General features: G+C 40.2%; 3 protein-coding genes, 1 long non-coding RNA gene and 1 other non-coding gene across 8 annotated transcripts in view; 3 read left to right on the top strand and 2 right to left on the bottom strand.

The window, feature by feature from the left end:
• Positions 1-41,905, bottom strand: part of LOC120562980 — a 62,251-nt gene extending 20,346 nt beyond the window's left edge. The window contains exons 1-2 of the long non-coding RNA XR_005639889.1: positions 41,456-41,905; positions 38,874-38,888 (exon numbers count right to left, since the gene is read on the bottom strand). This is a non-coding gene — a long non-coding RNA (uncharacterized LOC120562980). The remainder of the gene's footprint in view (positions 1-38,873; positions 38,889-41,455) is intronic.
• A 13,708-nt stretch (positions 41,906-55,613) lies between these two features.
• LOC120562829 (A disintegrin and metalloproteinase with thrombospondin motifs 16) lies at positions 55,614-112,107 on the top strand. Its single transcript, XM_039806730.1, has 24 exons — positions 55,614-56,109; positions 56,265-56,343; positions 59,294-59,652; positions 71,122-71,533; positions 73,989-74,191; positions 76,327-76,410; positions 77,393-77,552; positions 78,991-79,096; positions 79,606-79,743; positions 82,800-82,953; positions 86,268-86,363; positions 89,194-89,342; positions 91,203-91,375; positions 91,480-91,610; positions 91,956-92,079; positions 92,223-92,467; positions 92,703-92,838; positions 94,424-94,550; positions 107,818-108,022; positions 108,732-108,926; positions 109,076-109,132; positions 109,411-109,626; positions 110,390-110,537; positions 110,684-112,107. The coding sequence occupies exons 1-24, from the start codon at positions 56,020-56,022 to the stop codon at positions 110,797-110,799; spliced, it is 3,903 nt and encodes a 1,300-aa protein (XP_039662664.1). The 5' UTR covers positions 55,614-56,019; the 3' UTR covers positions 110,800-112,107.
• Positions 112,108-116,225: 4,118 nt separating this feature from the next.
• Positions 116,226-116,297, bottom strand: trnae-cuc. Its single transcript has one exon. It is a non-coding gene; the product is annotated as a tRNA-Glu (tRNA).
• Positions 116,298-116,792: 495 nt separating this feature from the next.
• Positions 116,793-128,837, top strand: ice1 (KIAA0947-like (H. sapiens)). Of its 4 annotated transcripts, XM_039806726.1 has the most exons (23): positions 116,793-117,010; positions 117,204-117,262; positions 118,155-118,266; positions 118,472-118,548; positions 118,652-118,689; positions 118,811-118,893; positions 119,094-119,170; positions 119,341-119,378; positions 119,506-119,588; positions 119,749-119,825; positions 120,059-120,096; positions 120,203-120,285; positions 120,386-120,422; positions 120,688-120,744; positions 120,872-120,961; positions 121,119-121,486; positions 122,098-124,632; positions 125,622-125,790; positions 126,001-126,161; positions 126,810-127,000; positions 127,139-127,239; positions 127,354-127,452; positions 127,841-128,837. In XM_039806726.1, exons 1-23 carry the CDS (start codon positions 116,930-116,932, stop codon positions 128,038-128,040), a joined length of 4,854 nt encoding a protein of 1,617 aa, XP_039662660.1. In that variant the 5' UTR covers positions 116,793-116,929; the 3' UTR covers positions 128,041-128,837. The 4 variants fall into 4 exon arrangements, with proteins under 4 accessions (XP_039662660.1, XP_039662661.1, XP_039662662.1 ...); XM_039806729.1 differs by lacking the exons at positions 116,793-117,010; positions 117,204-117,262 and adding an exon at positions 117,384-117,471; XM_039806727.1 differs by lacking the exons at positions 118,652-118,689; positions 118,811-118,893; positions 119,094-119,170.
• Positions 128,838-129,781: 944 nt separating this feature from the next.
• On the top strand, positions 129,782-142,272 carry LOC120562897 (terminal nucleotidyltransferase 4A-like). The gene is made up of 12 exons (XM_039806835.1): positions 129,782-130,715; positions 131,267-131,390; positions 134,079-134,125; positions 134,949-135,069; positions 135,842-135,949; positions 136,039-136,167; positions 136,798-137,011; positions 137,655-137,781; positions 137,928-138,019; positions 138,207-138,391; positions 138,647-138,784; positions 139,731-142,272. Exons 1-12 carry the CDS (start codon positions 130,000-130,002, stop codon positions 140,163-140,165), a joined length of 2,436 nt encoding a protein of 811 aa, XP_039662769.1. The 5' UTR covers positions 129,782-129,999; the 3' UTR covers positions 140,166-142,272.
• The last annotated feature ends 1,907 nt before the right edge of the window (positions 142,273-144,179 follow it).

The raw sequence follows: 144,179 nt of genomic DNA, 5'->3' as shown, positions 1-144,179 counted from the left end.
GGCAATGCAGATAATATGCCTGCAGATATGCTGCATGAAGTTGCAAATCACCACCCATTTGCCCCTTCTCACACTTTACGGCTGACAGGACAATAGGTTAACAGAAAGTTAATGGTTTTTTTTGTCATTCTCATGACACAGATAACCAGGTTAATGTAGTAAAAATGTAATAAAATATTGTACAACACAATACTTGTAATTTGACAGTTTCTTGTAAACAATGTGTTGAAAAGTCGATCAGTCGCTCGTACACCTCCCGTTAAAAAATGCAGGTGGGTGTTGAGCAGGAAGAATCTGTTCCAGGGACACAAGGCAGAAGAAAACACAGTCAAAGCCAAAAAGCAGGGTTAAGAGCCAGAAATCTCAGCACCAGATAAAAATAATTGCTGAGTCACAGTTATTGACCAAACAATCTCCTTCCTTGCTGGTGTCTATTGCACAACAGCATGTAGTACAGTACTAATTGCACTTAAACTTTAAATAGCACATTTTTGTTTCACTGTGCTATATGCACTGTAGCTGTAATCCCCTTAAGGATATAGTTTCTGGCCCTTAAACAAGCCATCTGCAGATAAACCAATACTTCGGAGGGACCAAAGTAACAAAAAAACTAAAGTTTTCCACTTGTGTGAATGATGATGGTTGTGATAATTAAGCTACTGTGAAAAATAGCTATATCGTCTTAGTTACTGACTTAAATGTAATTGCATTTGGTGGGATGCTTTCATTACATAAATAGCCTGTGTAGAAAGGAGTTACCCAGCAGCTGCTGACTGCTACATCAAGCATTAACTGTCACTGAGGCTGAGAGAGAGAGAGGGCCAAATGAAAGCCCTTTCCTCTCAGTTCCTCTCCTCTTTTCCATCCACCCAGCCAACCATTCCAGTATTAAGTGAGGCGAGCGACAGAGATATGAATGTGATATTCCCTCTGGTATTTTTAACCGCTGTATTGAATTCGTATAAAACACTTAAGGCTCCTCGGCTTCTGCCTGATGGGAGCCTCTCGCAGGTCTATCTGCGAGAGTCTCTAGAGAGAGCTTCTCTCCTGCCACAAAAAATTCCTGTTTTCTCTCTTACACCATCTATCCCTCCCTAACTCCATCCTAACCACTTCTTCCTTTGCTCTTTCATGCATACGGGGATTTCATGAGAAGACCTCCCACCCGCTGCTCATTCATAAAAAGCTAATGAAGTTGGAAGGAAAAGTCCATAAAAATCTCATTAGGTGTTCACCTCTTGCTATTGGTACTAATCAAACTTAGAAGCCCTCCTGAGGATTGGTGTAATGAGGAATGATAAGTAGCACGTCTTTGTAAAAATTGTGCTAGCAGGATGTTTGGGCCATGTCATGTTTACAGCACAGTAAGACAATGAGTCCCCACGCCACATAGAAGTAACACAACAAGTAGTGAGAACGAAACAATGATAGGGAAGATTAGTAGAGTCAGAATAGACTGAGTGGAGGGAGGGGGCAGATTTGCACCACTACAAACAAATAAAACAAGTTAATAAGCTCATATTTCTATATGAACTATCACAATTTGGCATTCAACTTCACATTTTGAAATCATATGGTCAATCATTGTCTTTGAATCTAACCATGAGAGGAGACCATTAATGACCCAAGTCAGAAAGAGGAAGTATGAAGCATATTAGTCTATATTTATGAATAATGGAGAACCCTGAGAGACGCCTACACTGATCGAACACAACCTTATGAATTATACTGCAACGCGTTTTCATATTTATTTCTGGGACCCGGCTATTTCTCATGCTTGAGCGAGGCTTATCACTTAACAATTAATTATTAACATGTGTCAGAATAAGGAGTGCTATTACAGGGATTGAGATGCATGTTGTACACTGGCCAGAACTGACAACACTTCTTGTACTCTCGCTCTCCTGTCTGTTTAAAAAGCTTGGTTTTAGGTGGAAACTGAAATTTCTGGCTCTTAATTTGTGAATAATGCATCAGCTGGAATATGCATTATACTAAAAAGTATGAGTAAGTGGGAGTGTACATTAGAAAGGTTTCTCACTCTACATGCTTGCTTTTTGCTATCATTTGCTGGAATATAATTAGATTTGATAGATACGGACAGCAATTATTCTGCTCTTTCAGTTCTAAAAGTTCAAAGTTCTGTGTCTGTCATGATGATTAAATGCCTAATACAATGTATATAATGTAAACACTCTTCTGAAGAGTAAACAACATAAACAGCACAAGGTTAGAGGTTTAGTATTATGCACATTATAGCTTTAAATTCTTTAATTACATCAATTTAACACTCAAAACATAATGTATTCATCTACCTCCCCTGATTAAGGTTAAAACTGGATGCCCACCGAAGAATATTAATAAGGCATGCAAGTCAGTCAAGAATACCACCATCACATCCTCATGTCCATCAACAATGGTACAGATGTAAGCAGTGGTAAACTTGATGACCGTTAAACAAAGACCACATTCATTATGCAGACAGATCATTGCTCCATATTTTGTTCATTTGCATATATCACAATCTGGTCTATTTGTATGATAATCTGATGGTTGATGAAAACTGTGTTTTGATTGGGGCTGCGTACAGGGAATGGTAAAAAAGGGTGGGTGTCTTAATGCAGGTTTTGAATATGCAATGTGTGTCTGACCTCACTGGGAAGAAGAGGCATTTAAGATTTATAAGTCGTCTGCAGCCCCCTGATTGACTGAAACACAGGGGATCATTTAGATAATGTATCCCCATTCCTAACAACTGCTTAGGGTCAAAAAGTAAAAGAAGTCTACATTGACAGCTGAAGCTACTGCGAGGAAGATGTAGTATCCCAAAAAGTACGTTATTTTCTCTGTGTTCATCTTTGACGTTATTGTTTACTTTTGGCAGGTATTTGCTTGATCTGATGTCATATTTTTGAGTGTGTGACCTGAAACCCAAGAAGGAAAAGGAGGAGGGAGAGAGGACCCTTACCTTTTTTTTTTTTCCCCAATGGCAATCTGGGTATGGGAGATAACAGAGTGAAAAATGTTGGAAGCAATCCACTCTGCCTTGGAGTAAGACCTTTACGATTTCACCACTTCATTAGGAAGTGGCTAATCTCTCCACTCGAGAGGCCTGATAAGGACTCGGCGCTAATACAGGGGGAGTCAAAGTTCAAACAGCCTTCGATGTTTTGATGCTTAACTTACTAAAGTTCCTGTATGTTCATTAGACAGCTTTATCAGGAAACTCTTCTCTTACATTCTCCAATACCCATCAAGATTGGAAGAGGTGGTGGTGGTGTTGGTGGTGGGTGGGGAGCGGTGCAGTCTGCAGCTGTGTGGAGATAACAGATAGCAGGGATAGCGGGCTCTTGAAGAAGGAGGGATGGAGGGATGAAGTGGAGAGAGAAAGGGAGACGACTGGTCAGACCATCTTCTCCTCTGGAGTGCTCTCTCTATATCTCGATTGCGCATGGGTTTGTTTGTGTATGTATGGCTGTGCACGCACATGTGGGTTTCCATGCATGTTTTTGTGTACAGCCCACATTTGCATGCATCTGCACAGTCGTGTGTGTGTGTGTGTGTGTGTGTGTGTGTGTGTGTGTGTGTGTGTGTGTGTGTGTAAGGCCTTGATGTCCTTATGCAGTCACATCTCCATCCACACGACAACAGCCCAGACCCCTCCACTCATCAATTTTGCATTGCCATTTAAAAAAGCCTATCACAAGTTCCCCATCAGATTCACACTGGCCCCTAGTGCACATAAAAAGGCATATTTATACTGATCCCCTCTCCCTGAAATTGTTTTTCAAAGGGAAGATATTTTTTTGTGCCCTTCTAGTATCAAAGGCTCGTCAGCACTCCAGAGAGTCAACCACATATATCAAAGTAACACAGGAGCAAGAGGACACATTGAAGAGAGTGAGCAAAAAAAAATAAAAGATAACACATTTAGCATGAACTACTTTGGGATGTTTGGATGCTCTCATTTTTGTTTACTGAATCTGAATTCTGTCACTTTGTGTCAGGCGACACCCAGGCTGCCTTTTAATTAGGTCTGACATGTTTCTCATCTTAGACTAACTTTACCGATGTACAAACATGCTGTTCACCCTTCACAGAGGAAGTTGTGAAAATATAGTACAAACTCCAGAGTGACTGAATCAAAGGTTACAAAATGTTCAGACATAGTGAAGTGGTACGACGCATTTGAGTGTACTTGATGTAGTTGTACTGGGAGATACCTCCAGAGCACAGGTGCATTTAGCAAAGTCATGGCACCATACATCCTTTGAAAATATATTACAGTGTAGATTCAAACCTGGTCAGGGAGCACATGATTATATTTTCAGCCTTTTTAAATTAAAGTGTTTTGTTAATCAGGAAAAGGTTTAAGATAAAGGCCCCTAGGGTATTCTATGGAGGATGCTGTAGTATTTTGGGGTGTATGGGTTGCTGCTATAGGATTTTTACTTAAGAGTTGGGTTCACATTATTGGCATTAACCCTCTGAATCCTAAGCCATCTTTGAGTGTTTTTTGCTCCTGTCACATTATTACTCACTGTGTGCTCATTTGTCACTGTATCTGCAAGTGTTGCATCTCAAATTAACAAGCACAACCATGGCCAGAAGTAGGAATAACTCCTAAATGTCTTTTGAGCAGTATAACAAAGTTATAATGGCATAAACATAACAAAAAAGGAAAAATGTAAGTTACATTCATTTGATAATTTATTTAAAAAAAAAAAAAAATAGAAAAAGATTTCAACATTAATAATAGTTGAAAGATAATTCAACATTTCCCTAAGGAAACACCTGTATATACAATACAGGGAAAAAAAGAATATTGGCTCTACATCATTCACACAAAGAAGTAGTTAAATTCTTACAAAGGTAACACCAGTGGTGGAATGTAACAGCTTTAGTTACTTGAGTACTTTTTTTAATACTTAAACTACATTTTCACTGCAGGACTTGTACTGTAACAGAGTATTATTGCGGTGTAGTATTAGTACTTTTACTTAAGTAAAGGATCTGAATAGTTCTTCTACCACTGGTCACCACTAGGCTGCACTGTGTTTTGGTGCTGGTCTCAATCAGTTTGGATTAAAAAAAATATATAAAAAGGTAAAAAAAGTAGAAGTATCAAAGTATTAACTTAATTGCTTTTCAAAAAACCCAATTTAAAAGGTCTACTCACTAATGCACAACATAACATTTTTGTTGGTACATCTGCAGGTTTACCTGTATCCTTTCATATCCATATACATAATTCAACACATCAATTCTAACAGTGGACAGGACTTGTATTTCTGTTCCACAGAAGTACAGATGGGGGGTTTGTTGGACTTTATTACTTCACAGTCATTCACACAATACATTGAGTAACAAAGAGAAGAAGTGAATATGTCTAAGATGTTTTATTTTGACATTTCTCTCTACCTACACAGACTGTACCTCAGTGTATCTGTGAGCAGATAACAAATGAGGGTGCCAACTGGGCCACAAAATGCCGCAGAGATAATCTGCTATCAGTGAGCCTCACTGATCCCAGGGAAAAGAAATAGGGCTTAGAGGGCGAAGTGTCAACACCTTAGATATCTGTACATACTTAGCCCTGGAATCAAAGCTAAGGTGGCAGGGCCTGCTCACTGCTTAGCCTCATATCTCCACAACAGTGACATCCCTGTGCTACAAACCAAAGTGTCTCTTGACTTTCAACCCTGGTAAGGCATTGAGTACCGAAACACAATATATTCATGCTATTCAGAAATTTTGAGAAAAAAAAATAAATAAATAAATAAAGAGTTTTGTTTCATCATTGTGCTGCTTTCTTTTTTTAAATGTACAATCAAATGATGTGGGCAGACTGATTAGACTTTTGTCCTGATGTTCCATCTTTTCTCTGTGACCTTGTTATTTCAGTTGGCTTTTGTTGTGGCCAAAATCTAGTGACACAAAAAAACAGGATGTTTTATACTTACAGCGAGCTTGAAAGGAACATAGATACTTTGCATAATTAGTTTCTAATTATGCATAGTTTGCTCACTGAAGTGCCTCACATGGGAACAGATCAGGAAAAACCTTGAACTTTATATCCACTTACAGAATAAAAGGAACATTTAACAAAGACAAAGGATTGTGCGGTGGGAGAAATCCAATCCAACACGCTTCTTCCATAATCCCAGTTCCCATTTTCTACAAATCATTTTTTTCCTCTATGTTTTTACAAAACATTTTCACAACCATACTGTTGTTTTCAACTTTCCAGCCAGATCCCTTTTCATAATTTTTGCATCATTGCTCAGAGATAGGTAATTGGTGGAAGAGCTATCCAAAATAATGTCTAAGCCCCTACCCAACAGCTCAGACTAACTACTAGTAAGAAAGTGCAAGGAGAATGAATTATGCTTCATCAACAATGGGCCCATAAACATTGAATATGGCGTCACACTCAGTATAACAACGATTAATATGTAATTTCACAAAAACATTTGGTGTAACATATGGTGTTCAGCGTTGACACTTTTTGGATCTCTGAGCTTTCAATTAGATCGTTATGTTCCAACAATGTCAACTGCATTTCTTTAGGCATTAATATAAAAACTCTATTATTGATATCCATTTATTTAAATTACACACAGATTTTTTTTTAGCAGGAATAGCAATTCTTCACTTCTTGTAACCTTGGCAGCGTCAGTGCCATGCTTTATCTGTCTGCACCATTTAGTTACACAGCACAATGTATTTGTATATTCATACCCAATGCATTTGTAAATTCAGTCTGCTCAAATGTTTAATTCCCTTGAACTATGCCTCTGTGGTTCTTTTGCGAAGGCAAGAAACCATCTTGGTATAAAAAGAGACTGTATATAAATAATATGCCTCTTCTCCCATGAGCTTTGACGGTATTTAACTCCCAAGATTTTTTCCCCCAAACCCACCAGAGCCTTCATTATGAGTCATTAGGTTTCATAATGTTTTTATGAGTCTCTCTCTCTCTCTCTCTCTCTCTCTCTCTCTCTCTCTCATTGAGATCCATGCAAATTTCCCAGGCAGCTTAAATCCGCTTGCGACAGTATACCAAAACAGACGACTGGGTCTCCTATTACCCATCAATGCAATATCTTCTCTGGTTCTCAAAGCAATAGAGCAGGCACTCTCTCCATTTAAGGAAACATAATTACCAATTGAATAGTATACCCATCTCATATGTGTGTATATGTATTTATTTATTTTTTTAGGGGGAGGTGCTTCAGACAAATATGTGTCAGTATATCAAACAGGACTTTTCCTTTATCCAGTTTTCCATTTTTTTTCCATTGATCTTAGCATAGTCACTTCAAAAGGCCCAGAGAACCACATGAGTACAAAGCAGGGTTCAATCATCTGAAAGACAGCCTTGGCCTTGGATGGTACCAATCTCAACCAAACACAGACAGGCCAAACTGGCTTTATTACCCGGTGAACCTGAGCAGAACAGAGGAGACAGAAAATATCAAATTGCCGTGGGCATTAAAACTTTCATAATGTCATTGCAGAAGCACTAAAATTGACAGTTTTTCTATAATTTGCTTACACATCTCCCATCTTCCCACTTCATTAAAACTTTCATAATGTCATTGCAGAAGCACTAAAATTGACAGTTTTTCTATAATTTGCTTACACATCTCCCATCTTCCCACTTCTCAATCTTAAACATTGTCTTACAATTAATCATATTAATTAATAATTAATTAATTACATTTATATAGTGCTTCATCATAGACACTCAAAGCACCTGGGTGATGCACAGCAGCCTTGCGACGCCAAACGCTCACCACACATCAGCTTGGTAGAGACTTATGACTAAGTCTATGTACACGTACTTAATTAAAAAAAAGTATTCTCAGACAAACTTTCATTTACAGACACAAAGGTACTTATTCACCAATACATACACATAAAACTGTATGTAACTTTATAAAAATGCGAGTTTAAGCATAACACACACACACACACACACACACACACACCAACACACCACCACCTTCACACACGTCCTCCACCACCTCCAAATTGCAACCAGGCAGCTCGATCTTTCGAAGTTCTCTTAATCAAAGTGCAGCTGTGAGGCTAATCAAAGAGCCCTAAATAACTCCATCTCCCAACACAGGCCATAGGAGGATTAAAAATCCACTAGCCAGAACTGGGTTTCTTCGATCTGGGGGCCGCTAACGCCTAATGAGAACTCCCCAAAGCCCCAGATCACAGCTGAGCTGCTGGGCGCAGCATGCTGAGGCCCCTCTTTAAATCCTACAGAGATCCTATCAGGACCAGATGAAAATAGATATTGCCCTCTCTGAGTGTCAGATGATTAAAAGAATGGCAGAGGATTATAGAGTCCAGTTTAAATGTTAGTTCAGGGAGGGGGGAAAAGAAACTCACTGTGCTACTGTATTTGTGTCTTTTACATGGCATTAAGGCCCTTACAGATAAGAGTAGTCTGAGACCAAGGGTGACTGTAAAGGCAGCGCTCCATTATGTTGACTTAGAAGACCTACATTTCTTTACTTAGATCTTATAGGGATTATAGAACTGTTTGCTGTGACTCCATGAAACACACTGGCTTTTGTTCTACCATGAGGCTTGTTTAAGAGTTTAAGTATGTTTGTTTTTACTGGATTGCAATGTGTACATAATAACTGTTTGCCTTGGACCTATGATAAGTGGATTATGACATTGGTATGCTTTGGACATCGGAAAGTTTCAGTCATATGCTGTAACTATTTATTTGACAAAGACTGATACATCAAAATCTAATACATCATGTCATATTTACTAATAGAGCTTTGCCTCTTGATTTTTTTTATTATTTTATTTAGATTCTGATAGATAATTTCACCAAAAAGACAACATTGATTTAAGATTCTTATTCTCATTTTTTAGTTTTACAAATGTAAACTGATCATATTTAAAAAACAGTGCTGTGACACTGAGAAGCAAGCCCAAACTTATTGCCATGCACATTTTAAAAGACATAGTAAGAAAGTAATAAAATTGATTCACACTGATTCACATTAAAACACACACACACACACACACACATCTAATCTAATAATGAATTTAAAAATTATATTCTTTCTCATGATATACAGTACAATATGCAGTAAGTGCATGGTGAAATATTTTGCTGAGCCATCAAACTGTCAGCACTCAGTTTGTCAAATTCCTCATTTAATAATAAAGTAATTGACATTGAAATCCCTAGCTACTGTACATAAACTAGTTTAAAGTTACGCAGTGCGGGATATTTGCGTCACATGAAATGGTGTCAACATCAAATACAATTTCATGTTCATAGACAGCTGAAAATATTATACCAATTGTTTTTTAGCATGTCTAGCATTTTTTTTATATTAGGGCTGCAACCAACGATTATTTTCATAGTCAATCTGTATTTTCTTGATTAATGTAAATTAGTTGTGCGTCTTATAAAATGTCAGAAAATGGTGAAAAATTTTGATCGGTGTTTTCCAAAACCCAAGATGACATTCTCAAATGTCTTGTTTAGAACCCGAATATATTAAGTTTTATGTCAAAGAGCAGTGAAGAAACAAGAAAAAAAAAAAATAATGATTCACATTTAAGGAGCTGAAATCAGAGATTTATTAAAATTTTTCATAAAAAATTACCAATCAATTATCGAAATAGTTGCCGATTAATTTAAAAGTTGACAATTAATACGATCTATTAAATATGAATATTTTTACAAACTTGAACTTTTATGAAAAACTAATCTACATGTAGTTTTGCATAACTATACATATTTATGTTATTAGAAATTTGACAATCTGTTGTTACCTTCTCTTTGCAGTAACACCCATGCTGGCATCCTATGTGCCTGTCGGTCTTTTCAGAGTGTAGGCTCTAACTAGACCAACACAGATCTGACAAGGTTGTGTGCACCTGTCATGTCCCACTCTCCTATAACTTTAACATGTTCATGTCTGGGCCTGGCAGGTCATTATAATAAATGAGGTGGGCTTAGTGGACAGCCATGCCTAGTTCCTCTTCCCTAATGGGAGCGAAGAAATCTGCAAACCAGTACTTTACATTGACTGATGCTGAAGGCTCAAAGAAACTAGTTAAAGTGGACAATTAGAGTTGCGGGGGGTGGGGTATATCTCCCTGCCCAATCACATGAAATGTCCCTTGTTATTTCAATAATTCAGACAGCAGCTAATTTCTACAGCTCGACTGTGTCAAGGTAATGTGCGGCTCACATGTCCTAGATGTGTCACTTTGAACTTAGTCACTACAGCTTCTAAAGTGCCGCAGACAGGTTCCTGGCGGGGGAGATGGTGTGGACTTTCAATTAAATCAAACATTCGGAACAATTTTGAGAGGGAAGAAATGTAAGAGGAAGGGTTGCATTGTTTGGTGTAACATCTGTGATGGTGCATTTCTGTATGCATTTACATAGGCTTGTCTCGGTTTCTTGATTTGACAGCAACCCTCCACCAACAATATGTTGAATTGAACACAGAGAAGGCATAACTTGTATGAAATTCTCTGACCCATTGTGGGACATATTCAGCCCTCAGTGCTTACACAGCTCAACAACAGACCTACACACATACCTTGATGCTTGAGTCTAAGGCTGTTAGACCCTCCGCTCACATCTGAAGTGGCTTAGCACAAGTGCAAATCTCTCCAAACCAGACCCTGAGGACTCTATTTCATACTCCCAGCCCCTCTCTGCCTCTTCCTCTCCAATATGCCTGACCTAGACGTCTGCGCTCCTTTCATCCACATTCCCATGGAAACTCATTTAGCCCTAGAGGGAGAAGGCAGCCCTCGGTTCAATTGGCTGGATTTACACTTGAGATATTATTCATTACATTAGCTGCCATGCTGATCTCTTGCTCGGTTGTTCTCTCTCTCTCTCAGTGTCTCTCCATCTCTCTCTTTCTATCGCTCTCTCATTGTCTGGTGGCAGGCTTCTCAATATATTCCCTGTCTTAAAATTCATGGACTTCTCCTCAATACATACCTATATTGGGTTTTCTGCTATTGTTACCCACCCTGTCTCATCGCCACATGGAAATTGCATTCTTGAATGTCAAGAGCAATATTTTTCAAGGACAAATTATAGCGATGGCACAAAGCTGCTGCATAACAAAGTGCACTCGTCTTAGATGTAATTGAACAATTGTAACAATATGCAAATAAAGAGATATCCCTTTTCTCTTAGAGAAAAAGAAATACAAAAATAAGAATAATTGAATTGTCGACGCTTGTTAAGACAATTCAACATGGTGTCCAGACAATGTAAAAGTGGGAGGATTTTTTATCTTCAAAAACCAATGTGTGGCTATCAGTACCATGGAATGTAATGGCTAATTGTCCTTGCTACTGCAGATTTTATGGTCTTTAAGCTCATTATATAATTGCTTGCATGAGCCTCCTTCCTGCAGTGAGCTGATCCATATGTGTGCATGTGTGTGTGTGCATATCAAAAGAATTGTGTGATTATTCTTATTCAAATTGTAGTCAATCCTTTGCTCATTCTCCACTAACATCATATTTAATTATGTGGCCTGTCTGTTGTTCGCCCGCTGTTGAAATTCAGTATGTAGCATGTTAATGGACAGTACATGACTGGAAATGAAGCCATTATTCCAGAATAAGCATTAATATCTTCAGCAGCAAACAGCCTGGGGACAAGTAATGTTAGAGAGGTGGCGGACAATGATTAGCTTTATCTCTGACTCCAAGTTTCACACATCAACATGCACGTGTGCACACACACACACACACACACACAATCATGTACAATCACTCACAAATATTCTTCACCATCTCCTCTCCCTGACAATATTACTCTTGAGAGATCCTTTTTTGTTTTCTGGTCAGACGCATCTGTAGACACTGGCATTCCACATGTGTAAGATTTTGTGTGTGTGTGTGTGTGTGTGTGTGTGTGTGTGTGTGTGTGTGTGTCTCTGTCTTTATGGTGCTTATATGTGTCTCAGTGTGCACATTCACATACTGCATGAGCACATGCCTCTTTGTCACAGAATGGGGGGCGGGGGGGTATCCATCTTTCCCAGTCCATTTTTTGGAGATAATGACGGCCATTTCTTCTTCTCAGTGACTGATGACAGGCAGAACTAACCGCTAATGGCATGCCAGTGCTGGAGCGTGCCACTTATGTTATTTTCCCTGACAAGGCTCAGGGGAAGGCTTCATTTTTTTGACATTTGACCATGCAAATTCACTCCTGCTACATTATTCCACATTTACATCCATCTTACCCCTCCCACCTCGTCCATTCACCCTACCCAACCCCTCTCTCTCCCCTTCCTTCAGAATCTGCTAGTGGTCGCAGACAGTAAAAGCCAGGCTAATAAAGTGCCATGAAAAAAAAAAAAAAATCACTTAAATAGCAATAAAAAAAAGACATTCTGAATAAAGAGCCCAACCTTTTCTATTCAGTAGCTTTAGACTTTTTTCAAAGCAAATGAGGCGGTCAAACGGAAAGCTGCTAAATGCAAAGGGATGTGGTAAATATGAGCTGTGCAGAGTGCAGTCAAGATGAATATGAGCACCACCAAATAATTCATTGACACAGGAAATTTCAATTTGGGTGTCTGTATATTGTTCTTTTGTTCTTTTTTTCTTTTAAATCTCAGGTTGTGACAAACGCTTGTGCTGTAGCTGTATATCACAAATGGAACTCGTGATCTTGGAAACCACTCAGACGATTTGCAAGATTTATTATCAAACCTTTAGAAAAGGTTGAATAATGAGGATAGTTTGGGGGGGGGCAAGAGCCATCGTTAGTCAGGTTAGATCAGAAACAGCATGTTACAGTAAAAACAGGCACATACAGTATAGACTAATGCACAGTCCAGAGTAACTGTGATTTAGATTACTGGTCGGATCACAGTTCTATCTTGATGATTCTGCTATTGGGAACAATTTAGTCGTAATGGACTCCTTTAAATTTAATTTTTAATTTTATTCTCCATCTTTGCAAACTTGATTTTATCTTTGAAAATTGCTGTTCAAAATCCATTCAGGTTATGTTTTACGAGCTGATTTCACTCCTCGCACAATCAAACTACAGTGTGCGCCTTCAGGAACCACACATCCATATTCAAAACCCCTTAGTTCACAAACATCAGGTGTGGTCGACATCCACTAATAAGGCATTCCTGTTATTTTACTCCTTGCTGCTTTTTTCATCTCACAAGTTAGCAATACGAGACTTTATCTCCCTTCTGATGATTTAAAGAGCTTTTGTCTCAATGGGTGGTATTGGTTTTCTGTGTGCGTGTATGTGCACACGACTGTTATTGTGCCATCCGTGCATATGTGTAGGTTTGCATACAGTATGTGTGCCTGCAGTCAGAAATTCTGTGTGTTTGCGCTTCCCCAGCCTGTGTGTGTGTGTGTGTGTGTGTGTGTGTGTGTGTGTGTGTGCGTGAGAGAGAAAAGCAGGGGGTTGATGGGTCTTGGTGGGTCAGTACACCTGCTGCGGCTACAAGCACTCTGGGACAGCTAATGTTCTCTGAGCTGACAGGAGTCTCCCCCACCACTTCGATGCCCAACCCTCCTCCCCTCTCCTTCTCCTTAGTTTGAGCTTAGATAGATTGCCCTTGTAACAGGGGCTAATAATGTGCCACAGAAGGCGTTTTAATGGGGAGGACTTTGATAGGTTTTCCAGGACACCGAAAAAGACACACAGAGGAAGACATATGCATGGCATGCACATGAAGACAAGAACGGACACACATTGATGCACACGTGCATGCCTGTGAACTCACAAACTTAAACAAATGTGGATGTGCACACGCATCCATGCACACACTCTACCTGTCTGCTTGTTTTACCACATTATTATGGCTGGCAGGGGGTCTCTGGCCCTCTGCTGTTCTCCAAAGGCAGCCTGTAATGTGTCAAGAGAGAGAAAATGAGGAAGGAGGGAATAGAGGGAGGAAAAGAAAGAGGAAAAGGAGGAGGAGGTAGACTGCCAGCTGACAATGAAATAAAGCCCATTAGAGAGAAGTAAAATAACAGAGGGAAGGAAGTGACAGCAGGCCTGTTACACACACAGCTTTACTGTCTTTAACTACTGTCAGCCCCACTGGGTGACAGCAGCTGCCATCTCTCACACATACACACATAAAGGTAGGAATATACGCATTCACACACAAAAATGTGCATTTGCACACACAAAGGGTTCGAATCACAAATTCTCTACTTGTAATCATGCACATGCAGACAAGCAAATAAAGGAACACAAGCACACAGATGCAGTATAGACACAATTGCACAAATCAAAACACTGAAATGCACACTGCAAATCACAGACATTTGAGGGATTGTTTTTTGTTGTGTTAGAGTTGCGTTAGACAGTTACAGTGTATTTTTTAATTGTCAGTACGTTCAAATGAATGTCTATACTGTACATAAAAAGCAGCCTTATATGTTTTCAATCTAATGATGCTTCAAAATAAATACAAAGTAAAAGAAATAATGATCACTGGTTCATCTGACTTGTTCTTTTAGTTTCACAAAAACTTCCATAGCATTCCATTAGGATTCCATACTGAACAATTGGGCTTAGCTGAACATTTTCTTTTCTATCCTGTTTCCTTCAACCAGCCTTCTCTTCTTTTACCCAAGCTATTGTGTTTTCTAAAATTGCTATCAACAGCCCCCCCAAAAAACATACATGGACTTTCCGGCTCATGCATCTTATTACAAACGTAGCAAATTATTTAACCTTCAACATGTTGCACTTTTACTTTCACCCAAGGGAGTTGCACGACATGCCTGTCTTGACATCCTCTTCCAGAGTAACACTGGGACACACTCGGAGATGACACGTTAATGACAAATCTTAAGGTTATTGTCCCTCCTCGCTGCATCTAAAGGCTATCACAGGACCAGCTGTTCTCATCAATCTATCCAAAAAAAATCAAGTTATCAGGTTGGAGGAGCTGCATGTGTCAACTCTTCCGCAATTTCATTATAAAAGACATGTTATTGTTGTCAACAATGTTGTTATAATGGAATTGTGGCTGTAATGAATTTGATACTTTTTCCTTTTTTCCTCCATAAAAACACTATAGCACAGTGTCACCTCCAATCAATAAATATATCACCAGTCAACGAAATGAGCAAAAGTGGATTTTTGCTTTTTGCTAAAGAGAAGAATATTCAGCTAAATTCAGGTTTCTGAAAAATATTGCCGTTTTGGAATAACCACTGGGAACAGTGAAAGTGTCTGAGTTGCTATCATCATGGTCACTGAAATGGATGATTACAGTGATATGAGGCTGGCTCTTTGGACATAGTGTCATGTAAAGGCAGATTTCACTAATGTTCTCGTCACCATGGTCATTCAAATGCATGTTTTAAAGTGACATGAGGCTGACCTGTCAGGAAAAAAATGGACTTTTAAATGATATAGACAGAAGACTTGTAAAGCCAGGTCTCACTAATATTTTTAAATATTAATGTGTACCTCCATCAATGTATGAGCGAGGGATATTCTAATAGATACTTAATTATTCATACCCATAAATAAAACCTGCTTACCTAGATTAGGACTAAAAAAAAAAAAAAACTACTATGATGGTTTATGGGGACAGGCTAATAATGTATGTAAAAGGTTTTTGATGTACCTGTACATTAACTTTAACCCAAAGTATGGCCATCAGATATGCTTATTTCTTATTCACAGAACACAACTTCTAGACGTTTACAGCATTATTTGCAAAAGCTAAGGCACCTTGCATACTTCGATATGCACTGTACTGTAAATGTATGGTGAAAGCCAGTTTGTCAAACTGTCAAGCCAATACATCACCAGTTTCATGAGAACACCATGCCACTTCAACTACACTGGCTTTCATGTAATTCTTGCAGCAGATTCATGCAAAGTAGTTTTTTAGCATTTTGATGTTTTTGCATTCATAAATTGCATCATACTTGCTGCAGTTTATGAGCCCTTATAGTGAGAATAAACTATACACTGTCTTGCATAGCTGATACTAGCAGCACTGTAAGGAGCATGCATTGTCAATGCAGCATGCAAACTGAACCAACCTGCAACAATTACGTATAATATAAAGATAGTAAAAACAGCTCCAAACCAAAGTACACCATGTTTACAAAGCAGTGCCTGAACTGGACCAAAAAAGGTGCCAGTATTCTTATTCAGCAGTTTCATGACATAATCTTTGCATTGTCTGGGATATATTTATATGCTCATCTTGTAGAGGTGACCCTGAATGGTCGACAATTCGACGATTCAATCCAAGGAGTCCGATTCGACTGCCAATCTCAGTCGAATCGTAGTGTCTGAAAGTGAGGTTACGAAACAAAGGATCATGTCATTCAGCCTATGCAGGGGGGCTGAATTTACGTAGATTTGCTTGGTTATTCCCAACAAATCATGATGTATAGCCTACTTTGGTATAAATATTAGCCTATTGATTATACCGTTAATAACAGAAGGGTACTCACGTGGAGAAAGATTTGTCAGTACCCAGTATTGGTGACTACTGGCACATTTCAGGCACTGTTACACAGTTAAAATAATAAATGTGAAATGTAACCTAAATACTTAAAGTAATCTTCATCACACAATGAAAACTACTGTAAAATAGCGAAGGACGCTATTCATCTGAAATGATTGTCAACACCGTCTCCGTTGTAACGAACTCACCCAGACCTACCTTGTTTGCTTCGCCATGCGGTTGTTTTTCCTCAGTGGACACGTCTGGTTTGTTTTATCCTCCAGATCTGTAAGACCACTTGTGAGAAAGAATTAACTGCTAATCAGTTTTAGTCGCAGGCTGTTAATATTTAATTGAATAAACAAACAGACACAAACAACTTAATGGGGAGTGTTATGATAATGTTTTGCATCTTCCCTTACTTAAAATTCTGTCATGAAAAATGTAATTATTGCTGACAGAATGAATCACATTCTAATTAAGTTGTGGCAGAAGACAAGAGTTGTGGAAGTAGGTTAAACATGGAACACTTTTCTTGAAGTCATTTCCTCTTTTTAAGTTGCATTTCATCATCAGTTGCAGAGTTTAGTATGTTACACATAAAGTGGAGGTTATATCTTTTTAGTATATCTGTACAAACGGTAGGTATTTTTCAGTGTAATAAATCTAATCCAGCCACCTTGCACTTGCCAGTTTAGCTAGAATAAGCATTTGTGAAGACATCCAGTTTTTTTTAACTTGTCCCCAAAACCCAGAGAAAGCCTTTTAACTCTATCATTTATTCTGTAGTGGTGAATGTCAACAGTTGACTTCTAGATGATAGAATCAATGTTAAAGTTAGGTGTAACTACCTACCTTACTCCATTTATGAAGGCTACATTTCCCATTACGTACTTTATTTATCCAACAAAGAAAACCAAAATGCATCAGGTAAACAGGCTGGAAAAGCGTTCGTACAATTCTACACACAATCTTCCTTTCATATCACATACATATCAATGGGTTTATAAAAAATAAATATTTTCCTGCAGCAGTCATTTGCAAGAGACTAATTAAAAATAAAAGTAATACAAAAGGTTCTTATACATTTACATCTTTAAAATAACTTTAATATTGTGATGCATCAATTGCATAATTGAGGTTATGAGGCATATACGGTACAAGTGTGTGAAAGTGTAAGTCAAGTTTTGCCACCATAAATTAGCCACTGACCAGTTTTCGCTCAAAGAAAAAAAATAATTACTAGGGTAAATGTTACCTGTATCCATTCAAGCTTGCTTTTAAGAAGACAGACTACTACTTACCAAAATAAGTCCGTTTTACCGCATCATCCCTCTTTATAATACTGTCTAGTACCACGGGACTGTATGTCTGCCTGCTGTACTAATCGGTTTATTTATTTACTTCTAAATAAAGGACAGCGACGCAGCTCTCTTCCTGTTTTTGGTTAAGGACATTCTGAGCACAATCATAAAGGTTACATAAAATAAAAAAAGAGATGCTTCCAATGGTTTATGCCATTATGCAATGCCATCATATGTATTATGATATTGACATACTTGCTTAATGCACGCACATAGGCTTTAGTAAAAAGGTCATTTGTCCTAAAGTGCATCAATCGTCTTTGATTCTGTCCAACTTTAAAATTTGAAGACAAAATCTTTTCATCTGACAGCATCAATATATCCCTTCATTTGCTGTTCAAAGCAGCTTCGGTGGGATGCAGTCAATTAAAATGTCAATTAAAGTGGATGCTCTAATATTCAGTGATCACTTGGTGAGAAAAGAGCAGCTGGTATTATTGAATTGGCCGCGACTGTATAAAGACTTCTGATGAGGCAAGCCCAGTAAGGCTGTGGAGAATCTGAGAGGCAGGTTCCACAAATAATGAAGTCTTCAGCTGTGGTGAGGAACACAACTGTGTGTGTGTGTGTGGGTGTGTGTGTGTGTGTGTGTGTGTGTGTGTGTGTGTGTGTGTGTGTGTGTGTGTGTGTGTGTGTGTGTGTGTATATATAATGATCCCAAATTGTATAATTAATTATGAACACGTCTGAATAGAGGAGAGATTTCAAGATACATGCAAAATGAGAGAGAAGAGAATGAGAAAGAGAGAGATATAAAGATCATTCCTCCTTTCCAGTTGTTTCCATCTTAATAAAGCAGCAGGGTGAGAGATGAGCCTGCTGTGCCCTCCTGTGGCCACAGCAGTGAACTATTGCCTGTCCCATTTCTCTGTCGACATAATTGGAGTCTCTCTGACTTCTATTATCCTGTAATAGGAATGCATCATGGGGTTATATCGATGAGGGTGGTTTTAATAACATTTATTTTTAAATCAGTGAAAAGGTGGATTGCAAAAAGAAATATATTCATTTACAGTAACAAATCAGTAAAAATAGGGTGACAACCTTTACATGATACACATTTAAAATAAATGTGCTATATGTGCATGACTACTTCACATAATGTAATGAAATCTTTAAATACATTGTCTTTAAATAATGTGAAACAAATAAAGGATGATAGACCAAATGTAGTGATAGTTTCTATGATTAAAAACTAGCTTGTTTAGTTGAATAGTAATTTGTATTCTACAAATTCCTACACACAATTAATGCTAATACAAAGAGTGTAACTACAGTGCATATAAGGCAAAAAGAAAAATCCTCTGAGGATTGTTGGATAAACAAAACACAGTTAAGGAGAGGCTATCCATTTAGTCCTTCTTACAGCTAATTTAATTGGTACGAGCATTATTAACAAAAAATGTATAGTGCTGTTTAAAGAGCATTACCAGAGTCCATCCTACAATTTATAAATGTATTTAAGTTGACATTATATTAGTTAGTATATATTTAGATCAACACATTTTATCTTCCTTGTTTTGCAGGGGAGTTAGGCTCTGCTAGCTGGCAAAACAATGAGAAAAAAAGCCAGCCACCAACCATGTCAGTTTTAAAGTCTGTGAGACTAACATTCACCTATCCAGTCAGTCAGACAGTTGGCCAACAAGCCACCCAGACGGGCATCTGAGCAGTCAGTGAGAGTGACAGTCATTCCACCAACAAGTCAATCAGACACTCAGCTAATCCTTTACTCAGTCAACAAGCCAGTCAGCTATCCAGCGAGCCTGCCACTCATCAGGTTAGCCAGTCAACATGCCAACCCGTCTACCAGTCATTTAATTTGCTCCCTCGCAGCCGCTGAACCTGCAGCCAGTCAAAACTTCAAATAACCAGTCAGTCACTCAGTCAGCCAGACAGGAAACCAGTTAACCTCTTCCTATGAGTCAACCATTCCGTCAGTTTAACCAATACCCTCCCTGTCAGTTTAGCACAGTATATATATTACGTAGGGCTGGAGAGCACACATGACCTTTCTCACTTCCAGTGTGAGGAGCCGAATCATTATTACTATGGTAACCGCAGGGCAGAGACACAAACTGGGGATAAATAAAGACTGAACCATTTAAGGACGGCCTCCTCACACAAACACATGTGCATATATGCACAAGGACATGCACGCACACGCACACACACACACAAAATGGTAGCTGACATGTGCCCATCTCCTCTGTTCTGCCCTTGGAGAATCTAAATGCTAAATGTATGTGCATATTTTTTCATAGCAAGAGACATATTAGAATTTTTCGAGCAACCCCCCCCATCCCTTTCCGCCGTCTCCCATACGGAGGACATGAAAGAGTCTGAAGCGCATAATGCTGGAGGAATTAAGGGATTCCTTGGTGGTCCTGAGTACCAGGGGCCATCGTAATGACGAGAAGGCTTAAGCGCTTTGTATCCTCCCTTTACCCAGCTCTGTCTCTGCAGGTCTAGCGGTTTTCATTTTCCATATTTTTGAGGGAATGTGTGTCATTGAACATTCATCTGGAGGTAAAGTAATAATCATCTGTTTTTTTTTGTAAGAGACATATATTACAACACAGAAGAGATATACTTGCTCTTTTGTTTGGAATGGAAAGACAGAGCAAGGAAGGATAAGGAGGAAAGTGTGTCCTTGTCTGTACTCATAAATACATGAATAAATGGACACATAAATGGATCACATGCAAAAAGAGCACACTGCCAAAAACACACAATTTCTTCATTTACCCCTGTGAGTTTATGGCAGATGATCTCACTCTTCTCTTGTATCTCTTCTTCTCCAATGATGGCTATTGATCTGGGTCATAGGGAGCAGAGGGGGATTGATTTAGAAACTCTAGCATGGTCAAAGGAGGGAGGGAATCCCACTAGACCTTCTGACTGGTGTATGCTTCATATGGATCTCTCCCTCCATCAGGGGCCACTTATCATCTCACCACCACTGTCAAACATCATATTGTAAACAGACGGATGCTCTATTTCATTCATTTGAAAGAAGTTCATTTAAGGACTCAGACAGTAATGAATTGTGATGTGTTAAATTAATTTCTTGCAATTCACAATGTAAAAAATGTTAATGAAATTATTTAGCATAGATAGACATGTCTCCAGGCAAGTGTTTAACATGCTGTTGGAGGGCCTTTAACAGCAAATATCCACTAGAGGGAGAGATTGGACTGCTTATTGAGAAATAAATCTAACAATTTACATTCACATTCTTTGTGCAGATAGTATTTAGAACTGATTAAATCAGTCAGGAAACCTGGGGCCTCATGTATAAAAGACTTTCATACCAGAAGATGACATACGGCTAAAACTTGAAAAGTACATAAAACCGGGCGTACGACAGGTCCTGCACACCTTTCCTTTATGCTATACATGACAATCAACGTGAAATTGAGCGCACGTGAACAAACCACCGACCCCGCCTTGCCTCCTCCCTTAAATTGATATGGCTATAAATGCGCCCCCAACGTCATTCTTTGTCCAATCACCACAGGTAATTCCTCTGTGGACGAAAAGAAACTTCACCGACTGTGAGGTTGAGGTGGAGGCGAGAAAAAAAAAAAAATTCTGTTTGGAGGTTCGTCATCTCGGATAAGCAATAAAAGAAAATGCCCAGAATAGCAAATGGTGTCTGGGCGGTGAATGCACCGAACCATGGCAGAAATAAAAAAAAAAAGGTCTAAGGTCAAAGTGGAAATCAAAAGAATAGTGGCAGCGCCACACCAGTTACCGAACAATATGCATCTCATTGTCAGTCCAAACTACGCACAATAAGCAGTTTGAACTCACTGATGTAATGACATTTAGTAGTAAGTGTTAGTAGGCTCAGTGAAACTGAGTCCAGCGCCAGGGAGGCCAGCGTCTCCACAGCAGGCGACAGTGTGCATGGATCCGCTGCACCACGCATGGATGAAATAATGAAATAGTAAATAGGACTACAGTACCAGAAATGTGTGCAGAATCAAGACAGTCAAGACGGCCCAGTGTTTGGTGGACCGGGTCGGGTTCATTTCCTACACCTTGTTCAGCTTAAAAATCATCCACGGGATCAATTAGCCTACGCATCACATGAGTTTGCCCACCCGACACAGCGTTTGTTCCTGGGGAGATGGATCTGTGCGTCCCGCCCCCTGTGCGCCATGGATGTCTTGGCCTCAGCAACTACAGACTCAGACACTACAGTTTTCCATGCCGATCTTTTTGTTGCACAGTGAGTAGATAGGTCATCTATGGGAAATATTTTCTAAGTGGATTTTTCATTCATTTCCCGTCGTCATGTTTAACAGAGGTTAAGTAGCCTGCAAATTAAACAGTTAATAGTGTGAAAGATGTGAAACATTATCCACATAAATGATCGAACTTTTATGGAGTATCAGTGGATATAACGTCACAGACGTATGCCAGTTAGTGAAGTGGAAACTTTCTTTTGTAATGTTTGGTGAGTTTCGGCACTTTTCACATAGAATTGGCCACGTTACAGAGTCAGAAAAGACTTTGTGGACGGCCTACTCAAAATTTTGCGTGACGGCCCGCACATTCTTTCAAGTTAATTTTTAAAAATCACACCGTGTGCGGGAAAACCAGTGTACGCAAGCTTTTCGTGTGTACGCAACGTTTATACATGATGTAAGAAATGCTACTTAGCCTGATGCATTAAAAAGGTGCCCTGCCATACAAAACCGTTTTTACTTGCATTTTTTGAAATAGGTTAGGTCCATATGTGTTTGTGTTATGTTGTGAATGTGAAAATTAACTGCTACCTCCTCTCAGCTCTAGCCACTGAAAAGAAATAAGCAGCGAAATCAGGCCAATTACAAAAGCTGGTCAGTCTGACATCGTACTGCCTGAGCTCATTACTATTCATTAGCTCGCCCAGTTGGGCTGGGTAAAGGATTCTGACAGCCAGGCTCTCATTGGCTAGCTGTTAGCCAATCAGATTCAAACAGCTTAACTTGTTGAATATTAATGAGAACTGGCAGAAATCGAGCTGAGTCTTCCTGTAGGCTTTCTATACCTAGCTAGAATGGCTTGAAACAAGGTAACCAAGGCATTTTTTCAGTCCATGGTAGAACTTCAGACATTACCAAAAAGTAATGAAATACGTGTGGCCTGGCACCTTTAAGTAGTTTGGGGATTTTGGCTTCTGCTTACTTTAGTTTAACCTGCAAGACTTCAGATGGTCTCAATACTACTGCCAAGGCCACAATTTGACATTTAATTTTGTATTGCTGTCCCTACTTTGCCTATGTCTATTGTGTTTTTTCACTCTTGCAATAACATTTTTCAGCCGTGGTGGTTGAGTCAGTGTGAATTTTTGGTTTGTCTGATCTGTGTTGTACTTAAAAGAGCTCTGTGTTATTTTTAAGGGAAGCATTTTTACTCAGGTACAATTTGATGTGTCACCTGGGTTATTTGACCTTTAAATAATCTATATCTGAATATAAGTGTGATGTAATCAGAAAAGTTATCACTAAGCGCAACTTTGACAGTTATTGTGCACTGGCACTTATAATGGCTTTTTTCTGACCACACTAATCTTTCAATTTGTTTCAACAAATTGCTGCTTCCGAGTGTCAGAGAAAACTATGCTGATGAAGTGCATCAGTTTGAGGACCATTGAGAAACCAAGACATAGGCCTACTGAGGGAGAACAAAATAATAATTTCTCTTGTAAACATAAAAATTAGAAAATGGTGGGGTACTGTTTCCTAATATATTTTTAATAGCATTCAATAGCATGCATATTAGCATTCATCAGATGTTTGTGTGTATATAGGCTCATTTATGACCTTTGACTTTTTAAACCAGCGCTTTATCCGGGGATTTCTTTGTATACAGTTTTGATTTTTTATACACAAAATACAAATGAAAAGCTGCCTGGATGATGTTAAATTAGAGGCAAATAGTGGCGGGTCAACAATCCAATTGCACATTATAGATAAATCATGATTGCTACTAAATCATTTTGCTATTAAAGTTATTATTTCCGGTTGGTTCACATGTTTCTTTTTGTTATATTTTGTGATGCTATTACTTTTCCTTGTCAAGTATTTTTTTTTTTTTTTTTTTTTTAAACAAAGGTGAATCAATTCTTCACTGTCTGACAGCCAGAAGGAATCAAGTAAAAAAAAAAAATCTATCTGCCCACTAGTGATGGCAAGTACTGGAAGCTCACTGTGGCAGGTCTGATTCATGTTTTGTGTTAGTTTTGGCATTGTTCCCTCTGAGGGGGAAACAGAACCTATGTCAAAGTGTCACATTCAGGCAACACTTGTCTTGATCAAAGCTGGCACCCGCCTGGCCCAGATGTTTCAGACACACACACACACACACACACACACACACACACACACACACACACACACACACACACACACACACACTACACGTTCAGTGCATGAATAGTACATATAGTACAAAACATGAAGGCACACACGCATAGTATGCACACAAAGACAGCAGGCATGGACATTAGCACACGCTCCACCAAACACGCTCACGTGCAAGTGCAAATAGGCACTGATAGATACATACTGTACAGGCCACATACATGTGAATACACATGCATAAACACACGTGAATACACATGCATAAACACGTGAATACACATGCATAAACACACTCGCACACTAAAAGAGGAATACCTTTTTGAAAAAAAAAAAAAAGGAAGCCTCTCGTCAGTGTTAATCCCCTTTGTTGTTATCAATGTTAATTGAAAGAATGAGCTCTATAATATGGTTCCCTGCTGGGTCATCACTTCTTAGCCCAAGCATAGCCTGGCACGGTTTATAAACCCTTCCAGGAAAAACTGAATTACAGCCATTTTCTGAACTATAACTTTTAATAAGATGGTAACCCCCCTCACTTCTTGTGGGGGACATTGTTTATTTGAAGACACTGATCGGTTCAGCTGCGGGTGTTTTGTCTTTTGAGAAATGAGATTTTAGAGAAATAGATTGAGAAAAGGGTGAAACAAAGAGGAAACAGAGCGGCTCACCTTTCTGTTGGATTGACCTATATTCTCATTGGCTCCAGGGTCAAGCAGAGTTCAGTGACCGTTTACACAGTGTTAGGTGAACCTTGAAATCATCCAAGGTCTGTAATTTTTGTAGGCATTACCCCCTCTCAGGTCTTGTGGGACATATTGTTGTAACTCCACCAGGCAATGCAAACATAGCCAAGGTCCAACTCCTACTTTTAAAATGTTTTCCAACTGAGTTGAAAATTTAGATCTAATACGAGAGATATATATATACTAAGTTTTTGCAATAATATGAGAGTGAAAATGCTACAGTATGTAGTATGTTTTTCATTTTTGTGTTGATCTAAGAGAGCTCTCAAACTTTGAGTCATGTAAAAACAAAAATCTAAGTTGAAAGTAAAAACATTTTGTGACAATGTAGTTTTTTGTGAAAAGAGAAAAACATTTAGTGATGAGCAATTTGGGGATGAAAGCAAAGATTGATAGTTTGATTCCTCCAGTAAGTTTAGACAATTTCCATCACTTATTTTAAATGTCAGACTTCCAAATCTGCCATACGATAGCACAGACTCTTGTAGCTCTGTAAAGGAGCTTGCCTGGCATGTGCTGATTGGTGTACGAAAGTGGAAGTGTAATTGTCTACATATCTCAAATTTTAATGACCTGAGAAAGATTGTGCCGATATCCGTTCTAAGGCTTATGTTTCTGTGGATGCAGCTTTATGTGCATCCACAAGGAGCCTTATGTGGCTCCAGGGGGCTCTCAATGTAAGAACAACCCCTGACCAGCTGTTCACAGGATCTATAGCAAAAATGGAAGGCATCTCCCCTGCAATTTTCACCTCATGGACCAGGCATGTGTCACACACAGGGAGAACGGTGCAGGGAAATCCCCCATTCAGCTCAAATTGTTTTTGGGATTTATCCTGCTTCCTTATGGGAGTTTAATATTACCAACACATTAACCTCCCCTGCCCACTGCGATGAATATAGTTTTGCTGCTAGGTGCTACAGGGGAATAGATCCTGCCCTGGCAATACCCAATCACATTTACTGAAGAAATACCAGTTGTTGTAATTAAACACATGTTTAACTAAAGGGAAGTACACTTTTCAATGGTGAAGTATCACAAAATATAGGCTTTCAAAAGCCAGCAACCACTGTAAACATCATCATTCAGGAATAACTCATTCATAGCATTTACTGCAAGTGTTTTCACCCTCTGGTGGCCAAATGGTGTACAGCTACAAGACTACATACTCTAAAAAAGGTTATCACAAATAAACACACTGCAGAAAAAAATGCAGTACAATATGCACACACAAACTTAATACGTGAGTGATGATTGACTTGCCCTTACTTTGGCTCAAATATCAAAACCTCATCAATACCGCATGATCAAGACTAGATTTAAATGCCAATGTGTAAATGTTTTAAAAGATAAGTTTACAACAAGGCCATCTACCATGCATTATCACTAATCTGAAAATTGCACATGCAAATAATATGCATACACTGTGCACGCTTGCATGACATCTTAGCAGGTGCCGGTCATTCATCTTGTCAGTCTTTTTTAAGTAAAGCAGCTCTAATTATCCTACAATCACAGAATATTTTCTCCTTTGAAAACAAAATTACAGCCCTCCCCCCCTTCCCCCCTCTCTTTTTCAGTCATTATGGAATGCAGCCTTGGCTCTACGTGTGTGTGTGTGTGTGTGTGTGTGTGTGTGTGTGTGTGTGTGTGTGTGTGTGTGTGTGTGTGTGTGTGTGTGTGTTCTACACTGTATAAGCACAGAAAGAGAGGTTGTCAGTCTTCAAACATTTGGCACAGGCCCTAGATATGGTACTATCCTAATTAGGTTGATTGAAATGCACCCTTGGATTATCACGTAAAGGTTTCCATTCGTTAGACAGAGGTTGTTTGTTGCAAAATGAAAAACATGAAATTTGGTTCTTCCATCCTAGTTTCCATTCAGTCTCTCTACAGAACTGGAGCTAGAGGAACTGCAGACTTCTTTCACTAGTTAACCCTTTTTCATAAAAAGAGGCAATGTAATTGCAGGGAAAACATCCATTAACAGGATACAATTTAATGTAGCCCTACATTATTTTATTAAATAAAAGTTGCCGTAACGTTGCCCGTGAGCTGCTAATATTGACCCTAAAAAAATGAATAGGCTACCACTTATCTGCTTACAGACTAATTTTGACTTATTTTCTCACAACAACAATTATAATACTACATTTACATCATGTGGAAGTTTGTTATTTTTTATTTCCATCATTTTTATACATCTACAGTGTAGAAATCATCGTTAATGAATCACAGGTGTACAAGTGTGAAGAATGGTGCCCCAAGACAACAGTAGCTCGCCATGCAAGGTAACCAAATCTTAATGTTTCAGTATCATATAGGTACATGGTATCAAGGTTTGTAAAACGAGAAGACAAGGTGCAAATGCTCAAACCTGCTTGTCAACAAGGAAATGGAGCGTAAAAACCTATTATTGTGTGCTGGATTTTACTGGAGCAAGCATGTTTGCTTGCCTGCCAAATGTGCGGAATCAAAATTTTGGTTTGTTGTCTACCAACCGACCCTGAGGCCTGTATTGTCCTTGCTCACAGTGTTGATGCCAGGTCAGTCTTTATTATACTTGCAACATGTGCTGCTGGCTCAAAGAAACTAAAAACACATTCTTCCACCAGAATGCGGTGCATCTTTATTTTACCCATTTAACAAAAACTTTAAAATTAAACCAAGCTCAGGAACTCCAATTATTTTGGCACTGATCACTAGATGTGATTTCACACCAACTACTATTGATTTTCAGTGAGTTTATGTTTAACTAAACACTGTGGATACTCTTTTTTTTTGCAACAATACTGAGGCACTGACATAATCCCTGGTGTATCCAAATTGAAGAGGTATTTTAAACAACCTTATTTCAAATAGTGAAGTACAAAGCCTTGACTATTGGTGAATGACTGAATTAAACAGTGCAAGTGCTTACCTAAGACACCCTTCCCTGATTTGTAATCAGCTTAGTCTAATGATGTTTTTAATAATGACTAATGAACTGTAACAGCTCAGCAAGTCACTGATTGAGTGGGCATCTTTTTATAGTGGAGGGTAAAGGGTGGGTACCTAAACAATGTAAGAGTGATTGACGAGATGTTTGGAATACCATTTGAGCCTAGTTGGTTTTCAGCATCTCTCCGTTTCTTTGTTTTATACTCTTTTTCTTCCCCTCTCTGGGTCACTAAATAACTTTCCATGGGAATTCCCCGATTCCCCTTCCGGTCACACAATAGTATGCCACCACCAGGACATCCACTCATATACTCTCACTCAGACATGAATACATCTAACACTTTTCTCCCATCATCCCTCTCTCACAGGGCCACTTCCCACAGTACCTGCCAGTCATAGAGGAGCCTTTACCGTGACAATGCCAGCCTTTGTCTGATAGATGGTTTATGGGTATTCATTAAATCTGGCACACATGAGCACTTCCAGTGGCTGCCCATAGAAATAGACTGGAAAGTGTGGTTGTGTGAGCCCCCAAAGTGGTCACCTGGAGGCAACGGTGTGGAATTAGGAGAAAAATGTCATGTGTCGTACCACTTACGAGGACAGATTGGGCTAAAAGAGGGAATGTCAGAGCTTGTAGAGTAGCTCTCATGTAGGTGGTTTGTGATAAATATCCAACAGTCTAAAAAGACTTCTTTCTTGGACAAACCAAAGTTTGTTTTGTTTGAAGTGGGAGCATAAAAAAAACTTTCTGTACTTTTCGTCACAGGCATCTCACGCGTAGTAACGTTATCAGCAGTAGGGATGTTCAAAGTTGGAAAATATTGAACATGTAAAGCCCAAGCACCATGCAACACCCTATATATATATATATATATAAAAATAAAGCCCCTGTAAATATAAGATTATCCACTGCAGCAGTCCTGCATAATATGTTGACTTTGGCCAGTAGGGGGTGTAGTTCCACTTTCTCTTAGGGCAGTGTGCATGCTGAGAGGTCAGTGGCTGAGGGAAAATACAGGAGGAAAAAAGGCCCTTTCTCACTGGACAAAAACACACTAACAACCACTAACATCTGGCTTTTGTCTTTAGTGGGAAAGGGTACAATCAGCATTCATTCCCGGGACAAATTACTCTGCACTCTCTCGCTTCGCTACACACACACACACACACACACACACACACACACACACACACACACACACACCTATTCTTTAAAAGAGATATGCTACTCTTACAACACAGGGTAGAAAGCAGCAGTGAATATGTTAGTGGTTAAATTCGGTACTGACTGAATTTGAAACAATGTTACAGCGCTGCTTGCACAGAGATGGATGGATTTTGTGGCTGACATGACAAAGAGTCATAACAGAAAATTAGCGTGTCCACCCGGGTGTCGTGTTTCCGTCACTGCCCATGGGAGGTGGAGCCGATAAATACCTGCAACTGCATTCAGAGCGAGCGATCGGAGTGGAGGACAGTTTAAAGGGATACTTCACCATTGAAAAGATGAATATATCTTTAAATTGGGTAACTTATATAGTAGAAATGTGATTATTTTTTTATTTTTATTTTTTTTAAATTGGAGCCTTCTAGGCCGAGAAAAGCCAGAAAATATGTTTTTGGCTCATGTGGGTGAAAGACACCAAATCTCAGAATGCACTTGCTTCGCTGTGTCCACTCCCAAGCCATGCCTACAGACATAGACAGACAGTGAGGCATTCAACTCAAGTGTGTTTTATTGTCATTTCAATCATACACACAAAATAATGTTTCACCGTGGCTCAAGTGGTGTTATGCATTTAAAATATATAAAAACGGCATGTAAAAAACTACTGAAAAACTGGCTACTGGAATACTGTCCCGCTGTAGAGTGTCCAGTAAGAACTTGAACCAGAGATGTCTGAGATTCAGGAAGATTTATTTAGGACTTGAACATGAAGTTAACTATGAAGCGTTACATTGGATGTGGTTGTTCTGGGCTACACACTTCAACAAGTCCGAAAACTCGAAAGTAAAGTCCGTTTTGCTGCAGTCTGTGACCTTCTCCTGCCTGAGCATGAGTGATTGGCAGGAGATCAAGGCGATGACTCTCGTCACCGATTGGTCGATCATCTCAGGAGAGAGAGCAAGTGTTACTATGGCCTGAAACCAGCCCGGTCTCATGGAAGTTCGTGTAAATGTGACGTTATTTGAATCTATTGATACATGTTCACGGAGACGTTTTTGTCGTTTTTTACGTGGTGGACAACACGAAAATGTGAAGTAACGTATTACAATGGGAAGCATATTTTGTGGCCACAGCACGAAATTGTAGGGAGTAATATAAAAAGCCGAAAATCCGCGTAGGGAGGTTGGTCGGGGTGGTGGATGGGTCAAACAACACAGGACTTTCACCCGGGCGAGCGGGGATCGCGTCCTGTTTGTGGCGCTTTGTTTCCCGGCGTTTAAGGCGCCCTTTCCCCGTAAGTTTTTCCTAAACCCAACCTCCGACATCCCGTTATTGTGGGGCGGGCCGTCTCGCGGGCGCCTCCCGGCTTATGGAGCGTCCTTTTCGGCCGCCTCCCAGCGGGTCCCCAGCGGACCGCCTCACGGGCGCCTCCCGGCTTATGGAGCGACCTTTTCGGCCGCCTCCCGGCGTCCTTTCCCCGAGAAAATAATGTGACATTTACACGTAAAAAGTAATGTGACATTTACACGAAAAAAACGAGAAAAACGTCTCCGTGAACACGTATCAATAGATTAAGAATAACGTGGACATTTACACGAACTGCCGTGAGACCGGGTTGCTGAAACAGGCTTACATGTGCACACACATTATAGGCTCCGTAAAGTTCAGCTAACGCATACTAGCATTAGCGCTTGGAGGGCTGTAAACACTGAGTATAAACACAGCCGTAAATTTGCGTGGAATGTAGAATGGTCGGCATTTAAAAGTCACAAACTCCACCAGCAGTTAGCAGTTAGTTGGATACAAGCACCCCATTTCTGCACCAGTCCATGTTAAGACAGCCCACCTCCACTAGTCTTACCTGGCGACAGAGCAGCAGGCCTGATAGCTGGATAGTCCGGTACACTGTTGTTCAGCCATGTTTCCACAACAACAAAAACACAGCAGTCTCTGAACTCGCGCTGGGAGTTTCGTTGAAATTGGATGTAGTCCAGTTTGTTGTATAATGAGCGGACACTTGCAAGCAGGATTGATAGGACGGGTGGCCGGCTAGCGTTAGCTTTCCACCTAGCTAGCTCATACTCTGGTCCTCGTTCCACCTCTGAGGATGTCCCCTTACCGGCTAGCGGCATCAAGCGACACGGCAGGCTGAGGTGCTTGTCTCCGTAGCAGGCAAAGCTTGCGTAGTGTGTAGAGTATTCCGTCTGTAATAAAGTGTCCTGCATATTCTCCGATCTGTACCAATGTATGCCGGTGGCGGTGGTACACATGTGCGGTAGTTTGAATGCACATAATTGTTGTAAAAGTTTGCTGCTGAAAAGACAGGCTGTTCAAGATGGCTGACACTCAGCTAGCTTCGGGGAAAGACAGTCCAACCCCCTATGGGTGGGTTGAAAACATGCGGAACTAGCTGGCTGTAGTCCACAGAGCATGGGCAAAAATGCCTCCGATGACGCTAAATGACAATTTTCTCGTCTCAGGGGGACATTAGGGAGGGAAGCACGGTCATTCGAAAATACTACCGGGTTTCTACTGATACAAAGCTTAATGGTAATCGGTGAAGAATCCCTTTAAGTTAAGTAGCAAAGATATCAAGTAGTGTTGTGCATTGTATTGGAAAGCTGCAGCAGTAACATTTAACACCTGTTTTCCGGCGTGTTCTTGATGTCAAACGTGACACACCAGCAAAAAAAGAAACGAAGGCATACTTGTCTACTGGCAATGGTAAAAGGAGTCTAGTGCTTATTTTTAGCGGGTTTGCCAGTGTAAAAAAAAAAAAAAAACATTGTATACACACCATTTTGCTAGTAATGGCTGCTGTTGCCGATGCTTCTGGAGTTCGTTATCTGTGAGTTTGTCCTGGATTTCTTTTTATTTACTTTTCTTTTATAGCTAAGAAACCCATAGCAAAAAAATAGCAAAATAGCATTTGAAGTCTTGTGTGGGATTTATCCTGGCTTCACATATACAATTTTTTGACTGAAGCCAGGTCTCACTTTCCAAGTGTAAGCCGCGCTTTGACAAAAACATATGAAAAAGGATTGAAAAAGTACAGTAGTATATTGCAAGACTAGTCTGTTTGTGAGAAACATGATTTGCTCAAAAATCCTAATAGAATCATAATAGAATGCAATGCCAGAGTAGATACAATAAAAAGGTTAGAAGTGAAATGACATAATTTACAGTAAGCACAGTGGAAAAACAGACGGTTGATGCCATCTGATAAATAAATAATAGGCGGCTGCAGCTTTACCCTCCTAAGATCTTGGTTAAAGGGATATGGGTGTCTGGCTGGTGTACAAATCACCCACTGTTCCATAGCCACCAATCATCTCTTAAAACATCTGAAATTACTATCTATGGTTTTGCGCTAACTCAACATCTTACACATCTTGGAGAGAAATCTCCATGCCTGATAAATCAAAATCCTGAGCATCAACAGGAACAAGGAGAACTTGAGAAAGCACCTGTTAAGACAAAGGATTCCTTTTGATAACAGTCAAGTGGCTTCAGTCGTCACAACAGGTGTCTTTGTCTGAACCTTTTCACACGGCTCTGTTCTTTTTCCAAATAGCAAAGAAAATGTAATGGGCAAATTCAGACACTTGCTAAAAACAACTGGTGAGAAAATGAACGTCATTTGGTAAGTGAAGTGTGACTCAAGTGTGTAATACATCACAGGGAAACCCATTCATTTCTCTGTAAATCAGTCAAACTAATGTCCGTATCAAATCTACAACCCACAATCCAGGATGGAAGAAATCCACTTTGTAGTGACAACTGCGCTCTTGAAAAAAAAGACTGACATAATACAGGATGCTTCAGGAAAAAGGGAAATAATGGTGAATCAATGATCTCACAGCTCTATTTTCTCATTATGTCAAATCATGGGCATAGTAAGTAAAATTGGGACATAAATGCAATAGCCTTTTACCCCTTGGCTTTTGCAGTTCCTGGCACAAAATTGATTATGCTTATCCACATAGAATATTGGTAATGTAACAGACAGAATATCTGCCAAAGTATGTCACACTGTTGCTGTGAGTATGAATCACAAAATTATTTGTATATAAACATGCAGTAATTATTTGGAGATGAAGGCTTGCAACTTGTAAAATTCCTCTAGGTACTTATATGGCGATAGGTTGTGCTGCGCAGATTCAGCTAATAACCAGCCTATTTCTTGTGGAAAATCATTTGTTAGGGTCATAACATGGCAACTGTATATTTTTATAATCGGTATCGCATAACCGTATATAGTATGGGTATGTAAGACAAAAAGAGCATCACCAGAAATTAGTACATCAGTTCTTTGTTGACCTCTATTTGCCGTTAGCTTGGTCTACATTCTGCATAGTTATACGCTCATGACAAACTAATATCGGACTGCAAATTGGACTGGATGAGCGCTAACGTGCCTCTGCAGCCACGTAGTCAGGGCAGCTGCTACCAAGGGAGGCTGTTTCCAATGAAAGGGATTAGTGAAAACCAGTTGTCAGTGGATAAATGAGAGCCCTGGGAGCAAAAGGGTCTCCATGTAACTGAAAAACCCACACATACACACAATTTAAACAGAAGCATGTAATTTTACAAGAGACCACGTACAAACTTTTTTTTTTTTTGTGTTGAACAGTGCTCTAAGTCCACATATTGGCTTACTATTTGTTTTGTTTTTTAAATCAAACTAGACGGTGAGTCTTTTAGGCCCAATGCTGGGACAAATGTAAAAAAAAAAGCAATTTCACAGCAACAATTACAGTGTGCTTTACAAGTGAAAAAGACATCTAGTCCTCCTACACAGAATGCAGGTGTTTTAATTGTTCTGTTTTTATTGTTAGACAGCTATAAAAAAAAAAATAATAATAACAACATCATTCTAACTTCTGCAGAGTTACCGTTAGCATTTTCTGACCCTGGACTCACCTTTTGAAACACATGCAGTTGTGTGACAGACAACAGATCAGAAACATGTCAGTGACAATGGCTGTGCTGTAGTGTACACTATTAAAACGCAACATCCATGATCACAGACTCTTGGAAGCAACAAAACAGTTGGCCCATTATCATTGCTCACACTGGTGAGAACTCATCTATTTCAAAATCTGATGGCAGTCTCTGACTGCAACCATTGAGATGGCATGGAATCCCAATCATTCATTCGGGAAAGACAAAACCGTCTCTCTGATCAAGAGGTCAAACATTACCATTCCTGAGTTATGGTCAAGAAGTTTTTCAATTAGATACTTAACTTTGTCCATAGATTCTACAGTGTAGTGGGGTATTCTAGCATCACTGTGATGTGCCACAGACCTAAACACAGGACAGATGTATTCTCAGTGTCTTTTTCACCCTCCCCCTTTTTCCACCCATGTTAAAGGTTTCATTTTTCTCCACTTCTCACATTGCTGAATCTGCAGGCTTCCTTTATGTGCGATCTGCAGTGAGAGGCTTGTCATGCCAGGAGACTAATGGTCTGCCATTTTCAGATAATAGGCTTTTAGTTGTCTCAGCTACATGGACAGAGTGACAACTACTTGGGGACTGCCCACACAAAATGCTCTGCTTTTCTCATGAGGAAAGGCTTGTGGGAGAGCAAATTGTTTGGGAACTGCTTTGGTTTTCTGGGTCTTGTCTGGTTTGACTCTTTGTGTTTGTTTGCATCGTGTCACTTTAAGTGAATACAAAATGTTATTAGACTAATGTTAACACAAACATTACTGTCAGTCTAACAACTTAGGCCTGACATCTTGATACACAGATGAAATATTGAAAATGGGGATAATTGAAGTAAACAATGCATTTCTCTCACTTATTGTTTAAGGCTTCTTGATTGAGACACTCCTGGATGAACAAATATATATATTTTTAGTATATGTATATGAGTGGCTGAAGAAAGTATTACCATCTCCTGCTTACAGTGCTTTAATACATTCCCAAACTAATTGCCAGTGATTGAAAACATCCAAAGTTAGAAAACATTTTAAAACTCATTTAGGACTGTGTGGCTGACATGTTTTTGTCCTCTATACTTACAGTAGCTGTACATGATGCTGAGATTGATCATCACAACAAATTTGTATACTCGACTAAACCTGAAAACTCAATTGCTGTTAAAAAAAGTATCGCATTGCGACTTCATGGTTCATCAGATTGGTGATTCAGAATCAGACCGTAACCCCAGAGCTCAAGAGCCTGTGGCTGCCTGTGGATTTTGGTGGGACTTGCTACTGGAATTTGGTTGATAATTTGATGATGTATTGTGTATGTTAGAGTAATAAATGTTTAGATGAATTGATAGCATGGCAGCCATAAGTGGCCAAACATAAACACAACACAGACTTAAAGAAAATAAAAATCTTAATTACATTTTTCTAAGATGATTAGTTAGATGCAGATGGATGAAAGATAACAGATAGATAGATAGATAGATAGATAGATAGATAGATAGATAGATAGATAGATAGATAGATAGATAGATAGATAGATAGATAGATAGATGGATGAGGGGAAAATAAAGATATGAATGGATAGATGGCGGATATATCGAGAGATTGACAGTCATGGCACGGCGGCCATGGTAGATACGTAGGCACAGCAGCCAAACAAAAATACAAAACAGACTTCAACAAAATCTAAATTACAGATATCCCTCACACTAAATAGATAGAGAAATGAGGGACAGATCAAAAGATGAGTGATAGATGAAAGGATGAGGGATTGATAGATAGTCATGGTGCAATAACTACGATGATAGGTGGAATTCTGGAAGAGACCCTTCTGGAAGAAACAGAGACGAGGGATAGGTGGAGAGTTGAGGGATAGATAGAATGATAAGGGATAAATAGAAAGATAGTCATGGCGCGGCGGCCATCATAGATAACCAAAGAGTTAGATAGGTATGCACAGCGGCCAGCCAAAACATATCGGACTTAAAGACAATTAAAATGGCACTTACTTTTTGTAGATCTTCCTGGGGTGGTGGTAGTTCAGTCTGTAGGGATGTTGTGTTGGAACCGGAGGATGACTGGTATAAGTCCAGAAGTCCAGCATGGACCACTGTACGTGTGGTCTGGTAGCTTGAGGTGCCAGTACAACACTGTTTATGTGCCCTTGAACACCAAAAGCCTAACTGCTTGGAGCCCTAAATATGTGGCAGTCCCATTACTCTGAAATCTCTCTACAACTAATGCAGGTCTATAAGTTCTGTGTTTGCGTGTGTTTATTTCAGGCCTGTGTGTGTGTAATGAATAATAGTGTAAACATTTAATTTCCTTAAAAGAGGGATTAATAAATTAAAAAAAAATGTATTGGACCAATATTGATCTACCCTAATTAGTAGGGGTGGTACGGTTCACAAAACCCACGGTTTTCGGTTCAGTACGGTTTCTTATTTTTTCTTTAACACTCCAGAATATACTTCAGCATATAGCTAAAATTAGCATATTGAATGCATGTTGCACAAAACGTGCACACAGTGGCAGTTCTATATTGTTTTATTTCCATATAGGTAACGTGAAATCCAAAATGTTCCCACACACCAGACTATAAACGACGCTGGCGCATCCTCCAGCTCTGGGCAGCCTCTCTCCCACTTGACATTTCTGCAGGTGACGTGACGTGACGTGACGTGCAGCGGCACCCCACTCAACTTGAGGAGCGGTCGGCTCGGTGTCTCTCAAAATCTGATGAAAATCTTTTAAACTGACCTTTGTCGATCTGAAATGAAGACAGATTCAGCAACTGCATGGCCTATTTCTCGCTTAAAATGTTTTCAGAAACACGTATCGGTGAACTATTTTAGTACAATATGAGATCGTATTCTGAACGAGCCGCCATGACAGTCTGTTTTGAAATTTGGGACCAGCCAGACCCATGTGACGCAATCGTCCAATCAGCTGCCATGGGTTGCGTTTGTCACGCCCATCCCGCTCGTCATTTCCAGTAAGTGTTTTAACATAGGTGTCGAAAGTGGGCACTACGGCAGTAAGAGGTTAGTGCACATTAACAGTGGACTGACGAACCGTGCGGTACACACATGCTCCGAACCGAGACTAGCGAACCGAGCGGTTCGGGTGTTTTTTCATGAACCGTACCACCCCTACTAATTAGACGCAGATGAAAGGTTAATGACACAGTTGCCATGATAAATAGCGATATGGATGGAGATATTAGGGATAGATAGAAAGATGAGGGATAGATAGAGAGATAGTCACGGCACAGCGGCCATCATAATCAAAGAGATAGATAGGTAGGCACGGCGGCCAGTCAAAACACATCACAGCTTTAAAAGACAATTAGAATGAAACTTACTTTTTGTAGATCTTCCTGGGGCGACGGTACATCAGTCTGATATAGGTTGTGTGTGTTCATGTGTGTATTTCAGGCTTATGTGTGTGTAATGACTTAGAGTGTAAACATTTAATTTTCCTAAAAGAGGGATTGATGAAGTAAATAAAACAGTTATTGGACCAATTTTGATCCACCCTTATTAGATGCAGATTGATGAAAGATATTCATGTCACAGCGGCCATGATACATAGATAAAAACAGAGATATGGATAGAGATATGAGGGATAGATTGAAAGATGAGGGATAGATAGAGAGATACAGTAGTCTTGGAGCGGCAGCCATCATAATCAAATAGCTAGGTAGGCACGGCGGCCAGCCAAAACACATCATAGACTTAAAGCAGTCACTTGATACGTGATACAATAACAGAAAGAATCGATACATACATAGATAGAGACACGGATAGATAGACAGTCATGGAGCAGCGGCCATGATATATAATCCAAGAGTAAGATAGAGAGATGGACAGTCATGGCACGGCCGAACAAAAATTGCAACACTGATATATAGAAAATCAAAAAAAAAAAGACATATCTTACACTAAATAGAGAGATGGACAGATTCAGAAATAAATAGAGAGATGAGGGATAGAAAGAACATAGAAATGGTCAAGGCGTGGCAGCCATGATAGATAATCAGAGATAGATCGGTAAAATCGATAGGCACGCCAGCCAGCCAAAATCACATAGCAGACTTAAAGACAATTAAAATGACACTTTTTGTAGATTTTCCCGGGGTGGTGTAGCCCAAGAGGTGCCAGTACACCTCTTCGGCACTGTGTATGTGCCCTTGAGCAAGCCACTGAAAGCCTAACTGCTTGGAGCCCTGAATATGTGGCAGTCCTATTACTCTGACATCTTTCTTCAACTAATGCATGTCTATAGGTCCTGTGTATTTTAGGCCAATGTGTGTTTGTAATGAATAATAATAGAGTGTAAACATTTAATTTCCCCAATGAGGGATTACTACAGTTAATAAAAATGTTATGGGATCAATATTGATCTAAGCTGATTAGTTAGATAAAAGATATTCATGGCACGGCAGCCATGATACATAGTGAGATAGAGAGATGAAGAGATAGCCAAGGCACGGTGGCCATGATAAATAAGAGATAGATAGGTCGGCACAGCGGGCAGCCTAAAACACATCATAGACTTAATTAAAATTACACTTAATTTTAAGATACAAATAGATGAAGGATATTCGTGACACAGTGGCCATTATACATAGAAAGATGGATAGAGATATGAGCGATCGATAGATAGATAGATAGATAGATAGATAGATAGATAGATAGATAGATAGATAGATAGATAGATAGATAGATAGATAGATAGATAGATAGATAGGAAAGAGAAGTGGCGGTCATCATGGATACTCAGAGAGATAGATAGGTAGGCACAGCAGCCAGCCAAAAACATATCAGACTTTAAGAAAATTAAAATGAAACTTACTTTTTGTAGATCTGCCTAAAAACAAAAACGCCAACTATTAGCAACGTGTAGAAAAAGATAAAAAGAGAAATAAACAGCTAGAAAAAACTAAATAGACAAAAAAAATAAAAATTTATTACATGGCATAACATCCTAGGGTTTAGGGGAACAAACTTTCTATAGATGCATGTCATTCATATAGAGGCACATCTTCTATATCATTAGGTATAAGAAGTCAAAACACACAGTAGAGGGCTGCCAACTCAAGCATTAACGCCGTTTGCGGTTTGTGCGCGCAAAAGGACTCAACAGGCTCTATTTTTGTCAATTCAGTGGCGCGGCCAGTCAAGTGCGCCCTGCCCAGTGCACTGACAAGCCTGGAAATCCAGTAGAGTTTTCCTCAGAGGAAACTTATTGTTAGTCACATTTTTCTTTTTAATTTAAACTTTGGTCAGACTTGTTTAAAAAAAGATGACGCACACAGCCATGACTCTGGTTACACAGTGTTCATGATGGAGACCCCAGGTTAAAGCCTGGCAGGAACGATTAGTCCTGAGGGAGTCATTAGCGGAGCAAGAAGTTTTAAGTGATTCATAAGGAATGAATTTTTAATAGAACTCCCAACTATTAAAGTATACTATTGAAGTATTTAATACTTGTTCATCATTGACCATGATTATGGAATTGGTTTTTCATAAATGAATGCTTTTAATTTGTGAACTAATAAATCCCAATGTACACTCCAGCCCACTTTCACCCTAAGAGGAGGTCTAATCAGCTAGAATAACTGAAATCACCTGTGCGGGTGTTAAGGGACGTCCTAAAAAATAGGAGATAAGTCATTAGAGTGTATTGTATTGTATAATGAAACTGTAGATAGCTTAAAAAATATTGGAAAGTGCTGGGCAAGTCTTGGGTCAAGTGTACATTTCTATACATAAACACAGGTCTGATATATCTTGAAAGTTGTTGTTTTCTAAAGAGAGGAGCAGATGAATCACATCTTTTAGCTTAACTAATTATTCTCACAAAATTCTTTTGGATTTGCAGAATCTTATTTAAAGTGATGGTTCGGAGTAATTTACCCTTGAGATCCTTTTCAGCCAGCACCTCAGCCAAACACCCCCAAGTTTTTTCATGTTACATGAGTAGCGTTAGTCGGCTGAGTATAGCGATGGCGGGTTAATGGACTATCGCTTATAGACCGCTTAACATCCCTGACCACTAATAATGCCGAAATGATACCAACAAGTCTACACTAGTATATATAGGTTATGCTCTCCATAAACGATGGATTGGAAAGTTTGTAAGTACACTAGAAGTTTATGAACACTTGCCCGCTCTCTTCTTTGTTTCTGCTGTTACCTGCAGTTAGACGCAGTGTTTAGGGCAGTCTACAAATTACTACACCGAAAAGAGATACAACAAAAATATGTATTAATTTAATGATTAAATAAGGTATTGTCTCCAAACTTACCTCAATTATTACTTGTCTCCTGCTAGTTATATTACAGCACTTACTTTAAAAAATAAGTTAAATTAAAAAATATTTTTGTTGCATCTCTTTTCGGTGTTGTAATTTGTAGATGTCCCTAAGCACTCGTCTCACAGCAGCAACAGCAACAGCAGAGAGCAGAAGCCAGCAGGCAAGTGTTATTTACATAAACTTCTGGTGTACTTACAAACTTTCCAATCCATCGTTTTATGAGTGCATAACCTATATATACTAGTGTAGACCTTTGGTATCATTTCGGCATTATTAGTGGGGTCATTTAAGAGATACAAACGTGGGTCCATTAGCCCAGCGCTAAGCTATTCAGCGGCTAACGCTACTCTAAGCTAACTCGCCCAATGTTAAACCCAGGTGAAAAAAGCTTCTGGGGGGGGTGTTTGGCTCGAGGTCATGGTGCAAAGGACCCTAGGGTGAATTACTCCGAACCATCACTTTAAGTACGCTGGTTAAGTGGTGGCTCAGACAGTTACAATGCATGATATATAGGTAAATTAAACTAAATACTAAATAACTAAACTAAATAAAAAATGTAAAGAATGATTTATCAATTAATGAACTCTATTCAAAATGCCAAATTACTTCGTAGTCTTTTACACAAATTCAATATGGTGCTTCCTTGTAAAATTTTCATCCACTATGAAACTTTAGTAATAAATTAAGTAATTTGACACAATTAACTGGAGTTATTTCAATATTACCTATCAATATGTTGGCTTTTTTCTTTTGCATGTTTTATTTTTGTCACAAAATATCATCAAAATTAGATTTATATTGAATGAGAGTTTGTTTATCTGAAACCATTTCGAAAATGTACAGACCAATACCTAAATTGAAAAGTTGGCAGCCCTACCTACCAAGGGCCCTAAATACTAGTGAAGCTACAGGCCCAGTCAGCAAACCATAAACACCATTCACAAAAAGTGAAGTCAAATTAATAAGACTTAAGCTACAGTACATACATACGGATATTTTAGTAGGTTAAAACATCACAACAAGCAAAGGCAGTCAAAACAACACAAACAACACACCATACAAACAACACACCATACAAACAACACACCATACAAACTGCAAGAAATGACTAGCTTACAGTTTGTTGTCACTTGGAAAAAGTCCATGTAGCCATCTTCATGAAGACATCTGTTCTCTTATAAAAGTCCTCCCTCTTGGCCTCCAGCTTTACCAGAGACTTGACGACCAGTAAGAACTGTGCATTTTTATCAGTTTGAAAAGTATGTCAGCTTAAAAGTTCAGTTTTTATCCACATACTGCTGCTAGTTGAAAACACAGCATAGCTGCCTTCCTTTCTTTGCAGCAGATTGAGTGTGTGGGTCTTGCATTTGCAAACTTTTCCATTTTCTTTGGCATTTAATGCAGGAAGGAATTGGCTGGCTACCTAATTCAGAATCAAACTCAACCTTACATTTGCTCTGCCTCCTAATGTGCATCTTTGTTTGTTCAGCATGTTTAAGAATGGAGGCAGTGATCTACATTTTCACATAATTGTTTGCCATGTGGGATTTTTACTTCCTGGAAAAATGACTTCTTCTTCTTCTTCTTCTTCTTCTTTATAAAAGTTACTTCCTGGAAAGAAATTGATGAAATGCTGCATAAATATGTGAGGCTAAAAACATCAGCCAATAAAACCATCACAAACATTGAACAGACTCAAATTGGTTGCCTCACCTTTAAATCCTGTTACAATATGAACTACATGACATTAAGGAAGTAAAAATGTTTGTTTTTGTTTTTTATTAGTGATGGTTTTTTAAAGTCATGATATTACACACACCGGTACAGTAGGTGGCGGCATGCAGCTTAATTGGTGGTTTGTAGCCTGGCAATACTACTATAAAGAGGAAGAAAGAAGACAAAGAAAAAGAAGAAGAAAGTAAGGAAGTAAGGATACCAGATTTCATCAGGCCTTTGAAGAGCACTTGTTTGAGTGCTGTTAAGGTGGATTAGGGGTTTAAGGTACTGACCCTGAACTAGGTTCAAGGTTTAAGTCTAGTTGCATGTCAGTTCCTGCTATTTGTCATCTTGCAGAAAAAGGTGAAAGCCTGCCTTCAAAATAAATGGAGAAAGAAACAGTGCTTAAATAAAGCAGACACTATGATGTCACTGTTGATTTGAGAGAGTAAAAATGATTATTTTACATTAAATGCTACTAAATGAGACTATATGATAGACAAAAGATATGAGATATGCAGTTATCAGTGTCCATTTAAAATGTCCACAATATACATAGCAACATGATGCTAATTAAGCTGCTAAATTAGCTGATAGCAATGCAGCTGTGAAATGAACAGATATGAATTCTTAACATCTGATTCAAATACATTCACGAGTGGAACTGGAGCACAGACAATCCAATCATGTTGCTTAAAATAATCAGTTTATGTGTCTACAAGTGTAAGCAATTTTTACATCCCACACCATTTATCCAGATTTCCGAGGTCTGCATATTTATCCACAGCTGGTGATAGAAAGTGACCCTTCTGTTTACTGTCTCCTCCTGTCTCCAGAGAATGGCTTACTGACTGCTCCAAATGTCCACCAAATGAAGAAGGTCAATATATGATTATATGTGACTTTCACAGGCCACTTCCATGAATAGACGCTCTTGTCAATTTGCCTGGTAAAATATTATTTAATAGGCTACAGATCTGGATTTTTGTTTGAAAAAAGTGCCACAATCACTCCAAGTTTATTACCGTATGTTAACTCCAAGTAGCAAAACAGCCCCAGTTTCTTTTCTCTGTTGTTTAGACAGAAAAAAAGAGAAAAAGCTTTTGTTACATTACTTAAACAGGAAAAATGGAAGAAATATATTACAGAATTGTTGGGACTAAGAATAATTCGGGAGAGTTTTTTCTCTTCTTGTTTGGACAGCTACCAGAACATTTAACAGCTTCACTTTACCCAAGGGTTTGATACTGCTCCTATGTCTAAGAGAAATGTAAGCCGTGGTTGTTGAATGCAGTGTACCGGTATATGTTAAAATGGCGAGGATCTTACATTTCACAGGCAGTGACAGTGGCACATACCCACTGAGACCCATTACGGTCACAGTATTAGCTTTTCAGAAAGACTGATTAAAGACTGTGAAAGATTGTGTAACAGATGCTAACAAAACAAAAGCTTACCTGAAAGGTGGACAGAACTTCAGATCTCTTTTACAAAAAGTGAATGACAGCATTCAACTTTGTGGCTGCCTAGCAACAGCAGGCATACGCCTCCACCACTTCTACTTATGCAGGCTTCCCTAAATCAATACCGAGCGCCTTGCCTTTCATGCCTACAATGCATGTCCATGTGTTTAAATGTTCCCGACAGAAATTGCAGTCAAGGTGAATGTATGGTTGAAAATTAACGAAAGGCAACATCATTTAGAAAGTCCTACCTCAAGGAAGCACAGATGTAAACATGGCGCATACTTGACATCTGTGTGTCATAATGTGTGGTTATATTTTATTTCTCGGGCTTCCAAACGAAATGTTGTTTCTGAATGTCGGATCTGTCTCGCTTGTCAGCATCAGATCTCTGTCATCTTTCATCTTTGACCCAGTTCGAAGGTAGGAATGTGGTTTTTACTAGTGGAGAGATGGATATGTAAACTCCCTGCCCTATTGGGTCAGAGGCCATGAAACATTCCAAAGGAAGCCCTTTTTTTTAAAGTCGTAATAGTGACAACAGAAATATATTTATAGAGACTTTATGGGTGATGGCTTTATTTCTTATTGTCATGCTGAGCAAATCAACTATGTATGAAACATTTCAAAAGAGGGATTGTATAGTAAGTGGAAATACCAATTCAATATGTGGTTTGGTGGGCATATACTCTTTTCTTTCCTTCCACAATTATTTGGTTGTTGGTTGTTAGGAAATCTGCAATAAAAATTCCAAACTAAACAAATAAAGTGAAAAACTAAAAGAAAACTAAAACTTATATGGTGGAGTTCAAGTAAATAAATCCAAGAAAATACACTGAGAAAAACAAATGGTGCAAGCTACCCCACCCTTTAACAACTAAGTGGACATGTTTTTAGTTGCTTTCATTCTACAGCCTTAGTTTTCACCCATGGTTTTCTCTTAGTGTTTGATGCTTCCGAACAAATATTTTCAGGTTCACTGACACAGCCACTCATCTCAGGACCTTTGAACCTCACAACCAAAATAAAGCTTTGCTCCTGCTACGGATGGTCACCTATTCTGTCTCTGATGGGGACAGATGCTGACGGAGGGGTTGACCCTGTGATGATTGTCCAGTTGCGTGTAGAGTATTGTTGTTGTTTTTCTTGTTGTTGTTTCTCTATGTGTGAGTGCATGTTTGATGAGGTACCCAAATGAGGTTTCTTCTCGAGACTGGATGAGCAATTGGGAAGAAGAGAGCTATTTCACAAAACCAAGATAAGGGATTAGGCCAGGATTTCCCAGTTATCCTGGCTCAATTTAGCCTTGAGTCGGTTTCACAAAAGCAGAGGCACCTAAGTTACCATGGAGATTTATTCTGTGCAGCTAGCCTGCTCCTGACCAGGCTAACAGCCAGGATTTATTAACCCTGGGGCCTTTTCTGTTCACTCAGCAGTGGTTTTACCCTATTGTTATCAGCCTGCATAAAAATACAAAACAGGTGCATTGCTGTTAGTTTAAGTACTGTTATTTAAAGTTGTGACCATTATTTTTTATAATTATTCATGTGAGTCATTCTTACTGTTATATTGCTGTATGAAGACTGCTGTTCACATATTGTTGTTAGAAGTTTGATGAATATATTATGGCAGTTGTTGAGATAATTAGAAAAGGCTGATAAAGTTGCCAATTGTGTTTTAAATGAAGTCAGTTACTAAGGGCAATATATAAACTGCTGTACATGTGTGTTTATATAGTGGACCAATGCACCTTAAATTATTTTTCGTTGATTCATTTTTTTTGTATTCTTTAACAATAAAGGATTCAATAAATTGCCATTCTTAGCACACAAGTTGTGTTGTCCAGTAAACTGGGACTATAATTTGGGAGGATTGTACAATTATAAAAACCTATCCAAATTGTACAGTCCTCCTTAATTATTAGTCTTTGTTCACTGAACCAGTAACTATATAGTGTAGACTACTGTACATTCATGTAACAACAGGGAGGGGACACCTCAATGGTTTTTGACTGGGGGGAAATAACTGATGAATAGACTGTGTTACAGCCATGTTTACAGTGTGCATTATCAATTAATTATTTTTATAGTTTCTAGATTTTTAGAGTCAAGTTTCTTCAGTGTCTTTATTTTCTATGTCCATATATACGAGGGAGCAAAGCATATAATATGTAAAGAAGGAAACTGATCATCTATAAAAAAAAAATGTTTAAACGTGAGAAAAAGCGTGGCAGATAATAGCAGACCGAATGAATGATATATGTAATAATATACATTTACGAACTACTGCTCTTAACTGAAACCATTCAATGAGTCACTTGTCTTTTGCAAAAATGAACCGTTGTACACTTTGCATTAAAAGCAAGCAGTGGAAGTTAATATCACTTAGGAAATGTATATTTTAGCCCATGAGAGAAGGAGAAACCGAGTGAAAGAGATATTTAGGCATCATATTCTAGCGTTGTAGAAAATTGATCTTCATGGTAAATTTCCTGAGGAACATTATCTACTGCTTACTTTTAAGGCAAAGAGTACAATGGTTAATTTCTGCAAATGATTAGTAGCCTAATCCTTGAATGGTATGATTATGCAACCCAGTATCACGCCTAAGCGTGTAATACACCCGCTGGTCCACTGGGTTTGGCGTGTGAATGTCCCATTTTGCCTCGCGGAGGCGTGAACATTACACGCATTATGAAGGTGCTTGTGTAATGTTCAAGCCTCGGTGAGGCAAAACGTGACACTGATACGCCAAACCCAATGGACCAGCGAGTGTATTACATGCTTAGGTGTGATACTGGGTTGGATTATGACTGTTTCAATTCATAGCAGTGGTCAGTAAATGTATATTTTCAGGCTACATACGCATTCAGTCAGTCTGCGATCGTCTGCCACGCTTTCTCTCGCTGTTTCATTACAGCGGCCGTGTTTCTTTTTCACAAATAACGTGTTTCATGTTATAATACTTCCACAAGAAGCTGCCGCTCATTCTATATAAAGTATAAACAACGCATATTCTCCATTTTAGCATCAGTAAATCTGTGATCGACCTCGCAGTCTGTTAAGGAAAGCCGAGAACACGCATCTATCCGAAATACTTCAGCCTGGCTTGACCTAGTCGCTCCTCCTCCGCCAGGCTTGGCCTGCGTGAAACGTACCAAGCCAGGATGCACAGATTAGACTAGGTCAAGCCTCACTTTATCAGTTATCCTGGATTTATAAATTCTGCTTTTGTGAAACAGCCCCAAGGTGTGTCCAACTTAAGTAATGACTCCTTCCCTCTTATGTTATTATTATGTGACTATGTGTGCGCACACACACAAACACACACATTTTTCAACCAGGGTATGCTCACTGGTATATACTGTACATTCACACCTGGAAGCCGCTCAGTACAGCAGGTGGGGGTTAAGTGCACCTCAATGCTGCTCTGTCACTTTTTTTGCCTGAATTTATCCTGCCAATTTGAATGTGTCAATTCTAAATGAGGAGTCACTCATGGCTAAAAAGGACCTGCAGACTAATAAAGAAATGTGATCTTCTGCATCCAAATAAAACTTATTAACCTAAAAAAATATGTGAGTTTTGTCAATGGAGCTTTGCTTGAGTTTGTGTTTTAGAAACAAACATCCTAACTTTTTGAAATGATATTCAAATGCCTTGGTAAATATTCATCACTTATCTTAAATACAAAATATGTATACTACTGGGAAACTTATTATACCTAATACTTACCATTAAAAAAATGCTTTTTACACTGTGAGTAGCACAGAAGCAGGGCATTGTGTGACCTCTCTTGACTTTCCTGTCTTGATGTATTTATTTTGACTTCTCTAAATCCCTAATGATTCTCCTTCATGGCCTTATATACCTGCTGTATCTCTTACAGGCTCATTCATGGACACTAATTCATTGCTGTGAGTAAACATTAGCTTGAATGCCCATTAGTGTAATGGTGTTCACCTTTTCTGCACTTTTAGAGAAGAAAAGAAAGAAATGAAGCATCACTAAAAGAACAAAGCAGGACCTTCATAGGTGAAGGTGAATGGTTCCTGCAACCACACAAGGCATTCCTCTCAGCAGAAAGTTTGCTGTGGATGCGGGGCATGGCTAAACATCTTGGTGAAGGATATTTCCATTGTCAGTTGGGCCATTGTGCCACCTAGCAAAACGTATGTGCATGTACAGTGTGTGTGCATGTGTAGAAGTGCAATGAAACTGCCATACACTCTAATATTTCAGACTTGAGCTTTTGCTAATTTCGCAGGACTTTGTGGAAAAATACAACTTCACATTCAGGAGGGCAATCTGCACCATGCAGTGCCCCTGTGTGTGTGTGTGTGTGTGTGTGTGTGTGTGTGTGTGTGTGTGTGTGTGTGTGTGTGTGTGTGTGTGTGTGTGTGTGTGTGTGTGTGTGTGTGTGTGTGTGTGTGTGTGTGTTCATGTGTGTATTCGTGGGTGGTCTGCGAGATTTCCATACTTTGATTATCCTGGGGGCTGAGGCAGGTTGTTGGTTTGGTGACTGGTGGTGAATTAAAGTTTGTCAGCATTATAGCCAAAGAAGGTCATTTTAATCCACATCAGCAAGTTCACTCCATGCAGCTTTGAATAGTGCTGTGGCCCAGCTCAGTTGTTAGGATTCATAGTGCACAAATACAGTTACTGTGATCAGGTGGTAAAATATGTAAAGTATGCCAACATAATGTGGTTGAAATGAAAACCTGAAATGTAATTTACTCATCAATAAACCTCAAGAAACTGTGTAGTGAATCTGCTAGAGTTGATTAGTTGCACTGAATAAAACCTAAAGTTGAGTCGGTGCTTTTGAAACACTTGCTAATTACTTTGTCTTTAATTCTCTATTTATATATTAAGGAGCATCATTCACTATGCTGTCCTGACCAAGCATTTTCATTCAACATGGTTAAAACTTGGCCCTTTTCATATTTTGACCCACATTGGTACCTGGAAACTCCAGGGGTGCAGCGGAAGTTACTGTGGTAGCCACTGTATAAGCCCACACTGTGCATGTGCGCTGTGTTACAGTTGCAAGTATTTCAGCATAGTTTCTCTGGGAAGTAAATTAACTATGAAGTAGTACTTAAAGGAGTGCAGCAAAAGTATGTAGAAAGATGGATCTCTGATGCTGATCTAATACTTTATGGAGATTCTCCATTCAGTTATCACACAACCGGGAGAGGTCAGGTTTTTATAATGTCCCATTCTAAGTATGGAATCTAGATTTTATTTAAAAAGAAAACACAAACCCCTTGCAGCACATTTCATTGCGTTATCTTTAATAAAGAAACTGGTACATTGAGAGGTTTTTCTACTTGACTCAGAAAGAATTTTGCAGTATGAACATTCACACATAGCCTACAGCTAAATGAGGACTGTTGTTCTTTTCCTCATCTTGGTGCCAGCAGGTTCCGTTCCACACCACACTATGGACACTGGTGGGTTGTCTGGGTCAGAGACTCTTGGCCAGACATCGGTTCCCACAGGGTGAAAAACCCCGCCACCAGTATGCAGACATGCAAATGTTTGACAGCCAAGAGAGAAACACTTTCCTATGGGTCTGGCAGTGTAAAACTGTACAGTACAGAAGGTGAAGACTGGCAGTGCTACTGAAACTGGCATCATATTCATCTTAGATTTGTACAAGATCCAAGCAAAGTTTCTGGAGATTAAGGCTTTTAATCAGAATGATTAAGTCAAATTTATAGCACATCCTACATATTTATTACTCATGGAAAGATGCTGTTATATCCAACTCTGATACAAAAACCCTTCAAGCATGCTTTACAGGCTTTTTTCTTTGCCAAGATGAAGGCAGTTATTATAACTGGGCTGCTTACACAATACAGAGGTGGTGAACTTTAGCAGGCTCTCACCCCTGCAGAGTGTCATAAGACTAGCCACTTTGTTTTTAGGTTTCACCCCTCCAGAGATGCTCTTTCTGCCCCAGCGATCACATACAGCTGACTACCAATAATTAGCGAAATTCTTCAGGCCTTCATTTTCATCTTGGGCTCTCAAACCCAGAGAGAGGGGTGCTGGGTTAGCAAGTTGCTAATATTGCTTCTTTAATGTAAGGAATCTGTGTATGCAAGTTGCAGTTATGGATTTCAGTGGTTTATTTTCGTAAAATAAAAGTACAATACAACATAATTATCATAGGAATCTGTGACCTAAACCATTAACTTGGTTAGTGTTGTAATTAAAGAACTTCACGCACTCAAAGTGTAACCAATGTTTTCGATACGATCCTTGTTGCCGTAGATAATGTGCAACTGATTGGATTAATAGCCTAAACCACTACTTGGACAGCAATACATCAACATGATGATTACCTCTATAAATCAGAATAATCAGTAATATGTCAACTTCATCCAGTATTGCTCACAGGGTCAGGACAAGACCTCCCACACTGCAACACGTCTCGGGCCAAGTGATGTAGAGCACTGACATCAGCACAATAACTTCACTAATTAGTGGTTATTATGAAGAATAATGCTTGAGTCGCTCAGCCATGTCCAATACATTATCTAGTTCAGTGGAAGCTATTTAAAAGGGAGGGGTGAGGCAGTACAGTAACATATTCCTAGTGCAACTTTCTGCTGGAGTGCTGGTGAACCTACAGAACCAAAAACCAACTCTTTTGTGCTCAATTTGGCTTACTGAAACTAGCAAGGCTCCATGATTTTACTGACTCCTGTTGTAACCCATAAATAAAACTGGCCTTAAAAAAAGTTGGCCCACAGAGGCAGACATTGTGGCAGTCTGTTTTCTGCCATTCTAATGCAGTACAATATGTTGTTGAAGAATAATGTGCACGGATTGTTTTGATCTTCTGAAGGAAAACTGTTATCATAATTCACAGATTCACAAATTGAGTTCAAATAACATTTGAAGAGAGCAACTGTCCTTTCCTGTGTTCTTTCACGCATCTGACTTTGTGTTAATGCTCATATGTTACCCCTTAACCAGTGTGGCTGCTAAAGACAAACCATATGTCGCTATAGCACACTTCTTTGCTTAGACAGTGCAGATGACAGCACATACTGCGTGTTCGTTTCCTCGTGGTTGCTACAGTAGGTCATATGAAGATTGAACCTTTATCATGTCAAGATTTCAAGAACCGTTACTGGTGAGAAAGAAATTACATGCTGCCAAGTTATGTTGGATTGATGATCAGCCATAGCTTTTTATTCTCAAATTAAACCAAATTCAAATTAAAGCATTGTGGAACATTCCCATGCAAGGTTCCAAGTATTGCTCATAAACCTTAGCATATCATTGGACCATTATATAACATCTACTGATTCAAGTGCTTGTCATACTCTCATCATTTTGAATGTACATGTACCACCAAAACAAGTTCCTTCCCGAGGCTATTTCGCAGCGGCACCGGGGCTCTGTCCGCCGCTTAGCACCGCCCATGACGATTGTGATTGGTTTAAAGAAATGCCAATAAACCAGAGCACGTTTTTCTCTCATCCCGGAATGCTTTGTGGACTAGCCAGATCCTCCTCTGCAGCGCTGTGGAGAAAGTTCTGGCAAAAAGCGAGACTACTTTTGCACTAACCAGCCTGAAACGACCCATGTTCTTCTTTTCATACATGCCTCTTATTGCATACATCTTACACATGGAAATGTATCTTCTCTGCTAATATCATGTAAAAACATATCTTTCGTTCAACTCAATCAAAAACAAACCACCATACGTTATATTTCCACAGTGTTATTCCTAAATCATTCTTTTGTGAAATGTTCCAAATACAGGATTGTTTAACAGTAGTTTAGTCATTTGCAATTTAAAATAAAATAAAATAAATATTAGTCTTCTAAATTATAATGTAAAATAGATAAATGGATAACTGGGAATAGGTCCAGCGGTGGCCAAAAGCCAGACTCTAGCACCATCTGCAAATATTTATGGGAAACAGTTGTTTCATTCTGAGCTGATACATCCAGGGTGAAAGGGTTACACTCAATAAGGTCAAGACAAGGTATCAGTATTCTTCGACAGCGCTACAGAATTTCTGCAAAACCTGACTAAACCTTCAATCGTCAAACTGGCAGGCAACCACCGTCTCCCCCTGCTCCACACTCACCTTCATCTTTCTCTCCCACCTCCCTTCACTCTTGCTCCCTGTCAGCTCCCATCAGCCTCCCCTCTGTGATGCTCAGAGAGGAATTTTACAGCTGTTGTCAGCTTACTATTCTCACACACACATACATAAGGACCAAAACACACATGCACACGCATACATGCATGTACAGGTTTACACAAACACACACTTACGCACAAAGACCTACAGTGTGCACACTAATTCACATTATGCTCGCCACAAGCGTACACCCTTGTGCACGCTCACACACATCTTGCCCAGATGACAGTTTTAGACAGATAATTAAATTAGACCATGGAGTGAAAACTACCTGGAGAGACTAAAACAGAAAAAAAATGTAAGACCCACATTGTGAGACTTAGGGGAATAGTCTGACATTTTGGAAAATCACATATTCACTTTCTTGCTTAGAGTTACATGAGATGATAAATGCCCCTCTCATATTAAATTAGCTTAGCATAAAGAATGGAAACGGGGAATCAGCTAGTCTGGCTCCGTCTAAAAGTAAAGCTCACTAATTAACACATTGCATCCCTTTGTTTAATCTGTACAAAAACTGAAATATAAAAATGACAATTTGCCATTTTAAAGGTAGGTTGGGTTCCAAACTACAGTATTTTCTTGGCTGGGCCCAGTTGTCAACCAGTGGAGACTGCATCAGAGGATTACACTACACATTTTGGTGCGGATTAAACAAACAAACTAATTTAGTTACCTCTGAAGAGAGCCAAGCTAGCTGTTTCCACTCATTTCCAGTGTTTGTACTAAGCTAAGCTACCCTGCTGCTGACGATAGCTTCATACTTAGCATACAAAATGTGAGAGTGGTATCAATCTTCTCATCTAACTCTCAGCAAGAAAGTAAATACGCGCATTTCCCAAAATGTTAAACTTCCCTTAAAATCCCTTTCGTCTTACAACCACAGCCAAAAGTTGCACAACAATTTAAATTCTTGCAGATGTCGGTGAAAAAACATAATTGTTTTAGTGCATGTATTCCTTATTTCAGACCAGTATACAGATCAAACTCCTCCTGTAGTGATCGGGTATGAATGGTTGCAGCTTGTAAACTGATGCACAGTATGTGTAAGACTACATGCCTCAATGTGTGTGGAAATACGTGATGGAATAAGCTTCCTTTATGTGCCAGCTTTTTGCCTTTGTACGTCCCAGATGCTATGAAAGACAGGCTGTCAGGCAAATAGTCAAGCAAAAAGAGAGACAGGCAGGCAGACTGAGAGGCATAAAGGGGGTCAGGGGTTCACAGGTCAAATCACTCATAGCAGCCAGCTCAGTTCGGACTTCTACAATCCAATACAATACAGCATCTTCTCTTTATTAAATCTGCTGTACCTGCACACTCCCACAATGAAGCATGCAACTGTCAAACTGTTTCAAAGTTCAAAGCATTGAAAACTTTTCAGCTGTGTACATGTGCATTAACTGAATAAATATAAAGAATTGACTCACACAGAAATATGCGAACCATGTTTTCAAGTGCAGTGTGAGTATTGTATTGCAGTGTGTGCACACATACGTGCGAGTAAGGGGTGTGAAGTGTGTGTGTGTGTGTGTGTGTGTGTGTGGGTGGGTGGGTGGGTGTGTTGTGTGTATCAATGTAGGAGGAGGGGCGATATAACTTCAGCAGCAGCTGACACTGTAAAGATTTTCTGAGCCTCCAGACACATGGTAGGGATTGTCTTCATGATGGCATGTTATCACTGATTAAATCCAGAATTGGCAAACTTAGGCAGAAATCTGGAAGTCAGTTTTGTATATGTATTAGTTTTATAAGCTGAGAGCATAATACTGACAGGATGACAATGTTCTTACTTCTTTTGCCCACTTCTTATCTGTGGTGGAGTTGGTCATTTGGTTTTGATACTGCAGCATTGTGTCATGTATTCCTTTCCTTTTCGATCACAACAAATAAATCCTTCATGGCTGACACTATATCTGATCTTACCAAGGGGGTAAGCGAGCATCCAGAAAGCGTACCTCCTATGGGGAGACTCTGAGGCCAACAAGCCATCACCTTCCACTAGCATTCCATTGACTCCCATTCATTTTGGTGTCACTTTGACAGCGAATAACTTTACATCTGAAGCGTTTAAAGACTCTATTTGTCCATTATTTATTTCTAAAGATACACGAGAATGTATAAAAGGCTCCATTACCCTGTATCTCACGTTATGGCCCCGTAGCAGCTGTTTTTGTAAAAATAGGAAACGATTGTGTCATAACCACACGACTTTCTGTCGCACAGTAGAGAAATCGTAATCGTAAAACCGTATAGTACAGGAGAAGCTCTCAGGCAATCGGGGGGACGTGGAGGCATACAGTCAAGGGAGAATCCCATAGAGAGTCCATGAAAGCATCGGAACAAAATATTTCAGCAACGTTTTGCTCCTGCTCCTACGCTCATGGACAGCTCCTACTCACGCTCTCTGTCTCTGCAAGATTCGGAATGATACAGATTTCTCTTGGCGCAGCGACCAGAAGACTTACAAATTTCAGACAGGTTGTTCACGTCACATCTACGTCGTCAAGCTCAGTGTGAAGCTGCGCAGCAGCTGCGCAGTACGCTCAGCCATCACCGGAAAAGTGCTTCTAATTGACTTCACTGGACTCCGTCGAAGTCTATGGTGTCGCTGTGTCCATTTCTTTCGCTGTCTATATATCTTACGTGACACAGAGCATTTGGAAGATGCATCCAACACCTAGCCCAACGTCTCTGGACAGAGTGTCACAGAGAAAGTCCTGTCCCACTTTTACACTTCATTGTAATTTATCATAGATGCCTTTCTCTTATCACTCTAAAATGCTGAAACATGACTGGGGTTACTTTCCTTATATTAAGCTAGATGGGTATCAATTGCTGCGCCAGAATCTGTGGCTAAGACCCATCATATGCTCACATGTAATTACATTTTTCTATTTAAAGACATAAAACCCCCTTTGCATGTTTCAGCTTTGTAAAAATAAAAAAAATAAACTTGACACTTGTGGTACAGAGGCTATAGCTTAACAAAAGATGGTGGAACTTAACAGACCAACTTGCTTACAATCACGACGATTTTTTTTTCACTCTGATCCAGCTACTCGGACTCAGTGCCAAAAAGATCACACCGTAAACCTTCACACATTTATCTCTCCTGCAGCACAGCAGAACACTCATCTGGTTTTCTTTTGGGGAGGATGAAATGCTCCAGAATATGAAACAAGCGCTCCCGATCCTTTGGCTCCCACACTCTCAAGCACTTCTATGAATGATTGTGGGGAAAGTTTAGAAATGTTGGCACGCTGCCTATCAGTGCAGCTGCGGAATACGGGAGAGATGGAAGAATAAGGAGCAGATTAAACAGGGTCAAAGGTTAAATTTCAGACCGTAATCCATCACAAATTACTGATTATACCTGCTTCAGGCTGTAATCTCCAGATCACGCTTGGGTTACAAAAACCCAGACTACTGAATTCAAATACATATTTTCATTCATGTGTATGCATATATAGGCTACTTTATAGCCTACTTTTGAAACGCATCATCAATTTAAAACTACCTGATGTGAAACAAACATGACAAACACTTGTTGTTGCAGACTCTCCTTACAAAGAGGGAATGTCATTAGGCCTACTTCATTGCCCTGCAAGCAAACAGAACATTCTGTATGTGTTCTTTTTATCACACACTGACCCTGTTCCTCTCAGAAACATCCTCCTGCAACCTGAGAGCTGGACACAAACCCCATCTCTCGGCACAGGTGTCAATTGTGATTGGCTACAGGCTGTACTTAACACCACCCACACCCCATTCCTCAAAACACACACACAGTACTCGGCAACCTTGCGTTCAGTGCTCCCTCAGCATGCTCCCATGGGTGGGGGGGGGGGAAACAGATTCATTCTCGGTGCGGCTTTCATGGGAGTCTGCTAATGCTATTGCCAAGACGAGACGCAGCCTATTTAAGACAATCACATGATTTCACTGGGAGTCAAAATGGTCCGCGGGGGTCACTGGGTAGAGAGAGAGAGAGAGAGCGCGCGGCAGAGTGAGCGTGTGTGTTAAAGAGAGAGGGAGAGAGAGACTTTGGATACTGGTCGGACTGTCTGAGTGAATAAAAAGAAAATGACTCGCCTGGAGAGAGGACTGCGATTTGCCGCATTGGAATACTGCGCTTGGAAATGAATAATGAAAATTAAATGAAAAGTGGAGAAGCCTGCATCTGAAACTCGTTGATGCCTCATTCACCACAAGTTCTGCAGAGCTGCAGCGGCGGCTGTTGGACCGGTTTATTGACGCTCTCTGGACTGCCGGCAAGTGGCCGTGTGATTTAGGCTTTAGCTTTTGCGTAAAGGTTGACCACCAGCGATGGCTTTCCTACGGATTTGTGCAGAGTGTAGAAACTGGACGCGGCAGTTGCAGGTTTTCCATCTCGTTTGCCTTTTTACTCTGAGCAAAGTAAGTCAGTTGTATTATCTCCGCTGCGCCTGTACGTACATGCATGCAGAGCTCATAAAGTTGTCAACGCTTCAAATGACAGAGTGCCGAGTTATTTTCCATGATATTTTGCAGCATACACCGACCAAGTCTTATGTACATTTCCTTCCTTACAGAGCGTGCTTTTGACAAATGGTGCTGACAGTGTTGAAGCATCGGCCCTGCTCAGCTCTCTCAATTTACCTCAACATACAGGTAGGTGGAAGTGTGGAACAAAAACCACATTTCATCAGTGTTTCTGCGACTGTGATGCCATTTTTGTTAGTGAGTGTGTAAGAGTGCATTGTGATCAGTTCATGTTTTGCTTTTCGGTACAACAATGAACATTAAAAGTAAAGTCATCCACTGCCTCTCTCAAACGGCCAGCAGCATTAAACAGCGTTCACCTGCGCTGTGTGTTGCCTCTCTTCACCGCTGGGGGGCGACCTGCACCCTGACACAGAGCCACCAGTGTCTGCTGCAGCGCTGCAGCTCAAATTGGTGTTCACAGCAAAATGAGAAATATTTCACTTTTGTAAATAGCTAATTTCTTTTAAATGAACTGATTATTAAGTTACTCTAAAGGAACTATTCATTTGTGGAACACTTGAGCAATAATCAGTTAATAGGAAAGTACCAATAGGCAATGTGACAATCAGAATAGCACATTGAAAATGCCTCCCTTATTAGTACACTGATTTTTATAAAACACTGTGGAGTCTCCAAAACCTTCAGTGAAGGCCCGCTATAGCTGCTTAGTCAATTCAGTAATTAGTGCAAGCAGTGAGTGCATCATCTGTTCTGTGTTTTGTGGGTCTAACCTCATGTGCTGCGCTGAGTCAGCAACTGCTTTGGCTGTGTGATCTCCTTCAGATCCTTTGTTGTTGTTGTTTTTTAGTTTTTTTTTGTTTTTTTTAGTTACCATGAAAAGCAGACACATAAACAAACATCAAAAACTCCTTTCACCGGGCACATGCGGAGATGATCTGAAACAGAAGTGAGGGGAAGCCCTTACTTATGTTTCAGATCATCTCACAGCCAGCACTTTAGCAAGTATAGCACAGTGTTACATTCATTCAGCTATGTTAGAGCGGGTGGGGAAAGAGTTCACATGTTCAATCTTTTGTTAAGTTGAAGCCAAGGCACCCATTGGTTAGACCCCCTATCAGTACTAATGGCACTCAGGAGCCACTAAACCAACAAACTAACCACCGCAGGATCTTGTCTCAGTCCATCAGACAAGATGTGTGTCTGTGTGTGTGTGTGTGTGTGTGTGTGTGTGTGTGTGTGTGTGTGTGTGTGTGTGTGTGTGTGTGTGTGTGTGTGTGTGTGTGTGTGTGTGTGTGTGTGTGCACTCTGTTCTCCGTAGAGTCTGTGTTTGTATACTGTCAGACATGGGTCACTGCAGCTGGTTTTTGAGTTAGGCCGGAACAAACACGTTGACTAGCTGTAAATGTGTGAGTGTGTGTTGGGGGTCGGTGGACAAAACGCCAAAGATAGAGAAGACCATTTTCTGGTTTTGCCTAAGTGCTTTGGTGTCTGCACAGAAAATGCTTGAGACTTGAAGTATGTGTTTGCTCTTTGCAGTTATGTTACTCTTTGGGTTGATCTTGGTTGTAACACTTCAAGGGGTTGGAGGTTTGCTTCCCACTGTGACCACCCAAGCTTGTATGCAGTCATAGTAATGCAAGGTGCTTTAAATAAATGCATCCACTAATAAGCATATGTCATGTTGTGGGTAGGGGCTTTAAGTCCGCTCAAGATGCACCAAATAGCCAAGTTCAAACCTCAGGCATTGACACTGCCAGTGATGACACACTGTCTGCCACCCTGCATGTTTCTCCCACTGCCAAAACATGTCTGACTGTCTGTCTCTCTGTCTCTGTGCTATATTTAATTATTATTCAGGCTTGCTAAAGCAGGCCATACTGTACAGTAACTAAGACTGGCTCTTGCTGTTATTTCTGTGCACTTTAGGCTGACAAGAGTGGACACATTTGCAGTGGCCATTACAACACTGTGACAAAATCAACAATGACACTATTTGTTTGCTTTGTGGTTACTCATAGACCCAAAGTGTTTCAAGAGCATAATGTGTCAAGGTGTGTGTAATGGCTTACAGCACCAGATACTCTATTACCATTAAGATCCTACCACAGTAGCAAAAGTTACTGTAAAACACCCTGTAAACGTTTTCCCAGCATCAGTTAAGCATACAATAATTCACACTTCAATACTTTTTGTTGCATTTTATAATTTTTTGTGTGTGCATGCAACAGGCATGATCTCCCAAACCCTGCAATGTATCCAAAGCTATAAAGACAATGAAATGCTTCATTGCTTATACAGGATTCCCTGCTTTAGTAGGACAGCCCATTCTTCGTTCTGCCTCAGAGGATGGACAGGAGCAGCATCAACTGTCATGATTTCCTCTGGAAAACTCATTTTGGTTCAGCTGAATGAGTCAGCTACTCCTTTCATTTGACCTTTGGAGGAAAGCCTGTTAGTTTGTTGTCTGTTAGTGGCCACAGCACCATTAGATATTTAACTGGTCTAAAAGGCCAGGCCTGTGACCTGCCACCATCTCCCTTTATGACCTGCAGTTTTTCAGCCTGAGCTGTAGTAAAAACTCTAGTAAAACACTAGGTCAAACATGATTCACTCTCCGCTATTAGGGCTGTGTTGGAATTGTCTAAAACCCTTCCTTTTCTTGTAACAACTTCATGACCCTGCCGGCAAAAGTATACAAGGCAGGTCAAGGAAACTTTACAAAAGGAAAATGTTGTCCTTTTTATTCAGTCCATAATGCAAGCAAGGTAGCAGCTGACACAGCATTCACTATATCACAGCAAATGATGTTGATAGATCAAATTATTAAGGAGTGACCACAAGGACAATGTGCTTAATGTTTGCCAAGTTGCATTCACAAAATATAGTTCATGACATCATAGCTTTCTCTCAGCAGTCTCTCCCGCTGTTTTGATCCCATGACATCTCTATTAATTTAATTGTCAAAAGAGTAGATTTTGCCTTTAAACTGGCTGCTTTCTTATATATATATATATATATATATATATATATATATATATGTTCTCATTGCATTTAAATTTACTTGGTGAAAACACCCAATAATCTTATTTTCTTTCTTCCTTTATCTCTCATCCAGAATATGAGATTGTATCTCCCTACGAGGTCAACCACCAAGGCGTTTACATCTCTCACGAAGTTGCCCACCACCAGCGCAGAAGGCGACGCAGATCCCTGGCCCCAGATGCAGGCTTATCAAACAGCGACAGCAGCAGCGAAACGGTTCACTTCCGGCTGAGTGGCTTGGGGCAGGACTTCCACATGGAGCTGAGGGAGGCCTCTGAAAGCCTGATTGCACCTGGCTTCGCCATCCAGGTCTTGGGAAAGAACGGCACCAAGAGCCTGAGGGCCTACGAGCAGGACAACCTTTGCTTTTACCAGGGGTCGCTAAGGTCAAGGGTCAACTCCTCGGTGGCACTGTCCACATGCACAGGGGTGGTAAGTCTGAACATGCACAGAGTCGGGTTGCGGGAGGGTTTGGATGAGAACGGGGGGAAGTAGATGAGTCTGATCTGTGTTGGTGTGTCAAAAGGACTCCAGAGTCAGTCCATTTGAAAGTTTTTTTTTTATTTTTATTTTTTTTGGCAGCATTTGGATTGATCTACCAAGTGAGTACTATAATTGCACTAACTGACCTAGAAGAAATACTGATCCCTCGAGCCAAATTTAAGAAATGTAGCTCTTCCTGGGACAACTGTTAATATAAACATGCATTAGTGTTCCTGTCATACTGAATTAGCGTGGAGACCATAGGCAGAAGGAAATTACTGAAAGCAATACATAACATGTTTTGTAATTTTGGGTTAAAGTTAATATTAGACACCAGATGCCAATCAGACACTGAGATACTGGAAAGAGTGAGAGGGGAACAAAGTATGAAAGAAATCTGATTTCAGCCATCCAGTAGGTCTCGAAAAACAAAACAAAAAAGGCACTTTCCTTTTCTTTGACAAAGTCATCAAGCAGTCCTTTCAGTATGCTACTTGAGTCAGTGCATTGTTGGTCTAGTCTGGTCAAAAAATTTTGTTCTACTTGACTTAAATTGACTTAAAACCCACTGGCTAAGTTGCATGCAAGTCATGCACAGGAGTTTCTTCCTCCAGTCTGCCGCGCATCATTAGTCCAAGCCGATTCCGTGTATATTGCACTTTTGCCCAAATCAGCTAATGAATAACTAATGAATGGAAAAGTAAACCCTGTGAACACCACATCATGTTGGTTAATTAGCCAGGACAAAACCCCTAAACACATCCAGTACATGCCAAACATGCCAAAACAATGTTTGGTGGTAGTTAATCTTCTTATTTAGCACACAGTATACTGTTTAGTCAGATTTAATGGCCAACACATGACGTACAGTTCACAGACGTACATTTTATTTAATATGTTTTAACTCTAAGTGGCATCTTTTGCATGGATTTAATAAGGTTCTCAAACACACCTGGCAGCAATTGTCTTATAAGAAAGGGTGGTAGCAAGCTTACTTGTTATTTATGTTCATATTAACATGATATACAGCATACTAAAAGCTACACGACTAATAAACTGATATCCAAATCCAAAATTGTGCAGATTTATTGGTGTTGAGATGATCGGTTCATAACAGAAGTTATTGGTCATTTTATATTGGATTGAAGTGTGAACCAAAGACAAACTCTGTATTTGTTTTGGTGGTGTTTAATATTATTATTTTTCAGTTTCTACTATTTCTAATGTTATACATCCAACTTGTCTCAGATAAAAGTCTAAAAATATAATATGTTGACTGATATTGCTGAATGTAATACAAATGCTAGTACACTTGTTTGTTTTCTGTGGAGAAGACTGGCTGAATTTCAATTCTTGCCTTGGTGGTCCTCATCTTCTGTATGAATATATAAAGGAAACATTACTATCAGAATGACATTAAGTAAGCCTACGTGAAGCAGTTCTACCCCAGTAAGACTCAAGTGTTATAGCCCTCTTAGCAGTCTGAACTAGAGAATAAAGGACTTAAGGAATACACACTAATCCTTTCAGTCTTGAACTCACATACACATGTATTCATTTATAACTAAACAATCACTGGGGACAGAGTGCGGGAACTGGGCAACAGGAACATAAACTCCTGTAATGTTACTTATTTGCAGTTACGTAAATGTGAGTGCAATCTTGCAGTTTATGGATTGAAAAACTTGTCTTGAGCTAATTCCATCTGGAGGACCTTGTTACTGCAGAAAATAAGATGCAGTGTTGTCATTCAAAGTTGCAGTCTTCACAGTTTTAGAGTAAACCAAACAAATGTTTTTACTGTAAAACTAGTATGACCACATTTCGCTTCAGCATTGCTTTTCGGTGTTTTAAATATATTAAATTCCTGGCCCGTCTTTGCTTATTTTCTGCATATATTTTCATTGTAGCGGTCCACTGCTATGTCTGAGAATCGCCCACTAAGAGAATGGCATGTCTCCAGGGATGCTTCTTCTTCCGTGTGTGTGTGTGTGTGTGTGTGTGTGTGTGTGTGTCTGCATTTCAGACCAGATCCCAATAAAAGATTCAGCCAAAAGGTCCGGGGTTGCACAGACTGTAAATGTGGTTCTCACGAATGAGGCTGGCTAGGATGGACTGGGTCAGTGCTTCAATGAGAATTCAACTTTTTCTTATGTGAATTAGGAAACTGCAAAGCTACATAGCAGATAAAGCTATTTAGTCTCCTGGAGAATGCCAAAGACAGAACAATTTTTCAAAAGCCCCAAATTGACTCTCATCATGAGCTTAACAGCATAATTTTACCAATATACATTTTTACAACAGGACCTGGATACTAAATATAATATGAGTTCTTACATCCATTCCTATATTCAAATAAAATCATGATTCATATAGATTAGAATAGCATATTGGTAATATATACATTTCTATCTTTGATGTAGTGTAAAACTTGAACTCAACGTCTGCAGTACCAACCTGGCTATGCATTTAAAAAGATTGCCCTTGATTATCTGACTGTTGTGCATGTGTGTGGCATGCACTCATATACATATACTATGTTTTATGTGCTCCAGATGTCCCAGATTGTAAGCCTACAATCGGAGAAAACTTGGTAACAGAGTTCACTAGGTCACGTGAGAGCTTATGGGAGACTTTGCACTTTGGTCAAGTTCCTATTTGGCAGGAGGGAGGTAAATATTGACACTAGGAACTCAGATCAATAGTTGTATCAGTGAGAGGACCTGGCCTCCAACTGCAGCATGAGATCATTCCATCACCCGTATTTGCTCCAACATTATTTCAGAGATTTTACTTGATAAAGCAATTGTATTTGAAGATTTGAACTTCACCTGGAAATCGCATATCGCCGAATCTAAACAGACAACTCCTTTCAGTACAAATCCCAGTATACATGTATTACTTTAGTGTCAAAATCCATCAACAACATCTTGGTCCTGTTCTTTTTGTTAATATATATATATAACAGACACTAAGCTAATGATATGTCCGATGTTACGTGTGTTAGCTTAACTTACAGACACATGTGTGATTGTGTTGTATTAAGTCTCTTCAAACAAAGACTGAAATTGATCCTTTCACTATTTATTGATGATCAGTGATTCTTTTTTTATTTTTTTTATTAGTCAGAATAGCTAGTAGGCTACTCTGTGAGATATTGTAAACATACATTCTCTGCATTGGCAATGTTGGAAATCATCTTGTTAATACTAAAAAATGCTTTTCAATTGTATATATTTTGTTATTGTCAGCTGAGATAAGCTCCAGCCCCCCATGACAGTGCTTAGAGATAATGGTAATAATATATATAGATAATGTTTTTTTGTGTGTGTTTGACTCATACACTCCGTCTGTATGTTAGTGTTTTCCCGAGCTTGCCAAAAAAGGCAGAGATAGATAAAGAAAGAAAGATGGGCGGAAGGATAAGAGAGAAATGAACTGTAGAGATGAAGGTTATAAGGGTCAGTGTTCCCTCCCTGGCAATTTGAAGTTCTGAAAACCACCTTGTAAGGAGTGTTACATTGTAAAGCTTATGTATAAGTGGCCTTTTCAACTCCCCTTCTCTGGCAGCCCATATGGTGGTTATCCCCGCTTTGATGACAGTAGGGAGTTCAACCATTAAAATCTCATACTTACAAGCAAGGGATTGGTGGAATAAAAGAAGCAATCCCACTTACTCTGTTCACCTGCCAAATGGTTTAAAACTCTGCACAGTGACACACATGTGGAAGGGGAGATCATAAAGCATGTCCTTTTCTATGTTGACTTTATGCTGCAGCGTAATCCTCTTTAGTCTGGCTTTTATGGGGGTGAGGGCGTTGAGGGGTGAGGAGAGTGCCATTGCAGGCATTGTTTCACTCTGACACCATGAATCATTATTTTCCTCATATGTGATATCTTGTGTGATTTTCAGTCATAGCAGCATGGCTCTAGGAATGGCCATGTTGGTCTGTCGGTCCACCACTTTGGTCCAGACTGAAATATCTCAACATCTATTGGATGGCTTGGCACAATACTTTGTACAGACATAGCCCCCAGGAGATATAGTCTGCTGACTTTAATGATCCCTTCACTTCTCATGTAGTACAATAATCAGGTCAAATTTTTAATTTGTCCAATATTTTGGTACTACTAAATACTTGCAGACTTCCCCATCAGCCTCATCTGTTGTTTTTAGTGATATTTAGCAAATGTTAGCATGCTAAAATGCTAGACTAAGATGTGAGCATGGTAAACATTACACATTACACCTTAACTAACGCATGTTAGGATCATCATTGTGAGCATGTTAGCATGCTGACGTTAACATTTAGCTCAAAACCCCACTGTGCTTAAGTACAGCCTCACAGAGCTGCTAACGTGGCTGTAGATTCTTAGTCTTGTAAATTGGACTAGTCTGTCGTGTTATATACGTTACCTGCTTGCTTTAATACCTCAAACTTTATTTCGGTCTATTTTGCCTCTAAATGTATTCCATTATCCCTGAACTTTACGTGGGCTACATCAGTATCTGTTTGTCTAATCTAATTTTACTCAGACTTCGCAATGGACACTTTTCTTTTGTACCAAAGGGAAATGCTAAACGTCCTCCCACTACAAATCACTTGGAGGTCATGTGTTTTCCTCTTGTAAAAGGATGGGTGTGTTTCTTGCCTCAGGCCTGGTAGTAGTCGTAGTAATATAATGTTGTGCACTCATCCCACCTCTGGGATTTCCAAGAATATATAAGGGATTGTTTATTGATGTGATAATGCTTTGAAAATCAGGCAGTGTGGTCTTGGCAGGTTGCTTTAATCAATTTTCAAAACATACAGGAATATCAATCAAAGGATTGTTACTAGTTTTACCATTTGCTAACATCACTCATGTTGTTATATGAAGTAGATTACTGTACTGAGCAATGTGCATATGTCTCAGAGACTGGGGTGAAGGCAGTTTGGAACATTTTTGGTTTTCAAATTGATAGAAATCCAGTTGGTGTGATGTTTTCTGGACAGTTAGCCAAAAGATGACTAAGGTACAGCTTGAAGTGAAATAGCTAATTCATTAGTAAATGGTGTCTAGTGCAATGTTGCAGTATAAATCCCAATTTTTCAATAAGCCTTGTCAACATTGAGCCAAAGTTTGAATCCCTGCCTTCAACTTCTAAAAATGCAGCCATCTTGGAACCAGTTTGTATGCACCAGACACAGTAAAGAATGGTTGCTGCACTTTGGTCTGTCAAAAGAAATGTGCTTTTGAAAAATAGATTTGCGATGCCAACTTATCCACTTGTGTTTTTCTCTGTTACTGTAATAAAACTATCTAAGCTCACAGCCATACTGTACTTCTCATATGCTTGGACTGAAATAGAAAGCTAGCTTTGACCAACAACTTCATTAATAATGAACTCTAAGTAAGTTTCTCAGTAGATTTTTGGATTCATTTGGTCACCACAAAGGAGAGCAACTTACAGAGAGGTAGACAGAATAAAGGAGAGAACCACATACTACACACAATCAGGTGCACCTTGTAATGCACTGAATGCTTTCCCCCTCAGTTCCGTTTTCCTACCCCCCCTTTCCTGTCGCTGCTTGTCTGGATGCGTCTGACTCCAAAGAGTCCAGCTGTTTGCGCCCTCCCAAGTAGTGTTTCAGCATTTTATGACTGCTATTTGCACCTCGTAGCAGCACAGTGTGTAATCTGATGACTTTGGCTATTTAGGAAAGGCAGTAGTTGACCTAATCTCTTAACATAGTGACTTGCATACACACATACTCTGAGGAAGTTGCAGATGCATTTTGTTTTGTGTGACACCAAGCTTAAAGGGTAATTTCTGTTTTTTTTCAACCTGGACCCTATTGTCCTATGCATTGGTGTCTAAGTGACTGATGTTAACCAAAATCTTTGAAACTGGTCCAGTATTGACCAAGAACTGGCAGCTGCGAACCAAGCTGCAATGTAATCATATAGGGCACATGCGCTTCACACAAAGTGCTGTTTTCCCCACTGACAGGCTCAAATTGGTATTACAAGTGTCTTACAACATTATGGAAAGGATCCCTACAGGAATAGACATTTTTCTGCAAGAGTAAAATCCTTTTTTTTAAATCCATTTATATTATTTAGAAGAACACAGAACGTACCAACACAAGTTATTAATACAACATAAAAAACTGGATTGAATATCTTAAGCACAGGACAAAAAGCATAAAGACGTAATTCATTAAACAATAAGGAGCATTGAGGGGAAACATTCCAGCCAGTCGACTGCAGACGTAGATGAGAGAAAACAGGAGGATGTGTGGAGACTCGTGCATCTTGTTATGATGGCCCCATAAAACACAAGCCATACCAGTAGCTTATCCCTGAGCATGAAAACCTTCATTTGACAACAAATTTACTAAGGAGCCATGATTTGAGAGGATAAGGGTTTATAGAAACAGATTTCAAGTTGTTCAGAAATAGACAGTGGTCATACTGCAGGGAGAGTGGAAAAAATGTTCTACAAGGATTTCATTTCATACAGTAGCCTACATCCTTATATACAGTATGTATCCATCCATCTTCGTCCGCTTATCCGGTGTCGGGTCGCGGGGGGAGCAGCTCCAGCAGGGGACCCCAAACTTCCCTTTCCCGAGCAACATTAACCAGCTCCGACTGGGGGATCCCGAGGCGTTCCCGGGCCAGGTTGGAGATATAATCCCTCCACCTAGTCCTGGGTCTTCCCCGAGGCCTCCTCCCAGCTGGACGTGCCTGGAACACCTCCCTAGGGAGGCGCCCAGGGGGCATCCTTACCAGATGCCCGAACCACCTCAACTGGCTCCTTTCGACGCGAAGAGCCGGCGGCTCTCCGAGCTCCTCACGGATGACTGAGCTTCTCACCCTGTCTCTAAGGGAGACGCCAGCCACCCTCCTGAGGAAACCCATTTTGGCCGCTTGTACCCTGGATCTCGTTCTTTCGGTCATGATCCAGCCTTCATGACCATAGGTGAGGGTAGGAACGAAAACTGACCGGTAGATCGAGAGCTTTGCCTTCTGGCTTAGCTCTCTTTTCGTCACAACGGTGCGATAAATTGAATGTAATACCGCACCCGCTGCGCCGATTCTCCGACCAATCTCCCGCTCCATTGTCCCCTCACTCGCGAACAAAACCCCAAGGTACTTGAACTCCTTCACTTGGGGTAAGGACTCATTCCCTACCTGGAGTAGTCACTCCATCGGTTTCCTGCTGAGAACCATGGCCTCCGATTTAGAGGTGCTGATCCTCATCCCAACCGCTTCACACTCGGCTGCGAACCGATCCAGTGAGTGCTGAAGGTCGCAGGCCGATGATACCATCAGGACCACATCTACATATACAGTATGTAGAGAAATATTAATCAATCAACCAATCAATCAATTTTATTTGTCACATGAAATAGCACGGGTACAATTCCAACCCCTTCTCATTCCCAGTTTGTGAAATACTGACGCTTGGTCACTGGCTCTCAGCGTCAGATAGCGACGCAAAAATCACCCTTTAGCGTCTGTATGGGACGCACCGGGCACAGCAGTAGCTCGACCGCAGCGGTGTAAGATTACATAGTATTAAGAGCGACAATGGTACAGAGTAGTACGAAGGACCAAAAATCTGTGTTAGGTTGGGGTGGTGGATGGGTCAGACAGCAGGAGACCGGGTTTGTGTCCCATTCTTGTCCCGCGTGTCACCGAAACGTACATTTTGTAAGCCCACCTGATGTACTTTTTTTTTAAATGACGCCAAATCGCTCCCGACCCACAGTGTCAAAAAGTGACGCGAAGAGTCCCGGTCAAGCGCGTTGTAAAATGACGCCAAAAGTGAAGCCCCACTGCGTCTATTTGAGACGTTAAAGAAGACTTTTTGCGTCAGTAACAAACGCCAAAGGCACCTGACCAAGCGTCACTTTTTGTGAATGTGTTGACAATTGATTCATCATAAAGCACAATGTGGGGGGGGGGGCAGTCTTAGTCAGTGTCCTCATTTAGGATCCTAGTGGCCTGAGAGTAGGAACTCCTCCTGAGACTCTCAGTGCTGGCCTGGTTTATCCAGTTCTTTCTTTCCGACCTCAACAGGGAGAAAAGGCATTATCCTTTGCAGAGCCTTGTGGTCCTGTTCGGTGCTGTTTCCGTACCAGGCAGTGATGTTCCCCGCTAGGATGCTCTTGATGATGCAGGAGTAAAATTTCTCAGTATTTGAGGGGATACCCGGAATTTCCTCAGGCGTCTGAAGTGAAACAGACTCTGCCTTGCCTTTTTTTCAACACTGAGTTAGTATGCAGCACCCAGATCAGACCCTCGGTGATGTGGACACCAATCTACAAACCTCTCCACTGAGGACCCGTTGATATTAAGGGGGACATAGTTCCTTTCCTTTCTCTTCCCAAAGTCATCATCATGTCTGCAGCCTTGCTGACATTCATGTGTAGGTGTGTAGGTTGTTGTCCTGACACCAGCTGGTCAGGTCCTGTACTTTTTAAGGTAGGCCTTTTCATTGCTGTCTGTGATCAGGCCCAGCACAGCTGTTGGAGTTAAAAGTGGCTACACAGACCCACAACGCTGGGGTTCTCCGGTGTTAAGGATGGGGGTGGAAGATGTGTGTCCGCCTCACTTGGGGTCTGCCTGTCAGGAAGTCAGGGTTCCACATGCACAGTGAGGTGTTTATTGACATTTTATTCCCCTTCTCCAAAAGCTTTAACTCTCTACTGTTAGGATCAAAATACCAAACCTTTTTCTTAACTATCACATGGCACCTATTATTCCCGGAGAGCTGCATTAGCTCCACACTAATGCGACAATTCTCAACATCGCCCCCCCACACCAAAGCACCCACCCAAACTAAGTACTTAGCATGTGAAATTTCCAAGGTTGACAGCAGCGCAGTTCATGTCAGAGGCCTTACCGTGACTTGGAACCAAATTATGACAGTCGCCTGTGATTACACAGTGCTGGGGCGGGTGCCATGCAGATGACAGAATCATGCACAGGTTGTCACATACGATTGTAACCGACGATCATGGCTCTGGTTCCCGGCAAGGACTATTTCTTGACCGTTGGCACGCCAGACTCTCTGTCCTCTCATTCGCTCAATAATTGATCTCACACCCTCTTCTTTCTTATTCCCCAAAGAAAACTGGAGTGTATGTCAGTTATATCAAATGTTTCATAGAATTGGTTGCAACATTATCATGAGGAAAAACCACAGCTGTGCTTTTGTTTGTTTTTACATAGAATAGGACCAACAGTGCTGGTGACTTGCTGATGTAGTAAAAACATGCCCACTGTCTGAGACTTGAGCACTTCATTATGAAGCTACCATTGTTTTTGTTTTTTTAAGGGACCTTAATAATTGTAATCATCTCAATAAGTACTGGGTCAGACAGTGTGTTTCCGGCTGTAAATATGTCTCCAAATATATTTCTGCGTCGCTGTTTCTCTGTCAAATACCAGTTTCTGTATGCTTGGAAATGATCATTATCTGATGCAGAAACACCTGTAAACAACTGCTCTCCAATGGCTTGTGGTAAGGGAATAAAAGTTAACAGTGGGGCTTGAGCAAGCGTTCCCCTACATGGTATCCTACATTTGACAATAATCTGCTATGAAATCCTTGCACTTCAGAGTCATACAGATGCATGCCTACTATTTAAATGGCTTTGTTCTCTTTTTGCTGATAGATAATGCAAAGTTTGACCATTACTATGTGTATAACAGTTGAGAGACTAAGCCAATTTGGCTCTTGTAATAGAGCCAATAATATAATATTTATAAGATAAATGCATAACTTTCTTTTGCCACACTATGTGATGAAAGCTATAAACTGTACAGCCATTGCGGTCACAGCTTACACATCTGCGTTGGCTTGTATTCAGAGTTCATCATTTTCAACTTCAGTGCTTAATACAGTCACAGCATTTTCCAAGGACTCTGTTCCACTGGTTTCCTGATTTGTGGTTGAAAGGCTGGCGGAGGCAAAGGCGGAGGGTTGTAAGTGATGATGAAATGGGGAAAATCAGTTGTGGAGATCATTACAGCAACATCAAACACATCACCAATAGAGTTCTGCTTCTGCAAGATAGACTAAGAGACACTCCCACTTGAATGCACACACAGGTACGCACAAATTTGTACACATTCACACAGGCAGACATTCAGTTGTGTGTAATCACTGTTCTCCCACCTTCCACGCTAACCCTTTTTTGTCCCACATACACACATCCCCCCTTGTATTGTGTTGAGACTGTCACACACGCACATATGCATTCACGCTTACCCTGAGCCAGCCACAGCCTCACGACTGCCACTGTGTCAGCCTGTTTCTGTCAGCCAAGGACCTCACACTCCACTCGTAGTGAAAAAAAACGTCAGTCAATTAAACGTATATTAGGGAAACTACTTTTTCTGCCAAGAACAGTTACAGTCCAAACACTCCATGCCAGTTGACTGTCAACACAGATGTGGTGCGTGTTTGGAGAGACTGAGAGAGACAAAGAGAGAGGCGGCGAGCAAGAGAAAGTAATCTCCAAATGTCTGAATCGGCTGCGTTGATAGAAGTTTATTGAAAATGGAATATGAAAACTGGAAATGTCTCTGTCTCTTTTCCAAAGAGAGACAGACAGACTGACAGACTGAGAGAGAGAGAGAGAGAATAATGTCAACTGTAGAAAACCTGTACTGAACTTTTAGAGCTTTATAATGGGCTTTCCCAAAACGTATATCCTAAAATGGGAAGCATACTTAAAGTGGGGCCCTCAGCAGTTTAAAAGATATATCCATAACATCTAAGTAGGATTTGGTTATTACCTATTATATTCAGATAGTACTTTGGGGGCTAATTTTTATTTGTTAGATTTCTAATACATGTGAACAAGAGAGATGCCACCTCCCTTCATCCTCACACCAGCACTTTTGTTTAAAACTCTTCTCTATCTGACCGATTCTTGTTTAGATTTTGCTGAGATAATGTCTGACCCGGTACAGCAAAACAGATGTTGAACATGAGTAACACGGCCAGAAATTGAGCCTTGCAGAGGTTTAGGGGGGGTCAGGTTCGCAGTGACCCAAGAGTTGAATCCTAACTAATTGCTGACAGAGACAGATTAGAAAGCCAAATGAATAGCTGGTGAGGGGTATTGCTTTGTCCATTAGTAATATGCAGCAGCAGCCCTATGGGCTATTTTTGGAGTGTAGGAGAATGGGTCAGCTTGTTGAGGTGTTTGACACCAACAATATATAATCTATAAGTCACTTTTGAAAATGTTATGACACAAGTGTAGCTACTTGAATAAAGGCTGAACAAGTAGGTATACAAAATAAAGTCAAACATTGCACATTTTTTGCAAAATAGAGCATATTTTTGCCCAGGCTAAATAGCTAGAACCAGCACTGTAAAGCTAATAGGACTTTCTGTTTTGCCTCTAGTCAGGTTTGATCAGAACACAGGATGTGGATTACTTCCTGAGACCCGTGTCCCGCAGCCTTGCTCAGAGAGAGAACTTCACAGCACCCTCCAGTCACCAGCCACACATCCTCTACAAGAGTGAGAGAGACTCCCGGACGGGGCAGAAAAGTCACAACCCTCGGGCACTTCAGAAGAGATCACCAGATTCAAGTCATCACAAATCGCCCGGACACTTTGTCACCAAGAGATCCATCAACTCAGAGACGGACCCCGCTTACAACACAGTGATTGAAGATCAGAAAAGTGACATCAGTCACGGTGACCAGATGGAGCACCATGACAGTGGCCATTCCCGCAACAGTCATCACCATGACAATGACTACAGACATGGGGAGAAGCAGAGGCAGCACTTCTGCGGGAGACGGAAGAAATGTATGTAAGGGCAATTTCTCATTCTAATCCACATGTCGCATGCAGTGTTATTATAAACTGTATACCACCCCTTCATGTTGAGATGAATTAAACATCCTTGCAACTGCTTCCCATGCATATATTAAGTAAATAGGGAGACAGAGTGTAAGTAAAACCCATTTCTTTAGTTTTCTACACTAAGGACATGGAGAGAAGTAAAACATAGAAAAGCACTGCATGAACCTTTTCTGCACTGATGATACAAGATGTGTTTTTAAATGCCTCAACAACAACTCAATAAGGTTTTATAATGAGGTTAATCTTACAGCTACCTAAGGGATATTTGCTTTTGGATTTTTTTTTTTTTACTTTAACTCATAAAATTAGATTATGTGACGTGTTGAAAAATGTAATGTGGTCATTTTTGCTCTTTTCAATCCCTCCAATGAAAATGGTTAACATTTGACACCTAAATAAGAATGTTCCCACCTAGACGCACGTCTCACATTGCACATTTTAGTCACTGTCATAATCTTCAATTTTTCACATATGACTAAATTAGTAGTTTGAACTCAAAGAAGTTAAGCCACATTTCAAAAAATCATCACATCACTTACAGGGTCACAGAGAAATGAAAAAAGATTGACATATGATAATAATTGTATTTGTTGAAGATTCTACTTAACTCTGTTAGCACTCAGCCTCCCAGGGTTGTGGTTGGTAGGCGTAAGGGGAACACAGAGACACCACCATTAATATGAGCCCAAATTAATGTTATTGCAATGAATGCCAATGTATATTCACTTAGTGCTTCAAAATTCACAGGTACTTACAGAACTAATGTGGTAAGAACAACACATGGTGAATCATTTGTAGCACCGCATTTAAAGTAACAACATGTGCTGTCGTTAACACATCATTAGCCCTGTTGTGTTAAAGAGGGAGAACAAGATGTGTCTTTTTACATAACAAGAGGGTGGAAAATAAATCCAGACATGCCGCCTTTTTAGACCTCAATGTGTTTTCGACTCATCATTCAATTTTTAACTGAGGAAATTTTGTAGCCTTTGAATACAATGGCAAATCAGCAAGTTTGGTACAAAAAAAAAATCCTGAGGCTATAATGTTTCCTCTGAAGAATATTATCTCAATCTATATTGACATTTTCTTGGTGACATTCGTGACATGACCTGTGAAAGGTTAAGGGAAATGGTTTGTATTCACTTTACAGTGTGACAAATGTTTGCTCTCAAGGAATTACCACAAGATCAGTTAACATTGCTGGGGTCACAGGGGCCATATGAAAGAGAGCAGGCAGGGATTGGACTGGTACCACCACCATTAGACTGCAGAACCCCAGCTGGCTGTCCCCTGTGAAAACACACCGATGTTTACGTTCCCATGGGATGACATCACTGAACACCTGTGCCATGTTTTAGTCGAAAAGGCACTTTGGTCGCTCACCTGCTGTCCCCCTATATAAGCAAACTTTCTAGGCTTTTTAGTTTATCGCAGCCAGATAGCAGGTCAGGGTTTAGATAACCTGGAAACATAGAAGTGAAGATTAGGTATGTGTTCGTTTGAGTCACATGTTCACTTATCAAAGCCCTGATAAGTTTTCACAATACGCTTGTATTGTGAATTCATTGCAATTTACGTCATCGTACAGCTTCATAAAGCTTCTCTTGACACACTGACACACTTTAAGCACAATTTAAAATTACCTCTATTAACAAAGCTTGCGAAGTGGATTAAAACAGAGCTAGTTTAATACTTGAATTGCATTTACTGCTCGTAATGAATCTAGAATTGGCCCTTGCCCATCACTATATAGCATTGTGTTTTGTCTACAAAATATGAAATTGCTCAGAGATCTTTTCGATGTCTACACTAAAAGCAAAATGGATTTGCTTTTACTAATGTCAGTGTAAAGCTTCCATGTAACAGTTGCATATGAGAACATTTGACTTTACGCTAATGTACAACCACACACTGTGGTTTCACACTTTACTTAATGGTAACATAAGACTGCCAGAGTCAACAACAGAAAAAAATCTGAGTGGAGTTTATCCATGACATCAGTTCATATGAGTATAGTTAATCACCCACAATTGTTGTCAGCTACCTGCCAGATTCGCTGGTTAACACTCACAGGCAAAGTTGGCCATTTGGCTAGTGGCTATAGGTTCATTTCAAATATTGCACAACATATAGGCCTAATCAGCTGTGGGAAGGAAGGGTTGTATATTTGTAATGGATGCCATAACTGCTATTAACTTGCTATTATGCACTATTGTTTTTTCTTTCATCAATCACTTAGAACCCACTATACTGTACAACAGTTTGAGCCTAATGATGTTAACTCTGCAGCCACAGTGTGTTTTATAAAGTTTCATTCCGTTCGTTCTGCAGTTGTTTTTCCTTTTAAAACAGTCAATTAGCTCACTCCCTTTATCCTTTGCCCTGTTTTATTTAGACATGCCCAAACCTCCAGAAGACGATGCCTTCATCCTTCCAGATGAGTACAAGTTCATCCCGAGGAACAAAAGAGCAGTGCTAATGAAGAACCAGGCCAATCAGAAGCTCAACGTGGAGACGCTGGTGGTGGTGGACAGGAAGATGATGGACAACCACGGCCACGAGAACATTACCACATATGTTCTTACTGTGCTTAATATGGTGAGGGAAACCCAATTATAAGTGCAGTGTTAGACATCATAGGAGCTAAAAGGGAAACTACAATAGAAATGTATTGACTTTATTGGAAGTGTGATACTTTATGTTTAGTACCAATTAGCAAATGTTAGCATGCTAACACGCAACATTATACCTGCAACACTATAGCATGTTAGCATTGTCATTGTGAGCATGTTAGCATGATGATGTTAGCATTTAGCTCAAAGGACCCCTGGTATTAGGTACAGCCAGAGATGGTTTAGAACTGAGACACCCCAACTCGGAGTAATTTCTTGTATTTGTGTCACGTGTTTACCACGCCTCTTTAGGAGACTAGCAGCAGGGCCTGAGTGTATTGATTCCAATGGGAGAAGTGAATGTGAACACAGATTATGACCGATTCTTTCGCCCCATAGTCACCAAAGTAAATATTGGACCCATTATTTGCAAGCCACATATCTCGTGAACATTCTGACGCTAAAATGGCAATTTTCAGACGGACAAATCAGGAGACTTTGTTTGAGACCTGTTTCTGTCTCAGGAACAAACTCTTGTGAAATCTGGCAACACAAATAAGCTAATGTAATGTCAACTAACGTTCTGGAATGCCCTAACAAAATGAATTTCCATAATGCTAGCTGTGTAAATATCAAATGTTAGCAAATATAACTTTTCATCCATAGTGACGTGACACCCATGTCTTCCATTCTCGCTTATCAGAAAGAGCACATCTAAAAACATGAAACCGATATCTGGGTGAGATCATTGCCGCGACACTCACAGTGTCCACCCATCCCTCTCAGCTGATCTGCAAGCAAATTCCGTCACGCTCATTTTGCTACTTAATGACTGACTGACAAATCCAAAGATAATCCGTCTATTTTGAAAACATGGTTCCCTGTAGTAGAAACCAAGTTGGAGCAGTCACAGCCCGCCTCAGAGGAGTCACCTAAATACAGTATGGAGTTTCACAGAAAACACCCAACCCCCTACCCCATCTGCCATTTTGCATGGGTCTTAAAAAGGTTATTTGATATTTGTCAAAAATTGAATATGATATGCCGTTCCAGGATTTTTGTTTTCTTTGCAGCGGAGTGGAACGACTTCAAAAGTGTTAATTACCTATTTAAAAAAACATACTGTACACAAAACCCTGAAGCTCTATGGAAACTGGTGATTGTTTTGGTGAAAACACAGTGATTCACTGTATCTGTTGAATTTTGCAAATCTGGAGCTCTGTCAAACACTGCTGTTCCAGAAGATCATAGTTTGTAAGTCAAAGATTGCCTCTTTGACCTCTGAATGCTGCTTGAATTTGGTAACAAACCACAGCCATGTGTCTTCTCATGAGTAGCTGCAGAGGAAGACCAAACATCAGGAACATAAGGAACGAATGAGTGTTAATGTTTCTGCAGGGGGAGGGTAAAAAGGCTTAGTGAGTGGCACCTGAGCTATCCACAGGGCCTGAGTGAACAAAAGCAAGAGATCAGGAGTCCACTTTCAAAGCCCAGCCCAGCCCAAGTGTTATGATTGATGGTCAGATATCCATGTGAGTACAAGAAGCTGAATTGAAAACAGCAGTTGTGGCTGTCATACCTCACCGATACATCAAAAGGGCTTATTTCTACAAGAATGTCAAGGTGTGTTGTCTCATACACATGACATAGAGCTCTCTATTGTATTGTATGTATGTCTAAATGGTGCAAGAACGTAAAGATCATAAGTATAACAGTATCAATATCAAGTTTTATGTAGTGTTATAAGCTTGACCCATAGATGAAAATATCCATAATAATCTCATTGTGTCAGTCTTTTTGACTAATCTGCTGATTATTTTCTCGATTAATCATTTGTTCTATACAATGTCAGAAAATAGTGAAAAATGTCCATCCCAGTTTCTCAAAGTGTCACAAATGTCAAAATGTGTCAGTCCAAAACCCAAAGAGATCCAATTTAACATGATATAAAACAAAAAAGCAGGAAATCTCTGGTTTGAGAGGCTGAAAACAGCAATTTTTGCATGAAAAATTACAATTAATTGATTATCAAAATAGTAGTCTGTCGATTGACTAATTGATTAGTCAACTAATTGTTGCAGCCCTACTGGATAACAGTGCCTGTGTTTGTGTGCCTTCTAGGTCTCCAGTCTCTTTAAAGACGGTACGATAGGGGGGAACATCAACATAGTGATAGTGGGACTTGTGCTTCTGGATGAAGAGCAGGTGAGCATCTCAGCGCATGTAAGCATTGTCATGTGAAAACCCTAATATGTCCAAAACTCCAGCCTCTCAAACAGTAAACACTGTGATTGATGGTTGCATTTTAAAATGTGGTTGTGGAGTTGAAGGGTTTGAAAATTACTCTTATAAAGGGTTTGGTATACATACAGTTAAAGAGACTTTAAGAGCACCACTAACAGTGTGTGTCCTGCAGTGTTAGCTGTACACATCATGGAGCTTCAGACACGAAGGGACTGCAATACACAAAAACAACTTTTTGTTAATTTGTTTTTATGCCTGAAGGTCCAGGTCTTAGGTCTCACAGAGATTTTCCTGGGGTCGTCCCAACTACTAAGGTCTTTTACAGTGGTTAATTATAGGGTGTACATTTCCTTGGATCTTTGCCAGATTTAGGAGGGAAATTATCTTAGAGTGCAGGAGATGGAAAGACAGCTTGAGTACAAGTGAAAAAGTGGGAGAGAAGGGAGAGGGACAGAAGCAGAGAGAAACAGGTGGGGCACTGTCAGAGTAAAAGAGTCAAGCAGGCCGAGGCCATCCACCTGTGTTGTTAATAGATTCAATCTTCCTTAAGAGGCAATAATCAGTGGGAGGAATGCCAAAAATGGCAAAAATGTCCCAGACTTTTGTCTTTCTAACAGCAATACTTATTTGATCAGTGTCTACTCTCGCATCTTCATGTTTCGTTTAACATCCATACGTCTAAAGATATCGGTAATTGAATGAAAAGACCAAGCAAGGAAATGGTAAACCAAGAAAACTGCAATACATATAAAAGCGTGGCCTTCTTTTATTCAATGATGTTATGTGGTTTTATTGATGTTTTGAATCAGTGGAAAGGTAATGTAATTCATTTGCCTTACATTTTTGTTTCATTTAAATCCATACCACTCTGTGCTCACAGCTTCCTTTCATGAAGACAATATTGTCTCTCTTTCTGCCACCTTTTATCTGCTTTATCTCACAGGATGGCTTGGTGATCAATCACCATGCAGACCACACACTGAACAGCTTCTGTCACTGGCAGTCCACTCTGGGAGGCAGACAGGGCCGACACCACGACCACGCCATTCTCCTCACAGGACTCGACATCTGCTCCTGGAAGAATGAACCCTGCGACACCCTTGGTACATTTAAACACTGAGAAGTAGATGCTGCAGTTACAATATGTCTGAAAATGTAATTTGAGACAGTATAAATGCCACTAAATGTGAGGACGAGAGGAAATACTGATAAGAAGTAAGAGTGTCAAGTCACTATTTTGTGTTTGTTTCCTGCTCTTGGTAGAAATATGTGATTCTCTCTTGCTGTCTGTCTTTCTCTGGGAAGGTGTCCCTGTCCTCTGTCACACGGTGTGACCGAGGATCCCATTAGCCAAACCAGATGTTGAAAAAATCTGCAGCTTTCAGATCTTTTGGGCTCAACAGTATCGCACACTGTATGTAGTACTGTGGAAAAAATATTACTTTTATGAGCATAAAAAGCATTATCAGAAGGGCAAATCTAAAACATATTCATAGCTGCATTATTGTATGCGAAATCAGAGGAATATAAGCTATACATTCAGAAAATGACATGCTAATTGTGTTTTCACTTAAATCACAGGACATTCCAAAAAGTGGGTTAGGGTTAGTGGGTTATTATCTGTACAGACCAAGCTCAGCTACTTTAAACACACGTGTGTGTGCGCACACACACACACACATACACAGTGTAAACCATCTAACCAACCTACAACAGCTTGTATGTGGTAATGGCCATGCAAACACATTGTGAGAAAAAACTTGTGTCCCAGAAAAACACAGTCACACTGAAACACACACATGTAAGAGAAAACACACACTCCCTTCAAACCCCAGACTTAAGTTTTGACTTCAAAGTGTTGAGGCTAGCATTAGCTCTAATCGTTGCTATGAAAGCCCAGTTCAAAGGTCTTTGTGTGACTCTGCATGTGTGCAGTAAAAAAAAAGAGTTAGTTCTGACTAATTCCCAAAGGCGCAAGGAAAAATGGCTATCAGTGCTAACAGTCAGTATATAACAAAGTGTATTTTCATTGCTGTTACAGCCCTATCCTTCAGTGTTTTCCTCAAAAGCAATATAATATCAATGATCTACCTCTTTCCTGACACAAAAATGGAACTAAATCAGTTGAGTGTAATAGACAATGAGAAATATGAGAAAGAAGTGAAGACAGACAAATAATGTTTTAAAGTGAAGTGAAAGGAAGTAGGGGATCGAGGAATGTTTCCAAAGAGTCCCATATTTTAACATATGGATTATTATTATTAAAAAATTATAGGACAATTATTCTGTTTAATATTTCTTATGAATGCAGTCCACAACTAGCTCAGACTGGGGTGTGTGTTGGGCTTCTCATCTGAGAGAATCCTGTTGGAGAGAATCCTGTTGAGTTCAAAGTCCAATTTTTGTTAAGTAGGAGTAAACACAGTTTGACAGTGGTTATTGTCATCAATTACAGTTTGGGTTGGAACTAAGTGAGTAACCACTGATGAAATAATTGAAGTGTGATGTAAAATCTGTAAAATTGTACCACTGGTTTTGCAGGCTTTGCTCCAATTAGTGGGATGTGCAGCAAGTACCGGAGCTGTACCATTAATGAGGACACAGGCCTGGGTCTGGCATTCACAATCGCCCATGAATCTGGACACAAGTAAGGATTTCCGTTTGTTTCATGAGTGCCTGATGACAAAAGAAAAGTGCTGAGATGTGGCGAAGTTAAGGTGTCAACCATGAACCACACTGCCCCTGGTTCTTGTCCGGCCAGGGGCCTTTGTTGGATGTCATTCCCCACCTCTCCCCTCGTTTACTGTCTTTTGTGTACCAGCTATCCATTACTGTAAAGGTATAAAATGCCCTGAAACATAATTACAAAAAATATAATAGGTGGTAGAGCAGTCTTCTACCAATCAAAAGGTCGTGGTTCGATCCCTGCAGTCTACATGTCGAAGTGTCCTTCACGAAGCGTCCATCGTTGTGTGAATGGAAGTCGGATAAAAGCGTCAGCTAAATGAAATGTAATGTAATGTATTAACATGTATTAACATGGTACAGCTACCTGTCTTCTACTGTTGGATTAAAAAAATATGAACCCATTATTATGGAGCACTGTCACCATAACTTGTACGCAGAAAATATTTTATACCGTTTTTCACTCCCCAGTTTTGGAATGGTCCATGATGGTGAAGGAAACGTTTGTAAGAAGTCAGAAGGCAACATCATGTCTCCAACATTAGCGGGTCACAATGGTATCTTCTCCTGGTCTGCCTGCAGCCGCCAGTACCTCAGCCGTTTCCTCAAGTAAGCAGCCATACATGTATTTTCTATTACTGCTATATGCTTTTGTTGTGGTGCTGAAACAATGCGAAAATAATTGATTTAAGAAGCACTTATTGTTAGTAATGACATTTATGGGTATCACTGCTTGAAGAGTCTTATTAAGTTTTCATGACATAAGAGCTCCATCACATGCATATGGCACATTGATGAGTAATGACTAAATCCTCATGCCAACCTTTGTTGAGTGCTCATGCAACAAAGACATAAAGCACTCTATCAGTTTATAAAACTGACTTTTAAAGCAAGAGTCCCCTTGGCAATAGCCACTTTTAACATGCATCGTGTTTACAATATTCAACATGTGTTACTGATAGATGAACATGTGTTGAAGAAAAAAGCACATATATCAGTTACAAAGGCTCTGATCCAAAGAGTGGCAAGTAAAAAAAGTGCACTTATGTTATAACTATTATGAGACTTTTGCAAAAGCAAGGACAAACAGGCCTACTATACTAAATATATAGCTGAAATAGCAACTAAGTGATATGTGGTGCCGCTATTCTCCTGTACGTGTTTCTTACAGACTGCATACTGTATGTTTTATGTGTCAACGTGCATGTGAGTGAAAGTGTGCGAGGCAGAAAGTTGTGTGTATGTTTGTGCAATAATTGCATTTTCATACACACAGCCTTCTAATCCAAGCAAAGAAGAGAAGCATCGTAGACATAGCTCATGGCTGTCTGGCCGTATTTCTATGTGTCTGTGCTTGTGCGTGCATGTGTGTGTGTATGTGTGTGTGTGTGTGTGTGTGTGTGTGTGTGTGTGTGCTTGAAACCAAATAGCTTAGAGCCAGTGCCCACCACTAAATTTACCAGTGTGTTAACTGAACTGTCAGGTCTCCCCTCTCAGAGTGGTGGAGACAGACAGTGTATTTCCTCGCTGAGTTATTAGAGCTGTGGTGACCTCACCCTTGTTAGAGCTGTCAGCCTTATATTAAACTCCCATCACCCCCTGAGGCCACGTGGAGGGGATCTCTGCACCACTGAAACAACCAGAGGTCGTCTTCCTGCATAATCACTGAAAGATAAAAATGCTGTACGTTTTCCTAATTGCAATCAACAGAATGTTATGATATTAAAATGTTTTTTGGCTAAATGTGTCTCGTTGAGTTAACCAAGACTCTTACATGTCTTTACATTCATCTGCTATGGAGGGAGAGTGTTGTGTCAGCCAGCAGAGTTTACATCACACTCACTCTAAATCTACCTCTCCTCAGTCAGCTATGACAGAGAGGTCTGTGCCAACACTGTATGTATAGTTAGATGCTTTATCGGACCTCTTTGTCATGCCTAGAATGGATGGACAACTTTTCATGGCAGGGGAAGCAAAATCTCCTTCAAAGCCACTTGAAGTTGTTTTGGTTTTTGTGAGCACTCGTGAACCCCTTTAGAAAGTCAGTGATACATAAAAGTTACCAGATTCTCTTGAAGTCCAATTTCTTTTCCCAGGGTCAGACATGCTACAATGGACACAGTTTGGCTCTTTGGTCTCATTCTAGCTGACATCTGAGGAGACATATCTGTGTCTGTTGTAGAAGCTCTACTTGTGACATTTTGGGACATTTGCTTTTTATTGCCAAGAGGATTGATAGCGCTCAAGCCTGTTTGATAAATATGTGGCTGGACCCAGCAGGTGGTTATTTTGTTAGCTTAGCATATAGACTGAAAACAGCAGACAACAGCTAGCCTATGTACAAAGGTAGCAACATTTGTATTAATCAGTGATCTCTAAAGCTCACAGATTAACACGTTATATCTCGCTTCCATGAGAAATTCCTACAATTGACCATTTTATGTGTCAGACTTTGTCTATGTGTTTGATGTACCAAAACTCTGTGGTGAATATAAAATAATAATAATTTTTATCTGGAAGAGATGAGTCAGGAGATCTGCAGAAAAGAATGGGTGCTTTTCTTATTTATTTTATTTTTTATTTGTATCTATTTTTTCTATCCCCAGCTGATGATAATCCCGTGGTGTTCAGTGCTTACAGCTTAAATTTTGGAAAAAAACATTTGTCCTAAACCTCTTCCAGTGCCATCATTGAATGTAAAAAAAAAAAGCTGCTCTAAAGGGAATCCGTACGGAGCTACATTGAGCTTGTAATTTCATGTGTGAGTGCCTGCCTGCCTGCCTGCCTGCCTGCCTGCCTCCCTGCCTGCCTGCCTGCCTGCCTGCCTGCCTGCTTGCATGCATGCTTGTCCACGGCCCTTACTTGTGCGCCTGCTGATGTGTGTACACTGTAAATGTAATGTATTTTTCAGAAACGTTATTATGTGAATAATATCAGAATATTGCACTTGAAGAACAGCCATTGTTCTCTGTAGACACATAGGACCCATAAAGCGATAGAAGATCAGACACACACACACACACACACACACACACACACACACACATATACTCTGCTAAAGCAATCATGACCACTCACTAGCACGTTGAACCTTTCCAACATATTTTGCCTTTTCATGCTCTTTCCACCATATTTCTGTATTATATTCCCTTGACTGCAGTGTATAAGCTGTAAAACATCTCTGTATAGTAACCAGTGATATCAGTTAACATTGGAAACCCCCTGCTGGTGTTAGGATATGAACAATATGGGCAAGGTTTTTTTTTTTTTATGTCTGTCATAATTGAGCCTCTGATGCATTAAAACCATTACTTTCAGGCTTTACGTTTGGCAACTTGTTATGTTACCATGGCAACACTTAACAGTACTCTCCAAAGTGGGAAACAATGGAGCATCATGGACTGCTGCTATGCTCTCTGTTATGGAATTTGTGTGTGCATAGCATGGAGCCTTATATATACCAGCTACCTTATATTTATAAAGCACTGAATTACATGTCTGTTTTGACTGTTGTTTAAAGATGAATGATTAAGTCTGCTTTCTTTTGTTTTACGTTCTTATTCCCTTCTTTCTTTTTCTGTCCTCTGCTGACCTATTCACTTCCATTCTCTCCTTTTCTTTACCTACTCTTCTATGACTTCCTCTTTTATTTTCCTCTCCTCCAGTTCTGCCCAGGCTGTGTGCTTATCAGATGAACCCAGAGCAGTCAAGGAGTATCAGTACCCTGAAAAGCTGCCTGGCGAGCTGTACGATGCAGACACACAGTGTAAATGGCAATTTGGGGAGAAGGCCAAGCTCTGCACTCTGGACTTCAAGAAGGTAAAAATGGTTTTGACTCAATTATGCCATCTTATACTAATTTAAAAATAAAAAAAAAACATTCCATGCTGTAATTCTCTCTGGGGTTTTCTTAGCACACCCGTTCAAACTTGAGTGCTTAATTAGTTTAAAACAGTATGGTGGCAATTGTTCCATAGGAAAAAATGGAGAAAGAGGATGGATGGAATAAGGTAGAGGAAAAAAGGAAGAATAAAGGAAAAAGGAAGGAAAATAGAAACTGATTAGGATTGTATTTCCTCATGTGCACACACGCACATGCATGCATACTGTACTCTCACGCTCACACACAAAATAAACAGTTAGATATAATTCTGCCCATATAATACTCACTGGGATAGATCTAAATATACACTGGAGCGTTGCCAATGGGAATCTCTTCTTGTTGCTCTCCCATTGTCTCATTACTGCTGATTTTACTGTTTAAGATACCCTGCTTACTGTGAGTCTAGATAGGGTGTAGATCACTTCAATGTTTAATGACAGTGTAAAGATGATTTGAATTATTGGTGTTCTTGCATCTGGATTAGAGTTCTTCACGGGTCCAAACATGGTAAACTCACCTGAAGATGCACCCGCCCTTCCAAAAACATGAGTCAATGGATTTTTTTTATTTTATTTTTTTGAGATAGTAATTTCTTTAGAAATTGTTCTGACACAGTTGACTTTTGCCCCAGGACCCCTTGCAGGCCCTGCACAATGTGTGCATACATGGAAATGTCAGCAAACTCATTAATCCCAAAATACAGTGGCCACCATGTCTACCTTCAGGCAGATAGAACTCTTAAACTGTAAGACTGTAGCATTGGCTAGTTAGACTTTAACTAAAAGGTGCAATATTGTACAGTGGTCCTGAAATGCAAAACACAACATTTCACAAAAGAAATGCAGGCTGTCAACTTTATCTGTATGATGCCACTCGTGAACTTGTGACTCCTGAACATGCACTAGAGACTGCAATGGGAAAACTATCACTTCCACAGTATATTTTGAATGCACTGTATTGTCTCCAATGTGGTGGACGTAATTAGTTCTCAGTCTCACTGATTAAAAGCGTCAACATTTGACATGGGAATTCAGATTTGATGCTTCTTAATACAGTCCAGTGAGTTATGGTTAAAATTGTTTATATCTGCACCCTGAATGGATTGGAGTATGGAACTGAACTGGCAAGAAGACTTCTTTCTCTTCTTCAACATTACTTTTGAGGATTTTTCTTTTTTATTTAAGAGTTTGAATGAATGAATGACTGAAATCTTTATTTCGAACGATAAAAAAACAAACATCAAAACTATGAATGAACACATATGGAATTATGTACTTAAAAAGTGTGAAATAACTGAAAACATGTCTTATATTTTAGATTCCTCAAAGTAGTCACCTTTGCTTTTTTGATAGAAACTAGAATATAAGACATGTTTTCAGTTGTTTCACACTTTTTTGTTCATTCATAGTTTTAATGCCTTCAGTGAGAATCTACAATGTAAATAGTCATAAAAAATAAAAGAAACGCATTGAATGAGGTGTGTCCAAACTTTTGGCCTGTACTGTATATATAATGTATATATGTAACAAATAACAAACAAATAATGTATAAAAAAATAAATAAATAAAAAAGTCAGTCTCACTTAACAGTCTTTACCACATCTAAATCACAGTCAAGCAAGATAAATCAAACATACCATTTAAAAAAATACAAAAATACTACTCCACTATATGTCCTACTTTATAAATCTAAATCTAAAATATTAGATAACAACAGTAACATCAGTGTAACTCTCTTTCATCACTTTTGTACTTTTCAAAAATAAATCGTGTCAACTTTTTTTTCAATTGCAACATGTTTACACTTTGTTTAATCGATTCATTCACACTATTGCACAAAGTATGGTGGAAAACAGAGTTGGAAAAAGGGACTTCAAAATGCCACAGAGATTATTAGCTGGATTTGAACCCATGATATCAGCACATGGTATCCTACTTAGCCTGCTCATCCATGCAATATTTCAGCTATACGATATTTGAGAATTGTTCCCTCATGGTTTTGTTTTTGGTCTTATACTGTCTTTGCTTATGCACCTGGTAGCCGCAAGGTGCACAGGACCCAAAAAATCCCCAAGCAGCACTCATGCTCATACTCACTGTCTTGTCAGACACTTGTTACTCATAAAAAAACACTACAAGAATCGGCCTCAGCGGGGCAATTTATCGTGTAATGAATTCATATTTCATGAAACTTTTTGGCAGGCGTTGTCAAGATAAGGTACCGCTGGAGGAGCCAAATGATACTCTCCGTGGTGTGTGTGGTTAGATAGAGCTGGGTTACCCTAGCAAAAAGCAAGATGATATGCATGGGTGTTTTTCCCTTTTTCTCTCTTTAACTCAGTTTCTGTCTCACTCTGTCCATCATCTCTCTCTCTGTCGTTCCCTTCCTCCATCACTCACTTACTCTTTTTCCTGTCTCTCTCTGCCATTTTAACTGCTACAAAAGGCCTGAGCAAGCAAAACAGCTGGACAAATAGGCCTTGGGATGAATTCCATGTTGGCTCTTGACAGCAACAAGCTGAGGCCGAGGTGCCTGTCAACATCTGCATTGAGTTGTCAAAATCTGATATAGTCATTCAGATAGTAATAAAGTGGACATGTTAAAAAGTAGCAGACCATGTTTCTCAGGCAATGTGAGCAGGGAAACCACTCGGCGCTCCCATCTGAATATTTCAAACCGCTGCTGAGAGACACAGCCATGACTTCATGTAAATTTAAGTTGATTAATTGATTGCATGGCATTATCTCATTTATCTATGGTTTATATTGTGTCTGGGTTTCACTTTTTGCTGACATACTGTAAGATGTAGTATATGTTAGGCAAAGAAAATGTATGAAAATACTAATTGCAAGTTTTTTAATGTAATTATTTGTCGTTCTGCTGCAGTAAAAATGGATATGCATGTTTTATTTTCACTGATGCATCGTATTGCCCGTGGGATCGTACAAATATTGTTATCCTAGCTACTGAAGCATAAATATTTTGGAAATACAAGGTTACTGCACACTGATAGCTTGCCAGCTCAAGATTCAGACAATCTGTAAATCAGCAAGTTTCCATCAACATGTTTTAATAGCTCTCTAGTGACAAAATAACAATGTTATTATGATTTATTGTCTTTCCCATCGCTAGCTTTGTTTACAGCTGCTGTATGAAGGAAACTGATTATCCCACTACTGAAATGTGGAGCACGAAAATATATTAGCAGTGCTGTGTAACTTTCTTGTGCCTTTCTCCCATGTTGTTCCAGGATATCTGCAAGGCTCTGTGGTGCCACCGTGTTGGGAGGAAGTGTGAGACCAAGTTCATGCCAGCCGCTGAAGGCTCTGCCTGCGGCCCTGATATGGTGACTTAACACGTGTGTGTGTGTGGCGGGTGCGTGCATCACATGACTGGCATGGGAACCCATTCATTTCTATTGGACTTTTTTATCCATCGCCTTTGAGGACATTTCCAGCAGCTAGCAGGGACATGCAGCTAGATACCTCTAACTTCAGTGTATCTTTAACCATGGTTTTGTTAAAAACAAAGAAAAGAAATGCACCATCCATTTAAGGGGTAGAATTACCCTTTAATCATACCATCGCTAAGATAACCTTTGTTCCATTTTAGCCGAAGGAGCCAAAATGAGTGTGCCGTTGATACGCCTGTTTCATCAAATGAGGACAGCATGTGGTTTTTTTCTGTATTTTTTTTTTTTCTTTTACTTCACTGTTGACAGCACACTGCTTCATGGCAACATCTTACCAAATACATCCACAAATAAAAGGTACCAAACAAGAGCCTTTCGCAAACATGTGTTTGCAGTTTTGGTGAGAATATGCCCAACAACACAGTTCAAACCAGAACATTGGAAGCCATAGCTTTCAGATTCCCTGCACAGCAGACTGAGCTGCAATTTCAGAGTGGATTTTCCCTTATAGGCATCAGTTTACCCAGTTATTGTGTGTCACTGTGCTGCTCATTATTATCAGCTGTGTGACATTTAGAATAAGAGTGTAGAGCTTGTAAAGATGTCTCACACACAGACGCTCCCATAGATTCCCCCTCCAAGGGATACCTCGACAAAGAGTGTTAGTATTTAATAAGGTGAGCATGCTGAATTGATGGAGATACTACTATAAAAGTAACATTTATTGAGTGTTTTAGTGTTATGTAGTGGAGATACTTCCACTCAGTTCGGCCGTTTCAAGACAAAGGCCTTAAACTGTGTGACACTGCACTCCTTTGAACGGTGTCTTTGTACACCAATGTCTTTGTCCCAGTGCAGACTAATAAATCTACTTGAAAGCAAAGAGTTGGGATTGACTTTATAATGTTTTAGATTTGGGTTCATTTGAGTACAGTGTCAATACAATCTCTTGTTGATAGAGGTACCGCAGTCTCCCTCCATTATTTTACCTCAGGGAGCAGCTGCAATTGGTTTGTTGCTGATGTGGCAAAAATATGCCATTGTGGCTTAAGCCAAAAAGCAATCTGTACTCTTTATTTATTCTATGTTTCTTTTCTTACTTCTATCAAGATGATTCTCCCCCAAGGCTGAGTCTCTCTCTCTTACCCTCTCTCCCCTGACAGCCCATCATCCACATTTGCTTCTCAATATATTGAACTTGATGGTTTAATCCCACCCTCTCCCTCCACGGGACAATTAACTGAACACAAACAATGACAGGCTCACTTAGGAATCTGTGGCACTCAGCCGCAGGGGGAAAACTGAGGGGAAATCAGCTGTTATAGTTCCTAGTCAAGGACCACGAGATTAGTTGGAGGGGCGTGTGTGTGTGTGTGTGTGTGTGTGTGTGTGTGGGTGTGTGTGTGTGTGTGTGTGTGTGTGTCGTGGCAGGCATGAACACACAGTGAGAACAAGAACAGCTGAATAGACAGTATATGCCCCCCATCAATACTAATGCATGAGTGGGTTGTGTGTACAGTGTGTGTTTGTGCTTGCAAAGGATCACTCCAAACCGAGCAGTTGAGTATATTGTGACTGATGTCATCTTCTGATGTACAAATCCAGTTCAATCCTGTGCCAGGGAACTGCCTGTGACATAATGTTACTTTAAGTGAGTCTAGATTCTGCAAAGTATTCTCACATTACAGTTGGGGATTTTGAGTAAAATACTGCTCATTTTTGGGAAACGTGATTGGTTGGTTGGTTGGTTGGTTAATGACTAAGCCTTTTTTGAGATAAAGATTCAGCCGTTTGAGACATGAACGTCCTGTAGCTCCTCCATCATCTCATGCAGTACACTCTACAGACAAACTGAATTCACTCTACTTGCCTTTTAGTTTAACATTTGTCTCCTACCTTGCCTGTTTGTCTCGTAGAACACCTTTATTAATGCTCATGGGTGGAAAACCACTTGGTCAGAGTGGCCCCTGTGTAGAGGGGTGGTGGTATCTGAGGTGGTAACTGTGAGCCCCATTGAAGCTCCTCTTTGTCGGGTCAAAAGAAGCAGCATGTACAGTCGTGTGTGTGGGTAAAACCTTTGAAAATGCATAGTAAAATTGGGCCTGTTCTGCTTCACTTCTTTCAAAAAGTAGGTAGACACCAGATATGATGCTAAAAGGCTGATACCGCACACTTATATTTAATTATCTCAGTGCTTTGGCAGATATTTATTCTTTTGTTTAAGAATTAAATATGTTTCAAAAGATGTTTTACAGCAGTAAAGAAACATTACTATATTAATTTATGCATTATTGGCAGCAATATTTCAACCTGTTTCATGGTTTTATAGATATCTTTTTAACTGTTTCTGCTTTTATAAAGAAAAAAAGGGCAACATGAAATGCAAATATGACACTCTATCACTGTTGTCAGGTATGAGACAGTTTTTCCACATTTCAGTTGTGTGTTTGGCTTAGCTCTGTTAATTCTAGCTGATGACAGCTCAAGGTAGAGGCTGTCCAAAAAGCACAACTGGAGTTTCACTGATAGATTGAGAGTATGTAACCAACCAGGCCCACAACCTTTTTGACAGCAGTTAAACCTGAAAGCTACATCTTACAGACCTCTTCTGTGGTTTGACAGACAGTCATCATAAAGAAGATAAAGGGCATGGTCTATTGGAAAGTTTGCATGTTTTTGACACTTTTATGGCTCTTTGCTTGTGTGTGCCTCCCTTCTTCTGCCACCCTCTCTCCACTCATAATTCCTCTCTCTCTTTCCTCAGTGGTGTCGTAGGGGCCAGTGTGTGAAACAGGGTGACGAGGGCCCGAGGCCTCAGCATGGTCAGTGGTCAGAGTGGTCGTCCTGGTCTGCCTGCTCACGAAGCTGTGAGAGCGGAGTCACCTATCGAGAGAGGCAGTGCAACAACCCCAGGTAGTCCCCAAACAAACAAGTACAACAGTGCATGTTAGCAAAGATTAGAACAGCACAAAAATGCAAATCTCAGCAACCGGTATTAGAGGAGTAGTTTGACATTTTGGGAAATGCTCTTTCTTGTCAAGAGTTAGTTAAGAGGGTCAATACCACTCTCATGTTTATGTCTTAAAGGTGCAGTAGGTAAGACTTATAAAACTAAATTTCTGTCATATTTGCTGAAACTGACCCTATGTTGGAGTAGAACTACATGAAGCAGGTAATAAAAAAAAAAATCTGCCTCCTCTGGCACCACCTACATCCTGTAGTGCGATTTGCAAAAATCCACCGCTCCCTGTTCAGATGCACCAATCAGGGCCAGGGGGGGTGTCTAACTGCATGTCAATCACTGCTCATGCACAAGCATTCATTCTCCCTTGTGGGGGAAGGAGCTTAGGAGACCGTTTTGGGATTTAGCGGAAAAGGGGGAGGGACTGAGAAGTTGTTGATGTTCAAATTTTTTGGCTAAGTCCTGGATCTTCGCAATCCTACCTACAGCACCTTTAAGTAAGTTGTAATAGAGCTGGAGACAGCAGGCAATTACCTTCGCTTAGTTGGAGTCTTGATGCTGTTTAAATTATGTAGTCAAAGAGCTTAAAATAAGGGTAAAACCCACTGCTATAGCTGATTGTTATGTTGTTGTTTTTGACTACCTAAGCAGAACTTTTTGACTCACACTTTTCTGCTGTAATCAGGACAGACAGAAAAATAATCAAGTGACTATGCTTTGGCACGGAGATGGTCTGTACTTTTGTACGTTTGTGATTGCTTAACTCAAGGCTAAGAGTATATTAAGACACATGATTAAAATAGTGAGGATCACTCTCACATGGGTCTGTCACTTTATCACTTATCTGCTCACTTAGTCCCCTACTCATCAGTCAATCAGGATTATTTGCTCCGCCGGTCAGTGAGGGGGCCCTATCCCAAATGCCGGTGCCTCCTCCTTATCATGTCATGCCAAGTTCCTGACAAGTGGTGGGCTAAATTAGACAGAGAGTGATGAGGAGAAAGAGAGGGAGATGGTGATAGAGGGTAAGGAAGACAAAGACAGGCAAGGGGGGAGAGAAAGGGGGGTTAGGAGAGATGACAGAGAAGGGATTAAAAAAGCGAAAGATGAAATGCAGAGATATGAAGGGAGAGAATCTGAGAGCGAGAGAGAGATAAGTGACAAAGTGATTAGAGGGCTTATAGAAGGTGTAATTGTACCGTGAAAGGGATTTTAAGGAACATAGCCCGGGGATATACACCTGTGATTGGAGGAGCCTTTACAAAGGCACACACAGAATTACAATGAAATTCAATGTTATTTGTAATGTATCACACTTTTGCTCACTCAGATCAAATGCAACACAGGTGATTTTCATCCTTCGAATATCATGTTAATGCATTGCAACCTGGTATTACCTGTAAGTGATATATCATAGATGACATATCATCACTCACTCACACACATATTTAGAGAATAAATCACGGCATTAGGAAGATAATAATTCTAGTGAAATACTGGGTAACACTTTACTTGAAGGAAGAGTGACATGACACTGTCATGAACACATGACACTGTCATGACACAGTCATGACACATGAACCCTAACCCTAACCCTAACTTGTCATGACAAAAACTGAATGACACTTACTTAAAGAAGCGTTATGTCATAAATGTTTATGACTTGTTTATAATGTTTATGACACGTTCATGACAGTGTCATGTCACTCTTATGTAGATACCTTCAAGTAAAGTGTAACCAAATACTGAATATCAAACATACAATATGTTGCAACAAATAGAGGCATATATTTTTCAATCCTTCTCTGCAGACCTGCATATGGAGGGAAGTTCTGTGAGGGCTCCTCCAGGTCGTACAAACTTTGCAACACTGAGGATTGTCCACACAACGCCACTGACTACAGAGCGCAGCAGTGTGCTGAGTTCAACGGCAAACAGTTCAGAGGATGGTACTACAGCTGGAGGCCATACAGTAGAGTGGATGGTGAGACAAATGTTCCATTCATTTTTAGAATTACTTAGGAAAACAATTAAACAACCAATATGCTCGTTGCCTGTGGCCCATGTGGTTATTTTCTTTCCCCCCAGATCAAGATGTATGTAAGCTGTACTGCTTTGCTGAAGGCTATGATTTCTTCTTTGCCCTGGCCAGCAAAGTTAAGGATGGGACACTCTGCTCACAGGACAGCTCTAATGTCTGTATTGACGGACTGTGTGAGGTAATACTTTTAAATGGCAAGTGGCGAGACAGTAACAGGGTTTGACTGGATAATGATTTCAAAGCGTAGCGGAGTTAGTGCTAGATTTTCTTTGAAGATGATATCATATGTAAGGTGTTTGAAGTTGAGCTATAAATTCTGAGCGTGGATTTAGCAGTAGGAGAACATCAACAGACACTTTCGCTGTGCTGGTTTACTACTACCTTAAATGTCGCGATAAACCAAAATGTTGACATGTCAACACATAAGGGATAAATGATTGAAGTTTTCAACTCATTTAAAGTTTGTTGCTTTTTATGTATAATATACTTGTTTGTCAAAAGCAATTATGTTTTTCTCCCACAGAGAGTGGGCTGTGACCGTGTTTTGGGCTCCACAGCTGTGCCTGATGCTTGTGGGGTGTGTAAAGGAGACAACTCCACCTGCAGGATCTACAAAGGCCAGTACACCAAGCAGCATTATACCAACCGTAAGTCCCAGTAGTTAAATTGTTCAGTTCATTGGTTTTGGGGGATTTCCCAACTGCCTGTTATTTTTTTTGCCTTTATTCATGTCATATCTCATACACAGCTACAAAACGTGTGTTGTTTAATGTTGTATACTCTTTCTCAGAGTACTATGGGGTGGTAACCATCCCAGCAGGAGCTCGGAGTATCCGTGTGATGGAACTGAATACGTCCAGCTCCTACCTGGCTGTCAGGGACACCCAGAGACGCTATTACCTGAACGGCCACTGGACGGTGGACTGGCCAGGAAGACACCCCATCGCTGGAGCTATTTTTGAGTACAAGAGACCCTACAACAGACCAGAGAGCCTTATATCAACTGGCCCTACTAATGAGACACTAGTCATAGAGGTAAAGGATCCCTGGACACACAAAGTGTTGCTTTGACTGATGTTATAGATTTATGTCAATGTATGTATGTATTTGTGCAACAAGGTTGTTTTTTTACGTTTTCTACAACCCTTTCCCATCTTTCATTCCTCTGTGACTTACTTTCTTACTTCCCATGATAGCTTTCGTCTATATATCTGCCCTACGTTTTGTTTTCCTTTGTCTCATTGCTCTTACCACATTCTTTCTCCTGTAGATATTGTTGCAGGGCTGGAACCCAGGTGTACGCTGGGAATACACTCTGAGGAAAGCTGATGAGAAAAGGAGCCACATCAAACACAATTATACATGGGCCATCATACGCTCCCAATGCTCAGCAACTTGTGCCGGAGGTAAGTGTAAGCGTTAATGACAAAAATAGTTGCATTATCATATTACAGCCAAAATATAGTCAAAATGTGTTTTTCCAAGCTGTAATGATTGATGTGTTCAAAGTGTGGCATTGTCCTTTTCATCTCCCTTGTCATATTAAATCTGTTGTGCAGTTAGCTGTTCTTATATTTGATAAAAAAGTACCATCATTGTTTGTGTTTTTTTAACATAGATATAGTTCTAAAACAATTTAAAGTCTTATCGTGTTAATGAAAAAGTAAAGATCACCTTCTGATCATCAATCTGGGCCAGCATCTGAAGCTCAGTCTGACCTCCCTGATCCATAATAAGGCTTTTAGCTGCAGGTTAAATGGAGATGGGAGCGTTCCCATCATTACTGAGGGGACATTAGTAGCTCTTGTTTGGAACTGGTGGGACCTCTTCCTGTTCTACTGAAGACCTGCTATTACATGCACGCACGCACACACACACGAATACACAAATGGATACGCTAGAGCAAGCAAGCACACACATGCATGACTTCGACCAGTGTCCTTTGTTCCACACACAAAGACACACACACAAACTAATGCAAAGTTGTTGTAATGACCTGGGCAGACCCTGGCATGGTGATTTGAGGCTGGAAGTCAGTAGACATAAGTGTATGTGTGTGTGTGTGTGTGTGTGTGTGTGTGTGTGTGTGTGTGTGTGTGTGTGTGTGTGTGTGTGTGTGTGTGTGTGTGTGTGTGTGTGTGTGTGTGTGTGTGTGTGTGTGTGTGCACTTGCTTGCCTTCATGAGTGTGAACAAAGCCCCCAGTGTAGAGTTCCTATTGATTGACACTGCAGGTTAAAGTTCCCCACCCTGGTCTGTTGCAGTGCACCCTAACCACCTCCGCCTCTTTGTGTCCTGATTGTAGGCCATGATGGGTTGGGGGTCGTTTGCTTTATTAAAGAGTGTGACTGACTAACTGACCTGAATGAGTTAGGATGTGCAGATTGACCATGCCTGAGGCAAAATACCAACCAGGGGATCTGTGAAGCTGGGATTCAAGTTTCTCATACATCAAACTTTGTTTTTCTTTTTCGTTTGTCATCATCTGAAAGAAAGAAAGTTAATAAAAGAAACTGTTCATGTGTTGTTTTCATATATTACAGAGACAAAAAAATATATTTGCAAATCACACATGCAGAAGGAGGTGTGGCGAAAAGACACAAGTTTAAATGTCCATGAACATTCCTTTGACTACCTAGAAGGTATTTTAATGTCAGCGTAAAACCAGTTAAATTAAACAGGTGTCACATATTGCAGGTACTGTATATTATGTGCAAACATTTGATAGCATCCTGACGAAGAGCTTGACACAATATGACTTACAAAACAATGCTGTTTTGTTTTAAGTTTCAATACCTTTTTTGTCAAACTGCTGTTTTTCACTGCACAATAACCTAAGATACCCCTCTCCATAACTTTTTAATCCATTACTGTAAATATGAGACTGCAGTGTTATTGTACTGTTATTTTAACATAGTTTATGTTAGTCAAAATTAAAATGATATTCTCCTTTCATGATGATGTGCCTGAAATGATTGATATCACCTATACAGGCCAAATGAGCACCAAGTCTGCGTGCTACAAAGACTTGAGAGCACAAGTGAATACGTCCTACTGCAATCCCAGATCAAGACCAGCTACTGGACTGATGCCCTGCAACACTCAACCATGTCCCGCCAGGTCAGACCCTCTGCTCTGTCATATGTCAGTGTTGTGTTTGCTAGTCATAGTGGTGATGGTTAGTGATGTAGTTACTGAGTCAATCTAGATGAAAATTGTGTGCAGGCATTCATGGTCCCCAGAAGATGAATCGTAGTAACTTTGGTGATTCCATGACTTTTCCTCTAGGGTTTGAAAATGTATTTGTTTAGTGAAATATCTTGACAGCTATTGGATGGATTGCTTAGCAATTTATTACAGATATCCATGGTGTCCACAGGATAAATTCTAGTGAAATATCTCAACAGCTATTGGATGGATTGCCATTAAATTGGGTACAGACATTCATGTCTCCCTCAGTATGAATTGTTATCACTTTGGTGATTGCCAGATTTTTTATCCAGTGTTATCAGCAGGGCAAAATTAAATCATAAGTTATTTGTCCAGTGTCAAAACTATTGACATTCCCATCAGCTTCAGCTGTGTTTTATAAACAACCTCACAGAGCCGCTAGCGTGGCCGTAGACTCTTGTTGTTAAGATTAGAGTTTATGTCAACTCAAACCTTAGTGATGTCAATGATAATTTGTGGCTTCAAACATTTGTGAATGACCTCAACAATATATCTGTGCTCGGGCTCTCAATCTGGACGTCATTAGAAAATGGTATTTGAACAGTACAGACATTTCCTCATATTTTCCTGATACACACTTTTGGATGGAAAAAGACAGAATAGTTGGCCCATCTGGACTTCTAGACTTTGGGGTATGTCAATTATTCAATTGTTCAATTGGCATATCCTGGAAGGGCTATTTTGTGAACCGTAGGCTATGTGACAGCCAAAAACATTGTTGGCTGTTACTGCTCAACATTCTATACATGCACATTCATGTTTGGAACTCGAGGAGGCAGCTTTAGGGGCCACCAGCCAAACAGGTTGATATAGATATTTAAGCTCACCGCGCTAGTGAAGAGATGGTCTGGTGGATCGTATTTTACAGTAAGTTTTCGCTCTATTTTGACTTAATGTCCTTTTCTCTCATCCTACTTCACTGTTTTGAGGTTTAGTCTTTTGTCCTCCTACCTTCTGTCCTTTTCACCTTCCTTCTCCCTTCCTTCTTCTGACCGCCATGTGTTATTGGTCTACAACACCTACACATCTGCTCTGTAATTTCTTGACATGCGTTGTCAAAAAGAGCTGTTTATTGGTTGAGTCAACTCCTCCAAACTACTTCCCACACTATCTCCTCATAATAAAGCAAATGAATGGTGTCAGGCAGCACTGGCTGTATTATCCACCCTTTTCGAGCTCAATAAAGCACCTGTTCTATGATGATGACATTTTCCTCTTGTGTAATGAAAAATAGCTTTAACATTTTGGCCAAACATCTGTGTGAGACATGGTGAAGAAGGGGACGTTCCACTGGATATTCTCTTCGTGTCTTTGTCCAGTTCAGCATGATACCTCAGCAACTGTCAGGAATGGTTAGCTCCTGTGTTTGTTTAATACAGCAGGCCAAGGACTTGTAAACCTTTTCACATGCAGTCTCACCGTGGGACCTAAGCTCATAACAAAACACCAATTCTCTGGCCCTATCAACACCCACCAGAGACATCACTTTTCAAATTGTAGTTTAAGAAACACGGCTGGAGAGAAATGGGCAAAATCATTCTTTTCAGTGTACTGAATCACTAGGATCAGTTCACTAAAACGATTCATACAAAAGATTTGTTCACCCAATCGTTCAGTGCTTAAAGCAGTACAGGCCAAAAGTTTGGACACACCTTCTTATTCAATGCGTTTTCTTTATTTTCATGACTATTTACATTGTAGATTCTCACTAAAGGCATCAAAACTGTGAATGAACATATATGGAATTATGTACTTAACAATAAAGTGTGAAATAACTGAAAACATGTTTTATATTCTAGTTTCTTCAAAGTAGCCACCCATTGCTCTGATTACTGCTTTGCACACTCTTGGCATTCTCTTGATGAGCTTCAAGAGGTAGTCACCTGAAATGGTTTTCCAACAGTCTTGAAGGAGTTCCCAGAGATGCTTAGCACTTGTTGGCCCTTTTGCCTTCACTCTGCGGTCCAGCTCACCCCAAACCATCTCAATTGGGTTCAGGTCCGGTGACTGTTGAGGCCAGGTCATCTGGCGCAGCACTCCATCACTCTCCTTCTTTGTCAAATAGCCCTTACACAGCCTGGAGGTGTGTTTGGGGTCATTGTCCTGTTGAAAAATAAATTATGGTCCAACTAAACGCAAACCGGATGGGATGGCATGTCGCTGCAGGATGCTGTGGTAGCCATGCTGGTTCAGTATGCCTTCAATTTTGAATAAATCCCCAACAGTGTCACCAGCAAAGCACCCCCACACCATCACACCTCCTCCTCCATGCTTCACGGTGGGAACCAGGCATGTAGAATCCATCCGTTCACCTTTTCTGCGTCGCACAAAGACACAGCGGTTGGAACCAAAGATCTCAAATTTGGACTCATCAGACCAAAGCACAGATTTCCACTGGTCTAATGTCCATTCCTTGTGTTTCTTGGCCCAAACAAATCTCTTCTGCTTGTTGCCTCTCCTTAGCAGTGGTTTCCTAGCAGCTACTTGACCATGAAGGCCTGATTCGCGCAGTCTCCTCTTAACAGTTGTTCTAGAGATGTGTCTGCTGCTAGAACTCTGTGTGGCATTCATCTGGTCTCTAATCTGAGCTGCTGTTAACTTGCGATTTCTGAGGCTGGTGACTCGGATGAACTTATCCTCAGCAGCAGAGGTGACTCTTGGTCTTCCTTTCCTGGGGCGGTCCGGCCGAGCCAGTTTCGTTGTAGCGCTTGATGGTTTTAGGCCACAGGCACAAGTTTTCGCAATTTTCCGGACTGACTGACCTTCATTTGTTAAAGTAATAATGGCCACTCGTTTCTCTTTACTTAGCTGATTGGTTCTTGCCATAATATGAATTCTAACAGTTGTCCAATAGGGCTGTCGGCTGTCGGCTGTCGGCTGTGTATCAACCTGACTTCTGCACAACACAACTGATGGTCCCAACCCCATTAATAAGGGAAAAAATTCCACTAATTAACCCTGACAAAGCACACCTGTGAAGTGAAAACCATTTCAGGTGACTACCTCATGAAGCTCATTGAGAGAACACCAAGGGTTTGCAGCGCTATCAAAAAAGCAAAGGGTGGCTACTTTGAGGAATCTAAAATATAAGACATGTTTTCAGTTATTTCACACTTTTTTGTTAAGTACATAATTCCACGTGTTCATTCGTAGTTTTGATGCCTTCCGTGAGAATCTACAATGTAAATAGTCATGAAAATAACGAAAACACATTGAATGAGAAGGTGTGTCCAAACTTTTGGCCTGTACTGTACATTGTGTAAGAATTTCTCTGATCTAGCGGTGAAATTGTATATCACAACCAACTGAATATTACTTTTTAGCCCTTCCTCCTACGGTGGCTGAACCCGAAATTAGCTCTCTCCATCGTTTACACGCAGCTGTTCTAGCCACTCCAATATTAACTTTGGTCTTGTTGCTTTGCCTGTCGCGTTGTCGTTTTAGTTCTCTTTTTCGCTTCCCTGGTGAGTAATCTCCCCCTTGCATTCGTCACGGTGCCAATCGGTGTAAGAGGGCGAAATGCCGAGGTATGTCCCTCTTTGGCTAATGTATTTTAAAGATGGAGACGTACATGGCTGCCGTCATTCGAGTCATCAAGTCGCTCATATGTATTCTGGATGATTCTGAATGTCAGATTCTACGCTTACGAGAATACTTTAATTAGTTGGTGGAAGTAATTACACATGAATGAGTACATATTTGTGAAAGAACAAAGGTTTTTTTGCTAAGAATCAACTCAAAAAATTACACAATGTAGGTTTAACAGGAGCTCCCACTGTAGTAGTCCTACTCACTAAATTGAACCTACAGTCTGAGAACAGAGAGACTATCATGTGACACCTAATTATTAAATAAAATATCAAGTCCAGAATAGTAGCCATATAGAACAACTGGGCTGCAGGACATATGGTTTCAATAGCCATATGGTAAACTACATTTAGCCTAAACAGTAATAAACACACAAGCGCTATTTACGCTATTTTTTATAATTAATAGACAGAACAAGCATATAGATTATGGATTTATAAGGGCATGGAGAGAAAAGATGAACAGAGACAGCTACCGTGCAGCAAACTGCTGCTACAGAATTATGTGCCACACAGTCATTAATATACAGTGTTCTGCTCTTGTGTTTCACCGTAAAAGTTAAATATAAGATTTATTTATGTAATAATACATTTTTTCGTTTGTAGAGCGGAATGCCGTGGCACATACTAGGACAGTTTTTATGCTTTGTAATTTTTGTATATTGCTGTAGGCCTACCCTGCCTTGTCAAACTTTAAAAAATGAAAATGAAACTGAACGTTGTCGATAACGGTTACAAACAGGCTTGAATTAGGCTTAAAAATTCCATTAGATCTGGCCTCAGTGTTCTTCTAATTTGTCAAATCTGAACCTAAGTCACTACACATGCGTGGGTTACAGAGAGACATTGCAGCTAAAGCTGTTAGCAACCTGTCCATAGTCAGCTGTGTATTTGCTGTCTTGAACAAACACCAGTCTTCGGCTGGATGCAAAATACACTGCCAGCTGAATTGATGGGGCATGTTGGCTCATCCAAACCCTGGTGATCCTCAGAATTGTCTTCCCACAAGGGTGCACCAGACACAAGCTCAAGGTTGAGCTGCAGTGGGGAACCAAAGTACAAAATATTATCATATGTTGTGGTTCAAATTCAGGATGCTGTGGACAAGAGGGCTTTTCTCAGAAATGTTGTAAAATGCCACAGCTGTCACTTAGAGTGGCACTAACACATTTTCTATGATGCATGATGATAGCAGACAGTGAGAGTGGGAGCGAGACCCGCTAATGGTTCTGTGGTTTCAGGGTGTGGTTCTGTAGGATCTTGGCTCAGCTCAGTTGGTTTGGTCACTGTCTATACCCCTGACACACAAGAGCCAAGGCAGAGGATCAAAGATCAGTCAACGTGGTGCGATGCTGCAGACATCATAGGGAGTGGTGCGCCCATTGACAGGCAGGACATGTATGAACACAGATACATAAAGACACGCGCGGGGGAAATGTCCCTCCCTTGTGTGTGCTGCTCTGGACAGTGTCATGAAGGGTAAAACCCTGGCCAGAAAACAAATCAGTGAAACACACTCTTGGGATAACATTGGTTTTAATGAGAGGGGAGACTTTTTTTTTATTATTTAACTTCCTATGTACTTGTGTAGTTCACTGACTGCAAGTATTAGCCAAGGCACAAAACATAGAGCAACCTAAACAGAATACCTGAGTAGTACTCTGAGTAGGGATGCTAACTTAAAAATAAATGTTTCTGACCTGGTAGAACGTGCACCCATATACAAAGGCTCAGTCCTCAACACAGCGGCTGCAGGTTCAGTTCTGACCTGTGGCCCTTTGCTGCGTGCCATTCCCCCTCTCTCTCCCCTTTCATGTCTATGCTGTCCTGTCAAAACAAAGGCCTAAAAATGCCAAAAAATAAATATTTAAATAAATAATCCTTTAAAAAAAAGAAGAAAAAATATTTCCTTACCGATAGCTTCACCCGTCCAGGACACTCGGACATACTTTGCGGACTTGTACATGTCGCGCAGCCACGATGTTCCATGCATTGTCGTGGACACATGCAGCCACTTTCCTGGAACAGCTTGCGCGTCTGTGCGCCTGACACAAGTCTGCAGCCGTCCGCGCATCATATGTCCACCGCATCGACCTGCAAGGTTGTCAGCCGTGTGTCTGCCTGGCATACCCTGTGTGTAGGACGGCTGGTTTAACCCGCCAGGCGTCATCGATAAAGTAGCATGTGTCACATAGCTCTTCGCTATGATCACCATCCAGCAGAGAGCCACAAATTTCGCAGAAAAAAAAGAGCTTAAAGCGCAACATGCTACTGCAAAGTTTGCACTAGCAAGTTAACTTTTACAATGCATTAACCGTTTTTAATTTACTTTTTTAGGTTTGTTTTAATAATATTGTTTTTAACCGTTTAATTGATAGTATTAATCGGTCAAAATTCTTATTGCTGGTTAACGATTTAACGGTTAATCATTAACATCCATAACTCGGAGCCTCTATCAGGAATACTACTGCACTGATAGAGCAGGAGAGTTACTGAGTATAGTAGATGCCTGTCTCCTAAGGAATAACAAGAGCATTTATCTAGAGGCTTTTGACAGCTGCTGTTGAGGCGTCAATTCCTCTGTGCCTCTATTCTGAGTATTCCCACGTACACTCTTTGCAGTGGTCTGAAATATCAGCCAGATTCTTGCAAATGAAGTGGACACCGCTGACAACTTTTGCCTTGATTTACGAGCAGAGAACGGTTTAGCTGAGACACTGACCTCATCTTGGTCAGTGTTGCATGTGGATGTCCAAAAGAATTCTGTTGTTGTGTGTCCAAATGTGACTTTGTCCCAATGCATGTAAAACTGTTCTGTTATGTTGTGGCCACATCAAGCCTTTTAAAATTTTGTAAGAAGTCTCATTATTTCTCGATATTAGAAGGCATTGCCAGAGAAAGGCACAATAAGGCCTTGTTGCATCTTTGCTCCTGGACATCAGTGCCTCTAATGCACTAGAGTCACTTTCTATTAGTGTTTGCTGAACGCCTGAAATGTAATATTATATAGTTATTTGCAAAGTTTAAAGAGCAATGAAATACAAAATAACAGAAGAGAAAGAGAGACAAATAAGTAGACCAAATAAAATCAAACTGTGAGTGTTAGAGATGCTATTCATATAAAGTATAAAATAACGTGTACAGGACACTTGCAGTCATTGTGTATGATGCTGTTGTTGCTGCCATCATGTTGCCAAGAGCAGAATGATTGGCCATCAGCTGCTGTCTGGCAAACACACACAAACAAACAAACAAACACACACACACACACACACACACACACACACATAAACAGAGGAAGAAGACAGGGCAGGGCAGCAGAGGAACAGTGGTGGTGTTTGGTTATGAAGCTCACTCCCATCCAAACTCTCTCACCCTTTCATCAAGACTCCCAAGGAACAATTTTCTCCACTACACTCCACCCAGTGAACACTGCAGTCTAAAGTCTAACAATCAAAAACAATCCAATCTATTACAGTAACACTAATGCACACATTTCCAGAAGTAGATTCAATCTATCTCTCCCTCTCTTTTGTTCTGGATGCATTTCTTTGAAATCTCCCCTCTCGCTAACATGAAGTCATCTCTTCCTTAATTTGCATTCCATTGGTGATGTCCCAACACCTGCTGAAAAGCCACTGCATTATACAGGGCACCAATATTATGTAATCACCACTGAAATCATGGAATCCCAGTTACGTTGCCATTTATCTCATGTTTTATAGTAACCAACAGCTGTTCTAAAGGGGATTTTCCCTCCGCATAGCAGTGCAAGTGCCTTCTTTTTCCTTCTTGCTCATTTGGTGTCTGTCTCCGTTTTGGAACAGGTATCCTAGGAAAATCCAGCATGATGACCACAGAGCTGTCTCATATTCACTGACATAAAGTAACGATCGTGTTGACAGAAAATACATATATAATCATAAGAAAAGGAGGGCCATGTCCCTCCAGAGCTTTGTTAGGTCAGACGTTTTAAGTAATAATGGCATGTTTGTGGTTCACTGTGTCATCATGTGTATTCATGAGCTGTATATTATGTAGTCATTCCGGCTTTGTTTTCACTGTTATATTAAAAAAAAAAACTGGTACTGTGAGCTCAGCGCACTACTGCCAGCTATACAGATTATTCCCACCGAGACAAAACACGTCTGCTCCCATAGAGTTGTCAGGCACTTGGGATAAAAGAGATCCCCGAATGTTATGTTAGGATGGCTACCACTGTACTCCACCTACAGTCTACATTATTAACTATTGGGTTGTATTGGGGTAATTACTGTTACCAAGGATTCTTTTACAAAACCACACAACATTTTAGTAACTTTGTAATGTAGAATTAAAGCTCAGCAAAGAAAAACACATTTTAACTAATAGGACTGTCAAATGACAAGATGACATAAGTGCAGTCAAATGTTACTTTGTTTAAATATATGTACAGAGTTAACAGAGTTAACTTACACTTTTCACTTACTGTAACATAAACCAATGAGAAATATAGACATTTAACTTGTCTCTTTTTGTTACTAATCTCCCCAGTTGTTATTCATTAATACATATGCAATCAAATTAGTCTTGAGGGGGAGCATGACATTGTTTCAGCCTTCAAATGGGTCATGACAGAAAAAGTTTAGGAACCACTGGGTTACAGTAAGTTCAGTAAAAGCTCATATTTCACGATAAAATGTCATTTAGAGGCTGTAATAGCTCATTTTATGACTCTAAAAATGGCAATATATCGAAACAAGACTCACTGAATGGTCTCAACTTGGTTTGTCAATTAAACCCTTGTAAAAATCAGATAACAAAAAGAGCATATTACATACATAAATGTATGTGAACCAAATTCATGTAGTGTATTATGTGTCTACGCCGCATACAATGGAACATTTAATTATGTTCCTGTTGGTATATGGATCTTAGTCAGAAACTAAACATTTAAGGAGAGAAGAGGGCATACATCAAGGAGGACATAGGGAAATTCTTGCTCACAGTGTTTCTGGGTTTATGCAGAGGAGCCAAACAATTAAAGCTTTATCTGCCCATCTACAGTGTGTGATCCCATTGTCATTATCTGGTACCCAGAAACAGTGATTGTTCCACTTCCTTATGTTTCAGTCAGTACTTAACTGCTGACTCATCTCTCAGGATACTGTAGGTACAACAGATGCTTCATTTCCCCTCTACACACACACACACACACACACACACACACACAGCCACTTGTCTGCAAGGGGCACGGCCTCTCTCTGTCCCCGTACCTAACCTCAGTTTTTGTCCATCCCACTGTCTGACTCTGTTTCCTCTGTCTGTCTGTCTCTCTCACACAGAAGCATAGGTGAAGCCTTTGAGGTCAGTTTTGAGATCCTTCTGTCCCACCTCTCACCCGTCCACACACACACACACACACACACACACGCTCTGCACAGAGCGACAGCAGAGCTTGGTTGTAACACAGACCTAACTGCAGTGTCCATTACCTGGGTGGCTTCAGGCTCAGCTGTAGCCTAATGGCCTGGACACTTTGATGTGATTTCCTTTTTTCTCTGTGACCTGTCCAACCCTGTCCTAGCACACACACAGACACACACACACACACACACACACGCACACACACACACATACTCCACCACGCAGCCAGCCAAGGATATCTGTCATTTAAACTTTGTTGTGCTCGGGTCACAGCACTTCTAATCTCTCAGCAGGGATTTGTGAGGCTGTGGCTTGCTTGTCTGTCTGTCTGTCTGTCTGTCTGTCTGTCTGTCTGTCTGTCTGTCTGTCTGTCTGTCTGTACCTCACTTTATCTTTTAAAAGTAACCTATGAATAATCTCAGATGTTGATACTGCTCTCTGATATTTCTTCTTTCCACTTAGCTTTCTTTTCTCTCTCTTACCTCCTCTCACACACTCCACTTACAAAGTTACACACACACCACCCCTATCAGTATTTACTCACTAATGGATTTGTGTGTTTACACTAAGTTGAGGAAGTAGTGATAATGGTGGCTGTAACGTAATCTCGGAACTGTTAACACTCATCTCCTATCTCCTTTAATATCTACAGCTGGGGCTGCTTAGGTGTGCCTGTGTGTGTGTGTGTGTGTGTGTGTGTGTGTGTGTGTGTGTGTGTGTGCGTGTGCGTGTGCGCGTGTGCGTGTGTGTGTGTGTGTGCATGTATGTGTGTGCGTGGAAGTATGGAACAAGGCACTTACAGAGCTACTTTGCATGTTTTTTATTCAGTTATATTTGACCGATTTTGTGTGTTTGAGTACGCTACACATTTATGTGGAGGTCTTCGGGAACTGGTAATTAAACTAATCTATGGATCTATTTGTAAAATGGAAGATTCCCCTCTGAATAAGGTAAACTTTTAGGTAAAGCATTGGTACCATATTGTAACCACATTTTACAATTCTTATGTTCAATTTTTATTGTTTAGACTTGAGACCAAACTTTAAAAAATTAAGAATACAAAATTAATGCTGATTACGGCAGCACCTCAATTTGTTGCACATTATCGGTGACTTATTATTGTATCAATTAAAATTTCATTACATCTCTTTTAAATGAATAGTTGTCAAGGTGATTTTATTTAAATATCCAGATATGTATTACATTCTTTTATTAGGTAAAGGGACATTTTATGCCATTATTGTCATGACTTTGTTCATTCTTAGTGTGTTCACTGTAACACCCATCACGCTTTGTAACAACATACTGTATACTGCCAGACTTTTCTGGCAAATTTTCAATACAGACATTTAAAGCAACAGCGTTCTCATGTTACAGCAGAACATTTGCACAGTAACAATATTATTAGTCATCTTTTTCTTATTGGTTTCAGTCTAAACCTCCGGGCTTTATTTCCATGCTTTTATACTCTGTTATTTGCAGCATGGTAGTGTGGTATACATATCTCAGATTTCATATGAAACGTTCATAAGATGCATATAATATTGTTACAGTTTTGCTGTAGTGTGGGTTTCTGATGATCACATTAATTTGTGTATCCTACTATATTAGAGTTCTGTTTCATGGTTTTAATCAACCAGAACTGATTTCAGTTGAACCTCTGTGAAATGTCTGGTATAGAACATTTTTGTTGAACTAAACTGAAACATATTGTCCAAGAATACGTGCATATGTTTCTTTTTTTAACCAAGCATCTGGACACATTTTTCAATACGTTTCTAACAGTTTGTGGGCCCTCCTCACGCATAAACTGTGAGCAGAGACAAAACATGTGGACCAACCAGAACATGCGTGCCAGACTAGACAAGGTATCTGTGGTCACCATTCCATCTCTGCAGGTTATACTATTGTGAGGCCCTGCAGTTAATACATTTTGCTGTGTCTGCACCCAGTAAGTTGGATTGAACTGGCATTACATCACGGAAAAAGGTTTCCGATGCCCGCTCGCATTTAGTGCATGATATCATTCTCTCTTGCAGTGTGGACGTACACTGATACAAGCACAGAAACACCCTGACATGTACACTTGAAAGCTCAAACACACGCACGGTGGCACAGCCATAAACACTGGTCACAAGTTATTTAATGCCTCTGGTGAGCATGTAGACGGTGTCATTTAGACCACAGAGACTATCTGACACTGTCCACAGGACATCTGATCCCCCGCGCTTCTGTCTAGAGAGTGTGAGGCTTGCTCATCGTCCAACGTCCCCCACTTACAAATAAAGGCAAAGATCACAAGGTGGTCTATAACTTGATATGGCATTAATCGTTATATTACACCAATGGCCATGCCAGTGGGGTCACTAAGGTGATAAATCCATGTTATAAGCAAATACCTTCAGTATCAATTAAAGCTCTAATATTACCTTTATCATCTTCCACATTAAAAAACCTTCAACCTCCTGCAGAAACTGATATCTGAGATGTAATTAAGTGATGTATAAGGGCCAAAATAAGATTTAATTAAGTATGCCAATATGATGTCATACTGTAGGTAAATGTTCTAATCCATGGTATCAGCTACAACCACTACCTGCTTGTGTGTTACATCATAGCAATCCTGTACAATTTAGGTATTGACATATTTATGGAAAAATACAAATTAAGAAATATTGAATTCCCTCTCTCTTGAAGCCAACAGTGCAAGCGTAATGTGTCCAAATATGTCTTAGCTCTCGAAAGACACGATGTGGCTCTAAAAATTGCTGTGACTTGAGTTGGTCGTCTGCTTCTATTTATTTATGTATTCAATAACACCATGAGGATTTAGCTCCTATTTCTGCGCCAAGGGCCAATAAATATGTCAGCATGTTAGATATTTTACATGTATGTGTTGATCACTCGGTTAAATGTTTAAAGTAATAGAAATGTTCATCTCTACATCCCCCTTATCCTCCCTCAAATCCTCCTTTGATGATACTACAGCGTGTCTCTTCCTCCTGACAAGTCATAACATATATAAAACCAGATGGAACTTCTCCATCCGTATTTATTTAGATTTAATAGTGCATGCATAATGCCCGTTAGAGCTAAACTCTTCTCAACCTCCTTATACAACATTCCAAACAAGTGATACACCAAATTAGCACAAATAAAGTTTAGACTGTTAATATATACAACTCGATGTGCTGACAGCAATGTTTTTTGGGTTATTCGGTGTAGAACCCTAGGAGGCTGGGTGGGTATATTGGGGTGAAGTTGGCGCTTGTAATGAGGGATTGAGCTGCCTGCACGTTGAGTTTGGGGATAGATGCAATGAAGCTTTGAGGAAGAGGGAAGGAATAGGAGGTTCGGGGATTAGGCATGATTAGATATGGTATGCCCGGACGCAGTGTTGAAAGAAATGCCCTAAAAACAACATAAACTGTCCTAAACTGAGCACTCATCCGATCAGAGGATTGTGTGTCTCAGATGAATCAATATAAAGGATGCTTAATATAAGTTTTTTGAAAAATCCAAGTTTTTGTAACTGCCAACGTACCTATTTGTTCAGAGTGTACAGTAGAAATGGAGGTAATTATGAAACGATTTTTTGTTTTAGGGGTAACGTGGGCTGCGTTTAGGCAAGGAGGGGGTTTAGAACTGTGCAGTGGGGTTTAAGTTACAGTTTAAAAGCCTGGTGTTTCGGCTGTTCTGACTTGCTCTGGAGCCAGTCAGCCATGAACAAATGTCTAAGACCCTAAAGAGTTGCAACGCCCTTATAAGTTCAGCGATATATGAAGACTGGTGTTATAGTCACAGAGATGGATACTTGTATTTTCATGTTTATTTCATCTTTGTTATCACATTATTGGTATTGTCTGCCAAGAAGTTAGGTTTCTCTTTGAGAAGATGTTTTACTACTGAAAATGAGTTAAGGGCTATTTAAGTTTATCTTAGACATACAGTAAGTTCTGGGTTTTAAATTTTATTTCCGAAGAAGAAAAGTCTGCAGAGGCCACTGAAGAAGAGAAGTGGCTTAGATACAACACAGGGAGTTTTCTACATTCGCTGTCATTGTACAGTTATAGTGTCATTTGTGAATTCCCGCAGGCCTGTCTGAATAAGTGATTAAGGAGCTGTGCATGTTGACTCAGCAGGCTTGTATTGTGTTGTCCCAGCTGGTCTGTAGGAGAGTGGGGGGTGTGCAGCCGGAGCTGTGGAGGAGGGGAGCAGACGCGGCAGGTCCAGTGTGTCCAGAGAACCAGCCAGACCAATGTAGACGCCCTGGCCGACTCTCACTGTGCCCAGCCGACCCCAGCCAGAAGGCAAGCCTGCAACACACACAGCTGTCCACCAGTTTGGACCACTGGGCCATGGTCACAGGTAAGCATGTGTGAAAGTGATCTGCCACCATCATGTAACAATGTAAGAAGTTTCAAGGCATACTGGTGTATTAGTACACCACTTTCATCCTAAGCAGGAAACTTCAAAGTTGCACACTCGCCATTCAGCCTAAAGAGCTGAAGTGAAGCCTTGATGGCTTCACCATATTTTATGACAGTGATCTCAGTGGCTTTAAACTATGAATGTGCCCACTGAGACTGTTCTCTGTCCAATTCCTATACATTGTGTGTAGTGACTTGTCTCACTCTTAAACTTTAACTGCCATTTTACCCCACATATCCTTAACTACCTGCCACAAATGGTGTCCAGTTTACTTCCTCTCTGGTTCTCTGTGGCACGGTGTGGTGCGTCACAGCCCGGTGTATCATGGATTTAGGCCCTGCCATAAGATGTGTGCATGGCATAAGAATGAATATTTGGGGAATTGTTGGACTACCTCAAAGGAAGTATTAAGGAAGTTAAGCACAATATGTCACTGTGTGGAGAAGGTAAATATATGTTCAAATGCTTTCTGTGCATAGTTGGCTTGTTAAGATCTTTGGCCTGTGATATTATTTTTCTATGCTTAAGTCATTTAATAGCTACATTATGTCAAATCTCGAATTCATTTTGACAAATCCTTACTGTTGGTAGATTAAAAGCATTTAACATTACAGTACATTTTATCATTACCATGTTTATTTGGCAGTGTTCTCGTAAGTGTGGCAACGGCTCAAGGAAGAGGACGGTGCTGTGTACGAGCACCAACCCCGGTGCCCAGACACACTCACTGCCAGACAGTTTGTGCGCAGTCCTGTCAAAACCCACCAATCAAGAATCCTGTTTCATCAAACGCTGCCAGAAACAACGCAAAGTCCAGTGGTTTGTCTCCACGTGGCAAGAGGTAATTCAAGAGCAGTTATAAAGACTGATGAAAACAATATGTAGCTGAAATAAATACAGCATTAGTCATGTAAAATTATAATTTTTAGCTAATGTAAATATGTTCTCTCTCCATTTCTTCTCCGTTCTTTCCCGTCTTTGATCGTCTAGTGTTCAGTAACATGTGGTCGTGGCTATCAGGCACGCTTCATCAAGTGTGCAGAGAAGGTGTGTATTACGTGTGTAATGATGTTCACTCAAATATAGCAAAATGTTTATTCTTAATTATTAAATTAGTAACTTAAAACATGAGTTGTGACAAATCCCTGCCTTAAATTATTATCTCTTCAAATCTTGATTTGGTGTAATTTAGCTTTTAATTTTTTTCTTTACTGTTGTGTTCAGTATTTACAGATTTTATTGTAAAGAATAGTTTTCTTGAGGGTGTCATATTACAAAATGGCATCTTGTGGTTTACATGAATGTTTATGGTTTCCATAATACAGGACACTGCAGGAAAATACAGAGAGCTTGCTGCCAAGAAGTGCCACCATGTCCCCAAGCCCACAGTAGAGCTCCAGAGGCCCTGCATCCTGGCCGAGTGCCAAGTCCGCACTACCCCACCAGTCCACCGATGGAGCACGCATCATCGTGCCCATCCACCTCAACCCCTCCCTCAACCTCCGCCTCGAGCAGAATGGCACTCATCTCCTTGGTCTCAGGTAGGAACCATGCATGAGCACTGCATTACATTCTATAGCAGAGTTTCTGCTTCGTTAATGGTTGTGGTGGGATTTCCAGAAACACCGTATTGTGGTAAGATGAGGCAAGGGGGAAAACTTAAATAACATCAGGTTATTTTTAGGTCACAGGTCAGGGGACGAGAATATCTATTTGGCGATACTCCAACACCAAACCTGTCCTGTGTTCAAGTATGAATTTATGAATGTATGTGTGTCTCTAGAGATTGAGGAAGTCTAGGCTGCTATATGATAAGGGAATGTTGTGTTCCGGGACCGTCTCCTTTTAAAGGTCGGCAGAAACAGGGTAAAGAGGCCTCACACACACCTGTCTATTTCCCAGAGATAGACTGAACTTGCAAAACAACAAGATTTAGGTGAGCATCTGTGTTTGTGGTGCCTATGTTATGGCGCCATCAATATCTTTGCATAACTCAAACTTGACAGCTTCAGTAGGAGATATAAGCCTCTTGGAAATACACAACACACAGAGTTGGCATGGCACTGGGGTTAAACTGTGCAGCTCAATCCTAATTCTCCTCGATAAAGATTTCATTAAATGCTTCTGTGTAAGTCATCAAAGTCCCCACGAACATTCTTCACATATCCAGAGTTGTGATGGCAATGGTCACTTTGTAAGCTCATCAACACTTGGTGATTGACAAGAGAGGAGGAATTGAATAAGTTAAAACGTGTTTCATGACATTCATTGTATCCATCATCAAGGTTTCTTTGTACCCTACAGTGCACAGTGACATGCGGAGGAGGAGTGCAGGCCAGGACAGTCCAATGTCTGGTCCAAGGGAAACCCTCTCCTGGCTGTTCCCTCCATCTTAAGCCCTCAATGTCCCAGGCCTGCAACACCAACTTCTGCCCACAACCAGAGAAGAAAGGTACTGACACTCTAACATATTAGTGCTACATTCATGCTTGTATACAAACTCTTCTAATCAGGACTGTGAACAGAGTTATCTTCAAATACACTGTCAGAACAGAAACAAGCCTTCATAAGGATTTATTGTCCTTTTTGTTTCTACAGACCTTGTGTGTCGGGATTACTTCAACTGGTGTTACCTGGTGCCCCAGCATGGAGTCTGCAACCACAAGTTCTACGGCAAGCAGTGCTGCCAATCCTGTTCAAATTCAAACCTATAATCATGCGGAGTGACTCTGTCTGTGACACGGACAGATAGGTAGTTAGATAGACAAAAGACTAAATTTGACGCCCATGCTTTAAGCGTCTGGCGAGCACTGTAAAACAAATGACACTTCATTGGAAGTGCAAGAGAGTTGCGGTGCCCTTTCTTCTCCCCTGTGATGCCGGACATCTGGATACAACAACTTGATTCACTACACAGGAATGTGATCAGGACAGTACAACTAAAGGAGAGAATTATGAGGAGGAACTAGCAAAATGGGGATTTTGATTAAAGCGAATAAGACTGACATATCTAAAAGAAACTGAAAACCTTAAAAATCCCAGCTTTGTTTATGTACTGTATGTGATTGAACAGATCTGTACCCAGGACACCCAACATCTCCCAGTCAACCAAAGGCCAATGATGGCAGGCCAACAGAGAAAACAGTTGATGAGGTTTCAGGCACTGCCACGCAACAACATGTGATATGGCCTAGTCTGCACTGCATTTCTTGATCAATTGGAAATCTGGGGTTTGATAATGAAAAGGGATGAATCCAAGAAGCAAGTAAGAAAACATAATTTTACTCTACGGCTTGATACAAAACAGACTGGGACAATAGCAGGAAGCTTTGTGTTGTCATGTAAAAAAAAAAGAAGAAGAAGAGAACAAAACGAAATGCATCATACATAAGAGCTATTTTGAGATGGGTCAAAGCTGTGTTAACTGACTTTCATACTCAGCGGTGCTACAACAATGTCTTCTGTCACCAAATCTATGTGAAGTCCTCCAGTTTCAGGAAAGAACAAAAGAATTGTGTGACCCGTGTACAGTATTGTTTGTCTTATTTATTGGCTTTACAATACAGCGTTGCTGGAAGACTGTATTATTAAGCAGTATAGATGTGCCATTGTATTACTCTACTCTAAGCCCATTACCTTTATATTTTTTGTATTACGTTTCATAGGATTTCATGCTGACAAACTGCACATTTTTTATTCAAAACATTTATTTTATTTTTGAAGAAAATAAAAGTCAATGTCAAATGTCAAAAGTCAAAATTCCAATTCAGCAAGTTAACATTACCAATCATTTACAACAGCGGTCAAGTGGAAATCTTTTTTTCATGACATAAGGTATAAACATGCTGTCTGAAGTGTCACTGCTCTGTTTTTTCATTACACTGTCCTACAGTTTTACACAAGTCATGTATTGCATGCATTAATATGGAACAAAAATGGTTCAAAGCACTGATAGACAGGTAATGGCTTTTTCAATGTGATTTTTACAATGTAAATTAAATAACAATAAACAAAAGTGTGTCATGTCAGTATCTCAGCTGTGGCATGAGTCCCGATTTCATTCTTTTCAGCTCTCATTTGGAGTGAATTTGATCTTACCGGGGTGGTGTGAAACTTAAACGTCTACATCATATATTCTTCCAAAAGGAAAAAAAAAAAAAAGCTCTCAAAGAAAACTTGATTCCTTCAATCATACATTTTGGGCTTAGAGCTTTAGTGCGTAACTTTTTGATATTAATGAATGTACGTTACATTCAAGCCATTACCAAATGAGTTGCTACAAAGCTAATTAAGACTGTCAGCTCCATATTGTCGTCATGCCTTGAGTTCCCCTATTCATATCTCCACAGTGCAGAAAAGTACTGCAGTTTAGGCTTGGTGCATGCTTAGCTTAACCTGACACACCAGATGTTTTTTTAACACAGAACCATCTGAGAAGCCAGCATTGGAAACTGTTTGGAAAAGGGCAGGCACTTTAAAAAAAAAAAACTATCTATCATGTCCGCCATACCGTCACACACATAAACCACGCCCGTAGCTGCCAGTAGCTCCTCATCAGACGCTGATTGGTTCGGTTTGCTGCTGTTCAGACACAAATGCATTACTTGAGCCTGAGAAGATGGATTTTTGTCTGATATGTGATCCCGCGATTCACGCGTGATCTTGTGATATTGATCAAGCTGCCATGCAAGGTAATACTTAGCTAGGTTTAGTTTAGGGTTAGTCAGAATTGTTAAACCTGCATTAATACATTTTTTGGCCACTTGGGGCCAGCACAACAATGACATATTATCACCTTTAAAAGTTGATATAGCAAGCGTGTTGGCAAACAGTTGCCTATTTACACATGTAGCAGTCAGGTCCAGCATAAGTATTTATTTGAAGTTCTGTTTATGGCCACCAGATGAATGTGAGTGTTTGTCCAAACTATGTCAATGAGGACAACTGGTGTGGCTTAAAACAAGGTTGATGAGAGCGGTGAATCAAAACCTTAACGTTGCGGGCCGTGAAACCAAAACAACACTCCATCCAGCTGAGGAGAAGTGCAGCGTCTGTAATTATGTGTGGGTTTGTCTCTACCAACAACGCCTTTCACTTGAACATTACAATTGTGATTGGAGCGGGTTTAAACTGATGGATAGGGCAGTTATGGTCCTCTTACATGGTTTCCTGCTATGGCTATTCTCCTTCTCCTCCTTACACTGTTTTCTCTTTCTCCTGAGATTCCCAGTCAAGGTTCTAAAGTTAAAGGTCTATGTGATATTGAGGTATACAAACAAACTTGACCTGTTTGCTGCAATTCTATTTTGTATCAAGTTTAGTTTCCTGGACTGAGCCATGTTCAGCAATTCTTTTGAAACCCTTTTACTGTGTAATTGATGAACAATTTCATGTCATATCGTAACATTAAGAAACGAAAGTAAATATGATTTAAGAAATGACCCTGTAGCCTAAAGGCCTTTTTATGGTTCTGCGCAGGCTCCACGCAGAGCTTTCGCCGTAGCCTACGTAAAGTGGCCTGATGTTTATACGTGTGCGCTGGTGTGTGCGTCGAGCCGGCGTGTGTGTGTGTGTGTGTGGGGGGAGTGTGTTAGAGCGAGGGAGAAGTGAGAGAGTGACGCCGATTAGCTTCGGAGCGAGTACCGACTCTAGAGTCATAGTGAGAGAAACAAAGTGTCTCCCCTGTGTTTTCTGACCAAGGTTGGAAATCTGTAGCAGGAAAAGTGAACCCCCTCCTTGATTTCATGTTCTTTATGGAGAAGGAGAACCAGGAAACGAGTCAGGGGAAATGCAACGCTACCAAGCCACGGCCGAGCGCCGTGCATCACTGCAACGTGTAGTTACATTTTTCGAGAGGTGCACGTCAGGCCACGGCGTAGGGTCCGGCATAGGCGCAGAGGGGTCTGCGGGGGTACACCGTCGATTCTACTTAGAAGCATAAAAAGGCCTTAATTCTTAGCTCTCTTCCTTAGTCTGCAATGGAGTACAGCACATACTGTAAGTCAGCCCCCAGGCTAACAGTAATGCCAATACCGGTATTAGCCATGTCAACACCTATGACATCTTGTGTCTGGGCTTTACTCTTTAGTCATTTCTCAACAAGTCAAGCAGACACAGATGCCCAAAACAAAATCACCATTGTCATAATCCTCGGGGCAGAGCCCTAAGGCCTTCAGATGAGAGGGAGAGAGGAGAGAAGAAGAAGAGTGTGAGAAACGAAAAAGAGTAGAAAGAAAAGGGAAGAGGGAGGGCATCTATGTATTTGGTGCTGTCATAGAAAAATGCTGCGAGAAAGAGAGAGAGTGAGCCAGAGGGAGAGGTGGGTATAGAAAGAAAAAGGGGTTTTCCTCCATGTCAACCACCTCTCTAGTTGATATATAGTCAGTCAGCTGTGGGCACTGTGTTACTCTGTCTCTGTGCTTGTGTGTGTAGACACTGTATAACTGAATAAATGTAGGCCAAGTTAACAGTGCTTTTTTTCCACAAGCAAATGTCTGTAAGACGTTTAGAGATGCAGAACAGTTTTATTAATTAATGCCAGTTTGTTGACACCACACACACTCACAAACACACAGTGAGTCAGATTACTCAACCCCACCCCCCAGTTTATGGAATGCACTGACATCAGCCACTTTGCACCCCTGTCAAGTTAAAACTCAATCTTATGGAGAAGAGAAGAAAAGATAGAGAAGAGAAGAGAAGAGAAGAGAAGAGAAGAGAAGAGAAGAGAAGAGAAGAGAAGAGAAGAGAAGAGAAGAGAAGAGAAGAGAAGAGACACAATGTTAAAAATCTTTTCTGTGTTTCAAATGTTTAAATCATGAACAATACCCTGAAAACCATCAGTGGGCTTCACAAATGGGTCAACATTAAATTTTAAATTGTGAGGCAGGAAAACACTTATCCATACAAAAATCTCTATAAAATAATGAAATAATAAAGTATTGTACTGTATTGAAAATGTACACCTGAAAACCTATGTAAATCTGTTTTTGATTGCTATAGGCTACAGTATTCTGGGGTTTGCATTGTCTCTTACTGTCTGTTTGGGTTTCCTCCTGCTGTTAAATGAGCAGTTCAGGTGCATTAGAGACTCTAAACTACTTGAGGTGTGAATGCGATGGAGATGTATTTTTCTGTCAATGTGATTGGTGACCAGTTTTTGTATTTACTTCCTAATTCTTCCTAGATTAATATTCTTTTTCAGAATCAATTGCTTTAGGGACTTTGGCTTTCATTAGACAGCAAAATGTATTTCCACCTCGCTCTGTATAATTTGCTATAGCAGTTTAACAAAGAAAAAAAGAAGAGGGAAAAATCCAACCACACAAGAAGAAAGGGATTAAGAGGATAAAGCATTTTGTTTATACAAAGATAGTTATCAGTCAAAGGCTCCCTGTAGATAGAAAAGGTGATAGAGACAAATCTGGCAACATCCAAAGTGTTACCTAACCCATGTCAGGCAACAGAGGAGAGTATCTGTCAGAGAGAGACAAGAAGAGAGAAAGCATGCCCAGCACTCCCCTTCCCACTTTAGAGAAACTATGCTATCTCTGACTGCATCTGTTTGGAGAGATTTGGCTCTTTAGCCTGGAGGCTACACTCAGAAGGTTCATCTGAAGTTAAAGGGCTATTATCTTTCCATCAGGATCCACCAACAACAATCCCAATTTTTTTGTCGATACTCTTTGATTTCATGTGTGTGCGTGTGTGTGTGTGTGTGTGTGTGTGTGTGTGTGTGTGTGTGTGTGTGTGTGTGGAGAGAGTGAGAGAGAGAGAGAGAGAGAGAGAGAGAGAGAGAGAGAGAGAAGAATATATAATAGATTGGGAACACTGTTATCTGTATAACAGTACCCTCTGCTGACTGTATAGAAAAGTAACCCAATGCACACATTGAAGCAAAACCCATGTAAACACCTATACAGTCTCAACACTTAAATAAATCCACCAAAAATGCTGGTCACATGTGTCTTTTAGGAGTGTAGGGTAAGTAAGGTTGCTGGGATAGCTTACCTAGCTGAACAAGCAATTTTTCACATTTGGAAACGATATTGTGCTTAGAAGGATGCAAACTGATGGTGGACATAGAGTTGGGAGAACAGTATCAGACTGTAATAATGGCTTTTTGAGATTTAAAAATGTGTTCCCTGACCGGGAATCGAACCCGGGCCGCGGCGGTGAGAGCGCCGAATCCTAACCACTAGACCACCAGGGACAGTTGAGGGATTCAGAAAATCCTCCGAATATATTCTTAAAACACATCAGACGCATCAACGAAACGTGAGATCATTAATTCCATACTCAGCTAAATTATTTCTCACTGATACTCACTATACTATGCCAAGTATATATATCCATGATTCCGACTCTTTGCAGTGTAGAGTATAGTATAGTAGAGTATACCGCGGATGTGTTGTTACCGTAGCAGTCTTAACTAGCTAGACGGTTACACTGCCCCTACTGGCCTGTACGCGCTGTTGTAAACGCCCATGCCATTTGCCATAACGAACTGCCTGACGCTAAATCCGAATGTCCGGAAACATCATATTTCGGCCGACAAAAAAAATATAATATACAACTGAACGCCTATCTTAGTCGCAGTCAATTGAATACATACTAGAACGTGAAAGTGGTTATAACGTAGAAAGAAAAATTTAATTTTAGGTTAACCGGCATTTCACGAAGCTCCCTTTTGGGGTCCTGGCTTGGGTCCTTGGTCAACGTGGGAGACGCGAAAATGTGAAGTTTATTTTGAACCTGTCTGGAATTTGTGTCATATTGACATAGTCGTCAATTTACATTATATACAATAACGGCTGTGAGGGTTTCGGTGGAATCTGTCTTACCATGATGCCAGGGGACAGTCAGTCCAAAACGGCAGCAATTGCCGCGGTTGGAAACTGTCAGAACTGCTCTGTTTTGCACCAGGTCAGATCATCTTTTATATGACAGAAAAGTCAATTAAAAAGTTTTGTTTCGTCTTTGTTGACTGAACATAAAGAGTCATCAACGATTGTGACGCGATTCATCTGTTTTTATCTTATCAGCTCAGAACGTTGTTGGTAATTATGCATTTTCCTTTGTTTGTTTTTGTTTTGATTCGTCCCGTCTCTTATTACAGAGCCTGACCGAATATGTGTCGTCATTTCTGGCACTGAAAGAGAAGATACCGCTTTCTGAGTGAGTAGAATGTATTCTGATTGTCATGGCAACAAATCATAAATAAATGTCAATTAGCTAGCCGTGACATGAAGTTGGGCACTTGAAATAGCTACTTCGTCTTTCTGAAATATCTATCTAACACCTTTCAGTATTCAGGAAAACATACACATTTTGTACTGAGATTTTGACGGAGCCCGGGACAGGAATCCGGTGTAAACTAGATAAATGTAATAATCTGTGTTTACTAGCTAACTTTAATTATCGATTTGTTCCCTAACGTAACTATCTTTGTGTGCTGTCTGCGTTAATTTGTCTTTCCACTAAAATTAATTGACTTAATAGATACGTTTTAACTTTGAACTGCGTTATTTAGAATTTCCTTACTAAATAATATAACAAGTTAACGTTAGCATAGACGCATAAAAATCAAGACTATTGAGTAGCAACGTGAGCTAGCTATATTGCTAGCTAGCTAAACAGTTGTAACTACAGTTAGCTAACTGACGTTAGGTGTCTGTTTGCTTTTGCTGTTATTTTATGTATGTATATATATGTGTGTGTGATATATATATATATATATATATATATATATATATATATATATATATATACACATATGTATATGTGTATATATATATATATATATATACACATATGTATATGTGTATATATATATGTATATGTATATGTGATATATGCAGATATTCATTTTTTTTCTACCCTCAACATGCTTTTTCATAATGGCGTCAATGAAATAATACTCTGTAGGGCTAATATACTTAAATAACCTCAGTAATTATCTTCCGATGTAGCTAGTTTTTGAAGAATAAATACACACAGACAGATATGTTCTTTCATGTTGCATGCAACTGGGTTTAACACATTCCTGTTCTTAACATGCTTTATGCAGTGACACAACCAGGCTCCAGCAACAGCTGGAGGAGCTGCAGATCAGATTGGTTACTCTGGAGAAAAAGACGGCAGATTATGAATCTGTGCAAGCAGAACTGGAGGAAAAGAAGGTACAGTATTCTCTTTCTCTGTAGAATCCCATTTAAAGCATATTCCTCCTGATGGTATTTGTGTCTGTCTCTAGTGCTACAACACAAAATCTGCCCAGCTCTGAATACATTTCCCCAACTTTTTCCTAAACGTTAGTGGCTTTTTTTTTCTTTGTTTGTTTTTCTGCCATTATGCTGATATTCACACTGTGAATTCTTCTTATAGGGTGCCCTTAAGACCTATGAACATATGTCTGAAGAGATGGAAAAATTGAAGCACCAGAACAGCAAGACGATGGCAGAGTAAGAGATAATGATGACATAATGTGCAGATAATTGTATTATAATGGTATTATCCTTGTGGTAGTGGAATGTTAACTATTATCTCTTTTTTTACATCCCTCAGAAATAAGAAGCTTGAAGACCAGCTAAAGGATGTGAAAGGTACTTAGAATTCACATGCTGTAACTTTTACAAGTGAAGAGTTACTTAACTTGTAAATAATAGTATGTGTTAAAATGCAACCCTGATTTTCTTTTTGCTAAATTATTTTTCAACCAATTAGAATTGACAGAAACACAGTCACTTGAAAATTCACAGCTGAAGAGGGAAAAGGCCATAGTAGAAAATGATTTACTGGAAACTCAGGTAAGCAAAAAAGTGCTCTCCAAATACACTTCAGTCATTTGAATTTGCTGTAATCTCATAACTGACAATGAATGGAGCTTTTATATATATATATATATATATATATATATATATCCTAAATGTAGTGTATATATATCCTAAATGTAGCTCAGGAAACTTTATAATCTTGGGAAATAATCTTTTAATTTTCACCTCTACAGACATTGTTGAAGAAATTTCAGGCACAAGCGGATCAAATTGAAAAGTTGATAGAAGAGAACGCCAAGACAACAAGCATGTAAGAACTTACACTTGCTTTGCACATGTGGTTTTCTTAAATTGATGCAACAAAACAGCAAGACCATGGCAGAGTAATGGATAATTATATCATAATTATGAAAGCGCAGATAATGATATAATGTTAATCCTTGGGGTAAAATGTTAACTATTATTTTTTACATCCCTCAGGAATAAGAAGCTTGAAGACCAGCTAAAGGATGTGAAAGGTACTTAGCATTCACATGCTGTAACTTTTACCAGTGAAGAGTTACATAACTTGTCAATAATTATCTGTTAAAAATGTGTTTTAAATGCACCCCTGATTTTTTGCTAAATTATCTTTCAAACTCTTAGAATTGACAGAAACACAGTCACTTGAAAATGCACAGCTGAAGAGGGAAAAGGCCGTAGTAGAAAATGATTTGCTGGAAACTCAGGTAAGCAAAAGAAGTGCTCTCCAAATACACCTGAAATCATTTGAATTTGCTGCACCACATAACTGACAATGAATGAGAACAATCGTTATCAGGAGCTTTAGCCTAAATGTAGCTCAGGAAACTTCATAATTTTTGGAAATTTGTATTTTCACCCCTTCAGACATCTTTGAAGAAATCTCAGGCAGAAGCAGATCAAGTTGAAAAGTTGATAGAGGAGAACGCCAAGACAACAAGCATGTGAGAACTTCCACCTGCCTTGCATATGTGTATTCTTAAATTGGACTTTAAGAATTATCATGTTTTTTTTCTCTCCTCGTGTCTTTTCGTGTTATTTGTTATGATACTTTGATGAATTTTATGTTACATTATGATCATTCATGGGTCATTCTTTACTTTCTTTTGTTTGTGAGAAAATCTTTTAAAAGATATTATGCTAAAACGTCCCATGTATTGTTTTTCCTTATCAACAGAAAGGACAGCCTCGAAAATAAAGTTAGACTGCTTGAAGGTTGGTATTGAAAATTGGATTTCACACAACATAAATAATTATTCTGTGTTTATATGACAATGCTTGTTTGGTGGTTTAGCTATACATATTTCTGTCCTTTTTTCAGAATCAGTTTGCAACCAGAATCATCAAATATCCCAACTGAGCAAAGAAAAGATCCTGCTAGAGAGAAATATTGATGACCTCCAGGTGCAGTAATGTCCTTTTTATATATGGATAAATCGGTGGTGGTATCTTTCAATAATACTGAACTGGCCTTTGTTTGTGTATAATTTCAATTCATTTGCAGGTGAGACTGATGAAACTGGAAAGAGAAATGAGTAAAGGTAAACAAGTAATAGCTTCATTTATAAATACAATGAATGCTTATTTTGATGTGGTAGGATGTTGTTTCTTCAAGAAGTTAGCTTTTCAGTAATCAAGAAAAAATAACTAAAACTCTTCCAAATCATCCAACCTTTTGAATTAGGTTCCAAATGTCATAATGTAGAGGAAGTTAATCTGATCTATAAAAGAGCAGCAACCTTTTTTGGCCTCAAAAATCACATTTAAATTCAAATTCAAGCAATTTCTGATTTTTCTTCTAAACAGAATATAGGAGCACATCAACTCAAGCAAGTGTACCTGAGGAGCCTAAAGTTGACAAAGGTATGCAGTCAGCCTCACTTATTATTTATTACATTCACGAGGATCTAATCACATGCATTAACCATAAAAGCAGATTGTTGTAATTTTTACTTTTGCAGCGTGTGATTGTTTGTGTGTGTTTTTTCAGAAAAGTTCCGGGTGCTTCTACAGAGCTTGTGGGCATGTGTGGAACCTAAGCAACAGCAGCAATCCTCAACAGACCTGTTGCACTTACCTGGTGGGGCATCGTTAGGCTTTCTTGTACTGTATATCTGTGTTATTATTGATCAGAAAGTGTCCTCACTTTTGAATACTTCTTGTTCTTGTTTTTGTTTGTATTTCTTTCACCATTCATGCATTTATTGCAATCATTTCTTTTATTCTTGTAATTTCAGAGTCCAGGTCCAAGCAAGTTCTACACTCCTCCCCACAAAACAGACTGCACTCTCATCTGAGTAACGCGTCCCAGTCTGCGTCTCACAAGAGCAGAGAATCCCACAGTTACCCAATGCAGACAGAAGACACTTTTACACAGTTAAAAGCCTCTCCTCATAGGGACAAATCCATCAAGCAGCAAGCATCTCTGCAGTCAACAAGTAGTGCCAAGAAACAAACAGACACTCCCAAAAAAAGAAAGCGATTGTCCAAGGAACACAAAACTGAGGAGTCATCTACTGACTTGGGCAGCTCCGAAGTGTCTGTTGAGGAGATAATGGCATTGTTCAAACCATTGCTTGCCTGCATTTCACCGCTACCAGATTTGGTAAGAATTCAGAAATGTTTCATGCAAATGCTTTTTTAAATTACTGACTAATATGCCGTTTCCCCTGTATTTATTTGTGATGTTGAAATCTCTTTAGATGCGCAATGCAAGAGTTGAGTTAGAATCACAATGAATAAGCAAGCAATTTAAAAAGAAGTCACAGAAGGTAGAATGTAAAAACACTTTCCAAAGGGTATGTTTGTGTCATACACTAGTTCAAGATGCTGTTAGTTAATTTATCCTAAAATATTTCAAAATCATTTGATCATATTCTTTAATTCAAAACTGAACAAAGTACATTCTGGATAGTGTGTCATTGTGAATTGACTGAATTGAATTATGATCAATTGAGAAACTCCCAAAACTCTATTTCCTTGTATAACTTGTTTGTGGATATAGGCTACTTGTGATTTATATGTTCAAAAAGTACAGATTGTGTCTTTTTAACAAAGCACAGCTTTGTCACACCAACACTCCTGTAATGTAATTCCGAAGTGAATCGATTAAGCACTGGCATTTTTCTTGCCTTCTGATTACCCTGGTCCTTCTAAAAGTGCCATGGTGGTTGTATCTTATTGCAAACTACATCGGTGTTTTCTTCTTTCTGTCAGGACACCGAGATGGAATCGACGGAGACAACTGATGGGGAAAAGGAAAACCATCCCAACATCTCTGATGACTCGGCTCCTTGTCAACAAGAAGCGTCCTTACCCAGCACAACATCAGGAGAAACAAGCCACTGTCCAAAGACTTCTGCACTAGCAACAGAGGGGAAGGCAGACTTGCCAGCGGTCACAACACAGGAAGGGGAACACATTTCCAATGAAAATGACTCCACAGACTTGGGACAAATTGAGTTGGGTGGCGTTACTGAAATGAAGGGCAAAAGCAGCACAGATGGTGAGGAAATCCATCTTCAAAAAGACATGCAGATTGAGCAGGAGCCAGAGGCTGTGTGTTTAGTATCTGCATCATCTTCTTCTTCCACATCAGACATAACAGTGTTGGTTGAGGTTGTCTCGGTAACTACTGAAAGTCAAAAGGGATCCTGCAGTGCAAGTCCCAGTAGCAGTGCTGCCAGTAGCATCTCTGAAAGTGAAAATGCTTTAGGAAAGGCCAATGAGGATCAGTCAGAGACTATTGCAAAGATGGATGTAGACACAAGCCTGAGTGATGTTACTGGTGCTGACACAGTCACTCCTGATGGTGGAGAGTCACCCAGAAGGAGTGATACAACAGCACTCTCTGAAGAAACAGGAGATGTACAGTTAGCTACTTCCTCAGTTACTTCCTCAACATTCGTTAGCTCTGTGAGAGACGCTGAGGTTACAAATACAGAAAATGGTTCAGAAATGGGCACTCAAGATGCCACAGTCTTTAAACCCCAGGAGAATAAAGGCTGTCTTGGCAAGGACACAGATGTGCCAGACTATACCCCCTGTTTGTCAAGCAGCAGTGATGACATCGGTAGTGTCTCCAATAAAACAGTTGAAGAGAGGCTTGAAAGTGATGCATCCATAAAACCTATTGGGGAGGAAGATGGGAGTGAAGCACAAGGAACTGGGGCAGTTGATGTAGCCGCTTCTCCCTCAGAGTCAAATGATGCTAATAAACCTCTGTCTCCTCACAAGTCTCCACCGTTGAAGAAGGAAGATGACAAGTCCCATGCTCACCAGGAATCTGGTCAAGCAAATGTTGAAACTCCTTCAAAAAAGGATGTTGACATGGAAACTTTGGAGAGTGAAATACTATCCGATCGTGGACCTTCCCTTTCTGACTCCCAAGAGACTGTTAACTGTGAATCTCTGAAAGAAAATCTACATTCTGTGTGCAGGCAGTTGAGTCCTACATGTCTGTTACCCACTTTAAAATTGCAGCCTTTGGAAACACATGCAAACCCAGAAAGACTGAATGTCAGTGTTAACATTGAACACAGTTCAACGAACAAAGAAACTCTACAATCTGTGCCTAGTTTAGAGGAGGAAGGCGTCATTGAAAATGCTATTGTCAACTGCTTGCTTCAGGACAGTATAGACGCAAGTAACCATAAAGTGGGCAAATATAAATTGCGCTCTAGTAGGTCTACTACCTCATTAAAGAGTGCTGCTGTCACAAATGGACAAAATAAATGTTTGAAGTTGTGTACAAAAGCGCTTGAAAAACAAAGCCCACATGTGATCAGAGACGGAAGACCTAGCCCAGTGGGTGATTCAACTACAGCTCAGTCACCAGAATGCATAGGTCAAGTTCGCTCTGAAATGGGCCCTCCACTTCCTCGTGTCCTAACCCCCCTGAGCACACCTCCAAAGCCGGGCAAATCGATCAATCCAAGGCAGGCTATTGGGAAACTGTCATTTCCCTCACCCATGGATAGATTGGCTTCGCCTACCACTCCTGTCCAGGCCCACTTGACACCCAACAGCCAGCAGCTGAGTTCCTCATCTCTAAACGGAGTCCCCTCATCGCCACTTCAGTTTGGCTCTGCCACTCCGAAACACGCCGTGCCGGTCCCAGGTCGCCTGCCCGTGACGGCAATGAATTCTTCCCCGTCGTCTTCCTCCACCCCCGCGTGTCAGGAAAACTCCATGAGGATTCTTGACACCATGTACCCACAGCTCTCTGCCCACGCCCGGACTCTGAGCATTCTAAGAGGGAACGTCGGTCTCAGCCTTTGTTCATCGGAGAGTGGAACATTACCAACAACGACCGAAAGTCAGATGTCTTGCTTTAAAACTATCAACTCCGCTTCAACGGCCTTCACCAAGACTGAGATGAGAGGAGAAAAAAGACAGGGCATCGGTATGCCTCAACCTAAAAGCAGCAAATGTCTCCGGCTAGATAATTGCTCTCCTACTGTCAGTCGCAAGCAGGTGCCTTCCTCTTTCTCAAACAGCGGAGAGGAGACCACCTCACCCCAGGCTCTGAGGCTCCAACGGCTCAAAAATGAGACAACCTCTCCATCCACGGAAGGTGGAGAACCTGCAGAGCAAAATCTTATCGTTAACTATTTAAAGAAGATTGAAAATCAGTGTTTTGATCTATTGCCTGTGATCCAGAGCCACCTGTATGTTGGTAACCTGCCCAAAAAGCCTGTCTTGAGAGACGAGGAGAAGGAGGTTATCTCTGAGATTTGCCGAAGCAGCTTGGTGAGTATGCTGTTTTATTGCCATTCATCCACTGACTTAATTCTAACCCTTGAATTGTTTTACTAGTATTAGTAAAATAGAAACTAGCATTTTTCAGGTGATCTCTGAGGTCATTTGATTTCCAATGTCATCATTCCTATCTGCATAACTGAATCAAAGAAACAGGTTTATATTATTTTATTGCAAAAACAATTGTAGCCTAAAAAAAATTATTCTTGTTAACAGAATTGGCTCATTACCGTCACAGTACAGTACTTGTGACTAGGGGTGTAAGAAAAAATCGATACACTTGAGTATCGCGATATTTTGTTTTGCAATACTGTAAAAGGAAATATTGATTTTTTTTTTTTGATTTTCTTTTTTAAACGTTCAAAAATATTCATGTAAGACAGTGGTTCACGTTTATGTTGTGTTTAAACCCCCTACTGCTAGCTGGCTCTGCTGAGACACACCACTAGTGTCCTTGCCTAACGGTGCCTAGCAGTGCCTGACTTTTTGCTAGAAGCTAACAATGTAGCTATGGCTGAATTTTGACCTACTTTAGCCTGTAAACATTAGCTCACTAAGAACCTGTGAACCACAATCCCAAACTGGCAGTTTGATTTTCTGTGTAGTGAATTGTTTACCTAAAGTAAACTTCTTTGACTTGTATGAACATCATGTCTTTTTTTAAATATTAGTTTTTCTAAAATTATACTTAAAAATAAATCCCAATATATTGCCTTATGTACAGTATCAAAATATATTGCAATATATTGAATTGTGACCCATGTATCATGATACGTATAGTATTGCCAGATTCTTGCCAATACACAGCCCTACTTGTGACTACGTGAAGATGTGAATGTAACTGCAAATGGCTCTTGCGTTGCCTCCTGACAACAACTATAAAGTCAAAACACCTGCCAATAGCCCATAAGACGAAGTGTGTTGTTTTCAGAAGTCTTTGTCTATGAAAAATTGACTTGTTTTCTCACTTTTCTCTTCAGCTTAAGGCAGATGATATGATTTTGGCCATCCTGAACAAGCTGAAAGCAGAGAAAAGCGATCTCAGCATTAACTACATGCAAGCCCTCTGTAGAGTCCACACAGGGATCTGTAGACAGAAGAGAGACTGGGAGAAGGCTCACATCTTGGCCCACAGCCTTCTCACAGAAGGTTAGCAATTTGTGTCATACTGTATCCCTTAAAGCCCTCACACACACTTGATACACCCGCAAAAGTGTTTTAACTTATTGTGGCTAACTAACTTTTCTCTCAAGATTTTTGTTTTTATCTAAAGTCATTGTACTTGCCACCTAAGGCACCATTTAAGCTTAAATTTGATCAACGCTTTTTCTTTCTTTTTTTGTGTCTTCCATACTGCAGATTTCCCAGACTCTGCTAAGCTGATATTGTTTGTGGTGACAACATGGCCCAATGTTCTCTCACACGGTAGTTCTCTGTGCCAGGCAATACATACTGTCACCAAACTGAAAGCACAAGAACACCTCCTCAGCTGCCTTTCAGCATTCCTTGGTTGGGAGAAGGTAACGTATTTGTAGAGATGGGGCTCTATATTTGTCATACTGCATATAGTGTTTTACTCAAATCCAGCTTGTCTGATGTATATCCTCTGACTTTTAAAGGAAGTGACTGGTGAAAACATACCTACCTTTTAAGTAGGGCTGCACAATTAATCACAATTGTATCGAAATCGCAATATGGACTAGTGCAATATCCAAATCGCAGGGGGGGCGCAATATTTGTTAATGGCAAAAATATGTGTCAAACCATTCTGAACGAAGTACCGTGGTGCTGCAGAGATGTCCCGGCCTACAAATCGTATCCTACAGACTAAAGAAAAAAATCTGTGTTCGGTACAGATCCTTGCAAAAATCACACTATATTAATTTTAATTTCTTTCAATGTTAATAATTTTCAATGAGAATAATGATACAAAAACCTCCAATACCGTGAATCATACCGCAATATCAGTCAAAATAATCACAATAAAATATTTTCCTCATATCGTGCAGCCCTACCTTTAAGGGCATTTAGTTTGATTTCTAACCTGTGTGACCTTAGTTTAGAGTCAGTTCATTGTCTTTATCACATCATCTCTTCTTTCCCATTTGTATCTTCTCAAATTAAGTAGAACAAGCCCTCTAAAGCCCTATCTCCCTATATCGCCACAGAGTCCTCCCTGTGACATTGATGATCTGATCTCCAGAACACTGTCTGATATTCGGTCAGGGTCACGCCTGTCTTTCACTAAACACTGTCGGTACGGGCATGACCTGGGGACTGAGGCTTGGCAGCATGTCTTAACACTGCAACTCCTTTGTGCACACAAGAAATGGCAGTGGACCTATGATAATGTATTGGGGTACGTTACTTTATTCTGACTTACTTTTTCTGACTTGAAGCTAGGGTAAATATGTAAAACTTGGTTAGAGAAATTACCCATTTGTGTAAGCAAACATCTTGTGGAATCCTGTGCTAATCTGTTCATTTTGCTGGACAGGAAGGAGTTGTGGCCATTAATGAACACTTGGGTGACACAGCCCAGAGATCAACAAGCCCCCGTCTCTGATGTCACTGTCGCCACTGTACTCCGACTCATAGGTGGGTTGTTTCGTTAATTGACTTGGGTGTTAACCATAACCTGAAGTGAAGTGTAATTTAATGATCACCAGAGGACTGTTGAGAATTCTTAAATTGTCATTTTGTTTTAAATAGGACGCCTCGGTCAACTGGGAATGGAAGAGAAGTGCGTTTCCTCTGTGGTAACTGTCGCCAACGTCATCAACACGTTGGGTAGGCATGGACACACTGAAGGTATGAAATATGAGAAACCTTGGTAAATACACAATGATTCAGTTTGGCTGTAACCGATCCACAGCCTCTATTGTGTGTCAAGAGTGCTGCCAATTTCCCACAGACATGCCTTTCATTGATCATGATTTTTGAAACACAAATCTGATCTTTATCTTTTTCACGTGTGGGCACACAACTACTTGTGTGTATTTAAGCCGATTCCAGTATTTATATATCACCCTGGCATTTTAAAGTATGAGCGTTCGTATTTATTACTCATAATTGTGCCAAATAAATAAAAAAAAAGAATATATAATGCTCAGACATCTTGATGGGGGAAAAAGAAAAGGCCATCCAGCAGATGTATTTCCATTAAGAAGTCTAATCGCATCATGCCTTCTCTCCCCAGGTGTGCCATGGGAGGTCCAGTTAGCAGCCATCTACTGCATCTACGACCTGTCTCCGTGCAACCCCAAGCAAGCCCTGGATGCCCTGGCAGGATGGAGAGGAGAAACATCTCACAGTGTCCCTCCTGCTATTACAAGCTGCATTAACCAGTTAGCTTCTCTCTGCAGACAGGTCGACCTGAGAGAGACGCGCATGCTGTAGAAATCCACATGAACGTGCATGTCAGCCTGTACCTATTTTTTTTTTACGATTATTTTTTGGGGGCTTTTTCCCTTTAATATACAGTGGATAGACTGTTAAGGGGGAGAGAGATGGGGGACGACACGCAGCAAAGGGCGAGCACTCTTACTGGGTGAGCTAGAGCACCCCCAGCCTGTACCTATTTTAAAGACAGAGTGAAAGGACATCCCACTATGCACCTCAAAGTTCATTTGAACTTGCTGACTGGCACCCTATGACAGAGCTGTTTACCATTTGCGCACATGAATGGGTGTTGTGCTCTTTCTAATACAGGGTGTCTGGAGGTTCATAGTAAGTCTTTAATTAAAATGTGCTGTGAAAGACCCTTTCAGACAGTCATTCAGTCATTTTAGTTTTTTAGGTTTTTTTTGTATGTGCACTTATACTTTAAAATGAACACATCGTTTTATATGTACTCTGATTTTGTAGCAAATGTTTCCTCAAGTTTTATTGTTGGAGACGTGTAAAATTTGGTTTCCTAAAATTTTAAACTGCCCACACCCTGTAATAAATGTACTGGCATAACTCCCTGCTTTTTTTGTTGCTGTTCTCAGGTAATGCTCTAAAATATTGTAGAGTATGTACATGTGTTCTGGTTTAACTGTGGCGCTATTGTATATGCTCCTTCATTCAAGTGTTTGTAAATATGAGGTATTGATGAGGTATGAATGAAAAATAAGATTGCCACAGTAAATGTTTTGTACAGTTTAAAGTTTCAGAGGTTATTTTATTTTCAAATTAAAATATATTGAACCAAATCATGTCTGTTTTGGTGCATTCTCTCCTCACCTGCCCTTATACAGTATCACAACGTCATGGAACTGCCCTCTTGAATTTCAGATGATCAGTATGTTTCAGCTATGTGAGAATAAGTATTTTTACAAACCCACATTTCTGAAGAAAGAATAAAAAGAGCGCTGTTTACACCTTATAGCTCAAAGCCATTTACCACAGCATTAACATTCAAATAAAAAAATTATGATAAAGGCGGCGACTAATGATCGAGGAAAATTACTACAACTATCATGTTTGTTTCTTGATCCGTGAAATGTGGTATGACATTAAAAGCTACAATTTCCGGGGCTACCCTATAAAATAAAAGCCCGAACCACGTTTAAAACTTTACATGTAAGGTATTCTATACCTAATACCTATGTGAAGAAAATTATTTAAGATCATATTACTGGAATTTAAATGACATTGCATTATTTTGACTTTAAAAACATTTTAAAGAAATTCTGAATAAGTCGTTTTAGATAGGGTTTTGAAATAAATCCTCAAAACTGTGATAGTTGCAATTATTTTAAACAACATATAACATTACAACATTTTGGTTAGATTTTTTGGTATCTATTTATACTTTAGAGGTGGAAAGTGATGTTTTGAAATACTTCTTTTTTCTTCAATGTTATGCAAGAATCCTATAGATAGCTATTAGTAAAATTATAGTGTATTAAATCTAAATTGACATACTATATTAGTGGCTTGAAAACTGTAAATATACTGTCTGTTTAAGGAAACTATTTTAAAAATTGACGACTTTAAAATTTTCGAATAAAATTAACACATTCCAAAAACGTGAACAAATTTAAAAGTTCAGCTTCCGGTTTTTTCGGCCTGTGTATGGTTGACTTGACGCATCTTTCAGTCTCGAGGGGTGTGTTCAAAGATTTAAATCCCTCAGACATGCGTAGATGCTGATCCGTGCTGCTGGGTGCGCCATATTGGCTGGCTTTCATGAAGAGTGGAGTTGGACGAGCCGCTTGTAAAAACCAAACCAGTTTCTGGACATGAAGCATTTCGATGATAACCAGTAAATCAACGCGGTAGGATTTATCGGTTTCCATAAGTGCAAAGTGTTTAATTTGCCAAATTGTTCGCTATTTTCCCGTGACGAGGCTCTCGACTAACTCGAGTCCAATGGATCCTAGGACCGCTTGGATCCAGCCGGAGAAGAAGGGACCTGACAATTCCCCGATGCACATTTGGGAAACCTCTCAGGGATTTGGAGCGAACTCCAGCATCGACAACCACCTTCACCACCAACGCAACTTTGCAGCGCAAAATGCAAACTCCACGCAGTCAAACGGCGAGTATTGCAAAAATGTAACGTTAGCACTGCCGCCGGGGTGTGTGTTTGGAAAAATGCCGAAGCGAGACGGCGGCGGAGAGAGGGGAAATGTCCGAAGGAAGGGCTCCTTGTCACCGTCCTCTTCCTCTCTGGACTCGGAGGCCGAGAGCTCCTCGCCCTCCGGCTCCTCTCTGCAAATCGATAATTTGAACGTCGCAGAAGATGCCAACCGGTTTTTACACTACGGCGAGCACGAGTTGAACGAGAACAATCTCAAACGGCAACACCCCTCTCCGCCTTTTCACACTGTTCAGCAACACTGTCGCAGCATGCAACAATCGGGCGGCCACACCCCCACTGGCATGAAAAATCAGCATGTGAACAAGCAGCACCACCACCACCACCATCATCATCGGTCCCATTCATCCGGACGCAGGAGGCATCTGAACAGAGCCAACACGTTCCACGGCATCAACCCGCTCCTGTCCCACGGCAGCAATGGACACCATGTAGACTCTTCTTGTAGTCTGTGGAAAACCAGGCGGTACAGCCCGGGTTTTAACGGGTAAGAATAGGACGGTTTCTTTTTTACGGTCATGGAAAGGTTCTCAAAGTGAGATCTGGGGTTTCACCAGGTCACTCAACACAGTTAGCGGTGGTTAGGTTAATGCTCAAGGGCGTATATGTTCATTATAATGCGTTTTCTCTTCGTACAATGAAATCTAATGTACTACTTCTTAACAAATCACATATACAATAGCAAAAAAAACACCAGTTGTGGTCCCTCCAACAAAGCTAAGCATGTTTTTGACCTGATGTATCTACTAGGATATCACGTGCATGTCTGTCAGATTTGTTTTCTTCAATACGTTTGCACTCAAGTTTCTGTGAGCACAGGTGTATTTGAGTCAGAAATCCATTTTCTTTTTTCTTTTTCCCCAGTTTTTCAAACATGCCCTTTGTGTAGTATTGCAAGTCAGTATAGTTATGGCTAAGCCCAGGCCTAATACTTTCATAACTGTTCTCATACATCCAGCAATACTGCCCATACAACGCTCAGTTCCCATTTCAATAGCAGTCTATGATCCCGTGTGTGTTTTCCTTGGTTCCTTATAGTCTTCATGAAGAAATCATGGACTTTTTCAACTTCATGTCACCACGACCAGAGGAGGAGGCCATGAGAAGAGATGTCGTGAACAGAATAGAAAGCGTCATCAAGGACTTGTGGCCCACAGCACGGGTGAGTGACCGGCTGTCTGTGGCAGCAGTACACCCCTCTGGCCTATACAGTATGTGAGACTATAACATGTCTTTTAAAAGCTCTTATTTATTTGAGGTGTACCACAATGCTCCGTCCTTGAGGACATGCTATTCTTTTGCCCTATTTAATACCATTTTTCAGAGGCGCTTCCAGTCTTTCTACTAAGTGAAATGATGTCTGTAAGTTGCAGCTTCCTGCTGCATCAAGTATTGAACTCAAAACCTCCTTTACCAAAGTTGGACAAGGTGTAGTTTACTGTCATGGTCCATGCATTCATATGCTCTCTATAGCAACACAAGTTCTCTGAGCAGCTGTGAAATAGACGCTTCAGACACTTTAATCAGTTTAAATAGGTTTTTGCCGATACTGTGTCAGAGGTGATTATCTGACCCGGGTCATTTAGTTTTATTTTTTTTAAAGGTAAGTGGTGGTGTTGTAGTGGATAGCTTTATGTTGAGATAGAACCTATAACGTGTCTGATGTGGTGTTCACTGCCATTTACATAAATGAGGGAGACAACATTACTAGGGAATGTAAGTACTGTATTTTTATTTATTTTTACATTCAAAGCTTCTATTGAGCCAACATGTTCGTCCAAACTAGCAGCATTCGAATGTTGATTTTAGAATTCAAATGTCAACATTATAAATGAAGCTTCTAACTATTGGGTACGGTCCTAAATATTACCATTGAGTTGAATCACCACTTCTGACACGCTGTCTAATCAGAATGGGACCCATTGGAGTGCTATTGTTTTTAAAATGACATGTGTTCCTGATAAAATGGCACTTTTCTTTTTTTTTTTTTTATTATTATTATTGTTCTCTCGTCTGTGTCAACACATTGAGCCACTACCACTGCCAAGGAACATGGTGTACAAATCAATTTCAATAAACTATGCTTTAAAAATGCATGCAGTTACCATTTATAAAAAGTTAGATTTTACTAATGACCTCTGTGTTTTACTTGTGCTGAATCAGATGTTTAACCTCTTGTGAACCGGAGTGTACCCAGACAACACACACAAGAGCAGGCTTCTACTGCCTTGGTCCCCACCCAGGACTCACATTTTACTGTAAAATTCATCAGGATTTTTCATGAAGTTTTATTTACTATTAGCATTTTCTTTGATTTGTAGGTTGTTGTTTTTTTCTTCATAATGTATCCTTGGTTTTTAATACAGCATTCAGTTCTTTTATTGCTTTGTAAATTGCTTTGCAAAGCTCCTATGTGCGGTTTTAAATCAATGTTATTGTCTTGTATACTCAGCAGTCAGTGTGTCTGGAGGTTTACTGCACTTCACGTATCCTGTTTGGCCACACTGTCGGCAGTCAGCAGCCTATTTCACACTGCACATCCAAGCAGTTGGCCAGATGTAATCATTATTCAAGTCCCTTGCATTCCCACAGTAACATTAGTGAATTATTTTCCATTGTATGTTGCCAACAGAGTGTTAGACAGAATATATTTTGTAACAAATGGCATGTTTTTGGTAATAAACATTTTGAGCTAATAATAGCCCAGAGAAGTCCCACTGGGCCCAACTTTTCCCCAAAGACCAATTTGCGTTACTCTACCAAGCTGTGGCGGTTTAATTTTTGTGGTGGGCTTTGGTCCCTGACCAGAAAATAAGGTTATTTAACATTAACATTAAAGTGGATAAAAGCCCACAGTCAGTAATACTATCAAATATCACTATACAGAAACAACACTGCCCATGTTCTACAGAGATCAGTGTGTCATAAAATTAGGCTTTTCATAATTAATGATTTCATAGAAAGACCAAACGGTTTCTGTACAGGTCATAGGCATGGTTGGCCTACAAGTCTTACAAGAAGCATAACATGAAAGGATTACTAAACATTTGAGATATTTTTAGTTACCTTATTTTCTCCTGACTGTTGCTTTGTTATGAGAAAGCCTAAACCCACACCAGGCAGTAAACTTGGGAGTGTTATTAGTTCAATCTTACTACCATTTGGGTTTTTTTTAGGCAACAATGTATAAGCGGTGTTTCCGCTGGTAACGTTCTGCTGTGGCGAGCTGCCACAACAACAAAAAACAACACCCAAAAAAGAAATGTCAGTAAATAACTGGAAACTTCAGTTCTTACAAGAACTGCAAGGAGAGGAAGACCGATTGAGACACCTGGACTAAGGCAAGAGATGTGATCCATGATCAGATTATCATAATTTAGTGTTTAATGTTTAAACATTTATTAAATTAAAGGTTCCAGTCCTCCAAATGTTTGATCCAGCTCTATTTGCCCAATCTATTTTAATATCTATAACTAAACCCAGATTTCACATCCTATTGTAAATTGCCTACAAGGTTCACTGTACAGTGGCGGTAATGGCAGTTACCTTGTGTAAGTTACTCTATTGCTGACTGGATTGAACTCTCTCCAGGGAGGGGTCTGTCAGGATTGAGTGGAAATGGACACAAACGGATGTTAAAAACTGTCTGAGAAACTAATACATTATGAACATTGCCCCCATGGCAACTTTCTTGTTGGACAGCAACACTGGTATAAGGGATAAAACCAGTTCAGGCGTGGAGCAGTATAGCTAAACCTAAAGGTCAAAGGAGGTCAAGACAGGAACTATCAAATTAATAATTGTTAACATTTTTACAACTTAAATTATGCTTGTATTAATGTGTCTGCAGGTGGAGATATTTGGCAGTTTCAGCACAGGACTTTATCTTCCAACAAGGTAATATTTATTTGAGTATTTTTCTTGTCCAGTCTGACCTCCCCTTTTTTTTGGGGCCAAAATGGGCCAATTTTGAAATGTCATTAAAATGCTAGTGTTTGGTTTTTTAGGAGGTGGGGACACTATTTTTGGTAGGGTATGTTATGTGCTGTCATGGTGTTTTTGTATACATGTCATGCCATGTGGTTGAGGATTATAGAGCTGAGCAATACTGGGAAAAGTTCCTTTCAACATTTGTTGTGCAAATAAACAGGAGTTAAATAAATTGAATGGCTTCATTTGGAAGAGATTTATCAGTCTAGCAGTCATTACAGGGGTTTCTTAAGTGGGGAAGTAAGGCAGCTGTTTAATGCAATTGTTTCAACATCACACTGTATTCCAAAAATACTCTATTGTTTGGGCTAAACTCCATCATCAACAAATGTGATTCTGAATTAGGATCAGGTCTTGATGAACTCATTTCCTTAAGTGACTTCTTCTTGGCAGCTTATTCAGCAAGGTACTTTGTATAGCCTACTTGCACAATCTTCGAGGAAACTCAAGTTTGTTCAGTTTAGGAGACAAAGTGTGTGTGTGTGTGTGTGTGTGTGTGTGTGTGTGTGTGTGTGTGTGTGTGGTCTTTTATCATCTAAAATAAATTCTTAATCTGTCATATTGTTACATTTTATTTGCACGACCTTTCCCAGAAGCCGGTTAGTTACACAATATAAAACTAGGCTCTTATGGTGTGTTTCCGTGACATCTGCGTAACTGTGCACTGTGTGGACAGAATACTTGGGGCCGGGGAACTGTTTTTAAGGTACTTTGTGTTTTTTGTTCTCAGTGACATTGACCTGGTGGTGTTTGGAAAGTGGGACCATCCCCCACTGCAAGAACTAGAACAAGCCCTGAAGAAACGCAATGTGGCTGGCCCTTATCCCATCAAGGTCCTGGACAAAGCTACAGTAAGTCACCAGGAGAGAGCTCAGAGTCTCTCTTTACTTTTGGAACCGACACAGTTGGTTTACAACTTATATTAGGTCTTGACGACCTAAGGGCGCTGACACACCAGGCCGATTATCGGCCGTGGGACAGTCTGGCGAGGTCACTGACTCAAATCAGTTCGGTGTGCCCCGTGCCGTCGTCCGTCTGGGGGGCTGTCGGCGTTCATTTTGGCCGACCTGACATGTTCGGTCGGCGGCAGGGCAGTCGGGACTCACCCGGAAATGACGAGCGGGATGAGGTGACTAGAGTCTCTCAAAATCTGACAAATCTTTTAAACTGACCTTTTGTTGATCTGAAATGAAGACAGATTCAGCAACTGCACGGCCTATTTCTCGCTTAAAATGTTCTCAGAAACATGTTTCAGTGAACTATTTTAGTACAATATGAGATCGTATTCTGAACGGCCGCCATGACAGTCTGGCTTTGAATTTCCGGAGAAAACAAACCCATGTGACGCGTTCGTCCAGTCAGCTGCCGGTTTTCATTTCTTGGGCAACATTCCAGATTAGCGCCGCCTGCTGTTATGGAGATGTATTACGTCTCCTCTCGTCTTTTTGGTCTGTTCTGTGGCACTTTTTTTGGACCTCAGGGACGCGACTGATCATATCGACGGCGTTTTCTGTCAACTGTCAGCCGTCGGCTCAATGTGTCTACACCTTAACAGAGGTTGTCATTTAGTCCGTTATGAATCATGAAATGTGATTAGTTGTTGACTCTTTGACCTGTCCTCAGGTGCCGATCATCAAGCTTACGGACCATGAAACAGAGGTGAAAGTGGACATCAGCTTCAATGTAGAGACTGCTGTTAAAGCGGCACAGTTCATCAAAAGCTATCTTAAGGTAACACTTGACTCTTTCAACACAAATGTGGCCTTTTTTTTTTTTTTTGGTTGTTTATTATCTTCGCTTTTTGTCTTTCTGTATTTTAGAAGTATACTGTTCTGCCGCCTCTGATCTTCGTCCTGAAGCAGTTCCTACTGCAGAGAGACCTGAATGAAGTCTTCACTGGAGGCATCAGCTCTTACAGCCTTATACTAATGGCCATCAGCTTCCTGCAGGTACACATGTGTATGCCTGCAAAAAAAATGCTTTGTCAATTTAACTGAGCCACTCTCCATATTGGCATTCTGAAACAATGCTACCTCAGAATTGTTCCATCTGTGCGCAGAATGAGAGGAAGGTGTTCATATATTTAATAGTTTGAAATTTAAATTGTATTGAAATATATGTATATGTACCACAGTTACATTTCCTTTGTACTTTTGTCTAGTTCATTTCTGTTTTTAAATGCAGTACAAGTCAGCGTAATATATAACTCCTCAGTATATGAATAAATAACTTTAGTAGATCCACCGGTAACGTATTAACATTAATTGTCAGAGTTCAGTGGGATGTGTATTTTGGATAATTGTGATAGAAGTAGATCACAAACGTAATTATTATTTGTGGTCTACTTTTTATGTGTTTTTTAAGGTGCTGAAATTTCTTTTTTCATACTCCTAATTTTGTGTGTGTGATGATTTTAGAATGATGTCATGTTATTGCCAACACGTGGTGTTACTTGCACAAACAAATCTTCCAACAAGATTAATATTTCCTGCTGTGCTGTCCACCAGGGATCTGATTCAGCCTGGCCGGATTTGGTTACAAAGGTGCTTACAAAGTGTTGTCCTTGTTCTGCTATTCAGTTACACCCTCGAATCGACACACGACGTGCCAACATCAACCTGGGCATCCTGCTGATCGAGTTCTTTGGGCTGTATGGCCGCAATTTCAACTACATGAAGTACGGCATCAGGGTGAAGAACGGAGGGGCTTACCTGTCCAAGGAGGAAATGTTGAAAGGCGTGGGGAGTGGAAACAGGCCATCCATGCTCTGCATGGAAGACCCAATACAGCCAGGTCAGATTTGATGTGATGAATAAATGGAGAGTGATCAATTCACCCATCCATATACTGTAGCGGGCTTGGGTGTGACCTCAATAGTAGTAAACATTTATCATAAGCGTGTTTACAGGGGCAAACGTGACGAAATGGTATTAAAATGGTGAAGCGCTGTTGTGCAATCTACTGCATAACCAAAATTCAGAGCGACTAAACAAGCGGTGTCAAACTCAACTTCCCATCAAGGGCCAGACATGTATATTTTATTGACATGCTTTTATTTAATCGAAAAAAGTAATCCATCTTTAATTGTATTATTGCATGTCTCATATAGTCTACTCGCTTACAGCTTGGTCGATATAAAGCCCCAAAAAATTTAACCTAGCCATCAAAGAAAAAAGCGACCCCAAAAACATCGGGGCAAACACTGACAAAGTCTGAAAGTGGCAAAAGAAAAAAACACCAAAAGTGATTTTTAAAAACTACAGATCAAGCAACAAAAAGTAGTTGGGCCAAAATGTTTTTATGAACCTAAATTGATATGCGGCCCGGATCAAAATCTGCCATGGGCTGGATTTAAAAAAAAAAACCCGTAATTTCACTGACATATCCTTGTCTTGGATATGATCAGGCTAAAGTAATCTCCATACATCTTTTACAGGAAACGACGTGGGCAGGAGTTCATATGGCATCCTGCAAGTCAAGCAGGTGTTTGACTTTGCCTTCATGGTGCTGAGTCATGGAGTGTCTCACCATGCACGTGCTTACCCCAACAAAGAGTATGACAGGTTGGTTTCTTCAGGAATTAAATAATGTCTTAACTTTTTGTAAAGTGTTTTTTTTTTTCTCAGCACTGATTTTATTTTTTTCTCAGCACTGGTTTTAGTTTGTCCTGATAAGCATTATAGAGTACCCCTCTCTCTCTGTGTTGCAGTACTTTAGGACGCATCCTCAAAGTCAGCCCAGAGGTGTTGGCCTACAGGGACTGGACAATTAAGAAGTGGGGAGCCAAGCTGGAGAGCCATGGTAAACGTTGTGCGAACCTTGGGTTTGCGTCTTCTTCGTAACATTTATGCTGGAGTCGTATTTCGTGACGTCGCTAGAAAAGTGACCCGTTTTCCTATCTTTCGTGTCAAATTATGTGGTGGATGTACCCGATGCTGTCGAATGAGTTCAAACTGATTTTCAACAGTAGAATTGTGTTTGGTCCTAGACGTAGAGACCTGTGAGCGGGACCTTGCCAGGCTGATGCTGGTTTCTGTGGAGGATCAGAGAGACACGTCCTCTCCCCTCAGTGCTGACTCTCCCTCACCTTCTCCAGTCTTCCTCCCCAGCCCTCAACACCACTCATCATCGTCCTCTGCGTGCTCGCTCTCCTCCTCCTCCGGAAGTGACATAGTAAGGCCAACAGATATTTTGTCTATTGAAACATTTACTAGATCAGTGACTCATTAGTTCAGAGTGGTTCATGTCCACTTTGGCAACATGTACTGCTAAACCATTACCGGTGTATTGATTCCTTGATTATGCATTCACAAAGATAATTTGTCTGAATAATATGATCATGGCACCTATGATACCCCATTTGTCTGCCCAATTTTTTTTTTTTTGGGGTCAGTGCTACTTTGTTAAACTGTGTATGTCTATGTCCAGGAGTCTGATTCTCCGCCGAGCAGTAATGCTGCTATCCAGCTCCACCCCCTCACCCTGACCTCGGTCCATTCAGTAATCCAGATGGCTACTGACCTGAGGGCTACACACCCAGCGAGCTTTATCCACACCACACCTCAGGTCAGTTGATTAAATGTTTCCCTTTTTTACAGGTCGACCTTTTTGTAGAACCTATTAACTCGGTACACACTCAATTCAAACTAGGTAATGTACATGTTTAACGTTGGACATAGAAGCTATTGCATTTCCTCCTATCTTGAATATTCAAACAAAACTACATTTGACCGTGACGTCTGGTTTTGATATCTCCCTGTGTTTTAACACTAGAAAGGCCAGCATTCCATTTACTCCTAAAACCGCAGAGCAGGTAATATTTACCCGCTGCAGAAATGGCGTCCGCATTTGCCAATATGGCATTTCTTCAAGCAGTTAAGTTATTCATTTTTATCTTTTTTTTTTTTTTTTTTTTAAACGGCAAGTACGACTTGACAAAGTAACTATTTAAAATTTAAGTTTATGGCCTCTAGGCTCTTTCATTACAGATCAAAAACACACACACAGGCTGTAACTGTGCTCTCAGTGCACGCTCCGGTTGTAGACCCTTCCGTCCCATGTTGGTTGAGCCGACACTAAAGAATATAAATATTGATATAATTACTTCGGCTAGTGCATTAAGCTAACGTTAGAAACTGCTTACATTACACGAGTTAGGTCTAACTAGGATGCGTAACGTTATCGCGGGACTGTAACTGAGGCACCTGTCGGTCAGCGTCTGAGGACAGCTGCGCTGAGACGGGTGAGGTGCATGCTCTTCGTCCTCACAGGAAAATTCAGCAAATATTACAGAAAGTTAGTTTTAGAAATTTTACCTACTGCACCTTTTTTAATATACCCATTTTTGGAAAAGTCATGGACTGAGAGATGGAGTTTTATATTAACGGTTACATGCATTTCAATATCCCGGGGGGGTAAGTTTTACCTGTTGGCCTTTCTAGTGTTAACAATGCAAAAACATACTCCTCCTAGTGGTATTCTCATTGCATATCCTGCTTCATTTATTATCTAGATCCAGATGTCTCTCCCTGAAAACCTAACCATCCCCTCGTTCTCCGATTGCCAGTTCTACCATGAGAATCCACCTTCAATCAGCGTTGTGCACTGTCACATGTCACAAGCTGCACACATGTCCCAGCACGCTAACTCCACAAGCCCCCTCCACCAGCTTCACCACCCACAGATGGGAGGGCAGCATAGCCACACTTACACCATGATATCCAATTCCCAAGGCTCACTTGAGCCGCACAAAGTTGGCTTCAAGCACAACCACGGTGGCAGCCTCCAAGGTCAAAATCACTCTCAAGGTACCTTCAGTCCCCAGCAGCGGTTTGTTCCCCAGAGTCCTAACACGGCACCGGGTTTCAGGAACCAGCAGCAGTACAACCGCAACACCTGGCGCCGCAGGAAGAGGGACAATCTTCCTGCTCTTAACCAGAGCAGATGAAATGCATGCAGGACTTGACTGGCATTGGTTTTTTTAGGGCCTCACTTAGCCCATCGCGGGTCTTGGTGTTGAGGAGCTGTGAAGAATTCCTGGTACACCTGTGTTTTGTCGGAGGCTCTCAAAAACTCAACTACTTTTTGTCAAGGAATTCACAAGTCAATTGAAGTGGACTCCAAAGGTTTCGAATGATTGATGTCTGCTAGCATTGCAAGCACTTGGTAAGGCTACAAGGCTCTTGCAGATGAGGGAAGACTAAAAGTCTTAACTGTGCTCATTTTGTTTCATCGGTCCGATGATAGTCAGAGGCCCTTCCTTGAAATTTGATGCACACCAGCACAGACTTTGAGTTGATCCAGGAATGAATGATTCCCTGACGGTCTGCTCACCAGTGTCACTTTCCAGCAGCTAAAGGCTCTGGCTGGTCGGCTGAAGAGTTCGGTCAAGTATTGAGTTTTCATGCAACTTCATGTGCCATAGTACTGAACTGGTTTGGTTCTCCTCAAGTTTTGACTCTTATTGGGCCTTTTTGATCAGGTTTGGAGCGCGTCTGGTCTTCTGAATGCAACTCCCTCTCGACTATGCTCTTGATTCTGAGCTCTTACAGCTTGGACTATCATCTACGAATTGTACTCTGGACTGAAGCAAAGCACTACCTTTCTACCTATGCAGCGCAACGCTGACTTGATGTTTTTGATGTGACGGCACAAAACGGACCTTGTCCAAAAGTCTTAAACTGTGATGACTTGTTTGAATGTACCAAGTTTCTTTTTTGTGTGTTGGTCATTTGTTTCCTTGTTTGTCACTGAGGGCTTTTGTTTTTCTTCACATTGGCACTACATGTTTTGTTTTTGTTTGGTAAACATTGCCACCTTTTTGTTTGTTGCGTTCATGTGCAATAATTGCTTTTATTTAATTTATTTCACATTTTAGTTATATTTTAGGGGTTCTCCCCACTATAGGTTTGCTTTTTTTTATTTAGACATTGACCTGTGCAATAGATGGGGGGTGTGTGTGTGTGTGTGTCTCTGTGTGTGTGTGTGTGTGTCTCTGTGTGTGTGTGTGTGTCTCTGTGTGTGTGTGTGTGTGTCTGTGTGTGTGTGTGTGTGTGTGTCCTGAGAAATGTGCCAAATATGACATGATTTACCATTGTATTATGATCACTTGAAATTTTTCCAACTGCCTGTCCAAATGATTTCCACCACTACTCTTTATCACTTTTAGCAGTAGGTTGACTTTTATTTTGGTGCATTTCCTAGGCTGTACTGGAGAAATGAATCGTTTTTAGCAGGGTTTACTCATGTCATTTCAAAAATAGTTGGTGCTACTTATTACCAGCAAAGTGCTTTTTCTGCCTTATGTCTCCTTTTTGATTCTGTTAAAGCAACAGGTTAACTGCCTTCTTAAATGACCAAATTTGCCCTTTTTTCTGTACGTAGTCCGCTTTCTGTATTACCTATTGTTTCTATAAGCACTGCCAGGTTTTCTTGGCTTTTATTTTTACACACCGCTTCTAGGTGTGTGCTCCAGGAGGAGACTCCTACTGCAGTCAATGATTGTTAACATTAACATCATGTCACAACATTTTTATTTTTATTTTTTTTTTACTTCAAAGTTCATAATTTTAAAGGCAAGAGGGCCTTATATTTCAAAGATTTTCCTCTCCCATATATTTAAAGTCAGCATTTGTACATCTTGTGAGACAAGGTTTCAAAGCTAATAATTTACACAGCAATCTATAAGTGGACTTGAGCTTGGGATGTCACAGATTTCCCATTGCTGGAGTTTCAGTAGAGCCATTCACGAAACCAAAATTTGGCAAAGATCATAGGTTATAAGAGTCAGTGATTATTTGAACACCCCGCACACCAATCTGATGGACTCAACGTGATATTAGCATTAAACCCTCATTTTCAATGCCGCTTTTAATAAGCACCCTGAGGATGATCGATGGGTTGTTGCATCATATTGACGGGAGCCAAATCCCCAGCTTAAGTGTGTGTGTGTAATTAGGATGGGTTATGTGCAAATGACTGACGTAATAGATATATACCTTGTTTTTTTTTTTTTTTTTTTATGTAAGTTTTTCTATTTTTTTAAATAAACATTTTAAAACTCCATTTCCAGTTTAGTGTATAATTTTGTGTATTGTAATGTGTTTCATCCACTCTTGTCCTGTCCAGTACATTGTGGCTGAATGGTGAAATCACATTTTTATACTGTGATATATTAAAGAGGTATGTCATTGCAAAGAATGAATATTTGCTAGTATTTCAAAGTTTGAGAGAAGAACTTTCTACTTTTGGTTTTTGATTATACCGTTTCCAGTTGGTTGTCTCTTACTGTTGAGGGTTTTTCTAATTCAACCCCACAAGGAGTACTGTAGTAGTACCAAAGTGCTGCTCATGAGTATAGGAACCCATGCTAAGGTTGACTAAAAAGGGGAATAAAAAAAATCTTTTGGAAATTGATCTTAATGCCTTAATTTAAAAAAAAAAATGAGGAAAAGTCCAACCTTTAAGGACACCAATTTTCTTTCTGAATGAATAATGTATCGTAAATAAATAAATGTTCCTTAAAATACAGGGGGCATAAGTAAGTAGACCCCTGTGTTAAATTCCTAGGCAGGCAGGTTTTTATTTTTAAAGGCCAGTTATTTCATGGATCCAGGATACTATGCATCCTGATAAAGTTCCCTTGGCCTTTGGAATTAAAATAGCCCAACATCATCATATTAACAAGCAACCAAGGTATCTCCATCTAAAAGACGCATACAGTGCGGTAACAGGCCGAGTGATTTGGATAAAGATTTTGAAAAATGAACAACCCCAGTCCAAGGCTGTATTCATATGCAAGATACAAGCTACAATGGAAATGATGGAAGGCATTTGGTTTTATTTCAGTTAGCTTAATAGCTGGTTTGATTTGCATTGAGAGATGATTTTATGGAAAGTACCCCATGTCAATCTCTAGGTATGGTGAAGGGTATGTGATGATGTCTGCTTGCCTCTATGGGACTGTAACATATGGGTGTACTTACTTATGCCCCCTGTATTTTAAGGAAGAACATTTATTTATTCACGATACATTATTCATTCACAAAGAAAATTGGTGTCCTTAAAGTTTGGATTTTTCCAAAAAAATTTCAATTAAGGCATTAAGATCAATTTCCAAAAGATGATTTTTTTTTTATTCCTCTTTTTATTCAACTTTCCTATACTCATGAGCAGCACTGTTGCTAGCGACATGTTTGGAGCACCTCTTTCTTAATCATGCTGTACTCTTGGTTCAGCAGAGTGAGGAGGGACACTCTTGTGGTGTGTTGTAATTCTTTGCAGTCTCTGATGGGGGCACTGGTGGATCATAGCTCAGTTTAGCTGCATCTAATCCATTACCTTTCGGATTGTCAGCAGGGTGCAGGGAAGTAGAACCGACTGTGGAGAGGTTCAATCGTCGCGGGGTTAGTGGCTGGAACGGTTGTCATTTTATTCCAATTAAAGCCGATGGGGGGGAAAAAGTGTCCTCACCGAGACCCCTTTTAGTTTTTCTTGACTCAAACTAGCTGACTAAGGCACTGGAAAAAATTAGGTCCAGCCTCCATGATGTCATCCACTTTTTTGGATCGGTCTTTATTGCTGATTAAATAGAATTGATACTTTGGCTCAGGCTATAGTTCATAATGTTGTTAAAAGCTGGCTCTTTGTTCCTGATGGGATATTTTAACCAGATTAGACTGGCAGGGAAGCATTGATCCTTTATTGGAAATCTGTAGACACAAATGCACATGTGACATGAACACACACAGTCTTGTCAGTGTTCACATGAGAAATCCATTTGCCACTACACACAGCAGTTGTCTATACAATATGGTGTGTGGTGTGTATTTAAATGCATGTTCATCTCCACTGGGTGAAGCACACACAGTCCTCAGGGGAAAAAAGAAGCAGCCTCTTGCTGAGATCTGCATGAAGGCTTGCTTTGAACTACACAGGAACACAAAAAGAAAATGATACGATA

The sequence above is a fragment of the Perca fluviatilis genome, chromosome 7 (assembly GCF_010015445.1).
Source record: "Perca fluviatilis chromosome 7, GENO_Pfluv_1.0, whole genome shotgun sequence".
NCBI lineage: Eukaryota > Metazoa > Chordata > Actinopteri > Perciformes > Percidae > Perca > Perca fluviatilis.
This window is presented reverse-complemented; position numbering and strand designations above follow the sequence as displayed.

Bases quoted from the DNA above. Each gene is read 5' to 3' on its own strand.
- LOC120562829 (XM_039806730.1), top strand. From the start codon at position 56,020: ATGGCTTTCCTACGGATTTGTGCAGAGTGTAGAAACTGGACGCGGCAG. The intron at 59,653-71,121 runs GTAAGTCTGAAC...TTTTGCCTCTAG, and splicing joins TGTCCACATGCACAGGGGTG to TCAGGTTTGATCAGAACACA. The intron at 82,954-86,267 runs GTAAAAATGGTT...ATGTTGTTCCAG, and splicing joins GCACTCTGGACTTCAAGAAG to GATATCTGCAAGGCTCTGTG.
- LOC120562897 (XM_039806835.1), top strand. From the start codon at position 130,000: ATGGATCCTAGGACCGCTTGGATCCAGCCGGAGAAGAAGGGACCTGAC. The intron at 138,020-138,206 runs GTAAACGTTGTG...GTTTGGTCCTAG, and splicing joins AGCCAAGCTGGAGAGCCATG to ACGTAGAGACCTGTGAGCGG. The intron at 138,392-138,646 runs GTAAGGCCAACA...GTCTATGTCCAG, and splicing joins CCTCCTCCGGAAGTGACATA to GAGTCTGATTCTCCGCCGAG.
- ice1 (XM_039806726.1), top strand. From the start codon at position 116,930: ATGATGCCAGGGGACAGTCAGTCCAAAACGGCAGCAATTGCCGCGGTT. The intron at 118,267-118,471 runs GTACAGTATTCT...TTCTTCTTATAG, and splicing joins CAGAACTGGAGGAAAAGAAG to GGTGCCCTTAAGACCTATGA. The intron at 126,162-126,809 runs GTAACGTATTTG...ATATCGCCACAG, and splicing joins CATTCCTTGGTTGGGAGAAG to AGTCCTCCCTGTGACATTGA.